Raw genomic sequence first — 144,179 nt, 5'->3', positions numbered from 1 at the left:
TGACATGTCTCAGAAAAGCGAGCATAGTTAGCCATCATTTCCAAAAGCTGTTTAATCATTTTTCTTTGATTTGCACTTCTTACGAACAAACTTTCAGCGTTATCACACATAAACGTTTGAAGAAACTGGCATCTTTCAACAGCAATTTGAAATATTAAATTAGATGTTTGCTTTATGGTACCTAAGCACAAACTAAGTACACATAAAGTCACTGTTTATCCCACTTGCAGTGAACTCATCTTTAGTGTCAATAAGTGGTTTACATTTACGCTACCAGTTTGTCAAATTTAATAAACAATGTGATACGTAGCCTCCTATGTACATCATGAATCAGAAGTGGTAGTATGGACCAAAACAAGAAAGTAACGTAGCTCCAAAATCTTTTAAGAGCATTTGTTCACCTTGACTCCTATGAGATACAAGTCTTCTGCTGCAAGCTGTTTGCTCTCCATACTTTGTGAGAAGGTAGAATGGGTCAAACAGAAAAAATTGCTGTAAACTTAAGAGCTATGAGCACTTGATCAGTAGAAGAGATGCATTTCACAGGAGCGAAGATGAATAAGTACTCAAACCCCTTAAGGTCTGCATTTTAGAGCCCATGCTTACTGGAAATTTTTTTCTTACTTTGGTCCATACTATCGCCTCTTAAAATATGGAAAAAAGAGCTTTTTGTAAAAGAGATGTCTCAAAGTAGTGATGATGCATAATTGTTCGTACCTTTTAAGGTGTGCATTTTAGGACCCGTGCATACTGGCCATTTTTTTCTTGGTTTGACCCATACTACCACCTCTAAAAGTTTGTTGGTGCAATTCTAGTTCACCCTGTGGATCAGGACACTTAAGTTATTCTGAGAGGTTTTTATTTTACTTGCATGTTCATGAAACTGTTCTAAATCACTATATGCATAATACCACACTTGTTCATCAGGTGTTTCTTCAGATGTTAGTGCCAGGTCTTTTGCACAGAAGTCCCCAAACTATGCAAATCTCATTTTAACACACTTCTTGTTTTTTAGTTTCTTTTCAGAATCTATGACCTACTAAACTGATACAAGAGAGTATGCACTACAAATTTTTCTACAACAACTAAGCCCTCTCATAAGAGGATCAGTCTGAAGCTTACTCAATAATAAATGTTTCCAGAATACAGAAGTGCTGGCAGCATATTTAATAAAACGAGTGAGTGTAGTTGTAGTATGTAGCAATTAAAAAGTGTATTTGGTGTAAGTTTTTCAGTATGTTTAGGGGAAGGCACAGGTAGTGGTTTTCTCTGCAGCAGGAACTTGAAAGCATTTAGCAGGTAGTGACTAATGGTGTCATCGATCCTGTGTACTGGTTGTTGCGCCATATTCGCGGACAGCTTGTCGTAGTTTGTGACTGTGTTGGTCTTCTTTTGTGTATATCAAAGAACTTAGTATAAAGAGAGATGTACCGTAACTGTTGGTATTTTCAGTTTTTGAAATATGGTCTATAAGACTCATTATTTCTGACTCCACAGAAGCTTCTGATTGCCTTTTTTTTTCGCCAAATGAAAACTTTTTTTTTTTGTTCCAGAGGAATTGCTCCATAAGAAAGTAGTATATGTCAAATGGGTGTGGCAAATGGCATAGTATGATCTAGAGACATATTAAGTCTCAACTTTATCTATGATAATCAATTTGTACCTGGCCTTCACACAAATTTTACTTCATTGTTTTGGTCTTTGTTCATTATCACTGGCTTAGCATGCATTGAGTAACAGCTTATCACAAACACAAGACCTTAGTATACCTAACAAATATGTAACGCGAGTTAATTTAGCGCAGTTGAAATAAGTACGACTCTTGAATGTTAATTTTAAGTCAAGATGGATCCCAAGAAGTTTAGCTGAAACATAGACGTTTCCATCGTTTTTAACACATAAGTTAACTGTGCCAGTTACTTGACAACCATACATATACACTCGCTCGACGAAAGATCCACACCTAAGGACTGGTAAATAGGAAGTCTCACCAGTACTCAAGAAAGGGAGTAGGAGTAATCCGATGAAGTACAGACGACATAGTGTCTCGTGAGTAATTGCTATGGAAAACGACCTGTTATCTTTAGCAGCAGTGGTAATTTATCCCTGTAGCTCCGCCGATACTTACAAAATAAATAAATAAAAAATAAACAAAAGGAACAAGAACTGAAATTTATTACACGTGTTTTGAAAAGCTTCTCTTGGGAACTGTAGATTATGTTCCAGAAAATGAGAAGTGGGTTGTGTATATCTTACCAACGTGCTGCTACAGTTCATTTTCATTTACTAGCCCTCATTCGTTTTTCATTTTTTAGTTTTGTAGTTGAACACCAAGTATTTGCACAGTGGTTTTGCAGTGTCGATGTGTGTATGTAAATGTTATCAATATCGGCACTGTTGATTTCCATAACTCTTGATGTAAATAGTTTGAGGGACAATTAGATTACATGAAATGCCAAGGCACTCGAGCATAGCTGTATTACAGGTATACCTTAAACATTTGAATTATAAGTGCAGTTAATATTGTGTCATCGTATTTAGAAGTTAAAAGCTTTTAATTATGCTTGCAGTTGTTTAATAAATAATAGAAAACCACAAAAAGAAGCGCAGTATATCCTTACTATTATTATTATTATTATTATTATTATTATTAATTTCCCACGAAGTTCTACGTTGACAGCAGAAACATCAAGATGCTTATTACTACAAAATCAATGTTTTATTTTTGTAGTCTTTTTAATCCAAGTGACAATTCTTGCTTCAACTTCACTTTCAGTGTCGTTGGTGCTCCATGAATAACTATAGATCCACAGTACAGCTCTTACTCGACGTGAGCAAAGCGAAACGAAACAAAACACAGTCACGCTTCATAAGTAGACAAACGAGTCTCAGCCAGGCAACCACAATGAAACATATCGCAAGCGATTCATCAGATTGCATGGGAATTCCTAGCTGTCAGCGATCAATCGTTATGAGCTGTTATTCGCTTACACACGTACCATCTGCGGACAGATACCACGACCTGACGACGGATCGCTGCAACCTCTCGCTCGTGTGTCGGGCGCCTTTAGGAGAACGAACGTTCAAAATATCGGACGTAACGTACAGGATTTCCAAGGTCATGGTGACATTTGAAGCTGGACCCCGGCCTGGCGCGTCACCGTCTTCGTGCCGTCACGTGAGCCAGCTACCTGTCTGTTGCCGGAACTTCTCTATTCCGTAGCGGAGGTTGCTGCCGGGTTCAAACCGAATCTGCTCAGCGTTTAGCTACCGTTGCTCTGGTGACCCGGCCGGTCCGAGTGTGTGTTTCAGGCGATTTTTTAATCTTGTTTTAGCAAAGTTTGCTGCTGACTATTGTGGAACGAAGAAATTAAAGAAATGTATGATGAGATAAAAGAAATTATTCAGGTAGTGAAGGGAGACGAAAATTCAATAGTCATGGGTGTCTGGAATTCGATAGTAGGAAAAGGGAGAGAAGCAAACGTAGTAGGTGAATCTGGACTGGGGGGGAAGAAATGAAAGAGGAAGCCGCCAGGTAGAATTTTGCACAGAGCATAACTTAATCATCGCTAACATTTGGTTCAAGAATCATAAAAGAAGGTTGTATACGTGGAAGAAGCCTGGAGATACTGACAGGTTTCAGATAGATTATATAATGGTAAGACAGAGATTTAGGAACCAGGTTTTAAATTGTAGGACATTTCCAGGGGCAGATGTGGACTCTGACCACAATCTATTGGTTATGAACTGTAGATTAAAACTGAAGAAACTGCAAAAAGGTGGGAATTTAAGGAGATGCGACCTGGATAAACTCACTAAACCAGAGGTTGTACAGAGTTTCAGGGATAGCATAAGGGAACAATTGACAAGAATGGTGGAGAGAAATACAGTAGAAGAAGAATGGGTAGCTTTGAGGGATGAAGTAATGAAGGCAGCAGAGGATCAAATAGGTAAAAAGACGAGGTCTAGTAGAAATCCTTAGGTGACAGAAGAAATACTGAATTTAATTGATGAAAGGAGAAAATATAAAAATGCAGTAAATGAAGCAGGCAAAAAGGTATACAAACGTCTCAAAAATGAGATCGACAGGAAGTGCAAAATGGCTAAGCAGGCATGGCTAGAGGACAAATGTAAGGATGTAGAGGCTTATCTCACTAGGGGTAAGATAGATACTGCCTACAGGAAAATTAAAGAGACCTTTGGAGAAAAGAGAACCACTTGTATGAATATACAGAGCTCAGATGGAAAACCAGTTCTAAGCAAAGAAGGGAAAGCAGAAAGGTGGAAGGAGTATATAGAGGGACTATACAAGGGCGATGTACTTAAGGGCAATGTTATAGAAAGGGAAGAGAATGTAAATGAAGATGAAATGGGAGATACGATTTTGCATGAAGAGTTCGACAGAGCACTGAAAGACCTAAGTCGAAACTAGCCCCAGGAGTACACAACATTCCATTAGAACTACTGACGGCCTTGGGAGAGCCAGTCCTAACAAAACTCTACCATCTGGTGAGCAAGATGTATGACACAGGCGAAATACCCACAGACTTCAAGAAGAATATAATAATTCCAATCCCAAAGAAAGCAGGCGTTGACAGATGTGAAAATTACCGAACTATCAGATTAATAAGTCACAGCTGCAAAATACTAACGCGAATTCTTTACAGACGAATGGAAAAACTGGTAGAAGCCGACCTCGGGGAAGATCAATTTGGATTCCGTAGAAATATGGGAACACGTGAGGCAATACTGGCCCTACGACTTATCTTAGAAGCTAGACTCAGAAAAGGCAAACCTACGTTTGTAGCATTTGTAGACTTGGAGAAAGCTTTTGACCATGTTGACTGGAATATTCTCTTTCAAATTCTTAAGGTGGCAGGGGTAAAATACAGGGAGCGAAAGGCTATTTACAATTTGTACAGAAACCAGATGGCAGTTATAAGAATCGAGGGGCATGAAAGGGAAGTAGTGGTTGGGAAGGGAGTGAGACAGGGTTGTAGCCTCTCCCCGATGTTATTCAATCTGTATATTGAGCAAGCAGTAAAGGAAACAAAAGAAAAATTCGGAGTAGGAACTAAAATCCATGGAGAAGAAATAAAAACTTTGAGGTTCGCCGATGACATTGTAATTCTGCCAGAGACAGCAAAGGACTTGGAAGAGCAATTGAACGGAATGGACAGTGTCTTGAAAGAAGGGTAAAAGATGAACATCAACAAACGCAAAACGAGGATAATGGAATGTAGTCGAATTAAGTCGGGTGATGGTGAGGGAGTTAGATTAGGAAATGAGACACTTAAAGTAGTAAAGGAGTTTTTCTATTTGGGGAGCAAAATAGCTGATGATGGTCGAAGTAGATAGGATATAAAATGTAGGTTGGCAATGGCAAGGAAAGCTTTTCTGGAGAAGGAAAATTTGTTAACATCGAGTATACATTAAAATGTCAGGAAGTCGTTTCTTAAAGTATGGAGTGTAGCCATGTATGGAAGTGAAACATGGACGATAAACAGTTGGGACAAGAAGAGAATAGAAGCTTTCGAAATGTGGTGCTACAGAAGAATGCTGAAGATTAGATGGGTAGATCACATAACTAATGAGGAGGTATTGAATATTATTGGGGAGAAGAGGAGTTTGTGGCACAACTTGACTAGAAGAAGGGATCGGTTGGTAGGAGACGTTCTGAGGCATCAAGGGATCACCAATTTAGTATTGGAGGGCAGCGTGGAGGGTAAAAATCGTAGAGGGAGACCAAGAGATGAATACACTAAACAGATTCAGAAGGATGTAGGCTGCCGTCCGTACTGGGAGGTGAAGCAGCTTGCAAAGGATAGAGTAGCATGGAGAGCTGCATCAAACCAGTCTCAGGACTGAAGACCACAACAACAACAACATTGTGGAACGCATACGTGTTTGTGTGGCGCTTCGACTATGTACCCTTTGCATCTCAAAGGAACTCAAACGGATGGCGGATGGTGGTCTCACTTGACTGCTAAGGTGAAAATGCACTGTTCAGCTGTATTGTCAAAGAATATCACTAGAATGGCCACAAGCTCAACTGGGAGAGCCGGGACAGAAAAGTTCGCCTTTGATTTCAGGGTCATTACAATTAAAGTTAAACATTCAAACCGCTGCAGGAATAACACCACTGGTCAGAATGACGCCAAATTGGAATGGAGTATTATCGGAGAAACGGTAAAACGTATGGCAGAAGAAAAATATATAGTTATAAAATGTAGCAATAGATGACGCTGTAGGCATCATAATTTAATAGCGGTCGACTACAAATGACAAATGAATCATACAACAATGCCTAAGGTGTACGTTTGACGTTAAACAAACTGTACTACTCAGTGTGCATGGGTGTACAGATGTAATACTGTTAGTTACGTATGCCCATCAACCGCGGCAAGGTCATATCACATCGGATGGGAAAAATCTGTTTTCAGTTGTCCTGAGGCCAAAAACCGCAAAAAAACATCACTCACGTCGGTTTTTAATTATCCTGAGGCCAAAAACCACGTAAAAAGCATCAATCAAAATCAAATCGGATTATTAATTTGCGTGTGACTGGCACAAAACATGTTGAGTATGCTGTTCACCGTTTTCTGCAACAAGTTGAAATCGAAAAACAACATGTCCCTCAACTAATCGAAGTGTTTCCGGGGTCACGTTCAGAATGTGTTGCGCAGTGCTTGCCTTCAATGCAGCTAAGGCCGCAATCGGAACACTGAACACATCTTTCAGATAGCCTCACAGCCAGAAGTCACACGGATTAAGATCAGGTGATCGGGACGGCCAGGCTGTAGGGAAATGGCGGCTGATAATTCTACCATTTCGGAAATGGCGCTTCAGCAGCTGCTTAACAGGATTTGCAATGTGCGGAGGTGCGCCATCTTGCATAAAAATGATCCCATCCACGCTGTTGGAGAGCTGGAATCACGTGACAGAAGTCACTTTTAGCACTTACCAGTGAGGGTACAAGTAACATGACCGGAAGCACCAGTCTCTTCGAAAAAATATGGCCCTATGATAAATGATGCCGTAAACCCTCACCCCGCAGTGACGTTTTTGGGATGAAGTGGTACTGGTTGATTTGCATGTGGATTTTCCGTTGCCCATATTCGACAATTCCGTGTATTGATATATCCTGTCAGGTGGAGGAGGCCTTCGTCTGTCCACAAAATCGTGCAAGGCCAATCATTGTCCACTCCCATGCGAGCAAGAAATTCTGAAGCAAAGCTCTCTCTTGCTGGCACTTCAACAGGAAGCAACTCGCGCACGAGGGTAATTTTGAATTGATAGCAAAGAAGGATGTTTCGTAGAATTTTACGCACCATGCTCACGGGTATGTCCAATGTTCGGGCAATTCTCCACGCACTAAACGCTTGCACACCACCAGTCGTCACCTCCTGCATTGCTTCCACTGATGTCCAGTCAATTCGTTTCCTCGCTCTAGCAGGTTGCACACCAAAAGAACCCGTCTTGTCGAGTTTCCGAATCATTTTCTCCAGACCCATGGCAGTCATCGGACCAACGCCTTTTTGAACCCTTCAGTGGCCGGAACCTCTGCAGAGCGCCGTGTGCGCAGTCATCATTGTTGTAATACAGCTTTAAAAACAGAGTGCGAACCTGCATTGAGACAGTCATGGCGAACGTCACAGACGCGAAAGGAGGAAAAGCCGTGTACCCGGCGCGTTCATACCAACTTGAATGGGTCGTGCGCATGATAGGCGTTTTCATTTACGTATTCTGTCACACACAGCGCCATATAGGGAACAATTTTCACACTATTTTTTTTTCTTCTGTCATACGTATCCCCTCTTCTCCGATAATATTACGTTGCAATTTGACGTCATTGTGAACAGTGGTGTTATTTCTAAAGCGTTTTAAAAGTTTAACTTTAATTATAATCACCCTGTACAGTCGTGGACAAAACGAGAGAGACCCCTCGCCTTTGCGTTATGCTGATCCGCACAGCTTTAAAGTCTGCTACACAGCATAACAGGCAAGGCGACGAAGTGCTACCAACATACCATGCACAGGCGTGAAATTGACAAACTATCCGAATTTTCTCAGACTGTTTTCAATCACGAGTATGACTATATTAATGCTGATTAGTGAGTTAAACACAACACGTAAATATAAGATATAAATGAAGGAAGAAACGCCAATCAGTATGAAATGTACTAATAAAAATAAATTTCAGCTTATCGAGATAACATAACTGTTTTAGTAAGACAAAATACCCCAAATCGTTACGAATTAGCAAAACGGGTTTTAAGGGCTGGGTAGACAGACAGACGGTCAAGAAAGTGAGACTAGTAGGGTTCCATTTGTACCGATTTAGGTGACGAAATCCTAACAACGAAAATAGCTACGACAGTTACTGAAGATGAGGGCCGCATAAATAAGCCCCTCTACTCTTTATTGGAAATGTTCTAGTCGCAGTCGATACATCAGCATATTACTCGTAGCTATGCTTTCGATCCATATCACGTTTACAGTAATGCAAATAAAATCCATTTGCCTATACATGTGGTAATTCAGATCCCACTATTAATGCCACCGCGTTTTAGAAGTGCGAATATTCCCATTGCCAGGTAGCTTAAGAAACACTTCGGCTAATGAACGTTTTCTGGCTGTGGCGAGTCTAATGGAGAAATCGAAACACTGTAGAATACGTTTGGCAGCAGAATTATCCTACTCGCTAATAACAGTATTTTGTCATTTCGATAAACATCCCGAATGATTGTCGCATAAGCCGTGACATCAAGGTAGAAAATGCTAGTTTTTGAGTCCAGAAAGCTCTGTGCAACGGAAACTGCAGATCATTTTGCCATTTTCATTGCGAAATTGCCGGATTATTCAAGTCTGGGGTAATAATAGAGGGCTGTTTGCATGGGTTGTCTGCTAGAGTAGTGAAAGGTGTTTGCTACTGCAAGGGAGGTCTGGTTTGTTTTCGGTTCTAATCTCGATGGAGGCAAATAGACTATCAGTAAAGCAATTGTAAGAAATTCTCGCGCCCCCAATACGTTTTATTGCTATCTTCATTCTGTACCGGCGTCCTGTGGATGCAAATATGAAGGTCTTGTAGAATTTCATACTTCTTACTGATTACTTTTTCCGCTTCTGTCAATAACTGAATTGACTTACGTGTGGCACTGAATGATTTTTGACTGAATTTCGTTATGAATCTTCATGCATTGCAAAAGTTGCACATTTTCATGGTAGGTCAGCAACGGTAATCCAGTATGCCTTGTCTGAACGTTGACACAGACCGTTTCGCAGCCGCATAATATTTCGCTAATTGGTAACGACCTGAGGTACTTTCTCTTACTAAAACAGTTATGTTGTCTCAACAAACTGAAATTCATTTTTATTAGTACAGTTCATAGTAACTAGCGTTTCTTCTTTCATTTACATCTTATATTTACGTGTTGTGTTTAACACACTAATCAGCATAGTCATACACAAGATTGAAAACAGTCTGACAAAGTTCGGACAGCCTGTCAATTTCACGACTGTGCGTGATATGTTGGTAGCACTTCGTCGCCTTGCCTGTTATGCTGTGTAGCAGACTTTAAAGCTGTGTGGATCAGCATAACGCAAAGGCGAGGGGGTCTCGCTCGTTTTGTCCACGACTGTACATCTACAGCTACAGTCTGTAAACCAGAGTTAAGTGCATGGTAGAGACTTCTTCCCAACGTACCACTTATTATGGCTTCTTGGATTAAATGCCTCTGTGTGCGCTATAATATTAGTTTAATCTTGTCCTCGCAACAACTATGAGAGCGATACGTAGGAGATTGTTGTATGTTTCTAGATACGTCACTTAAACCAATGCTCCTGTCAGAGCTTCAGGCTATGACATTCACGCATGGCTATTTGAGACAGTGAGACCACAGATGAGGTAGCCTACGGAATTCAGTGGACTCGTTCCAGAATAGTACGTTTTTAAAGAAGAATAAACAAGAATACTTCAGTAAAATTATAAAAGACTGCTCAATGCCATTAAAATTCAGTTAGTGCGACGGTGATGTCAGCAATGTGGCAGTAACAAATGCGAGGATGGCATAAGACACATGAGAATTTAGAATATACACTGTGAAATCAGTGACGATTTCGTGAAATTATCAGTGAACGAGACCTTTTGAACACATCATTGACACATTGAGTGATTCATGAGGAGAAAACGTGCGATACATCTACATCTACATCTACATGGATACTCTAAAAATCACATTTAAGTGCCTGGCAGAGAGTTCATCGAATCACCTTCACAATTCTCTATTATTCCTATCTCGTGTAGCGCGCGGAAAGAACGAACACCTCTATCTTTCCGTACGAGCTCTGATTTCCCTTATTTTATCGTGGTGATCGTTCATCCCTATATAGGTCGGTGTCAACAAAATATTTTCGCATTTGGAGAAGAACGCTGGTGATTGGAATTTCGTGAGAAGATTCCGTCGCAACAAAATACGCATTTCTTTTAATGATGTCCAGCCTAAATCCTGTATTATTTCTGCGACATTCTCTCCCATTTCGCGATGATACAAAAAGTGCTGCCTTTCTTTGAACTTTTTCGATGCACTCCGTCAGTCCTATCTGGTAAGGATCCCACACCACGCTGCAGTATTCTAAAAGAGGATGGACAAGCGCAGTGTAAGCAGTCTCCTTAGTAGGACTGTTACGTTTTCTACGTGTCCTGCCAATAAAACGCAGTTTTTGGTTAGCGTTCCCCACAACATTTTCTACGTGTCCCTAAAATTTAAGTTGTTCGTAATTGTAATACCTAGGTATTTAGTTAAATTTACGGCTTTTAGATTAGACTGATTTATCGTGTAACCGAAGTTTAATGAGTTCCTTTTAGCACTCATGTGGATGACCTCACACTTTTCGTTATTTAGGGTCAACTGGCACTTTTCGCACCATTCAGATATCTTTTATAAATCGTTTTGCAATTTATTTTGATCTTCTGATGACTTTATTAGTCGATAAATGACAGTGTCATCTGCAAACAACCGAAGACGGCTGCTCAGATTGTTTCCCAAATCGTTTATATAGATAAGGAACAGCAAGGGGCCTATAACACTACCTTGGGGAACGCTAGAAAACACTTCTGTTTTACTCGATGACTTTCCGTCAATTACTACGAACTGTGATCTCTCTGACAGCTAATCGCAAATCCAGTAACATGACTGAGACGATATTGCATAAGCACGCAATTTCACTACAAGCCGCTTGTGTGGTACCGTGCCAAAAGCCTTCTGGAAATCCAAAAATACGGAATCGATCTGAAATCCCTTGTCAATAGCACTCAACACTTCATGTGAATAACACAGGAACGATTTTTTCTAAACCCATGTCGACTGTGTGTCAATAGAAATTGATTCATGAGGAGAAGACGTGCGATATAATAAAAACTACGGCGCCAGGATTTTCAAAACAAAAATCTCTAGCCACGTCCTCATACATAACAGTGAGTGGGGCTCTCGTGGTCTATGGCGGGGAATCGTGCACTTTTGCAGTGTGCAGCTCAGCTCATACTGTGGCGGAGTGTTTCCGTAGCCACGTGACCAGACTGTTGTTAAATTACGTCAGGCGCAATGCTAACTCGACGATTGGTGGAGGATTTAAATGAAGAATATCATCCCGCTCCAGTCAGTCCCATTTGCCGCCACTGCACCAGCAGGAACACAGTGATGGTCGGAAGTGAAAAAACAGAAAAGTGGCCTACCTTAGAAAACAAAAACAAAAACAATTACAGCCGAATACACTGGACCAGTTGCGTGTGTGTCAAATACGCTGAGAGATAGTAGTACTGAAAACGTGTTCATAGAAACAGCGCAACCTGACGAGAAAATATAGATATGTATACTGCCATCGAGCAGGGGAACAAATGACCAGGAATGCCAAACATCATGCCAGGGAAAAGAACAGAATCATCAGTTGCCACACAGAAAAACGCAGGTTTCAACGACAAGAATCGTTACTGTGTGTATAACGAAGTGACCCAGAACAAGTTTCAGGTTGCCTATCTAACGGCTACCGGGGGCAACAAAAATTTGATTTTCAGTACTTCCTGCAATTATTGGCCAGTTTCAAAAATTTAAAATTCTGTCATAATCTACTCTTCAAGAGGTATAATCTTAGGTTAAAAGTTTAACGCAATAATTCAAGTATTACGGTTAGGAGCTGTGTGTGTGTCTTTCGACAGCGTAACTGATGGCACGCAAATCCCCGGACTTTACTCAACCAGTATTTGAAACGAGAGAACTTAGCGACTTCCAATAAACTCTACACATCATTCCAAACCTTTACGATACTTTCTCGCGGGTATCTCCCTCCCCCACGACCCCCCTCCCCCTCCCCCCACCGCCAAAAAAATACATGATGGGGAAAAAGGTTATCGCTTACTGCATTTTGTCTTCTAGCAGAAAAACTTCAGAATAAGACAGGACTTTTAATTTATTACTTCTTTACTACCGCCTGTATTCGCAGCACAGTTTGGAGACAACATCTACATACACCACCGAATGTACTTACAAAATTATATCGTTGTAGAACAGAGCTCAGCAGTTGTAATGTCATAGACATTCAGATGCGTGAAAAACTAGCTTGTGTTTAAAATGGAGCCCAGTTAAACTTCAATATCAGGCACGACGTTTAAATTCTTATTTCTGTGCTACCAGCTCTGATCGCAATCGCAGCACACTTTGCAGACAGTGTGGTCGTGACCGGGCAAAATATCTCACGAAATAAGCGTCAAACGAAAAAACTACAAAGAACGAAACTTGTCTAGCTTGTAGGTGGAAACCAGATGGCGCTATGGTTGGCCCGCTAGATGGCACTGCTTTTTTTTTTTTTTTAATAGGAACCCCCATTTTTTATTACATATTCGTGTAGTACATAAAGAAATATGAATGTTTTAGTTGGACCACTTTTTTCGCTTTGTGATAGTAATAGTAACAAACATATGACTCACAATTTTAGACGAACAGTTGGAAACAGGTAGGATTTTAAAATTAAAATACAGAACGTAGGTACCTTTGAACATTTTATTTCGGTTGTTCCAATGTGATACATGTACCTTTGTGAACTTATCATTTCTGAGAACGCATGCTGTTACAGCGTGTTTACCTGTAAATACCACATTAATGCAACAAATGCTCAAAATGATGTCCGTCAACCTCAATGCATTTGGCAATACGTGTAAAGACATTCCTCTCAACAGCGAGTAGTTCGCCTTCCGTAATGTTCGCACATGCATTGACAATGCGCTGACGCATGTTGTCAGGCGTTGTCGTTGGATCACGATAGCAAATATCCTTCAACTTTCCTCACAGAAAGAAACCCGGGGACGTCAGATTCGGTGAACGTGCGGGGCACTGTATGGTGCTTCGACGACCAATCCACCTGTCATTAAATATGCTATTCAATACCGCTTCAACCGCACGCGAGCTATGTGCCGGACATCCATCATGTTGGAAGTACATCGCCATTCTGTCATGCAGTGAAACATCTTATAGTAACATCGGTAGAACATTACGTAGGAAATGATGCTCCACTTGTCGCAGCCATCGTTGATTTTCCGTTGCCCAATAGTGCATATTATGCTGGTTTACGTTACCGCTGTTGGTGAATGACGCTTCGTCGCTAAATAGAACGCGTGCAAAAAATCTGTTTTCGTCCCGTAATTTCTCTTGCGCCCAGTGGCAGAATTGTACACGACGTTCAAAGTCGTCGCCATGCAATTCCTAGTGCATAGAAATTGGTTACGGGTGCAATCGATGTTGATGTACACTCCTAGAAATGGAAAAAAGAACACATTGACACCGGTGTGTCAGACCCACCATACTTGCTCCGGACACTGCGAGAGGGCTGTACAAACAATTATCACACGCACGGCACAGCGGACACACCAGGAACCGCGGTGTTGGCCGTCGAATGGCGCTAGCTGCGCAGCATTTGTGCACCGCCGCCGTCAGTGTCAGCCAGTTTGCCGTGGCATACGGAGCTCCATCGCAGTCTTTAACACTGGTAGCATGCCGCGACAGCGTGGACGTGAACCGTATGTGCAGTTGACGGACTTTGAGCGGGGGCGTATAGTGGGCATGCGGGAGGCCGGGTGGACGTACCGCCGAATTGCTCAACACGTGGGGCGTGAGGTCTCCACAGTACATCGATGTTGTCGCCAGTGGTCGGCGGAAGGTGCACGTGCCCGTCGACCTAGGACCGGACCGCAGCGACGCACGGATGCACGCCAAGACCGTAGGATCCTACGCAGTGCCGTAGGGGACCGCACCGCCACTTCCTAGCAAATTAGGGACACTGTTGCTCCTGGGGTATCGGCGAGGACCATTCGCAACCGTCTCCATGAAGCTGGGCTACGGTCCCGCACACCGTTAGGCCGTCTTCCGCTCACGCCCCAACATCGTGCAGCCCGCCTCCAGTGGTGTCGCGACAGGCGTGAATGGAGGGACGAATGGAGACGTGTCGTCTTCAGCGATGAGAGTCGCTTCTGCCTTGGTGCCAATGATGGTCGTATGCGTGTTTGGCGCCGTGCAGGTGAGCGCCACAATCAGGACTGCATACGACCGAGGCACACAGGGCCAAAACCCGGCTTCATGGTGTGGGGAGCGATCTCCTACACTGGCCGTACACCACTGGTGATCGTCGAGGGGACACTGAATAGTGCACGGTACATCCAAACCGCCATCGAACCCATCGTTCTACCATTCCTAGACCGGCAAGGGAACTTGCTGTTCCAACAGGACAATGCGCGTCCGCATGTATCCCGTGCCACCCAACGTGCTCTAGAAGGTGTAAGTCAACTACCCTGGCCAGCAAGATCTCCGGATCTGTCCCCCATTGAGCATGTTTGGGACTGGATGAAGCGTCGTCTCACGCGGTCTGCGCGTCCAGCACGAACGCTGGTCCAACTGAGGCGCCAGGTGGAAATGGCATGGCAAGCCGTTCCACAGGGCTACATCCAGCATCTCTACGATCGTCTCCATGGGAGAATAGCAGCCTGCATTGCTGCGAAAGGTGGATATACACTGTACTAGTGCCGACATTGTGCATGCTCTGTTGCCTGTGTCTATGTGCCTGTGGTTCTGTCAGTGTGATCATGTGATGTATCTGACCCCAGGAATGTGTCAATAAAGTTTCCCCTTCCTGGGACAATGAATTCACGGTGTTCTTATTTCAATTTCCAGGAGTGTAGTATCCTCAACACTGACGTTTTTGAGATTCCCGATTCTCGCGCAATTTGTCTGCTACTGATGTGCGGATTAGCCGCGACAGCAGCTAAAACACCTACTTGGGCATCATCATTTGTTGCAGGTCGTGGTTGACGTTTCACATGTGGCTGAACACTTCCTGTTTCCTTAAATAACGTAACTATCCGGCGAACGGTCCGGACACTTGGATGATGTCGTCCAGGATACCGAGCAGCATACATAGCACACGCCTGTTGGGCATTTTGATCACAATAGTCATGCATCAACACGATATCGACCTTTTCCGCAATTGGTAAACGGTCCATTTTAACACGGGTAATGTATGACGAAGCAAATACCGTCCGCACTGGCGGAATGTTAAGTGATACCACGTACTTATACGTTTGTGACTATTACAGCTTGTAATATTAGTAATTTTCGCCTCACAAACATTAATATACACTCAATAGTAAACACCTGATGGCCTAAAGTTATCGAACAATTGTAAAGTAAAAGAAATGAACCATCGCATAGCAGCGACAGAATCTATTATTCTTTATTTTTTCGTTCTTGCGTGGTGCCAGTAAATCTCTATGTACATGTATCGATTAATGGTATAAAAAAGAATTCTGTTGTTTTCAAGACAAATGAGGCTTTTGGCGCCTCACCCTTTACTGTTTGTATTCCATGAGAGGCGGACGCGGACTTGCGGCGTTCCACAACTGTATTTTATATTCTATGTGTAAATATTGAGTGAAAATGCTAAATGTTATTTCTTTTTCAATCAGAAAGCTTGTAGTTTCTGGTACCTGATTACGAACAGACAGCATCAAGAGGACATTTTGACTGTTATGTATAAAGTATTTAACCACTATGGTCATCTATTGTAATTTAATATGAAAAGGTACGTAGCATTAAAAAAAACGTATGTTAAAGATAAGTGTGCTTATTTTCGTAAATTAACCTTGATGATTCCATCTCCTTATTTAACTGAATGATAATTATTTTTGTGTTACTTCATCATCAGAAATTACGATCACGCTGATGGGCCGAACGCAGCATGAGGCAGAAGGAACATTATCGTTTTCCTATTATTTCTGAACCAAGTTTTTCGTGTAGTGTTGCATTTCTTTTAAAGTCTATAAATCTTCTGGTCCCTTAGTGTTGATCCCGGTATGACTACATCGCGACTATAAAAAATGCACAGAAATGATAATGTTTCTTCCGAGCGATGTCAAATATATATATCAATATGCTGCTCTTATTCAGGTATTTAATGGTCAACGTATGTTATTATAATAGCGTAATAAATCCCTGATTCTGTTGCCAAGTGGCCCACCAAAAATATTCACTTTTTCGACAATAAAAAAAGGTAACAATTCTTTTTATTTTCGTCCCCCAAGAGCAACGCTACACTTGGCGCCCGAACAGGGACCTGATCAAAAATCATTTCATGTATGTGTTTAAAAAATTTTCAGTGCTTGTTCTAGTAATTGTTTCATTTTTTCATGTGGATGCAATTCAACCGAGAAAGAGAAGTGGGAAATCCTTTTAATTAATTCAGAAGAACGATTGATGAAATTACCAAAAAACGCGGTATTCATCCGTATCACCAGCAAGACAGCCATAGTAAGTCAAATTTTTATACGCAGTAGCCAAGCTTTCGTAGTGACGTAGCGTCTTTCGTGTTGATCAGAACGTAAACCTGTCTTTCCTTGCCTTGAAACAGCTTTATTTCAATTTGTCCATAGTCCTTTCTTATGTAGTTAAATTCAGTGAAATTGTACCATTGTTGTCAGTGCATAAAAAAATTACGATATGGCGGATAACTACGCTCAAAACTGGTAAAACGTGTGATATTTCATTTCTTTGTAATTAGTAGGAACCATCTTGTCTTCTTGGCGTACATGAACATCAGTTGTTACCCAGAGTTAAAATTTCATCTTAGGTCCCAGTAAGCCATAGCACTACGTCACAGACAAACGACTGACGGCAGTGACAAACAATATCTGTAGCATTTTGACGTTTGACAAATAATTAATGAACATGGCTGACGGTAAACAGCGGACACAAACAAAACCAGACGACAGCGGTGAAGCGAATGGACCTCACTATCCATTACGATCACGCGCGATAGGTACACGAGCGGAGGCAGAAGCAGCCTCGACCGAAGTTTTAGAAGCCGGTCCTAGTGTGCAAACTATTCCCGCTTTTGAAAAAAAATGACTTGGCCGCAATGATCGAAGCAATAATGGAACACAAGTTCGAAAGTCAAAGACAGAGAGAAGCGCAAAGACAGGAACGTGAAAAGCAGGAAAAATTAGATGAAAAGGCCCGCGAAGAAAAAGAGAAGGCCGAAAGACGGCATAATAAAAATCAGGTCCTTACAAACCTGTGCAACTCAGTAAAAACAGACATAAATTCAGTAAAAACAGAAATAAATTCGGTAAAAACAGATCTGCAAACGGAGATAAATGACCTAAATACACGGTTAAATTCGGTAAAGGCCGAACTAAAGGCAGACATAACAGCTGATTCAAATACCCTGTTGGGTAATGTCCAAAGACAAATCAGTAGTCAGATCACGACCATGAGGCTAGAAATTGACACACAAGTAGAGTCAAAAATAGAGAATATTTCAAAACGGTTAGATAAAAAATGGAAGCAGCCAAGGGAGAGATAAATTCAAAAGTGATGGAATATCAAAAACAAGCTGCGACCTTAAAAGAAGATTATACTGCAATCTCTGATGAGGTCAAAGGAGTTAAAACCGCAGTAGACACGATCGAGAATGTTGTTGATTATCTTTCCAAACAGATTGAGACTCTTAATGTAGAGGATCAAATAAAGAATGCTGTTAAGGCACATGCTGAAGCATTTTCCGACCACTAGCAAGAGTGGATTAAAAACAAAAACGGATTCATAGAAAACAAGGTCAAGAACGAACTCAGGGAAACGGTCAAAAACGTGACCTTTGAAATATTGGCAGCCACTGGAAAAATAGGAGAGACGGTGATGTCAGAATTAGGCCAGATAAGACGAACGTTAGCTCAAGATTTACCTGAATGGCGTCAACAGATAGTTGATGAAGTTCGTAAGCTAAAATGTCAAATTGAAAATTCCCCACCTCCCGTGTCAGGAGACTGGAATAATTCACCACGAAGTAATGAACAACAGCAGGTACACTACCGTTCACCATTTGATAACGCTCAAACTCATAGTTCTATAGAAGCACAAGTTAACCAGAGTACCAGCCCACCCACTTTTGTCAGTGTGATGCAGGAGGAAAGCGTGATCAGACATCGTATTTTTCCGACCTTTCACCCACAGAAAAGAGAAATTCATCCTATAGTGTTCCTCCGAAATTTTTCAGGAATTTTCCCGAATAGCTGGAGTGACCGCCAGCGAATTCAATTCGTTAGTGGATTTATCGTAGGCGATGCTGCCTTATGGGGAACCGAAATGGTCGACTCTTGTAAAAGTTACAAAGAGTTTGAACAGGTGTTTTTAGCTAAATTCTGGAGTTCTGGTGTGCAGCAGCGCCTGAGAAAAGAGGTTTACAACGCCGAAGTGTTTAACAGTAAGCGCGGTAGTTTGAGAAGATATTTTGAAAAGTATTTAGTGAAAATCAAGTTCTGGGATTCGCCGATCACCGCCAAAGACGTTATTATGATTCTAAAAACTAAGCTACCGATTGCGATCAGAGAAAAGTTAGTAAACGTGTCTGAGGACGATACGGACACTTTCCTATCTGTGTTAGACTCGCTAGATCTCATTTACGAGGACGCTAGAGTTGATGTTGGCAACGCCCACTTCAGTGCAGGCGGCCAGCACAATACAGAATACGCAGGCAACAATGGTGGCCGAGCGAAAGCGCGTCACATCGACAGCCAGTATCAACCCTACAACGGTTTCAAAAATAAACACACTACGTACTCCAACAGCAAATACAAAAATAAGTACAATAACGGCCAGAGATACTATCCAATATATAATTCGTCACCACCTCAGTACGAAAATGCACATTATAACACACAGCCCCAGCAATATGGAAACACGCAACCGATCAAAGGTAATTATCAAAACGATCAGTCTTACGATTCAAATCGTCAGTGGAAAAGAAATAAATGGCATAATCAAGGTGGAGACCAACGTACACCTTTCAGTAACGGTTACAATCAACACAAGCCACAGCAAAATACCTTTCAGCCACAAAATATACACTTCACGCAACAAGCGAACGGACCCTTGGGAAGTCTGAAGCCTAAACGCCCGCATAATATGCAAATTTATTATGCGCAAGCGAACACGCCAGGACAACAAGATCCATTTCCAACCGAGTTCGTACCACAAAACCAACACCAGTTCCAGACGGAAGAAACATTAAGAAATATAAATCAGCAGGAAAGTAAGCGTCGAGCGGAAAATTAAAAGCAGCACCTTTGAGCCTCCTAGAGGATGCTGCAGGTTTGAATGGAGGCACCCTGTCCTTTGTTGTTGTTGTTGTGGTCTTCAGTCCTGAGACTGGTTTGATGCAGCTCTCCATGCTACTCTATCCTGTGCAAGCTTCTTCATCTCCCAGTACCTACTGCAACCTACATCCTTCTGAATCTGCTTAGTGTATTCATCTCTTGGTCTCCCTCTACGATTTTTACCCTCCACGGTGCCCTCCAATGCTAAATTTGTGATCCCTTGATGCCTCAAAACATGTCCTACCAACCGATCCCTTCTTCTAGTCAAGTTGTGCCACAAACTTCTCTTCTCCCCAATCCTACTCAATACCTCCTCATTAGTTACGTGATCTACCCACCTTATCTTCAGCATTCTTCTGTAGCACCACATTTCGAAAGCTTCTATTCTCTTCTTGTCCAAACTAGTTATCGACCATGTTTCACTTCCATACATGGCTACACTCCATACAAATACTTTCAGAAACGACTTCCTGACACTTAAATCTATACTCGATGTTAACAAATTTCTCTTCTTGAGAAACGCTTTCCTTGCCATTGCCCTGTCCCTTAGTCCACACGAAATTAAAGCAATTAGGTATGACAAAGAGACAAACTTACGGGATGATCTAGTAGCAGACACTGAGACGAAAGACAATGATGACGTATGGGACGAACAAGTTGAAGCTTCCATAAGAGTATCAATTGCCAACATACCAGTAACAGCCATTGTAGATACAGGAGCTAATATAAATGTCTTATCTTTATGTTTATTTAAGCAAATATCCTCTATATGCAAAGTTTTATCACTTCCAATTCAAGGTTGCACTGTATCAGGAGCAATTGGCCCACTAACAAAACGTGTAAATCTTCAGACTCAGCTTCAAATCCAGATAGAGTCTATTTCAGTAACGTGCATTTTTCTTATTGTTAAAAACCTATCAGTGCTATGTATCCTGAGTATGGAATTCTTGAGGCAGACGAAAGCTAAAATTAACATCGAGTGTGGAATCTGTACTCTAGTAGCGAGCCAGCAACAAGTAACTGTAAATTTGTTAAGAAGTAAGATGAAGACAAACTTTGGGGTGCTTCAAATAGCAGTACGGCCATGGACTAAAAGACAACAGTACAGTCAGACAGAAGACATGACAGATCTTGAAAGTGTTAATGACGATGAGTATAAAGACCTAATTCCCGGTCAGAATGAATTATACGGTAAAGCTTGTGAGTCCATTGAATTATGCAAACAACAGAATAATGAGCTTTACAACTTGTTAACAGATTACGTTCAAGTATTTTCTAAGAAACCTGGACTAATAAAAGGCTTTGAATATCGAATGGATGTCCTGCCCCATTCAACATACTGTAGAACAAGCTATTCCATTCCATATGCGAGACGCGAAGCTGTCAAGTGCGAGATCAGGAAAACGTTACGCTGGAATGTGATAGAAGTATCTCATTCACCTTATTCGAGTCCTTTATTGTCTGTACTAAAATCAGATGGTAGCGTAAGGCTAGTCCTAGATGCAAGATTAATCAATAAAATTATAGTACCCATAAGAACGAGACCAGAGGCTCTTGAAGAGCATCTGCAGAAGTTTCTTGGAGTTAGTTATTAGTCAGGACTCACTTTAAGCCATCCCTGTTGTTAAAGAAGAATCGTAAGTGGCGACACATTTATGAAGGTCCCTTTGTGATCATGAGGAAGCCACACATTGGTTGCTATTTGTTATCTGACCCTGCCACGAATAAAATTAAAGGATTGTTCCACCATCATGATTTAAGAAAATTTTATAACGCCAGGAATTAAGTTAATTTAAGCTGTAAGAAAATTCTAAGGTTTTGGAGATCAGGATTAACCAATGAGTAACAAGAACGGAACTGAACTGACTACGGACGTTAACCGGTTCTAAAAGGAAACCTCATGTATTAAAACAACGCGTCTGGAAAATAAAATACAGAATAAGTTGTAGACGAGTATTTACATGAATAATCTTTATGTAAACAGGAGGACATGTCCTAGAGGCGATTTTCAATTTTAGTTATAAGTTAGTATGTAAGAAAAATGATGTACTCGAGAGGTATTAATTAGCCCCGAGGTACTAAAATGAGGAAAGAGGAAGGAGCGAATAATGCACTTCTCTCGCTAAATAGTAATTTGAGAATGAGCAGGAAGGTGCGAATAATGCACTTCTCTCACTAAATAGTAATATGAAAATCATGATTATATGTGCTTAGTATTAGTAAGTGAAATTTAATCGAGGACAAATTAATGACCTGTTTCAAAAGGAAATACTTAAACGTCCAGACAAAAGAGGAAAGTTGTGTGAAATGATTCGATTCCATGAGGTTATTCCCTATTTTCAAATGTGACGTAAATAAGGCACCACCTGTTAGCGCAAAACAGTCGGTAGATTTAACTTGTAAGTTCCAGCACAGTGCTGTGCCAGCGATGAAATAACATCTCTTTGAAGTAAACAGATATCTAGGATTAAGCATGAACAGATTGATAACGCAGTGCAATTGTTCTAAAAATGCCTGACGTTAACCTTAAGTAAAAGCGTGATGGAATAAAAAGGAAGTTTTATTATATAACGCAAAGGAAGATGAGTCCAGACTATAAACAAGCTGAGTAAAAGAACATATGAGTAACATGGATTATTATGGAAACTTCACGGTACTATTGAGCATTAGCGATGCTGCAAATTCACAAGCTAGCAGCAAATAGAATAAGGATCTCGCCCAAGCTTCACAGGTAGCGACAGCAGCAAACAACAACACTCTAGTGAGAGGCTTATACATACAAATGATAATTAATACCCAAATGCGTAATGCATAAACTTGACTTAGTCTAAGAAATGAACAAAGAGTAGTAAGCAAGCTGCAGCAAGATACATATTAGATATAAATGCTTGAAGTGATAGATTTTATTTTAAGTGCGCACTGCAATATTTATTGTTTCTCTGTGATTACTGAATCCCTTTCCTAAGTGCAAATCCTTTAAGATCCTTGATCCTATCCACTCCTCAGGATCAACTTGTAAAGATGCACGTGTGCTTAGGAAGTGAGGCACTACATATAAAAATGAGTAGGTTCGCGACGCGCATTTTGCTTTTGTAATGCGCAATGTAAATTAAATTTTCGACCTGGTTGAGGAGTAATTTAAATTCTGTCGACGATCCGCGAGTAGGCCCGCTTTTCCCACCTTTTTTTTTCGACTGTTTGTATTTCTACACGAAATCCAGAGGCGGATTTGGTATTTTCAAATCTGTCCTCGAACTTTCTTTAAAGACAAGCACATACGAGAAAAACTTTTGACATAAATGAAGCTCCCCTCACAAGTCACTAAATAAGACGAGCACTAAAAAAAAAAAAAAGTATTGGGCCTACAAAATGAATAAGCAAGCGTGATAAAGATTACTATGAATGAAATTAATTTGCAAAGGAGATTGGAATGGATTTGGTCAAAGAAAAAGGACTTATAATAGCCTACCTGTGACCGTAGGCATAAATAAAACAAAAAGACTAATTAAGAAACAATTGTTTTGATTCAAAGTGGTCAATTAGATTATCTCTCGATTTAAATGAACTCTTGTAAATATTAGTATGTAAATCAACTTGTAAACACCGTGTGATGTTATGAAGCGAGAATTTCTTTTAATACACCGTTCACGCAGACGCTCACCACAGTGCAAGTGAAGTTTTAAAGTTCGACGACTTTCAGTGGCAGCATTCTACTGCACCATATGTGTGAAAAATTCGTTGATGTGTGCAGTGTGTAATAATCAGTGTCATTCCACACATGCAGTTGCAGCGGTAGCTACCACTTACCTGTGAATCTGTAACTCGATAGTGGACAGGAAGTGATGTGAGGCAGTTTCGGTGGCAGAAGCTCCCTCCAGCAATCTAAAAAGCACAAAGCCACGATCCGCCGAACAAAAGCGACGCACGGCACCTCAAGCGCGAAATCAACGCTCTGCAAGAAAGCTCCGGTCACGTGCGCGCGCACAGACTGAATTTCAAGATTGCTCGCAACAGTGGAGGCGGACAGCCACCACGTGACGAAATAATGTAAACGTTCAACCGCCAACACAGATGCTGTGCGGTACATTCTCTAACACCCAGTACTGAAAACATTTTGTATGTATCATAAACCTTCCGAGAGACTTTAAGATAGAGAGGTCAGTGAATATGTCTACCTTGGCCAGATTATAAATATGAAGGGAGACATAAGACCAGAAATCTATCGACGCATCAAGCTTGGCTGGCAAGCATTTGGGAAGAATTCAAAAGTATTCAGATCAAAAATGCCAGTAAATCTGAAGAAAGCAGTATTTGATCAATGCATTCTTCCTGTGATGACGTACGGATGCGAGACATGGACACTGAACTCATTCACAAAAGGGAAACTTAGGACAGCACAGAGAGCCATGGAGAGATCAATGCTGGGCTATACAAGAAAGGACAGGAAAAGGGCAGATGACATCCGGTCTGTGACGAAGGTTAATGACATCTTAGAGAGAGTAGGTTCCTTGAAATGGCAGTGGGCTGGCCACGTCGCAAGAAGAAAAGACAACAGATGGACGAAGTTAGTATTGGAGTGGAGTCCGAGAGAGCACCGGAGGCCTAGACGAAGACCACCAGACAGATGGGACAAAGACGTCAAGAAGATCGCTGGTAACACCTGGCAGAGAACTGCCCAAGTCCGTCCCACTTGGAGAAGACTTCTGAAAGCCTACCTGAATCCACGACTCGAAGAGGCCACATCATCTGATGATCGAATTGGCTGATGATGATGATGATGATGTGAAATAATTCGGAGAGCCACACTCGAGCCCTGAAAGTGAAAGATATGGACTTCCTTGTCGAAGCCATCGCCAGTGGCCGCTCTACAATCCAAGTCTATCATAAATAGTGTATGTGCGACGAAAATAAACGTATAATTAAGTGTGACAACAGACAAGACAATCTATCGACAAGACGATGACAATATAATGAATTCTGTCAAAACAGAAAGTTGTGTATCAGTTGTGATAGTCAAATTACTTTTGCAACGATGAAAAATGAAGTGTGACTCTATTTCCTTACAAATTTTATAAATATGTGTACTTATAGCCTTAATTTTAAGAATCATCAAAAAAGACTGAATCCATGCAAACACTGACAGAAAAACAGAACAAATTCACAATGATCCACCGTCAGTAATTACAAATTGAAACGTTAATTCTTTTATTATAGAATGAATATGAAATGAAACTTTTAATAACCTGTATGTTATACCTGAAAATTACAAATATTCCAATGGGCATGAGGATGAAAGTAATACCTTCGGTATTCCTTCCCTCCTCATGGGAGGCAGTGTAATATTAGTAATTTTCGCCTCACAAACATTAATATACGCTCAATAGTAAACGCCTGATGGCCTAAAGTTATCGAACAATTGTAAAGTAAAAGAAATGAACCATCGCATAGCAGCGACAGAATCTATTATTCTTTATCTTTGCCGTTCTTGCGTGGTGCCAGTAAATCTCTATGTACATGTATCGATTAATGGTATAAAAAAGAATTCTGTTGTTTTCAAGACAAATGAGGCTTTTGGCGCCTCACCCTTTACTGTTTGTATTCCATGAGAGGCGGACGCGGACTTGCGGCGTTCCACAACTGTATTTTATATTCTATGTGTAAATATTGAGTGAAAATGCTAAATGTTATTTCTTTTTCAATCAGAAAGCATGTAGTTTCTGGTAACTGATTACGAACAGACAGCATCAAGAGGACATTTTGACTGTTATGTATAAAGTATTTAACCACTATGGTCATCTATTGTAATTTAATATGAAAAGGTACGTAGCATTAAAAAAAACGTATGTTGAAGATAAGTGTGCTTATTTTCGTAAATTAACCTTGATGATTCCATCTCCTTATTTAACTGAATGATAATTATTTTTGTGTTACTTCATCATCAGAAATTACGATCACGCTGATGGGCCGAACGCAGCATGAGGCAGAAGGAACATTATCGCTTTCCTATTATTTCTGAACCAAGTTTTTCGTGTAGTGTTGCATTTCTTTTAAAGTCTATAAATCTTCTGGTCCCTTAGTGTTGATCCCGGTATGACTACATCGCGACTATAAAAAATGCACAGAAATGATAATGTTTCTTCCGAGCGATCTCAAATATGTATATCAATATGCTGCTCTTATTCAGGTATTTAATGGTCAACGTATGTTATTATAATAGCGTAATAAATCCCTGATTCTGCTGCCAAGTGGTCCACCAAAAATACTCACTTTTTCGACAATAAAAAAAAGTAACAATTCTTTTTATTTTCGTCCCCCAAGAGCAACGCTACAAGCTCCATATATCACAAAGCGAAAAAATTGGTCCAACTACAACATTCGTATTTCTTTACGTACTACACGAATATCTAAAAAAAAATGGGGGTTCCTATTTTTAAAAAATGGAGTTTATATCCGTTTGACTTATGGCAGCGCCATCTAGCGGGCCAACCATAGGATGTCCGGACAGTTGCCAAGCCGGTCATTTGCCACGCCGGACATTTGCCACGGTTTTACCTGCTCCGAGGGGTTTTGTCCCTTGTCTCCCCCCCCCCCCCACCCCACCCCCCCCACCCTCCTCCTCATCCTCCTCCTCCTCCTCCTCCTCCTCCTCACCCGCCCGCCCAGTTTGCTTTCGAAGTTCCTAACGTGACCATCAGAATGGAAGTTATTACAACGGACAAGGGCAGGCCTCCTGCTCATTAGAGTGGTTACGCGTATCTTAAACAGAGGGAATCTAAAGAGGGTGTTGTTACATGGATGTGCTTACGCCGAAAAGCGGATCATTGCAAGGGAAAGCTGCTTTCGAGGAACGGAGAAGTGTTGAACGTATTAGAACATATCTGTGGACCACCTGACGATGCGGCCCTGAAAGTCAGAAAGCAAGTGGAAAGAGCGAATAGAAGGTCTTGAGAAGAAACTACACAGTTATCGAAGATATACGCGGATGAAATGGGAAATCTACATAATAAAGTTTATGACTTTGTTACAGTGATGCCTAATTCAGAATCTATGAAGAGAACCATGCGTCGTCGATGGAGTCAAGAGCGGGGGAACCAACAAGAGCCTAAGAACTCCTATGAAATTGATCTTCATGAAGATCTATTAAAAATGGGAAATGGCAGTAGTTTTCTTCTGGAAGACGATAGATCAGAGGTGAGAATAATGATTTTTAGTGGACGCAAAAGAAAAAAAAATTTAAAAACATGTTCCCATTTTTTTATGGATGGAACATTTAAGAAATGCAGCAAGCAGTTGGCACACATCTACACCATACACGTAGACTTAGGAGGCCCGATTAAAGAAACAAACATTCTTCCTACTGCTCCCTAATAAGAAGAAAGACACATATGTTCGTCTGTTTCGTCTGATAACAGGCAGTCTCTGAGTGGCGTCCTAAACAAGTAAAGGTGGACTTTGAGGCAACTGCGATATCGGTCATTCGTCACGTTTTTCCCACAACTGAAATAAATGGATTCGATTTCCATATGAAGAAGAGTTTATGGAGAAGAATTCGAGTTCTCGGTCTAACTGAGGAGTATCGCTAGAACGAGGATTTAAGATTTCACGTCAGCATGTGTGCAGCGCTGGCAGTTGTAAAACCGGAGGACGTAAGCAATGGATGGATTCAGATTCATGCAGAAGCTCCTGATAACGGAAGGTTATCTCAATTTTTTGACTACTTTGTGGATAACTGGCTAGAGCATGAGGATATCGCAATAGAAATGTGGGACTGTTACGGAAAAAGGCATCGAACGACGAATGCTGTTGAAGGGTGGCACAACAAAATAAATAGTATTATTGGAAAACCTCACCCTAGAATCAACTATTTGGTGGAGTGCTTGAAAAAGGAAGCAGAGCTCACAAACTGCAAGTACATGAAATTGGAAATGAAACTTGAAGGTAAGAAGAGGAAGAAGAAGTACTTGAAGCTAGACGACAGGATAGAGAGAATCGTAAAGAATTATGAAGAGACCGGCAACATTAGGCCTTGCTTGAAAGCCATTGCCCATATTCAGAAACTGGACTAAAATACGTTAAAAATAATGTATTAAGAACTATGAAGACTACTGGGTGCTCGCAGATTAAAGAGATAAAATTATTAAAACACTGAAGCAGCATTATCGGAGCTAATATTAAGCTGTAATTGTAAATAGAGTGTACATTAGTTCAGCGTGTTTACGCTGATTTTACACACGCTAAATGGTAGATGGCCATTTATCACTTTCACGGTCCAAAGCCTGTGCAAAGTGTGATGTGAATCAGCCTTTAATGTAAAAATTAAAAAGTGTTTCGAGCCTCACAAAAGTATCCCTATTGTTGTCACGTTAAGATAACTTTTTTCTCCCTTCCAATATTATGGCCATACTATTAAATAATTGTGAGTTCTAAAATAATTTTCTGAAGCTTCAGAATCGCTACTATCACCTAAAACATCGTGGTTTGTTAAACGGATAGTATACGTTTTTATAAAAGATAATGGGAACTGAACCTTTGAATTGCACCTAAAATTGACATCACAAAACTGATCTGATCCTAAGGTTGACAATTTTGGCACCTCAAATATTTTTTATTTAAGTTTAGCTGCAAACATTTATAGTAGATGTAAATCTACTTAAGTACATTTAGATATAGTCCTTTAAAAATTAAAATTTCTTACTAAATCGTTGATTATCTTTAAACAGGTCAGTAAAAGCAATGCGCTTACTATTGAAAATTAATTGTTACTAAAGAACGTCAGAATCAAATGTATTAGACCTACTTTTCTTATACATTAGAGACTTTTTGAAAAGATATTTGATCATTTCCTCTGTCACTGACAGTGTAATTTCAGTTGCTTTGCAACACCAGGGATATCTACTTCTAAATTATGTTTGCAGCTGTTCTCATTTCGAATTCTGGAATATTTACTTCGTCTTCTTTGGTGAAGGAATTTCGGAAAATGCATTTACTAACTCCACTTTAGTGGCACTGTCATCAGTAACACTACCGTCGCTGTCGTGCAGTAAAGGTACTTACTGTGCCTTTCCGCTGGTTTACTTAACATGGGAGCAGTATCTCTTTGGATTTTCCACATTTCTAGAGCGAGTTTCGTTGTGGAAACTATTAAATGTATCTCGCATTGAAATCCGCACCAAATTTCGAGCCTCAGTAAAACTTCACCAATCTTGGAGGTTTTGCGTTCGTCTAAATTATACGTGCCCTTTGCGGTGCTCCTGCAACAGCTTTCTGTCGTGTTTTGTGTACCATGCGGAATCACTTCCGTCTCTTATTAATTTATTTGGTATATCTCGAGTGCTGTTGATACTATTTCTTTGAACTTAAGCCACATATGGTCTTCATTTACATAGTTTGGAAGGATTGGAGACTGTCTCTTAGAAAGACGTCACCCGTATTTTTAGCTGTTTTTATAAATAGATATATTTCGCGTTTAGTTTTGGTGAATTTATTTGTTACGGAATTGAGCCTCACTACGACTGCGTGTTCACTAATCCCTGTATCCGTCGTGATGCTCTGGATTATTTGTGGCTAAGAGGTCAAGTGTGTTTGCGTAACCATTTACAATTTGAATGGCCTCGTCAATTAATTGTTAAAAATAATTTTAAAAAAGTATTTAGAACAATTACGGAAGTTGTCTTCTATTTACAATAGGGTATGAAAATGTATTTTTGTCAACATACGGAAGGTAGATTCAAGTCAGTGCCAACTATAATTGTATGAGTAGGTACCTATTTGTGATAAGACTCAAGTTTTCTTTGAACTGTTCAGCAACTGTTTCATCTGAGACAAGGGGTCGGTAAAAGGAGCCAGTTATTAATTTATTCTGGTTGTCGAATATAACCTCTGCCCATACTAAGTCTTAGGAACTATCCGCTTCAAAGTAGATTGTGAGCTTACATTATTTTTCCTTAAGTTGTCCTTCTTGTTTCTGTTGTAGTGCAGATAATTACAATTACGGCTTTTCCCTCCAGAACCTAAAATGCTTTCTGTGTGACCCTGTAAATACCAGAGCGAAACAATGTAGAACAACAACGTACGTTACAAGCGTAGCATTCTGTATTACTTCATTTCCTTATTTCTAACACTTTAAAATTGTAAGTCGACTTTAGATGACATGTCAATCATAGATGTTCTTATCTCTATTTAGTGAACGTGTTTTCAGTTATGTTTTGAACATTGTCCCGCTACACTTTTATTAACTAATGTTTTTAGGGAGTAAATTAATATGTATATCGTTCTTCTTTTGAAACATTCACATACCCATTTATTCTTTCCCTATTGTCTTTTGGCTATGCAGTTGTAGTGATTAAAGTAGGTACAAATGCAGTGATCAAAAAGAAATGATTAGCGTACATTCGCATTTTCGTTACATCGTTCCTTTCTTGTTGCTCCCATGCCGATGGACTGTTTCTATTGCAATCAGTAAGCGTGAAAGGAAGCTACCGTACAGACAGAGGAATCTACATTTATACTTGGCAGAACTAATTACATACTGACATAATCGTCGGTATTGCTTTCGTTTCCCAAAAGTTATAAATATTTCGATTTCGGAAAAGAAGCTCTGTATTTGGCCAAGATGTCGAAGAAGAAGGTCCCTTACGTACTGGTTGTATCGAGTAAGATGTGGAGACGGCGGTCTGAAAGCAGACAGAAGAGGTACGAGGAAGGGCGTCCCTTACCTGAGGGATCGCTACCTGGCGAAGGGGCAAGTGTGGCAAATGTCCGGCGTGGCATATGTCCGGCATATTCAACCATAGCGCCATCTGGTTTCTCCCTTCAAGCTAGACGAGTTTCGTTCTTTGTAGTTTTTTCGTTTGATGCTTATTTCGTGAGATATTTGGCCCGGTCACTATCAATGGACCACCCTGTATATTAAACAGAAGCTAGTTTTTCACGCATCTGAATGTCTATGACATTACAATTGCTGAACTCTGTTCTGCAACGATGAAATTTTGTAGGTACATTCGGTGGTATATGTAGGTATTGTCTGCAAACTGTGCTGCGAATAGAGGCAGTAATAAAGAAGTAATAAATTGAAAGTCATGCCTTATTCTGAAGATTTCCTGCAAGAAGAGCAATATGTAGTAAGCGATAAACTTTTTCCCCTTCATATTCTTTTTTTATTTGGGGGGGGGGGGGCGTGAGGCAGATACTAGCGAGAAAGTATGGTAAAGGTTTGTTGGCATTATGTGTAGTGTTTATTGGAAGTCGCTAAGTTCTCTCGTTCTCAAATACTGGATGAGCAAGGTCCGGGTATTTTCGTGCTATCAGTTACGCTGTCGAATATATACACGTAGTTGAGGAGAAATGACGTAGGAAACATTGAGATGCGTAAAAAATACGCTTTTTCTTGGAATGGACAGCAATTTACCCAGACTATATTCATCCAGTGTGTAATAATGAGAACACTTAGCAACTTCCAACAAACTAAGTATAGTTTCAAACCTTTTCTAGACCTTTGCTCACATCAATGCTTAACGTCAAATATTTTACACATTAACCAGTTCGTAAAGTAATCAGACGTCTGAACTTGTTTTGTACATGGGAGTTCGATTCTTTAAAGAATCTGGTACCGACAGAGAGCAGATTATTGCCTATGAAGACACAGACCATAGTGATTTAAACTTTGAAAGCGACCACACAAATCAGCGCAAAAGAGATGGAAACGGCACAGTAATCTTATACACAGACAGTATACAGAAGAACGAACACCAGAATTTGCCATCAAGCACACTATCATCTAATGATTATTCAGAAGAGAACGAGTCAGACAGCAACCAGATTAGAAAGAGAAGAAACACAAGGAATAATGTCTACAGGAGCATTGGGACAAAAAAAAAAAAAAAAAAAAAAAGGAAAAGCGTGAGCAGACTCATCGAAAAACAAATACGATATCCGAAAGCGAAACGAATGAAGGGAACTAGACTCGAAAACCCAGTAAAAAACATTTAAAAGCGGCGTTTGACGCACGCCTACACGCACAGGTTGTTAACTTCCGCCAGCTGGACCAACAGCTGTGGGGCAAACACACGTACAGCGGCTTCCGAATGAAAGGATTAACCTTGGCTAAAAATAACCTCACACACACCGTTACTAAACATATTGCATATCGGTATCAGTTTTAAACATTCGCGGGCTGCAAAGGGACACTAACAGAAATACTTCAAGCAAAGTGACATTAAAGAGCAACCTTGAAGGAATACCTAAATGCGGCTGCAGTACATGTGGCGATGTTACTTCAGTATAGGTGACAAAACCTGCCACAACGCCATACAGAACAACGGAATCAGTCGAAACACAGGCACTGTTATCAGAATGAAGGGAGGACTTAAAACCGAAGAGGTCCAAATGTTGGAATCAGGTTACAATATAGTGTGAACAGGGGAGATACGATAACTATCAGTACAGTGTATGTCGGTAGGCATGCGACAGCGACTAATACGTTCCAAAACGCCGCACATAAAAACTTGGTTCTACCGAAGAGCCTTTGGGCGATTTGTATACCTAACAGAATAATCACCTTTGTGTTCAAATGGTTCAAATGGCTCTAAGCACTATGGGACTTAACATCTGAGGTCATCAGTCCCCTAGACTTAGAACTACTTAAACCTAACTAACCTAAGGACATCACACACATCCATACCCGAGGCAGGATTCGAACCTGCGACCGTAGCGGTCGCGCGGTTCCAGACTGTAGCGCCTAGAACCGCTTGGCCACTCCGGCCAGCTATTTCATTAACAAACAGTACAGAGTAACCCACCGCTTTGAAATGTAAGGTGAGTCGAATGCTCCTGAATCTAATAGGAAAGACTTCTCATTGTTACAATCTTATTGGTATACAGTTGTTAACGCTTTTTTTATAATAATATAAAGAACATAATACATAAAGATTTCTCTGGGGTTACAGCGAAGTGAATGTTTAACAATTGTTAAAATTGTTCCATATAATTGGTTACTACCTAGTTGATGAGAATATAATTTATATAATGCAAGTGTCAAAGAAAAATAAAAAAAATAAAATGTAACACAATGAGCGTGGTGAATAATTTGTAGTATGTAGAGGGAAGTGATATGCTGTATTTGGATGGGTAATGCAGTCTAAGTAGCATGTTGGTTAATAATGGCCTATTTCTACCTATTTCAGATGAGAAGGTCTCGGTACAACATCGAGTTATTCTCATCTGAAATGATACAATGAAATTTATTTCAGGAAAGCTCTGACTATTGTTCGTATGCCAACCTACGCATCCTTGGGGAAAACATTTCTTTCCTACGCCTACGCCGATCATCGCTGCTCCGACGAATTGCTATCTTCCAGATTTTCAAAACACACGATTTTTCTCGCTGCTGCCCGCCACATGCGTGTAGCGTCAACAGCGCAGGAGAAGAGACAGGAACTAATGTGTGGTCGTGCCTCAGCAGACAAACACCGCTCACCGGCCTTACCGCCGCCAGGCGGAAGTAAGCAAACAGTAACGTACGTGAGTAGCCTCAGTAACACAGCCTCATATACCCCACGCAACGTTCAGTGGCACCTATAAGCCAGACTCCTTATTGCCTGGTGCTCACAGGTTAGCAGGAACAGAATCAACGACAGCCTCGAGTTCACACTGAACTAGTCGATAAGATATTACATGTTACAGACGTTGTTACTCCCAACAAAGAAAGCTTGCAAAGAGCCTGATATAGTCCTGTTATGCGAAACATGGTTCAAGTCTCAGGCGACTGTTCATTTTAAAAACTATTCCATAATAAGGGAGGACCATCTCACTAGGAAGGATGCAATATGCAATTGCTATATTGGTAAACCATTCGCTGCCACGTCAACCATATGCGCTCAATGTGAAAAACAACTATTGTGACCAGACGAAACAACATTCTTCCAACCATAGCTGTGGACTCTTTGATTGCTTTGGGGAAAGCTCATCAAACTCGAACACATGAAATATTTGTTCACTTTGTCATATAAATGAATAAAAGATATTTTAACTTTGACACACTACTTTGCCACAAGAGTTCAAATGGTTCAAATGGCTCTGAGGACTATCCGACTTAACATCTGAGGCCATCAGTCCCCTAGAACTTAGAACTACTTAAACCTAACTAACCTACGGACATCACACACATCCATGCCCGAGGCAGGATTCGAACCTGCGACCATAGATGATAGTCACTGATGAAGGTTGTAGTATGGTATATTCACGTATATTCAGTAGACGTTCTGCAATAGATGTAAACCTGTCATCTCCTTAAACAGTTCCATATTAATATAAAGGTTGATACTACACAGATATGCTACGCTACTAGTAAGTGGAAATTTGCAGAAGCCATTTGGGGCAAATATAACAGCACAGTTCGCCGGACACTCGAAAACATGCGATGTGATTTATGGGAAGAAGACGCGCTGCGGATGTCAGTACTCCTAAGAAAAAGGAGTTTCTGTTATGAAGCAACATTCCCCTCCTTGGCGGAATCCTGAATGCTTTCGAGGAGTTGCAAAACGCAGATTTGTTCTGAAAACAGCGCCATAATCCTACTGTGGAGAACTTCTTCAGAAGGAGAGGAGTAAACGTGCTTCAAAAATTTACCGAAAAAAATAAAAGGACAATTGTGTTAAGTTTCAACCTTCACTTAATAAAGCACCTAGCATGGCAAGCATATGGTATAAAATAAAAGCTTTTGAAAACAGCCTATTGCCTTCCCCTGTTCCTACTACCAACGCCTGGTTAGAGGACTCTATCGATCAGCTCGCTCCTCCCACTTTTCCATTCCCAAGTCATCCGTCACCGTTGAAGATGAGCGACGTCTTGCCCTGCTTCGTCCTTTCTCTCAACAAGAACTCAATAATGCTTTTAAAACATCGAGTGACAGTTGTCCTGCTGTTAATTTTATTCGTTTCTCTTTGCTTGCAAGCCTGGCCATAGTAGCGAAAGATCTGCTCTTGTACATTATTAATAGATATTGGATGAAACACAAATTCATGCCAACACGGAAGACACAACTCATAGTTCCAGTTCTGAAAAGTGGGAAAGATTGAAATACGGCCTTTAACTATCGACCGAACGCTTTGCCGTCACTTGTTGCAGAAACACTGGAAAGAATAGTGAAAAGGAGAGTAATAAGTTGGCTTGAAAATGGTAATATGGGTTCAGAAATAGCAAAGGGGCTATGGGCAATCTGTATTCCCTTGTTAAGAATATCACGTCGGCCTTTCAAATTAAACAATCAGTCGTAGTATGATTTATGGCATCAGTACCGTCGTCGCTCTAAGAGCATTCTATGCCAGATTGAAAGGCTACTTGCTCGGACCTTTCCATGTCTCCTAGGGCTTGCCACAGCGTGCAAGTTTAAGCCCGCGTTTATATGTATACGAGGTCTGTTCAGAAAATTCCGGAACATTCGTAATTTCGCGTCAGTGGTGTGTAGGGACGATATGCTGTTGGCATTCCTGCAAACGCCAGCTTTTAACGTGTAACTGTCGGAAGCTTTTTTGTGTCATCTCGTTGCCACTGTAGAGTATTGTACCATGAGAAGCAAGGAGAGGATGTTGTTTCGTGGCCGGTATCCTCTTTCTACAACAAAACTGCACGCATGCATTAAAAGGGTTCCTTATTAACATAGACAGAGAGCTACTTATCTTAAAGCAAATTGTTGTGGTACAAGCTCTTCTGTAATAGTCCACGTTAGTCTCACTGCTGGTGCAGTACAAGTCCCACTATGTACACTACTCTGGTTGCTATGTACTGTCTGGCTCTGAGCTAAAGACTGTGACTCCGACTGACTGTCTGCGATTGGGCTGTGGCTGTCTGAGACTGACTAGGCCTCTGGTCCGCGGCGGAAATCTAAATATTGGCGCTCGAGAGGGCGTTGGCGACGGATTACTTGAAAGTCTATCTTTGGCCTCTCTCCTGATAGATTTAGCGTCTATTATCAATCTTCTTGTAACCTCTTTGCCGCCCAGTGCGCTGGCGACTTCTTACGCCAGCGTAAGTTTCATTATTGTAAGTCTGTTAGTTATTGTCCAGTGCTGTATTGGGTAGAACGTTGTGTCGCACAATTTTGCGGATTTCGAGATGGCAGTTAGAGGAGCAACGCGTCTGCATAAAATTTTGCGTAAAACTCAAGAAAAACTTTTCAGAGACACACTAAATGATGCTGGAACTCTATGATGGCGAGAGCTTAAGCCCTATTTGGTGTTAAGAATGATTCAGATGGTTTAAAAATGTCCTGACGAAAGTTCCAAGTGACTCCGGTTCAGGACGACTTTCCATGTCTACCGATGACGCTCATGTCAGGAATGTCAATGGAGCTGTGTATGCCAATCGATGACTGACTGTCCGAGAGATTGCAGAAGAATTTAACATTTCAGTTGTCCCATGTCATGAAATCATGACACTGCATCTTGGAACGCATCGTGTTGCCACCAAGTTCGTCTCACGGCTCATGACTCAAGACCTGAAAGACCATCGCCTCACAATCTGTGAAGAGCTTTTGGATCACGTAAACGAGAAAGAGATGTTCCTATAAAGAACTATAACTGCTGATGAAACGTGAGTTTACAATTATGATGTTGAGACCAAGGTTCAGTCTCCACAACGGGTGGGGAAAGGCTCTCCAAGAGCGAAAACAGCTCCTCAGGACAGGTAAAATGTCAAAACCATGCTGATAGTTTTCTTTAACTTTGAAGGCTCAGTTCATCATGAATTCGTGCCACAGGGTTCAAAAATGGTTCAAATGGCTCTAAGCATTATTGGACTTAACATCTGAGGTCATTAGGTGCGCAACAGGGAGGAGCAACTATGACTCTCTTAAGGTAGCCAATGCCTCGTCTCCAGGCAAAACCCATCAGCAATCTCGAGGAACACCAGGCAGGAGTAACGATGACGCTCTTAATACACACACCTAGTGGCATATCGCTTCTGGCAGACTAGCCACAGTAACAAGGAAACCTAAACCTAACTAACCTAAGGACATCACACACATCCATGCCCGATGCACGATTCGAACCTGCGACCGTAGCAGCAGCGAGGTTCTGAACTGAAGCGCCTAGAACCGCTCGGTCAGCCGGGTCGTGCCACAGGGACACACTGTTAATCGATGGTACTGTCGGGACGTGTTCCGACATCTGTGAGAAAATGTGAGAAGGAAACGGCCTGAAATATGGCGAGACAATTCACGGCTCTTGCATCACGATAACACACCTGCGCATTCATCCCTGCTGGCGCGTGACTATCGCTCAAAAGACGAAATCACTGTGCCGCCTCACTATTCGTACTCTCCAGACCTGGCCCTTGCGGACTTTTTTATTTCCAGAGTTGAAAACCCCATTGAAAGATTGGTAACGAAAGATGAGATAACAGAAAATTCACAGATGGCAGTTCTCGCGATCCAGCATGAGCCGTACCAAGGCTGCTTCCAGAAGTGGAAACGGCTTTGGGAGCGGTGCATCGATTGTGGAAGAGAGCATTTCGAAGGAGATCATGCACAATAAGTTAGAGGTAAGTGTAGAAAGATTCTGTGGTTAAAGTTCCGGAATTTTTTGCACAGACATCGTACTTATGATTTTGGACGCAGAATCACCTCTCTCCCCACTAAGATATTGCAGTATGCAGACGGTGCAAGTGCTTATTCCACGGCCGAGTCCTACCTTCAGACCAACACGGCATTACTCACTACCAGAGCACACATCGATCAACGGCTGTCAAGTAACGGGCTGGAGATTTTGGCTGAGGATTTGGTGACCATCCCTTTTACAAATCGAGTGCTGCTCACTTTGATGCTGACGCCACGCGTAGAAAGTACACTTTCCAGATAAATCTCTTGCTCGATTCCTCGGAATGATATTTGACTCTCGGCTAAGCTGAGCGCCTCATATGCGGACTACTGTTACTGAGTGTGCAGAAGGTTTTTTTTTATTATTATTTCAATTTGTTGGCTTTCGGGTGGACTCATTCAGCCATCTCTATAATGGAGATGATTTTTCTTGTCAATTACGACGATACGAACGTAAGGACAGAACAACACCCAGTCTCCGAGCGGAAAAAATCTTCAACCTGCCTGGGTATCGAATCCGGGACCGTTGTCACCAACCTGCAGCCGTGATCCGCAACTATCGAGGCGGGCATGAACAAGAGTTAAATGTAATGCACTCTTGCACCCGTGTGTGGTGAGGAGCACATCGCAGTACTTTACTCACCGTGTGCTGAGGAATTATTCGATCTCGACAAGATGATGCTTGTCTATTGTATCACAATGAGCCTTGCGTTCGACGCCCACGAATGTCCTTTTAGTGGAGGCACGGGAGACGTCCTTGAGCATTAGACGCCAAATGTTATCGTACAAATTTTACAGTCAAGGCATGGTTTTCGTGTACTATTTTGTATTTGGAAGTCGAGATTGTATTTACCGATTATGGACTACACCCTATAGAAAGAATAAACTTCCGTCCGTCTGTATAAGCTGTAACGCTTAGTTTCCTATCTTATGTTCTACTCTACGTCCTTCGCATTTGCCTTTAGTTTAATATGATCTTGACACACTCAGCTGCCAGATTCCTGTCTATTACACTCCTGGAAATGGAAAAAAGAACACATTGACACCGGTGTGTCAGACCCACCATACTTGCTCCGGACACTGCGAGAGGGCTGTACAAGCAATGATCACACGCACGGCACAGCGGACACACCAGGAACCGCGGTGTTGGCCGTCGAATGGCGCTAGCTGCGCAGCATTTGTGCACCGCCGCCGTCAGTGTCAGCCAGTTTGCCGTGGCATACGGAGCTCCATCGCAGTCTTTAACACTGGTAGCATGCCGCGACAGCGTGGACGTGAACCGTATGTGCAGTTGACGTACTTTGAGCGAGGGCGTATAGTGGGCATGCGGGAGGCCGGGTGGACGTACCGCCGAATTGCTCAACACGTGGGGCGTGAGGTCTCCACAGTACATCGATGTTGTCGCCAGTGGTCGGCGGAAGGTGCACGTGCCCGTCGACCTGGGACCGGACCGCAGCTACGCACGGATGCACGCCAAGACCGTAGGATCCTACGCAGTGCCGTAGGGGACCGCACCGCCACTTCCCAGCAAATTAGGGACACTGTTGCTCCTGGGGTATCGGCGAGGACCATTCGCAACCGTCTCCATGAAGCTGGGCTACGGTCCCGCACACCGTTAGGCCGTCTTCCGCTCACGCCCCAACATCGTGCAGCCCGCCTCCAGTGGTGTCGCGACAGGCGTGAATGGAGAGACGAATGGAGACGTGTCGTCTTCAGCGATGAGAGTCGCTTCTGCCTTGGTCCAATGATGGTCGTATGCGTGTTTGGCGCCGTGCAGGTGAGCGCCACAATCAGGACTGCATACGACCGAGGCACACAGGGCCAACACCCGGCATCATGGTGTGGGGAGCGATCTCCTACACTGGCCGTACACCACTGGTGATCGTCGAGGGGACACTGAATAGTGCACGGTACATCCAAACCGTCATCGAACCCATCGTTCTACCATTCCTAGACCGGCAAGGGAACTTGCTGTTCCAACAGGACAATGCACGTCCGCATGTATCCCGTGCCACTCAACGTGCTCTAGAAGGTGTAAGTCAACTACCCTGGCCAGCAAGATCTCCGGATCTGTCCCCCATTGAGCATGTTTGGGACTGGATGAAGCGTCGTCTCACGCGGTCTGCACGTCCAGCACGAACGCTGGTCCAACTGAGGCGCCAGGTGGAAATGGCATGGCAAGCCGTTCCACAGGACTACATCCAGCATCTCTACGATCGTCTCCATGGGAGAATAGCAGCCTGCATTGCTGCGAAAGGTGGATATACACTGTACTAGTGCCGACATCGTGCATGCTCTGTTGCCTGTGTCTATGTGCCCGTGGTTCTGTCAGTGTGATCATGTGATGTATCTGACCCCACGAATGTGTCAATAAAGTTTCCCCTTCCTGGGACAATGAATTCACGGTGTTCTTATTTCAATTTCCAGGAGTGTATTTTAAAACGACCATCTCGGAAAGTGATGATGTAATTTATAACTTTATTCGTCTCGTTGGAGCTCAGTGGCTGGTTAAGGGGGGACGTTGATGAAATAGACCAAAAATCTCAACTTTCGATTTATTTTTTACTTGTTAGTACAACTCATTGACAATAAGTTCCCAAAGTATCAATGTTGAAATCGCACCCGAAATGCCCGAAAATTAATTAAAAGTGTGACGCGGTCTCCCTGCCACGCCAAGCTCAGAGTGATAACAACCCCTACATTCACAAGGAGAGATTTCCAAATTGTGTCCTGGATCTTGTCAAGCCCACTTACAGGTTTCTGGCCAATCCTGCACTTCTCAAAAAGTGTGTTCATGGCAAAACCCAAAATCCAAATAAGTCTCTAAATTCACTCATATGTAAACGATGCCCTAAGAACACATTTGCATCTGCTACAGTTGTCAGAATTGCAAGGTATGATGCAGTTATTGTTTTAATGGTGGGAACGTCGGGAGGATGAAGGGATTAGAAAGAAAGGGCTTCAGGATAGGAAATTCTACTCAAGACATCCTGAGAAAAATAGATTTACTGCGCGTCTCTGCAGCTGAAAAGTCAGTTGAAGACCTGGTAAAGGAAACAAGACATACAACAAGAAACCAGAAGAGAAGCCTTGAAGCGAAAGACGACCCAGAGTACAAATGTGGTGCCTTCTGAAGAAGTGACATAAGGAAAAAAAGTTAGACTGAACTTTAAATTGCGTTTCCTACAAAGTTTGTTTTTTTAAAGTTTATGTATCTTTTCTTCAGATTCTATGAATGCTAGAATTATGAAATTTTGTATGCATATTTCTGTAAACCTAATAAACGTTGTCTCGAGAGCAAAATTTGAAATTCTGATTGCAAGCTGAGATACGGGGCAAAGTGCTTGGAATTTTGCATGAATTTAAAATTGTACTTGTGGAATTATAATTTAAAAAATTATGAAAATTCTCATATTTGACCTATTCCAAAAACCTCATGAGAGAAGCTTACAACATATAAAGAGATGAAACAGACAAATTTTTGTAGAAATCTCTGGAATACTTTCTGAGAAAAAGGAACATACATTATTTTTTGAAAATAAAACTTCAAATTTCATTCAAAAAAAGTTTAATATATATAATCAAAGGATTGTATATGTGAATGTGTTACTTTCTTGTAAAGCGTGGTACAAAATTTTATTGCCATATCTCCAAAACTGTGGATTTGGTGCATTTTTGAAATAGTGTGTTTTTTTCATCAAAGTCCCCCCTTAATGATGAATGCATAACGATGGAGCCAAAATAGCGCAAGAGGAGTATAATGAATGTGATTTTCTATGCACCCAGCTCCAAATCCGGAAAGCCTTCGATCTGCTTAAGAGCACAACTATTTTTATGGAGGAGACAGTGGCTCGTTTGGAAGCACTCAAGTTTCTAATTTCGATTTCATTCTCAAAGATATTAATCGTGTCTCTGACTCCCAGAGAGTCCTTAAAAGTATTGAGAACCGGAGATGGAATAAAACGACCAACTGTTGTGTATCGGATGCGATTTGGGAACATGTGCGCAGTATACGGAGGCAGCAGACAATCCATCTGCTATGGCTACATTCCCTCGCACGCATTTGCTGTAAAGAGGAAGTTGACGTATTAGCGAAGCAAGCTGCTTCCATAGGCACTGTCCTTGATCTGAAATTGCCGTATACAAACTACTTACGTGAGGTCAAGAGCCACGAAAACATCAATGGCATGAGATGCCGAACGTGTCCCAACAAACAAAAGGTGGTTATTGTGCGGTGTTTACAACCACGAATTCCAGCAAAGTCGTGGTTTAAGGGGATACATTTGGAGTGATCAACGATTTTTACCTCCATACGACTCCACTTCATACCACACCTCTTTTCCTCCCCATCTATATCGAATCAACATTTACAATTTTCCTGCATGTGACTGAGATTCTGAATAGGAAGCTGATGTAAACCACATCTTGCTTTCATGTCCCAGATTTGACTGTAAACAGTGGGACTTTGAAAACATTGCTGAGTATGGGATACCAGGTGACTCAATCAGCTTCTTCTCTTCTGTTTACTAGACATTCGCATAAATAAAGTGATAGTTAATTTCCAGAAGAGTATTGTGGAAAATCTGTAGGTGTCAATGGTATGCATATTTCATTTATGTGTCTTGCTTTTTATGAAATTTCAGAAACGCTGTGAATTGATAAAAGTGCCTCATTTACTTTTAAATATATTCGTTAACAATTTATGGTGGACAAAATTGTGACAGTTTGTGCCCTTATATCTGTAAATATGCGTTCATAGATTCTTTCCATATAATTCAGTGTACAGTGCAGCCACATGTTTCAGATGCCTAAATTGAGTACACACTGCGGAGGCCAAATAAATGAAGTGCCGTTCACCTTTCAATGTGTAATATACTCTTTAAGCTGAAGTTGAAAAACGTGTGTGTTGGTGATTTTGTGTGTGGCAGATGTAAGACTCTAGAGCAGGGGTGTCCAATCTTTTAGCTTACGTGGGTCTTGGTTTAAAATGAAACTATTCAATTTATCATACCCTTACATAAATGAAACATTTTTTTTTCTTTTCTTGTTTTGGGCCGCATGAGGGCCGTGGGCTGCACACCCCTACTGTAGAGCCTTTTATGTGTAGTAGCACGTCTAACAAAGATGGCAGAGAATAGGGTATGTCGACCATAATTCGTTACAGTTGACTTGTAACATCGTATCTGCTCGGATAGATGTGGTTGGCATCCTCTTCTCCGTCGTTAAGTGGCTGCTTTGTCGCTTGTCTGCTGTTTTATTTCTAGGAATGCTGCAATGAACTTTTGCACAGCTCATGGTAACACCCTAATTCCCAGTCGTGACTTTAAATATGAAGTTGCTGGTGACTTATGTCGCTAAATGATTGTTCCATTCACGGAAGAGACATCTCACTAGTTCAGACGCTGATCAGAGACAAAAGCGATCTAATGCTCTCTTGATGTACATGGTGTTTCACGATTCATATTACACCCTTCTAGAGGTTGTAGAGAGGACTTAGTAGATATAGTTTTACAAAGAAACACATGTCCGGAAATGGTTCGTTTCCATGTTACAGCCGCGCGGAGTGGCCGCGCGGTTAGAGGCGCCATGTCAGTGACTGCGAGCACCCTCCCGCAGGAGGTCCGAGTCCTCCCTCAGGCATGGGTGTGCGTGTTGTTCTTAGCGTAAATTAGTGTAAATAGTGTGTAAGTCTAGAGACCGATGACCTAAGCAGTTTGGTCCCTTAGAAATTCACACCCATTCCATGCTGCAACTTCACTCGGGCTAGTACACAACCTTTTATCATGACTCGTCTGCAAAAGGGGTTCGGTTGTGCACAGTTGCTTTCGCGCCCTATATTGAGTAAATAGCCAGCCTAAGTGCAGCAGTGAATGAATTCAAGTATTTGTCTAAATCACGATCGTTCACAAATGATTTACACCGACAACAGTTTAGAATGAAAACGTTTTTATTTTACTAAATCACATCCACAAAACAAACTGATGGTCATGTGATACTATGTCGGCGGTTTTTAGCCGCACCGACCTTACCGCACCGACGAACCACGATCAAAAGACCACGACCTTTGTCCCCTATCCTCTGTCCTGTGTCCGGTCACGTGACACTACATTAGTCAAATATATTATTTCTGAACATGGCCATCATGCATTTACAATGTTACAATATTAAAATACAAAAAACTAAATACCTTATAATATTTTGTAGACAATCATCAGATTATTTACATATTTAAGGGCACTCCACGTTTTTGGCAGCTTCACCCCTCTTCTTTTGTTTAATCACGTCTTTGCCTAAAAGGTGTGGCGTACGAAATACTCATTTTGCTCTACATAGGTCGAAAACTGAACAGTACCTTAACAATAAAAGACAATAACTTATTATGAAGAGGTTCTCAAACATCATTACAACTTAATTTTTATATAAAAAATTGTTCTTTAATGTCCAAAATATTGTCCCTGCTACTATGCTTTAAATTTAAGTTTTGAACAATTTTGAAGAGCTCTTATGTTTATGGAGTACTCCTATTTCGGTGATCAGATACCCATCAAATCCACTGATTAGCAAGACAAGCACATCTTACATTATTAACATATGTACTAAGTTATGCACTGAGACACAGGCAATTGGCTCTGAGCACTATGCGATTTAACTTCTGAGGTCATCAGTCGCCTACAACTTAGAATTAATTAAACCTAACGAACCTAAGGACATCACACACATCCATGCCCGAGGCAGGATTCGAACCTGCGACCGTAGCGGTCGCTCGGTTCCAGACTGTAGCTCCTAGAACCGCACGGCCACTCCGGCCGGCTAGACATAGGCAATTATGTAACTAAGTAATTCAATGTGAAACTGTTATATGCTGCCTCGTCTCTTTATCAAGAAGGTGACTCCATAAATATATTGACTTGCGTTTGCTACACGACAACTGTTCTTCCACAGTAAACATTACCACATCCAGCAAATTAGTTATACTATTACAGTATCCCTTGGAACCTCACAATGTTACAAGGAAAACAAGAGCTACTCAGTGGCGTGCTAGGTTTTTTACACAGTTCGCCAGTTATGTCTACCCACATTCATGAATGGTACGATGACGCGATGTCACGTAATATCCTCAGTTTTCATCTACCTTATTTTCATGCGTCAGTTGATGTTATGGTGTCTGGTACTGCAATAACAGAATGCCTGAATTCAAATGGCTCTGAGCACTATGGGACTTAACATCTGTGGTCATCAGTCCCCTAGAACTTAGAACTACTTAAACCTAACTAACCTAAGGACATCACACACATCGATGCCCGAGGCAGCATTCGAACCTGCGACCGTAGCAGTCGCGCGGTTCCGGACTGAGCACCTAGAACCGCTAGACCACCGCGGTCGGCAATGCCTGAGTATACGTTCGTGGAGTACACCGGTATGTTGTTGATTTATGGCGATTTTACCATAACGAAAGAGAAGCTCAGCGTCTGTACCACAAGTACTTTCCAAATCGTGTGACTCCATCTCATCCCATGTTTGCCAGAGTAGAACATGGCTGCAGGAAACTGGGAAATTCACAAACGATAAGGCACACTGTGGTGCTACAAGACGCGGCGCACTGTCGTGTTGGAAGAGGTAGTGTTTCCTCAAGTTGAAGAGAACCCACCGAAGATTACTCGAGCCTTTGCACGTGAATTGCATATGTGTCACTCGTATGTCGGGCGTGTTCTGCATGAGCAGCAACTCCACACTTGCATCACTCTCAGAAGGTACACGCCATGCTCCCGGCGGATTTTGTTCCACATGTACTTCTGTACATTTCTGTGCTTGGTTTTTATACCGTTGCGTTTGCGACGAGGCGGGGTTTGAGAACTCCATGTGCAAGCTACTAATTAAAATTTCACCTACCTCAGAACGGCGTCTGCTCGATATCCCTCCACTTGGCAACATAGATAGTTACAAGATGATGTAAAAGCAGCATAGATAAGAAACACCATCTAATACGTACAATTACTGAGGCCGTGCAACTCTAGTAATGAAATAAAATTCTGGAGAAAAACTGTCATTAAAAAATTTATCGGGAGGTAAGATAAAGGATTGGCTTCTAGAAAACAATGTCCGAAATTTCCACACAAAATTGTTTATTTGTTCTTACAGCCAAAGAAATGGTACTATTAAGTTCACATTTAAACTATTGGTTATTTTCTTCAAGTTCACAATTCATACACTCATTTCGCACGCACAGCAGCCAGAAATCTGTCCAAACCCAATCCGAATTAAACAATGTTTTCACAGTCATTAATTTCAGCACTAATTTGAGTTAATACATTCGGCCCTTCTTATGGATTTCTGAAAAAAAAGAAAACTGCTCGCCATAAATGCTCAATGGTTGAATACTGAAACATGCCACGTGGATACTATGAAGGCCAAATTTTCACATGCGAATATCATTCCAACAAAACAGTTCCAAAACTTCCAAGCTTCACAAAACTGTCCGTAACTACATCAGCATTAGTCACGACGCATATCAAATTGGAGGAACTCAATATTCATTCATTTTACACATAATGAGAAACATCACATTTAACAGATAAACTATTATATTTCCTAACTGAATGTCGGTTTTTGACTTTTTTAATATTTTTTTCTATCTCTAAAAATATGATAGTTATAAAGCCAAAATTTGGACACAATCTTCTCCTGAATGTCAAAAGGTAGTGTACCGATTTTGAAAATGATTGAATAGTATTTAATATCATTTAGGTTCTTATAGGTGGTGAAAGTAAGGTCGCTAAGAAATGACACAGGAGCTGTTCTCACACTACCGGTGTAGTAGATGTACATGACTCATTGGCTAAGACACAAGTGGCGGTTTCTTTCACAGCCTCCGGCTCCAATACTGCTGTATAGCAACGAATGTTTTGAACGCGCGAAACAGCCACATTTGGGATCAAGAAAACCCCAAAGCCACGTGTACACGATGATTTCAGCACATCTTCGGCATCAATGTCTGAGCAGGTATCTCCGATGATCCTTGATTGGCCCGTAGACCCTTCTTCCCACCCAACTTGGTACTTCATATTCCTGCAACAAGTGCTGGCGGGGTGTTTGGAAGATGTGCCATTGGACATTCGGCACGATTTGTGAATCCAGTAAGATGACCCGGCAGTACATTTTGTAGTTTACGTCCAAAACCATCTAAACGCAGTCTATATGGTCACCAAGATCCCCAGATTTAAGCCCTTTGAACTTTTTCTTGTGGGACCACATGAAGAGTTTTGTTTACGAGACCCCTGTCCAGTCAGAGGAAGATCTGGTTGCACGGATTACACCACGCATGTTGGACAGAGTTCATGCGAGCTTACTGTGCAGATTCACTGCGTGCACCGAACGTGGTGGTCGTCATATCACACAACTGTTGTAATATCACAATAAAAATGAGTGAAATGTGTATTTCTTGTTTTACTTGTAACATAGAAACGAACCGTTTCCGGACATGGGCTCTTACGCAAAACTTGATCTACTAAGTCCCCTCTACAACCTCTAGAAGTATGTAACATGAATTGTGAAACACCCTGTCTAAAAGTTTGCGTGGCATAGCCATAAGCTCAGCTGCCATAACCTTTCCTTCGTAAGGCAGCACAGATTTTTCACGCTTGTGACAGCGTAAGCACAAGCACGCCTATCTTCTTCATTCCTCGAAGCGTCATTGTATCTTGTAAGTATGAGGAGTATGTTAAACAATTATTGTTTTTCTCGTAAAAGAAAGGGCTATTAATTCTTTTTACGTTGTGCCACACTTACAAATTCCCCTCGGATGCCCTCATTGATTGTCCTCGTTGGTTGGTTGGTTGTTTTGGGGAAGGAGACCACTCAGCGAGGTCATCGGTCTCATCGGGTTAGAGAAGGACGGGGAAGGAAGTCGGCCGTGCCCTTTGAAAGGAACCATCCCGGCATTTGCCTGGAGCGATTTAGGGAAATCACGGAAAACCTAAATCAGGATGGCCGGACGCGGGATTGAACCGTCCTCCCGAATGCGGATTGTCCTCGTACAAAAATAAAAAAAACTACGTTGGACTCATGTATTTGTTTCGAGGAATATACCAAAATATAAATTCATTGCGTCCAATACTTAGGTGAGTGCGTATGTCAATTCTGGCGCTGCCGTACTAATCGAATAACAGAGAGCGATTGCTAAGTAATGACACTTGTATGTAGACAACTGCCTTTTGTAGGCGAGTGGTCATGTTGCACACCGCTGTTGCGCGATAGCGTTTATCAACACGAGAAAAGCCGGCCCATATCTCGCTTGCATGTTGAAACCGTTACATACAACAGAGCCGCGAGTAATATGGCCATTGACACCACGTTACGTGAATGAGACTCGTGGTTGAAAAACCTTCCTAGTAAAGTCATAAACGGACCGCTATCTTCCGAGTTTTTGTTCTTGCACCCAAGCTCTTCGAAAACAAACGGAAGGTGTTCGTCATCAAAATAGCTGATCCCTTTCCTCCAGATACGAATTCACGGAAAGACCATGGTAATTCGTGATGATATGTTTCTCTATAAAACCGATGTACACACTGCTGGAGGGAGTAAGTATACACATATTCCTGTAGTTACATTGTCCCTCTTTCAGCTGAACTCTTAGCTGAAAATTAATGACAAACGTTGTATGTTCGACATTTTTTATGTTTCCATCGTCCAATAGTTGCTTCTGTATGCCTGGAAATGTGGTCCGTCTATGCAGCTGAGTGAAAGGCAATTAGTTTTATACCATATGCGTTCCACTTCTTTTTATACATCAAAGCATCTTCATTGGCTTGTAATACATGTTTATCTTAGGTGGCGGTATATAACAACAGCGTAATATTATTATCTATATTATAGTTCTTTGTTACTGTCTTACTGTCAGGTAAGAATTTACATGTTCATCTGCCTACTGGAGCAGAGGCACAGACTCCGGGGGGTAGGGTTATTGCCCTTCCCCCAAAAGTTCAAACTTGCGTTCCCCACCCTCTGTACCAGGAAATCCGTTAAACCTGCATGTACATTGTTGCTTAAGAGTATGTAATGATTAGTTACGAGAAAATGCCGATTTGACCATCTATTGCGAGTTCATCTCTGCTACTGCTCTAACTTCTGCATGTGACGAGCTATCTTGACGGCGTGTCCCCTGCATCATATCCAAAGTTCTTACCGTTTCAGGCTGCGCGCCACCAATACGAAACAAAGTGGACAACGTCGATGGCCAGTTAGTGTTACTGCGGCTCGGTCTAATTATTAATCAGTCATTTGCCCCTTACTGCCCACCTTAATACTGACATGTTATAATTAGGAAGAAAAATGATAATGGTGCCAAAAGTTAGTGATGGTCACTGGCGGCTCGTGAGTATACATTTCGAGTGTTCACAAATATTTAGATTCAGGTAAACTTGAGAATGTGAAATAGCTTCTACTGTATAACATTAATGATTCTGAACAAATTTATACAGCTGCAGCCATTGTCAATAATAATAATAATAATGTGCATAACTTAGTCTGATGAAAGAAAGAATTGTTTTTATGCAATTTGTTTTGTACGTAACTAAGTACAGCTTGTAGCAACAAAATAATGTGTTAGCTTTGCTGCTCTCGGTTTCGCATTTTTGTGTAAGTGAGAGTTTTCGTACTTTTTTATTATTTTTTGGACACATTTACAAAATCCTTGCATTAGCCCACGAACTAACTTCTGGGCTGAAAAATCAGACGTGGGAAATAACACAGTCCATTTCTTCCGTTGCGCCCACACAACAACTTATGCTTGTTGTAAACTTCGTTAAATGTTCGCTTGGAGCCATGCTTATTTGATTTCGTCACTTTCTCAATCAATAAATCTAGTCTGGGGAGCACTAGTTCCTTTGCGACTAACTTCGCCGTAATTCAGTTTTATGTTAACGCTTGAAATAAACAGAGTTCATGTCAATACTGCACACGAAAGCCCATTCACTGTTTGTCGATCGTACTGCTACCTGCATAGTGAACAACTGACTTCAAACCCAAACCGCCGTTTCAGGAAACGGTTAAATTCAAGTGGTCGCTTAACCACAGGTACAAGAAACCCACTAGACAAGCCTACTCTTCTATTAGGAATACAAAAGGAATACTGTGTGATAAAATAAAAAACTCAATATATTGTAACTCATTCAGAAACCCAAAAAATAAGTTTTTCTGTCACTATAATTACGATATGCACTGAAATCCCATCTAATTTTACTATGTAACGAGTGCTGCCATCTAGCAGGATTTATGCCAAGCGTCTGCCACAGTGTGTTGCCACCTAGTGGCATTGGCATAAACTTGTAGTTAAGGGCTGACTGTGCACGCCATGACATGCGCATTTATTTATCAAATCTATATGTATTTGACCCATCATGCAATTACGTCATGATAGTTACACATGAGCAAATGTTCCTGAAAATGTGCGTCACTGAGCAGATGTGGACGCGACCCTGAGGCCAAGTTTCACGGAGACCAGAGGAGTGACAATATAGCATAGCAAGGCCTTATGTTTCATTCAATTTACAGCAGCTGTGTCACCTTTGACACAATTCAAAGAAAAATAACCAATAAATCCGCAAGGGGTCATATCTTAGGGTCTTCACGAGCACTTGTAAAACAGCCGCCACTGTGATGGTGAACCTAGACCTAATATTAGTGGTGTCGTGTGTCAAAACGTAGGCAAAGATGACGACGGTAATGTGGCAATAACAAAAAGTACTATTCCAGGGGAAAAAAAACATCGCAGTTATTATCCCTCTTGAAGCCACCAGTCTGTGTGGATCGATTATAATAAGGTAAAGGATGTCATTTTTTGCAAAATTTTGCAAACAGGTACTTGAAGGAAATCGTTTTCAGTTATCTCATAAAATGGAAAAAAAACTTTAACGAAAATTGGTTTTTTCGTACTGGAAGAAACGGTCAGAAAGGTTGAAAGTGCATGAAACATCAAACTGCCACATAAAAGCTGTACTGAAATTCAAATCCTTAAAATTAGTGTCATTGTATTTAGCCTGTTTCATACGAAAAACTGACACAAATGGTAGAAAACCGAGCTTGTTTACTAAATATCATATCTTCCTTCCGTTACTTTGCTGTGCTGAGGTTTGCAATACGAGGGCATACTGATGAAACTTGTAACTTACACAGCTTTTTACGCCTTCAATGTGAAGATAACCAGCTACTTTTAACGTGTCTACAGCGCGAAACTTATAAATGGACATCCTATGATCTACAAAATGAAATTTTGCCTACTTTCCAAGTCATACACTTCTTAGAAAATTGTTGGATGATATCAAAAGTGCATAGTAATTTACAATCATAGCATTGAAACAACACACCCAAACAGTAATTTAGTGTCTGTATAAAATTTGTTGGTGCTTCGCTAGAAGTAGAAGAATTATTGTTTACGGCTATCCTCTACACAAATTACCACAGCTAAGGCTCTGTTTGATTTCCTTATAGAAATTTTAAGACTGTTTGATTTGCCTGTGTCGAATTGTAAAGATCATTGATTTGGTGGTTCAGCTAACATGGCTGGATTATATTCTGGTATTCTGCCTGATATTCAGACATAATTTACGGAAATTGAGAAGAGAGCTGTATTTGTTCATTGGTTTCAATGCATGCATCAGGGCTCGGAGGAGCCTCGCGGTGCTGAAGTCAGCATTATCCATGCGGTCTCTAACGATCCCTAAATGGCATTTTATCATGAGTGCTCTCTGCTGAATGTATGCCATAAGCATGGGAGCCATTGAACGGAGGTGTCTGGTATTATTTACCACGTCTTTCTCGGGACTTGCCATCTCTGTAGTGTGGCCCTCGATTGTCCCTTGGTTATCCTCCACGTCTGTCTCCATTTACGTTTTCTAGATCTTCCACATCAGCACTACCTTTAATATCCTATCACCTGCGTCTATGCATCATCAGTTCTCTCAGACTGACGGAATTAGTTCCATTGTATGGTGGGTTTTGAAAGGTACACGACTCCATATGTTTTACCAAATTCACGTTCAATTACAGTTTGACAATCCCAGTATTTATTTTCTCTTATTCCGACAGAATGTGTTCCAGTTACACTCCAGGTATGGCAGATGGCTCCCGCCCTCGTTTGAACTTTCTCTATCATGTCGGCCAAAATCATATTTTGTCACTCCTAGGAGACGTCGAGTGTACTTGTTTTTCGTCTGCAGTTAGAATCATTCGTGAATTGCATGCGGAAAGAATGTTTGTCTGTCTGTCTGTCTATCAGAAATGTTGTACTGCAGAGAAATTCCATAACCTTATTCGCTACATTTTATATACACTACTGGTCATTAAATATGCTACACCACGAAGATGACGTGCTACAGACGCGAAATTTAACCGACAGGAAGAAGATGCTGCGATATGCAAATGATTAGCTTTTCAGAGCATTCACACAAGGTTGGCGCCGGTGGCGACACCTACACCGTGCTGATATGAGGAAAATTTCCAACTGATTTCTCATACACAAGCAGCAGTTGACCGGCGTTGCCTGGTGAAACGTTGTTGTGATGCCTCGTGTAAGGAGGAGAAATGCGTACCATCACGTTTCCGACTTTGATAAAGGTCGTATTGTAGCCTATCGCGATTGCTGTTTATCATATCGCAACATTGCTCCTCGCGTTAGTCGAGATCCAATGACTGTTAGCAGAATATGGAATCGGTGGGTTAAGGAGGGTAATACGGAACGCCGTGCTGGATCCCAACGGCCTCGTATCAGTAGCAGTCGAGATGACAGGCATCTTATCCGCATGGCTGTAACGGATCGTGCAGCCACGTCTCGATCCCTGACCCAACAGATGGGGACGTTTGCAAGACAACAACCATCTGCACGAACAGTTCGACGACGTTTGCAGCAGCATGGACTATCAGCTCGGAGACCATGGCTGCGGTTACCCTTGACGCTTCATCACAGACAGGAGCGCCTGCGATACTCAACGACGAACCTGGGTGCACGAATGGCAAAACGTAATTTTTTCGGATGAATCCAGGTTCTGTTTACAGCATCATGATGGTCTCATCCGTGTTTGGCGACATCGCGGTGAACGCACATTGAAAGCGTGTATTCGTCATCGCCATACTGGGGTATCACCTGGCGTGATTGTATGGGGTGCCATTGGTTACACATCTCGGTCACCTCTTGTTCGCATTGACGGCACTTCGAACAGTGGATGTTACATTTCAGATGTGTTATGACCCGTGGCTCTACCCTTCATTCGATCCCTGTGAAACCCTACATTTCAGCAGGATAATGTTCGACCGCATGTTGCAGGTCCTGTACGGGCCTTTCTGGATTCAGAAAATGTTCGACTGCTGCCCTGGCCAGCACATTCTCCAGATGTATCACCAATTGAAAACGTCTGGTCAATGGTGGCCGAGCAACTGGCTCGTCACAATACGCCAGTCACTACTCTTGATGAACTGGGGTATCGTGTTGAAGCTGCATGGGCAGCTGTACCTGTACACGCCATCCAAGCTCTGTTTGACTCAATGCCCATGAGTATCAAGGCCGTTATTACGTCCAGAGGTGGTTGTTCTGGGTACTGATTTCTCAGGATCTATGCACCCAAATTGCGTGAAAATGTAATCACATGTCAGTTCTAGTATAATATATTTGTCCAATGAATACCCATTTATCATCTGCATTTCTTCTTGGTGTAGCAATTTTAATGGCCAGTGGTGTACATAAATTTAGTCTACCTACTAAGATATCAGTCCATCTATTTGAAGACAGACAAAACTCACGGCAATATGTGCACTATTCAGCCCTCTTCTCAATCACTCGCGAAGCCTCTGATGACAGTCCATCCGTTTATAAGCACAAAAAACTAAAGGAAGAGTGTTTTCCTTCGCTACATGATTTTGCACCTAATTTAAAGTTCTTACTGACGCGTTTCTGTTTTAGCACAGTCAGTAGCGTAGTTGAAAATAGAGAGAAAAAGGGGAGTGGGCCCTCATCGCCATCTGGTTGTGCTAAACTAGTGTCACATTTTATATGAAAATAAAAAGACATATTTTAAAAAGCCTGTTACTTTTTATTCTGTACCTTCACAGCGCAGTTTAATTAGAGATAGGCCACCAAAATCTTTAATGAACGAGGACTGATCCTTCGTGAACGACACAGCTCCCTCCCCCCCCCCCCCCCTTCCCATATTCTCGCCTGTAACAGTTTCTCCACTACAAACACTTCTACCATCGATAAATAGATGTACAACATAGCAGTAATATTGCCTTTATTTCTTTCATATCCTCCCCTAACATATTTATCGAGAAAAACGGAAAACACGTAACTTCTCCTGCGGTCTCTCAGTGAAAAATCGTCACATTAGTTCCTAATTCTCTCATTGCAGTCACGAGACGTATGTGGGAGAGAGCAATATGTCTACTCATAACTCTTAGAAGAAGCGGTAAAGTGATCACCTCTCAGTCTCCCTTTTGTCAGAATGCACGGATCTTCCAGTCTTTAATATACGGCATTTGCATCAACCTAAATTTGATGAGTAAAGCTGGTTCTAGATATCCCCAGCGAAGTCACAGGGCCCTGCTTATTCACTCGAAATCTCGTCATGTTGTCACAGCACTGTTCCGTTAGAAGGTTGTTTGCCCTCTACCCGTCACTGGCTATGTAGTGAGCTATCACAACAACAAAAAAAGGAAACTAACGTACAGGAAGAAATTCGATATCGTGTGGATGGTTACGTCCAGTTAATTTACGATTCGTACTGTTTCTGGTGATTTGTGGTCAATGACATAACGGAACAGTAACAGGTCTCTTCGGGTATTTTCGTTTCAATCGTTACATTTATGTACATTCAGCTCCAACTCCAACCAGTCCTGAACCCTATGGAAATCGCTATACCCTACCGGTCCCTCAATCATGCTGTAGACAGGAGCCTCCATTTAAATACATATTCCGCAAACCAGTGCGCAGTGTGGATTGTGTGGTAACAGTATTATCGATTTCTTCGCCCCTTTTCCACTCACATAAAAACAAACTCCGCCCGAAGAAGCCATGAAGACCCAATGGTACCAACCGTCCGCTGGGTCATCCTCAGCCCACAGGCGTCACTGGATGCGGATATGGATTGGCATGTGGTCAGTACACTGCTCTCCCAGCCATATGACAGTTTACGAGACCGTTTCCACTCACATGCGCAATGCAAAAATGATTGCCTATATACCCTAAACTCCTCTATGCTCGATATGCCACATACAGGTTTTTTTAAAGACAAATGGAACCTTGCTGCACCACGTTTAGTATGCGATGACTGAACAAAGTAAATCTGGTGCATAAGATCTGCAGTTCATCGATATCGAATGAATGTCTATAAATACGTCCTTGTACATGTCTTAATAAGCTTAATCGTATTTCTATGATCGCTTCACTGGACATATGATGTCACAATGGTGTCAGAGTCTTTGTTGAATGCATAGCTTTTTGTGCGAAATATATCGCCTTGTTTTTCAAGTGGAATATAGCGGCATAATGCGATTCTAACAGTATACCCGCCAGGGTAGCCGAGAGCGCTAACGCGCTGCTTCCTGGACTCGGGTAGGCTCGCTGGCCGCGGATCGAATCCGCCCGGCGGATTAACGACGAGGGCCGGTGTGCTGGCCAGCCTGGATGTGGTTTTTAGGCGGTTTTCCACATCCCGCTAGGTGAATACAGGGCTGGTCCCCAAGTTCCACCTCAGTTACACGACTATCAGACATCTGAACACGTTCGCACTATTCCATGACTTACACTAGACACAGACAGCAGAGGTACACCAATTCCGTCCCGGAGGGTACGGGGTGGCGGCAGGAAGGGCATCCGGCCACCCCTTTCCACTAACCTTGCCAAATCCGTTCCTAACAATGCCAACCCTGCGTCAGCGCGGGACGTGGCACCAGTGAAAGAAAGAAAGAAGACAGAAATGCGATTCTAAATGTCACAGAGCTTCCAGCACGCAGACTCTCCATAGAATCATTTACATTGATGCAGCTGCTTCGCAAAACCATGCATAATTTATCATATTCCAGCTGGAGCAGTTGGCAGTGCGCATACGTCTTTTAGACACAAACGCACCAGTACTTACACTCAGTTCGAGATGTAGTGAAATGAAATGATCATATGGCATTGTTGGCTGGGAGGCCCCATTCGGGGGAGTTCGAACGCCGTATTGCAAGTTCTTTTTAGTTGACGCCACTTCGGCGACTTGCGAGTCAATGAGGCACTCAGTTCTAGTTGCAGTGAAATGAAATGATCGTATGGTATTGTTGGCTGGGAGGCCCCATTCGGGGGAGTTCGACTGCTGTATTGCACGTTCTTTTTAGTTGACGCCACTCCCGCGAATTGCGAGTCAGTGATGATGAAATGATGATGGACACACAATACCCAGCCCCCTGCCGGGAATCGAACCCTCGAACCCGGGCTCCCCGCGTGGTAGGCAGTATCGCTACTGCTACGCTACGGGGCGTTGTAGTGTTTGCTAACATGCGGACGGGATTTGCGGCCGCTTGCGTGCAGCACAAAGTCCATCTGTCACGTTTTTTTGTTTTTTTTGGCTTATTTCCCTTAAGACTCCGGCAAATTAATCTGAACCCGGCATACGCATTCTTCTTCAGCTCGCTCCAGATGCTTACGGCTAGGCATTTTACTGCATTTAATGCTTCCGACCACAGTGTGCAGGATTTCTAGTACTATTAACGTACAGTATTTAAGACTGGTGGCTAACTTACCGCACAGTGAGGTACAAGCAAGTGCTAGACCTGCAGTTGCATGGCAAAAGTTTATCACTGTACAAGCGACCAGGAAGAATACATATTCGACCACATATGGCCTGCTAGAATACTTGGGGCTAGTGGAAGGAGGCGCACTACCATAGTCCAATTAAAATTACTTTATAGTTGGTCCTTCACGCTTTGGAGCTGTTTAGCTCCTATCAGAGCGCTCAGGGTCACGCTCGAATCGTTCGCTGTCGCCAAACTGCCACAATTACTCAATGCACCTCCAATTCCTCGTCAGGCATTCTTTCTTGATGTATTTGGATCCCGAATACCGGGTCTCGCCCTTTTGTTCCGCGTTTCATCATACATGATAACCATAGCAGAAACAACACTCACACGCACTAATTATGTTAATGAAATACACACTTTTCATACACAGCACTAACAAAACATTGCTGGATCCTTCCGCACACGATGCGATTCAGCGACACATGTACAGGTATTACAATCGCAGAGGTCTGCTTACATTAGAAATATTCGCATGTCATTCCGTGAAACCGAATTGTAGAACGCTGCTATTCATCGTTATGACTTGTTCACCAGAACCATAAATATCTAACAAACTTGGGTAGCGTAGTGCACTAGTATACCGATTAGCGTATAAACTCGAAGTGTAGGAAGTTGTAGATTCAAATGTTGTCAAATACACGAATTTTTTAAAATTCTAACTCTAATCAAAAGACTTTAATTGTTATTTTATTAAGTTAATTCGTTTAAATGTATTTTTTTATTTCTGATACATTGCCCCGTCACTTTCATAATTGTATTGACTTTTTTATTTGCTCTCATTTTTTCCAGTAATTTTTTTTTCTACTGGAATCTGCCTGTGTCGCCTTTAATCTGCAGTCAAGTACCAATCAGGATTGCTCAACGGATGGTAATGCGATGGCTCGTGTAGCCACTGTGAGGGTACTTTCAGGTCCTGGTAACCGCGATAGCGAGATATTGTGGGTTGCTTTTAGCACTGAAAGTTGAAATTTTTTCCTCTCGAGTTTGCTCATCGAGGTTACTTTTAATCGCCATGAAGAAAGCGATCATGGTTTTAGTTCTGTCACAGATTATTGACCACCATTTTCTTGGATATCTTACACACCACAAGTTTGTGGTTAGATTAGCTCACGAGTTTAAATTCAGGGCTACAAAACACGTCGTGTGTCAATTCAGTAATTGACCATTTAAAAATCAGCTGCCGGCCGGTGTGGCCCAGCGGTTCTAGGCGCTTCAGTCTGGAACCGCGCGACTGCTACGATCGCAGGTTCGAATCCTGCCTCGGGCATGGATGTGTGTGATGTCCTTAGGTTAGTTAGGTTTAAGTAGTTTTAAGTTCTAGGGGACTGATGACCTCAGATGTTATGTCCCATAGTGCTCAGAGCCATTTGAAAAATCAGCTGCCGACAGAACATCACGCATTTCTGTCGTACCTCACGAAGGCTGCTTCCAACATTGTTCTCAATTAACAGCATTTGAGAAATGACCTGATGTATGTCTGTGTGTCGCATTTAGTCGAGTGGTAGCCAGCATCTGATGTGGCAACACTGTAGCAGCAAGTGACAGACATCAATTATCAAGTAATTTTAATCAGACTACAGTTTTTTAATTGATATACGTTCATCGCTTGTCCAGTTTGGCTGCAGCGGTAGACACCTCGCGTCTCTGCCCCCTGCACGCTGAGCGGTTGGGCGGATCGGGGCAGCGTGGGGGAACTGCTTAAATACACTACTGGCCATTAAAATTGCTACACCACGAAGATGACGTGCTACAGACGCGAAATTTAACCGACAGGAAGAAGATGCTGTAATATGCAAATGATTAGCGTTTCAGAGCATTCACACAAGGTTGGCGCCGGTGGCGACACCTACAACGTGCTGACATGAGGAATGTTTCCAACCGATTTCTCATACACAAACTGCAGTTGACCGGCATTACCTGCTGAAACGTTGTTGTGATGCCTCGTGTAAGGAGGAGAAATGCATACCATCACGTTTCCGACTTTGATAAAGGTCGGATTGTAGCCTATCGCGATTGCGGTTTATCGTATCGCGACATTGCTGCTCGCGTTGGTCGAGATCCAATGACTCTTAGCAGAATATGGAATAGGTGGGTTCAGGAGGGTAATACGGAACGCCGTGCTGGGTCCCAGCGGCCTCGTATCACTAGCAGTCGAGATGACAGGCATCTTATCCGCATGGCTGTAACGGGTCGTGCAGCCACGTCTCGATCCCTGGGTCAACAGATAGGGACGTTTGCAAGACAACAACCATCTGCACGAAACGCTCGACGACGTTTGCAGCAGCATGGACTATCAGCTCGGAGACCATGGCTGCGGTTACCCTTGTCGTTGCATCACAGACAGGAGCGGCTGCGATGGTGTACTCAACGATGAACCTGGGTGCACGAATGGCAAAACGTAATTTTTTCGGATGAATCCAGGTTCTGTTTACAGCATCATGATGGTCGTATCCGTGTTTGGCGACATCGCGGTGAACGCACATTGGAAGTGTGTATTCGTCATCGCCATACTGGCGTATCACTCTGTGTGATGGTACGGGATGCCATTGGTTACACATCTCGGTCACCTCTTGTTCGCACTGACGGCACTTCGAACAGTGGAGGTTACATTTCAGATGTTTTACGACCCGTGACTCTACCCTTCATTCGATCCCTGCGAAACCTTGCATTTCAGCAGGATAATGCACGACTGTATGTTGCAGATCCTATACGAGCCTTTCCGTATACAGAAAATGTTCGATTGCTGCCCTGCCAGCACATTCTCCATATCTCTCACCAACTGAAAACGTCTGGTCAATGGTGGCCGAGCAACTGGCTCGTCACAAAACGCCAGTCACTACTCTTGATGAACTGTGGTAAGGTGTTGAAGCTGCATGGGCAGCTGTACCTGTACACGCCATCCAAGCTCTGTTTGACTCAATGCCCAGGCGTATCAAGGCCGTTATTACGGACAGAGGTGGTTGTTCTGGGTGCTGATTTCTCAGGATCTATGCACCCAAATTGCGTGAAAATGTAATCACATGTCAGTTCTAGTGTAATATATTTGTCCAATGAATACCCACTTATCATCTGCATTTCTTCTTGGTGCAGCAATTTTAATGGCCAGTAGTGTAGTACAGAGATCAGTTGTCACAGTCAGTGACCTGCGCTTGCGTCCAGCAGTGGAGCAGGAGGAGCAGCCTTTTTTATTTCTCTCCAGTTACAAAAATTGATCGTTGCTGGACTGTTCAGCTGTGCGACAGAAGCTGTAAAGAGGCCATCACAGCAGTACTCTTTGGTGCATTTGGGGAACACTCTACCACAGACATGGCAATTATTCGTGCTCTATCCCAGCAGTTTGCGTCCCTAAAATGCAGAGCAGTGGTGGTAGCGGCAGTTACAAGTTGGAAGTGATATCTATACGCCAGGTACATGTGAACATGCACAGTTTTGTCCCCCCCACCCTGAGCCTACTACGGACTGTGTGAGTGCATATACATTTCTCTGTTCACAGGTAGATGCCGTGTTTCTTGACTTCCGCAAGGCGTTCGATACAGTTCCCCTCAGTCGTTTAATGAACAAAGTAAGAGCATATGGACTATCAGACCAATTGTGTGATTGGATTGAGCTGTTCCTAGATAACAGAACGCAGCATGTCATTCTCAATGGAGAGAAGTCTTCTGAAGTAAGAGTGACTTCAGGTGCGCCGCAGGGGAGTGTCATAGGACCGTTGCTATTCACAATATACATAAATGACCTGGTGGATGACATCGGAAGTTCACTGAGGCTTTTTGCAGATGATGCTGTGGTGTATCGAGAGGTTGTAACAGTGGACAATTGTACTGAAATGTAGGAGGATCTGCAGCGAATTGACGCATGGTGCAGGGAATGGCAATTGAATCTCAATGTAGACAAGTGTAATGTGCTGCGAATACATAGAAAGATAGATCCCTTATCATTTAGCTACCATAACAGGTCAGCAACTGGAAGCAGTTAATTCCATAAATTATCTGGGAGTACGCATTAGGAGTGATTTAAAATGGAATGATCATATAAAGTTGATCGTCGGTAAAGCAGATGCCAGACTGAGATTCATTGGAAGAATCCTAAGGAAATGCAATCCGAAAACAAAGGAAGTAGGTTACAGTACGCTTGTTAGCCCACTTCTTGAATACTGCTCAGCAGTGTGGGATCCGTACCAGATAGGGTTGATAGAAGAGATAGAGAAGATCCAACGGAGAGCAGCGCGCTTCGTTACAGGATCATTTAGTAATCGCGAAAGCGTTACGGAGATGATAGATAAACTCCAGTGGAAGACTCTGCAGGAGAGACGCTCAGTAGCTCGGCACGGGCTTTTGTTAAAGTTTCGAGAACACACCTTCACCGAAGAGTCAAGCAGTATATTGCTTCCTCCTACGTATATCTCGCGAAGAGACCATGAGGATAAAATCAGAGAGATTAGAGCCCACACAGAACCATACCGACAATCCTTCTTGTCACGTACAATACGAGACTGGAATAGAAGGGAGAACCGATAGAGGTACTCAGGGTACCCTCCGTCACACACCGTCAGGTGGCTTGCGGAGTGTGGATGTAGATGTAGATATGGATGTAGAAGCGTTCCAGCTGCTATTCCAGTATAATAACACAGTGTTAGGGGACCTGACAGTTACTTCATACACAAGAAGCGAGGAGGATAAGATCGTTTAAGCGAAATGTAGGCCTGGTGCAAATTTTGCTGTTAAATAAAAACTGTTTAACTATGCATATCCGTGTAATTTATTAGATTACTATGATATTGTGAGTGTTTGACTGATATTTTTGCGTGTGTTTTCCTGAAAAAAGTAGCTGTTTGTGGAATACCAGGAAAACATCCTTGAAAACATACATAGCAGCGGTGTGCTTATAGATGATACATTGCAGAATTTTTTTAAACATTCACAGGAAATTATACACGCACATCTCCTCGAAAAATCGTTTAAGTTATCTCAAAACTATAAACATCGTCATACATTAAGATGCCTGCTGTAAATGAATGGTGATACTATTTACAAACCCGTATTTACGTGCGTCTTCTTAAAAAGTATGTAAAATTAGTCACAAATCCAGTATTCATGTGTATCTTCGTAAAAGTGGGTGAAAATATAAGCAACACCCATATTTATCTTTATTTTCTTAAAGGGGGGGGGGGATAGCAGCGAGACCCAGTCCTGAGACTGGTTTGATGCAGCTCTCCATGCTGCTCTATCCTGTGCAAGGGTCTTAATCTACAAGTACCTACTGCAACCTTCATCCTTCTGAACCTGCTTAGTGTACTTATCCCTTGATCTCCCTGTATAATTTTTACCCTTCGTGCTTCCCTCTAATACTAAATTGGTGATCCCTTGATGCTTCAGAACGTGTCCTACCAACCGATTCCCTCTTCTAGTCAAGTTGCGCCACAGATTCCTCTTCTCCCCAGTTCTATTCAGTACCTGCTCACTAGTTACGTAATCTGCCCACCAAATTTTCAGCATTTTTCTGTAGCATCACATTTCGAAAATTTCTATTCTCTTTTTATCCAAACTATTTATCGTCCATGTTTCACTTCCATACATGGCTACATTCCATACAAATACTTTCAGAACCGACTTCCTGACACTTAAATCTGTACTTGATGTTAACAAATTTCTCTGCTTCAGAAACGCATTCTTTTCCGTTGTCAGTATACATTTTATATCCTCTCTACTTCGACCATCATCAGTTATTTTGTTCCCCAAATAGCAAAACTCATTTACTACTTTAAGTCTCTCATTTTCTAATCTAATTCCCTCACCATCAACTGATTTAATTCGACTGCATTCCATTAACATCGTTTCGCTTTTGTTGATGTTCATCTCATATCCTCCTTTTAAGACACTATCCATTTCGTTCAACTGCTCTTCCAGTTCCTTTGCTGTCTCTGACAGAATTACAATATCATCGGCAAACCTCAAAGTTTTTATTTCTTCTCCATGGATTTTAATTCCTACTCCAAATTTTTCTTTTGTTTCCTTTACTGCTTGCACAATATACAGATTGAATAACATTGGGGGTAGGCTATAACCCTGTCTCACTCCCTTCCCAACCACTGCTTCCCTTTCATGTCCCTCGACTCTTATAATTACCATCTGGTTTTTGTACAAATTGTAAATAGCCTTTCGCTCACTGTTTTTTTACCCCTGCTACCTTCAGTAATTGAAAGAGAGTATTCCAGCCAACATTGTCAAAACCGTTCTCTAAGTCTAAAAACTTTAGAAACATAGGTTTGTCTTTCCTTAATCTATCTTCTAAGATAGGTCGTAGTGTCAGTATTGCCTCGAGTTTTCCAACATTTCTACGGAATCCAAACTGATCTTCCTCGAGGTCGGCTTCTACCAGTTTTTCCATTCATCTGTATAGAATTCGTGTTAGTATTTTGCAGCTGTGACTAATTAAACTAATAGTCCGGTAATTTTCGCACCTGTCAACACCTGCTTTCTTTGGGATTGGAATTATTATGTTCTTCTTGAAGTCTGAGGGTATTTCGCCTATCTCATACATCTTGCTTACCAGATAGAGTTTTGTAATGGCTGGCTCTCCCAAGGCTGTCAGTAATTCTAACGAAATGTTGTCTACTCCCGGGGCCTGTTTCTACTTAGGTCTTTCAGTGCTCTGTCAAATTCTTCATGCAGTATCATATCTCCCATTTTATCTTCACCTATGTCCACTTTCATGTCTAAAATATTTGCCCTTAAGTACATCGCCCTAGTATAACCCTCTATATACTCCTGCCACCTTTCTGCTTTCCCTTCTTTGCTTAGAACTGGTTTTCCATCTGAGCTCTTGATATTCAGACAGGTGGTTCTCTTTACTCCAAAGGTCTCTTTAATTTTCCTGTAGGCAGTATCTATCTGACCCCTAGTCATATATGCCTCTACATCCTTACATTTGTCCTGTAGCCATCCCTGCTTAGCCATTTTGCACTTCCTGTCGATCTCATTTTTGAGACGTTTGTATTCCTTTTTAACTGCTTTATTTACTGCATTTTTATATTTGATCCTTTCGTCACTCAAATTCAATATCTCTTCTGTTACCCAAGGACCTTCTAGCCCTCGTCTTTTTACCTACTTGATCCTTTGCTGCCTTCACTATTTCATCTCTCAAAGCTACCCATTCTTCTTCTACTGTATTTCTTTCCCCCGTTCTTGTCAATCGTTCTGTAATGCTCTCTCTGAGACTCTCTACAACTTCTGGTTCTTTCAGTTTATCCAGGTCCCTTCTCCTTAAATTCCCATCTTTTTCAAGTTTCTTCAGTTTTAATCTACAGTTCATAACCAATAGAATGTGGTCAGAGTCCACATCTGCCCCTGGAAATGTCTTACAATTTAAAACTTGGTTCCTAAATCTCTGTCTTGCCATTATGTAACCTGTCTGAGACCTTCCTGAGTCTCCAGGGTGCCTGTTCTGTATCTTTCCGCCATTGTGCCGATCCTTTCGGTACTCAATAGCACCGAACGGTCTAGTACTCGAATTAGAGTCCCTGTGTTATTCAGTATGGATTTCGATAGCGATACCATTCCGGTCTAGAGAACCGAGGCGCTGTTGTCGGTTCGTGTCGCGCAAGCCAATCAAAAGCAAGCGGCCGCAGATCCGCGCATGCGCACTGCAGCGCGAACAGCGCCACGAACACAAAGCGGCTAGCAAAAGACACAGCCGCGATATCTTCCAAGTACCGAAAATTACGTTTACGTTGCCATAACGCATGAGCCGGCCGGAGTGGCCGTGCGGTTCTAGGCGCTACAGTCTGGAACCGAGCGACCGCTACGGTCGCAGGTTCGAATCATGCCTCAGGCATGGATGTGTGTGATGTCCTTAGGTTAGTTAGGTTTAATTAATTCTAAGTTCTAGGCGACTGATGACCTGAGAAGTTAAGTCGCATAGTGCTCAGAGCCATAACGCATGACGCCGCATTCCAGCGAGCTAACATGCCCGCTTTCATCGCCCTTGCCTCCTCCTTAACAGTATCAGGTGCAGTATATCCATTTCCATGATTCTCAGCTGAAATGCATAATAATTTTTACAGTTTCTCTGACCGCATGTTTCCATACATGCATAATAACGATAGCGTATTTGACTGTATTCTGCAGATTGTCGTAAATGCAGGATTATTTCATCTTATTCTCATTCACACTGACATCGTGTCTTGGATTTTGCGTTTCGGAAAATGATTTAGGAATAGTGTGTAGTACCACATTGTACTAACACATCTATAAAAACACCCGAAAAATTGATTCTGAGAGTTTCAAAGAATAAGAAGATGAACCGATTGTGGTTATAACACGCTCCAAGAAATCCAAATGATTAAGTAGCCCACGTCCCTATATGATGCGTCAACGATTTGGGTCTTAAAAACAAGACTGAAAAGAACGCATTTTCGAGAGCTCCTACAGTTCGTCGAAGTTTATAACATGCATCTCATGAATGAAAATGTTTCGTAATATGGTGCTACAGTCTAAAAATATTACGGCAGAGATGTTTCATCTCTGTCTACTATGGTTGAGGATTCGATGGCAGATAAATACTTGTGACAAGCAAGATTATGCAGATGATTGCTGCTAGTTACATTCCCAGTAATTTAAGTTGTGCTCTTAGATTCCTGTCTAACTGCATACTCGCAAATCGCTACATATTAGGAAAAAATGATGAATTATTTCTGACGAGGAAAAATATAAAGATCACTGTTGATTGTTTCACTCACAGCTGTTTCATCTCCAACAATTTCATATTTCGTATTTTAAACACACAGAAATCACGAAAGTGCGCTCTTACATGTAAGTAATAACGAATATTGCAGAAAAATCTTAACTTACACCAATAACAATGTCTCAGAACGTGTTGCATATATGAAGAGGAAAAAAAATTTTGCCTTCACCCATGCGCAAACCCGTGACCTTTTGTATCGCATTCCCGTGTGCTAACCACTTGGCCACGCCAAACAACAGACACGCAGTGCTCATTTGTTATAGTATTGTGTAGAGGAACGTAGGCTGATTTCATTGCCAAACTGTGCTGCGTAAGTCATAAATGCGTGGTAGTTTGGAAGATTTACAATATCAGGCTTCACATAATTGCTTTCCATTGTTACTTGAAAGTTGTAAACACGTTTCGATAGTTACTAACTAACCCATTTGTGGGAAAAAGTACACAAAGGCACTAGTAACGTCAGTTCACACTCATGTAATATACGTAAGCAAAGCCGATGTCTTTCTAACAAAGGAAAATAGTCAATTACAAACTCCCTTTCCAAAAGGATGCGTCCTCTGGCGATTCTTTTGTAACACAATCAATAAATCCAAAGCTAAAACCGCTAAATATGTTAAAAAATAACAAATTATAGGTGTATGTAAATCACAGCTCACCGATCGACAGGGCCAGACCGAAATCCAAAACCTCTCGGTACAATTGTTGTAAAATCGGTGGGAGGACCGTTCGGTAACAAGTCTCAGAAGCTTACTGAATAGGATATTTTGATAAAGAACCGAAAATAAAGTCACTACCGAGACTAACCTACTACACCGGTCGGTATGAACGATACATAATAGGGCCACAGGCCTCTTCCATGTATATGACCTATTTTCATGATTCTTAAGCCAAGTGTTAACTATGATTAAGTCATTCTCTGTGCAAAATTCTACCAGGCGTCGTCCCCCATTCCACAGTCACCTACTACTTTTCCTTCTCTTCGTTTTCCTACTATCGAATTCCAGTTACCCATGACTATTAAATATTCGTCTCCCTTCACTATCTGAATAATTTCTTTTATTGCATCATACATATCTTCAATCTCTTCATCATCTACATAACTAGCTGGCTTATAAATTTGTACTACCGTGGCAGGTGTGGGCTTCGTGTCTATTTTGGCCACAATACATTCACTACGTTGTTCGTAGCAGCTTACCCGCGCTCATGTTTTTTATTCATTATTAAACCACTTCTGCATTACCCCTATTTGATTTTGTATTTATAACCTCTATTCACCTGATCAGAAGTCATGCTCCTCCTGCCACCGAACTTCACTAATTCCCACTATACCTAACTTTAACCTAACCATTTCCCTTTTTAAATGTTCTAACCTAAATGTCCAATTAGGGGATCTGATATTCCATGCTCTGATCCGTAGAACACCAGTTTTCTGTCTCCTGATAACGACGTCTCCGCTGAGTAGTCTCCATCCGAAGATCTGAATGGAAGACTATTTTACCTCCAGAATATTTTACTCAGACGACGCCATCATCATTTAACAATACAGTAAAGCTGCTTGCCCTTGGGAAAAATTGTGGCCATTGTTTCCCCTTGCTTTCAGCTGTTTGCAGTACCAGCACAGCAAGTCCGTTTTGGTTAATGTTACATGGTCAGACCAGTTGCCCCTGAAACTACTGAAAAGGCTGCTGCCGCTCTTCAGGAAACACACGTTTGTTTAGCCTCTCAAAAGATACCTCTCCATTGTGGTTGCACCTACAGTACGGCTATATGTATCACCGAGGTACGCAAGTTCCCCGCCAATGGCAAGTTCCGTGATTCATGGGGAGATTTACATATTTCTTCTTAAAAAGTGCGGGAGAATTATAAAATAACAATGAAATGTGCTTCGTTTTAAAAAAAAATTGGTAAAAATTAGCAACAAAACCATGAATAGCATTGTATGGTGCCGAAAATAGAGTGGGTGCCAAACATTCGTGAAAACTAGGCCAGTACTGCTGGGTGCTACGCTACCCTGGAAATTTACAATATCTTCTGAGTTTGCTGATGCTGATGCTGCTGCTGCGCCAGTGAGATCGACGTTAAGAAAGTTTCAGAACACTAAGGACCAATGGGGGGGCTATGGTGGCGATGGTGGTGGCGGTGGGGAGGCGAGACTAATAGCAGCACAGTGGGGTAGCAGCATGGTGGGGCTTTCATTTTAGTTGGGTCACAAATTACCATCACTAAAAATGACAGTTATCACTTTAAGCTAAAAGCCTTGATCTCCTGGGTAAACGTGACCCCACTAGGCCGCCACCTTTCCATAAATGATGATAATTATCATGATAGTAATTGATTATGGGATGAATAAACAAAACATGATCCCAAGCAAATACTTTTTTATATAAGGGCTGTCTGTTCTTGCAGGGGAATTGCTGCCCGCCCTTGTTTGGTATGTTCTGTACATACGCGGTAGAAACTCAGGAACAGAAGAACAAATTTTATTAATTGAAACATGTAGGACTACTGGCCTCTTGTAATTCAAGGATAAATCAATTGAAACTTCAGCCTGATTACAAAATTACAATTTTTAATCAGAAAGGACACTGGAAACTTTGTAGCACCATGTCTGAGAGTAGTCAAATACAGCCATGCTCATAAATTAAAGATAATGCTGATACATGGTGAAACAACACTCTGTTGGGCGGATTGCGGGCTTAAATCACCTCAGGGTATGACCATGCGGTGCATTTGGCCTGCGGTCGTCGCACGGTGGCGCTGGCAGCAGTCCACATACGCAGAGGTGTGTTAGTGCATGTCAGAGTACTGTGCAGCGAGTAAGTGTGCAGACATTTTCAGACGTGCTAATGGTGACTGTGTGTTGAAAATAGCTCAAAGAACACATATTGATGACATTATGAAGGGTAGAATACTAGGGCGACACACCCCTGTATGTCTTTGACAAAGGAACTGTAACAGGTCAGGTGCATCAGGACGTCATATTGCACCAGTATGTCCGTCTTTTCAGGGGTGCAGTGGATCCCACCTTCTTCCTGATGGATGATAACGTACGGCCCCACCGAGCTGCCATTGTGGAGGAGTACCTTGAAACAGAAGATGCCAGGCGAATGGAGTGGCCTGCCTGTTCTCCAGACCTAAACCCTATCGAGCACGTTTGGGATGCTCTCGGTCGACGTATTGCTGCACGGTGCAAGAATGGGAGGCTATACCCCAGCAGCTGCTCGACCACACGATCCACAGTATGCTAACCTGTTGTGCGGCCTGTGTACGTGTGCATGGTGATCATATCCCATATTGATGTCGGGGTACATGCGCGGGAAACAGTGGCGTTTAGTAGCACATGTGTTTCGGGACGGTTTTCTCTACTTATAACGAATACAGTGGACTTACAGATCTGCGCCGCGTGTGTTCCCAATGTGCCTATGCTATTAGCGCCAGTTTTGTGTAGTGTCACGTTCTGTGGCACCACTTTCTGCAATTATCCTTAATTTATGAGCATGAGTGTAGATCAACAATAGGGGGTCTAAGTGAAAACGTGTACACAGAGAAACGAAACGCATGTGTAATGGAGTGCTCCTGGTGCCCAGGCGCACAACTACTCGATAGCGATTCACTTGCTACGCACACACTACACTACACTCTCACTGCACAACACTGCATTTCGCATTAACACATGGAGGCTGTCGCGTAGGCCGCTAAATCAGCCACCCTGGCAGAAATGGAGCAACAGTATCGAAGAGCCTCACTGGGAGCAGGTCGTCCACAGCAGGTGAGGTACTATGGCAGTTGGCAGGTGCTGCACTGCATCAGGCAGCAGACACTCCTTGGAGTCCTGATGGGAGTCTTGTCGTCTATGCTGGGCCACTGGCAGCGGCGTCTCGTGGAATACATATGTTGGCGTTACACGATTCAGTGATACTGCGTCATCTCGTGATTCACCAGAGTGTCTATTGTTTGTGCATGTCTCTGGAGAACCTCGTATGGAGTGGAATACGGAGCTTGAAGTGGAGATGTAACGCCCTCTGTTTGGAGCATCACATCAATGCTGAAGGTCTTCCTCCACGAAAGAGTACAGTGACCTGATTTTGGACATGTGCTGTCTCAAAAAACGCCATAAAAGATCTGGTTAGTTTTGCATGGTCGTCTTGATTGTTTCTGTGTCGACGAAATTACCAGGCAGGTGCAATATTTCTGCTGCTGACGCATTGATGTCCAACTTGAAAGAGTTGTCCATAAGCAGAGTTATACCGTAGGGAGTGCCAGCGTCCAAGAGTCGTCAAGGCACATTAACACTGCCTTCAGACAACAGTGCCAGTGCTCGATCGTCTTGTAGCTGCCTGGGTGGTAGCTCTGGTCTTGTGATGGGTGTATCAATAAACCTTGGCCATCTGGATGAAGAGGTCTGGTTCAAACTGGCGTCCGATGTCAGAGGTGACATGGAGTAGTCACCCGAATCTCGCCAACCATATCGATGTGAAAACAGAAGCTAATGTCTCAGCTGTGATATTGCCTGTCGGTACTGCTTCAGGGCTGCAGATATAACGATCAGTCAATGTCAAAAAATACCACTCTCCGACTGACAGCCGAAGTGGGCTAACATAGTCCAAATGCACATGGGTGAAATGTGTGGCGATATCTGGAAAATCGCCAATTGGGGCATGTACATGTCGAGAAATCTTGCAACGCTGGGACTTGACACAGGGTGTGATCCATTCGCAGCAGTTTTTCTACATGTTCAACTCACATCAGGGTCACCACTTGTTGGTTTTAGCAGGGGAAATGCTGCCCGATCCTTGTTTGTTGTCCAAATGCACATGGGCGAAATGTTTTGTGATATATGGAAAATCGCCAATTGGGGCATGTACATGTCGAGAAATCTTGCAACGCTGAGACTTGACACAGGGTCTGACCCATTCGCAGCAGTTTTTCTACATGTTCAAATCGCATCAGGGTCACCACTTGTTGGTTCTTGCCGGGGAAATGCTGCCCAATCCTTGTTTGATGTGTTCTATACGTAGGAGGAGTAAACTCAGGAACAGAAGAATAGATTTCATTAATTCCCACACTTAAGGCTACTCTTCACTAGTAACTCGAGAATAACTCAATTGAAGTGTTAGCCTCATTACAGAATTACAATTTTTAATCAGAAAGGGGTCTAGAAAACTTCGTAGAACGATGTCAGAGAGCAGTCGAATAGAACAACAACAGAAAATAAATTTAAGTCTAAGAGAAAATATTTGCATAGGGAAACGAATCGCATGTGTGATACAGCACTCCTGGCGTACATGCGCGAAACCACTCGATAGTGATTCATTTGCTGTGCACACATGACACTACACTGTCACTGCACAACACTGTGATTCTCATGAATGGATGGAAGATGATGAGTAGGGCGCTACAGGGCCACTAAATTAGGCTAACACAAGTGGCTGGTTTGTTAGCCAAAGGACGGCCACTGTGACTGAGCGGTTCTAGGTGCTTCAGTCCGGAACCACGCTGCTGCTATGGTTGCAGGTTCGAATCCTGCCACAGGCATGGATGTGTGTAATGTCCTTAGGTTAGGTTTAAGTAGTTCTAAGTCTAGGGGACTGATGACCTCAGATGTTAAGTCCCATGGTGCTTCGAGCCATTTGAACCATTTTGTTAGTGAAGGAGAACAATGCCCCTGATTGGGCCAGAACCGGTAGACTAGACTACTAATATTCATGGGGTGAGTCCTAATATTCATGGGGTGATTCGATAACCATCCATTTCTTATGTGCTTCAAAATGCGACGAGTCGATATAAAGCGAAAAAAACAACAGAACAATGCAATCATTGTTATGTAAGAAGCTCTAATTGGATAGCAGTGAAACACTTCTGGCTCCAATTGTGTTATCTTCGACCTTCAGCTGCTAAAGAGTGAGGATGCCTTGTTACTGGATACAAGCCCACTAAGGGGAGAAAGAACTAAACAGAAACATCTCATTCATTAAAATGGTTTGCACTGCATGATAATCCAACACATCAAACCATAGTGATTCATTTACCTGTCCTGTAGAGTTTGGGCTACGCTGAACCCGCGCATTTTCCTTTCAGTTAAAGAAGAATATTCGAAAGGAAACATCTTAGAGAAAAAGAGAACAATAATTTTTTCATTGTATAATCTAGAAAAATGTCCATTGAAATGCACCTCCACACAGCCTTTGTTTCATTACATTAATTTTCTAAAATAAATGCTATTCGTAAGAGCTGAGCACATTTCTTTGAAAGTGAAGAGATGATCGGTCTGGAGCATGTAATTATTTACATCTTGTGGTGCTACACTTTTGCAGAACTACAAAAGCGAAAATATCGGAAATGAACATCTTGCATATTAGTCACACTTAGAGATAGAATCATCTATGAATGTAATTATATTTTTTAGCTTCTGCCGTATTTCATTTCCAGTTAGAAAAGAATTAAGCAGAATGTTGCAAGCTTTTATTACAGACTTTGCACAACAATCTAATCTAATAAGGAGTGTGAGGTTACTAGTTCAGTCTTCAGTAAGGTTCATTTGAAACTGTTGTGTTAACAATTATGCCAGAAAAAAATATTGCTGCTAATGTCTCACCATGTGCATCAAGAGGCCGCCAGAAAATGAGTGTTAAGGAACTGCAGAGATCAACCTCCTACTAGATGTATGTACTACATTTCACGAAATGCACATCGTCAACATTCTAGATATTTTCCAACAAACCATTACCTTGCACCATGAACACCAGAGTGATCACAAAGGTTCATACCATCAAGATCGAAGGCGAACTCCTTGCGAGCTACAAACCGTGCATGAGATTCAGCTAAGTATCCGCTCTTAAAGAACGCATATATAATCATACTGGTGTAATGCGGTGATGAGAACCAATGGAATGCGATGGTATGCAACTAAATGTGAAGCAGTCCCTCATAGAGCTTCTCATGAAACTGACTATGCTTTTAGTTGTAGCAGATAGTGCAATGATATGTTTTATACGCACAGAAAAAGGCAAACATCCAGAAGCTGAATTTGTCCAGTGGTTCCATGTGGTATGAATTGCAGTGTCACGCACTTTTCAGGAGGAATGGTTTGCTCTAAATGAGTATGATTTTTATTCACAGACTAGGAATCAAGTAAAAGTAAATTATTTTGACTAGTTATTGGCCAAAAGCAGTGCTCATACCATAGTTGCAGTTTCTTACGCCCAGTTTCCTTCTCTTGCTTGCTGTGGCGTAAATATTCCTTGCCACACACACAAAAAAAAAAAAAAAATCGTAGGAGGCAGAGGACCTCCAACTTCTCTCAGCACAATAAATAATTTATCAGCCAATTTACTATCCAGATTAACAGTCTGCAAAATTATGTGCGAATGCATCAAGGTGTCGATGTTATTTGTTCTTGATACAACTCTCCTGGTACTTCTAATTTCCAGGGTTTCTTTCATATGCATTTCTTCTTCAAATTCCGATTAGTCAGTGTTAAAAACAAATTCCTTACTAAACGACGAGATAAGTTCGTTTACCACATGTATAAATTTTAAGCCTGATTCCACAGTTTGATGTGCGTCGTCAAAATTAATGCTTTGTTTGAAGTTTCGTTATCTTACATCTTCCAGTTCTATAGCACTTTTTGAAGTTATGCAACCATTCACTGCTCCCTTTGAAATCACAGTAATCTATGTTGCACATAGTGTGATGTACATAATGCATAGGTCACTATCATGCACACCCTGTAAATCTTATCGAGCATCCTTGAAACACGCAAACATCGGTTTTTCTAACAAGTGTACCTCTTGCTCCCTTAAATATCCATAGTTTTTGTTATGCACTCCACGGTCTTATTGCTGCAGACTTATTCGAAGTCTATTCATAATTGTTTTTACACGATGCTGCGGCTGTTCTTCCATGTATGTAATTATGTTTAGCACCCGCTCCTTGGACAATTATTGCCCTTTACTATGATTCACTGGTGACAGGATTTGTGGCTCTCTGTCTGACAAGGATGACAAACTTTATAGCTCTCAATTGCTTCAGTTTCACTCTCACTTGTTCAACATGTATCGTCATCATTGTACTACTCATCTACATTGTGTGCAAAGTCAAGCATATACCACGCCTCGTATTCCACTGACTCATCTCGAAAAAGCGCTAATATTTCATCTGCCACTTTTTCCTCACTTTGTGAAATTCCTTGGATTCCTTTCTGACAAAATGTCAACTTCGGCAATTGTTTCTGTAGATACAAGGGCTGTTCAAAAAGAAAGGAGGCTTTTCAAATTGCGCGGGCAATGTAATATGATTATCTATCTTTGTTATTGTTAAGTTGGTACACATGTCCCGAAGATATGTTCACAGTTTGAAGTGTAAAGCATACTTCGTTTGTTTTTGACAGATAGGAAGGTTAGATGTGTTTTAGTGTGCTCAGCTATTTTCGATTATTCTAAAAAATGGAGCAAAGAATTGCATCAAATTTTGAGTGAAAATTGGAATCAAGTGCTCTAAAACACTTAAAATGTTGGTGAGTCTGCTCTAAGGAAAAAAAATGTTTGCAAATGGTACAAGCTCTTCCAAGAAGACTGAGAAGATGCCAATGACGAACCTCGCTCTGGACGCTCCAGCGCATCAACAGGAGATGATAACGTCGAACCTATGAAGAAAATTGTTTTGGCAAACCGTCGAATTACCGTTAGAGAAATTGCTGAGGAAGTTGGCATATCGGTCGGATCGTGTCATGCAATTTTTTCGGATGTTTTGGACATCAGACATGTGTCAGCGAAGTTTGTTCCAAAACTTCTCAATTTTGATCAGAACAACCGTCGCATGAGTATCACTCAGGAGCTCTTCAATGACGTCAGTGATGATCCTGATTTGCTCAAACGGATCATAACTGGTGACGAAACATGAGTTTACGGTTATGACATCGAAACCAAAGCCCAATCGTCCCAGTGAAAGCATCCCAGAGAGCCAAGTTCAATCAAATGTCAAACTTTGGTCACTGTTTTTTTTTTCAATTACCGTGGCGTGGTGCATCATGAATTTTTGCCTCAAGATCGTACTGTCAATAAGGAGTATTGCCTTGAAGTTATGCGACATGAGCGAGAAGCAGTACGCAAACGTCCGGAACTGTGGAAAAATTTCATAGCTTTTTCATCATGACAATGCACCTGCTCATTCATCGTTGCTTGTGAGATTTTTTGGCTAAAAACAGCATTACAATCATTCCTCAGTCCCCATATTCAGCGGATTTGGACACCTGCGACTTTTTCCTGTTCCCAAAACTGAAGAGACCCATGAAAGGACGAAGGTTTTCAACGACTGAGGAAATAAAAACTACATGGCTGGAAGTTTTCAGGGCTGTACCAAAAATTGCTTATGAGAAGTGCTTTGAAGATAGGAAGAAGCATTGGCACAAGCGTATTGTATCTGAGGGGGATTACCTTGAAGTGGACAACATGGATCTTGCTCAATAAATAAATATTTTTTCACAAAAATATAAAGTCACCTTACTTTTTGAACACACCTCGTATAATGCAATGTTTGCCTTGTTTATCATTGTCATCACTAACATTGTAGCACTGCTGTGAGTTACCCATTGACCAAACAGTTCATCTATGCTCCACAGCCCCATGCTGTGTTCACCATTGGATACCTCCAGTCCCACTCTCTCTTGCCATTAGCACCCATTATCGTGAAAGGCATCGAATGCCATAAACATCATTGGCCTTACGCTACCTTGCAGTCAAATGGTTCCTTGTTAGATTAATTTGTTCTTCTCTTCTACCTCCAAGTACGTAATATGCGTTTTACTTATTGTAGTATGTAGAAAACAAGAATTGTTTGCCTTTTATAAAGTATAGCCCATTGTAAAATCATAGCTGATGATTGTTCAATATAATCGGATGTCGCTGAGGGAAAAATTAGTATATATTTGGATTTTTCTGGACATGGATCATTGAAATAACATCAAGGACCGACACTACGCTTGCACTGATCACTAGTAATTTATTTTTTCTATCCTACAGTCTTTGACACTACGCTAAACCAAGCTAAAGCTGTGTGAACTCACTCGACTTGCGACTGTGACATTGACACCAGTCAGTAACTCGCATTTACTTGTGAACAGAGACAGATATCGGCGTCACTACCAATACAAAACTTTTATGTACTTTTAGCTATATTTCATTCGGAATTGTGTATGGTCTAAAACGCATCTAGCAGTAAGTTACCTGCTACCAAACTTTTTCACTATAAGATTTGCAAATGAAGTGCAAGAGTTTGACAAATAGCATCATTTCACAATGACTGTTACAAGTTATTGAAAGTTAAATGGTTTATTAAGAAGCCAAGATGCTACACTACCAAGTGTACAAAAATCATATTTTTAAATGGTACATTTTTTTCAAAATCGATTGAGAACCATTCCACAACTAAAATAATCACACTAAAAGAAAAGTAGTAGTTCTCTTTCTTCACGAATAAAGTAAAGCTTTTAAAGAACAAATAAGTTCAGAAAATGTTGTCACATAGTCTTATACATCACAAAGAGTTTTGGCAAAATCGGCAAGTGGATTTTCCCCTTTTTCATCCTCCCGTCCAAAGTAAAATGTGAACACCCAGGACGGCAACTTGACCTGGCTAGGTGTGGGCTGAGCTTGTACATGTCATGCCAGCCCGGCTCAGTGCAAGTGTAAAACCTAACTGCAAGTCCTCTTGAACAATATCTAAATGATAGTACCTTTGCTGAGAGGTGTGCTTTCTTAATAGATGTTCTCTGCCTCAGTATGTCTACATGGTGCTACATATCATATTTTAAAGAACATTACACAAGAATGAAACATGGGTGAGTACTTAAATACTGAAATAATGATCAAGATTACTACAACTGAGAAATTAGTACACTGAAGTGGTGAATAATTTGTTTGCATTGCTATTATTATTTCCTTTCAAAATAGCACTTTACATCAGCCTGTGCCACCTGTTCTGACAATATATTGGTATATTCAGTGTACTAATACTATTGAGCAAGCTAGTTAATCAAAGGTGCCTAATCAAATCCCTTCTGCTCAGATGTTGCTGAGAGATGAAGAAATTGAATGAAATTCACCCAAAACATATTAAGGATGAAATTCAATCAGGGTGTCTCTCTGTAAGCATTTACTGTCTTTGCTAATAACTAGAGTTCTCAGTGTAAATATTAGCTGCATTTAGTCAAAACACTATGGAGGACAGAGTTTACCAAACACCTATCAACCACATCAATAATTTAAGGAACTGAATCGTTGCTGCCATTGTCACATTTGATGCAGATATGTAGACAGATCTTGAATACTGGCTGGATGTTGTGTATGCCCCAAAGGTGCACATGTTGAAACTGATTGAATAGCATAAAGACTTTGTGAATTAGTGTGTCAGATAAGCTAAACATGATGTGACCATCTTCATTAATTTAGGTGCTATAACACAGTAAAGTTGTAATGTACCTTTTGAGACATCCTGTACATTTTTTATTTTACAAAGATGCGAGTTATTGGCCTATGTTAGCTTCCCAGGCTATAATTGTGAAGAATAAATAAATAAAAACAATAAACAAGATTAATGTTATAACAAAACTGTTGGCTGGTGCAACATGGAAAACTAATTGCAGACAACTGTTTATAAACTCAGAATATTACTAGGGATTGCCAGGAACTGGGACCTTCAGTTAACATGGGCCTATATTCCCAGTTATTTATAGACAATTACAGAAAAAGCGGCATACTGACAGTCCTAATGTTCAACTCTAAATGACAATGCAGAATATGTAGAGCTTATTGAGAGGCGCATTAGTTTTCGTGTCAGAGAAAAACCAAATTTAACGATTTTAATTTTTTGTTTTGCATTGTTGTAATCATAAAATCTTTATTTGAAAGGACTTTTAGGAGCTACTCTGGTTCTCATAGACTATCAGTAGTTGGAAATATTGTTGAATGAGTTAATATTTGGTAATATTGTTGAATGTGTGAAGGTTTATTGCAAAAGGAAACTGCTCACATTATGGTTCTGGCTTACTTCTGTCACATGAAAATAACACCACAGTTAAAATAGATATCAATGATTATAATTGTTGAACAAGAATATGCAGGAAAAATCACATCCCTCTTTGTTGTCACATTTAGGAGAATGATATTGTGTAAGTGTCCATTGTCAATAATCTCCAGAACAAGTCATTGTTATAGTATAAAAGTAGATACTGACAATAGACCTACTACTAACAGAGTATTTGGAAGTGACAATAGTCTTACAAATAAATAATAAGCACGAAAAGTAATGGTAACAAAATCTTTCATACACAGTTGGCTCATGAACTAATTTCAGGCTGGCAGAAAATGTAGTTTCTCGTTCTCCAAGAGTTCTAAAAAAAACAAGTGAGGGTGACGTCAGCATTATCATTATTTAATCATCTGTCAAACAGCATACCAGGTAGCTGCAATGAAATTTTGACTGATTATAACAATTCAGAAAGAAAATCAGCATGACCTGTAGTTACAGTGAAGAAGAAAAAATGGGAGCTTTAGTTTAAATTTCAATTGTGTGTAATTATAAAATGCGGGCAACTTCTCCTACATTCAGATAGTTGTCTCAAGTGAGTTTTACCAATGGCTATGTATCAGGCTGAACACACAATAAGCTGACTGAAATGAAATATTCCTTCTGGAATATAGAACTTAACTTTTCATTACAATGGTATTTTTAAATGTTACCACTCATGCACAAGATATATTTATCCCTTCAGAAAAGTCAATATAATAATCACTGTTCATAATGTTTTCCTTTGCACAATCGTTCCAAGTAGGACTAGGAGACAGGTAGCAATAAAGACTCCATCAGATTCTTCAAATTTCAAAATTTGCTTTTCTTGGGCTCCGTCAGCTATGTACACAGCATCAACATCACCACAGGGAAACAAACATTGTGCTATGGGATGGATCTAATCACCCAAAATGTAATCTTTGGCAATAATGTGATCATGTAGACCCACAGAATACCATGATATCACTGGCCAAATCATCATTGAACCTCTGCCATGTTTCATTCTTGGAATATACCATAACATGGAGCCAAATAGGACACCTTCTTCCATCTACTGGTTTCTCCAATTTAACCCAAGTATACATATAACTTTATGTCCAGAATCCTAGTGACCTTGTAGTCTGTACATTTTGTGAATGTTTTCAATTTAGTTTCACATCTGAAAGCCTTCCTAAAAATAATTCAGGTGTCCTATGTTACCTCACAGAACAGGGTAACATAGGAAACTTACGTTTTATTTCACAAAAACCTGGTTTTTGCAACAGAAGGGTAATGAAAGTTATTCAGAATTGAGTAATTTGCGACACAAAAGAATCTTATTTTATTTAAGTATGAAAAACTAGTCACACTTTCAAATTTACATTGATAAAAAAATTGAACAGATCATAGTTCAAATTGAAACTTGTAGCATCCTTGTTATGCACTTAGCAGTGTCACTAATAGCATTATCAATGTCATTTTGGCTTTCATTAAATCATCAAAATCTGGTAACATGTGATTTTTTACATCTTAGTGAACTTAGACTGAAGCTTTCCCTGACCATTCATTGTGAAAAGCATAGATGCACAAAATTCTTTTCATGTTCGTTCTTAGTGCCATTGTCATGCATAAGTATTATGACTACAAATGCACTTACTAGTACATAGCTTGGAGGAAACTTTTATTCTTAGATGGAAGTTGGCCTTCTTTATTTTCTCCTGCTGACTACTCTACAGTCGTTTCAAGAAGCGTTATGTTTCCATTCGAATTACAATCATGAAGTGAATGCTTGTCACATTCATCGCTGCATGATGTGTTTGGTTTCTTATCTTCATTGCTGCTGACATGTTTCCTTAAAGTCGTTGAAGTCACAGGACCTGTGAGTGTAGCACAATCCCTCAGTGATATAACTTTTCCCATTTCTTGTTGTCTTTCTTTTTTTCTGGTTTCCTCAAAAAAAATTTCTAAGATTTGAACCCATTCTGCTTCATTCCCATCAAGATTGAGACTGGTGGCTTTGGATCCAGGCAATTTTCTCAGCAGTTGTTGCTTGTCTATAGGAAAAATTCCTGTGCTTCTAAACCTTGATTTCAGATTCTTTCCACAGCTTTCGCCAAGCTCATCAAGACATTTCTTTAGCAGTCCAGGGAACCTGTACTTTCGAAAACTTCCCCTGTTCTACTGTTTCCAGTCATAAATCACATCTCTCCATTTAATTTTTGAAGTCGTGAAAAATACAACATCAAATGTTTGCCATAAGGCTTCGTTATTGGGAGGAAGTAAAACAAATCTGATGTTGTTATTCTAACATTCAAGTATTACCTTTTCTTATACATTGCTGCTTAGATTGTCTCCAATTAAATTTTTGGGGCTGAAATAAGGCAAAGCTACCATTTCAAATTCATGTCATAAATGTCCATTGTGAACCAATCACTTTTGCTTTTATTATAAACTGTTGCTTGGGGCACCTTCTGTTTAACTGTTGTACAGATTTCCAACTTTATGTGCCACATAGCGAGGCAGCACTACCTTACTAGCTGTTCCCAAAAACATGAGTGAAACATAACATATAGTTGAGTTGACAATTCTTTTGGGATGTCCGCAACAACATCTGACAGTGAGTGACTTTTTTTCCTAATTCATCAGTGCTATTGGTCTCATCATATTTTACAATAAGATGTGGTTCCACAACTTCAAGAGATTGCTCTAATTCATTAAGATATTGACTTATTATCTCAGGAGTGACTTGTGCCCTTTATCTTTGTACATTCTGAGACAATCTTTGTGAGAGTTTTTGCTTGTGATGAGATAAAAGAATAAAACCAAATCTTGGCCTGGTAAATTATTGTTGAATGTTCTCTCAATAATCCCTTTCTGATTGGGGAATGATGTTACAATTAAACGAATGTCTAAAGAAATCACAGGGAAGCCCCAGTCTCCAGCAGAAGCTACACAAAACAACAATACCAATGATCATCTTCAGAAATTGTGTAAAGGCTGCCCTGTTTTCCAGTTGGTTGGTTGATTTGGGGGGAGGGGACTAAACAGCGATGTCATCGATCCCATCAGATTAGGCATGGGTGGAGAAGGAAGTTGACCATGCCCTTGCAAAGGAACCATCCCATCATTTGCCTGAAGTGATTTAGGGGAATCGCAGAAAACCTAAATTAGGATGGCTGGGCACAGGTTTGAACCATCATCCTTCTGAATGTGAGTTCATTGTACTAACCATTACGCCACCTCTCTCGATGTTTTTCCAGTCTTTACAGCACATATGTCATGGTCTAAAGTGTATCTGGTGACCCCGTGTAATTCAGCGGCTCTTTTTAGAGATGTGCATTGATTTTTCAATGCATCAAGCGCTTTCTGTAGTTGTTCATGATTGAAATCGCGATGTTTACATGACACAGGCTTCTTTTTTTTATTTTTAGGCATAATGATTCCCCTTAAACAGAAAAAAGATACTATGAACATGTTGAAACTGTGCTTATAAATAACAAGGGAGGTAAAATAGGACACTGAAATACAAAGGGGGTAACGTAGGACAATATCCCATGTTAATTTATCTACTGTCTAGGAACAAGCTCTGATGTTAACATTTTATGCATTCCAAAGGCTACTGCAAAGTACTTAAGCAAGTGATCCAGAAATTTAAGCAGCTTCATTGTGATAAAAAGAAAATCACATCGGGCAAGAAGAGACAAACTATATGGGATATGGTGAAGGCAGAGACAGGTGGGGCCAAAATGAAAGACAAACAGTTAGCTCCAAAAATAAATGTGGCATTGGTAACAAGGGAATAAAGTGTTGCAAATGTCTTTAACAAGTACTTTGTTTCTGTTGCTCACAGCTTAGGGTTATCGGATTCAGTAAACAGCGCATTGGAATATCTGGGAACAGTCTTTGCGAATAACTTCAGTAAAATGGAAATGAAATGACGTTCACTCCTGCCAAAGAAGTTACACCCATCATAAAATCCTTAAGATCAAACTGCTCTAGTGGTTATGATAAAATAGCAACAAAGTTAATTCAATGGTGTTCATGTCATTTTAGTTCTATCCTAAGTTATTTGTGTAATAAATCTCTTATCAGCAAAACATTTTCACACTGGCTAAAATCTGCTGAAGTTAGGCTTCTTTACAAGAACAGGAATAAAGAGATACTATCAAACTATCGATCAATTTCACAACCCTTTCAAAATAGTTTGGAAAGGGTGTGTTCAAGTGTCTTGTTAAGCATCTGTCTGCTAATAATATGTTGTCCAAATCACGGTTTGGATTCCTTAAGGGTTCCAATATAGGGAAAGCTATTAACATGTACAGTGAGAATGTACTTAATTCATTAAATAACAAATTAGAGGTTGCTGGCATTTTCTGTGACCTGTCAAACGCCTTTGTCTGTATGAAGACAGCATTCTATTGAGGAAAGTAGAACATTATAGTTCACTGGCAATGCTGCAAAATGGTTCAGGTCTCACCTAATTATCAGGAAACAAAGGATGTTGTTGTAAAATGCCTGTGGAGTAAGCAAACAGTCTTCATTCAATTGGGACTTAATTACATGTGGTGTTCCTCAAGGTTCCATCTTGGGTCCATTGTTTTTTTTGTGTTCATTAATGAACTCTCATCTGTTACATTGTGAGAAGCTAAGTTGTTTTGCAGATTATGCCGGCCGGAGTGGCTGTGTGGTTCTAGGCGCTACAGTCTGGAACTGCGTGACTGCTACGGTCGCAGGTTCGAAACCTGCCTCGGGCATGGATGTGTGTCATGTCCTTAGGTTAGTTTGGTTTAAGTAGTTCTAAGTTCTAGGGGACTGATGACCACAGCAGTTAAGTCCCATAGTGCTCAGAGCCACTTGAACCATTTTTGCAAATCATACAAACATTGCAAAAATAGCAAGTTAAGTACAGATTTAGAAGTGGCTGTTAATCAAATTTTCACTGATATTAGTAGACAGTATAAAGGTAATTCACTGTTATTAAAATTTAGAAAGACCTGCTATATGCAGTTCAGGACCTGTAAGAGATTCGTTTCCAGCATGCGTATAACATATGAAGACATGCAGGCAGAAGAGGTTAACAATGTTAAATTTCTGGGTTTACAGTTATAATAAATTCACTTGGGAAGGGCAGGCCACAGAATTGCTAAAGTGCCTAAGTCTGTATTTGCAATGCGAATTACGACACATATAAGAGCTATAAGTATTAAAAAAATTCTATTATGTCGTATGTGATCATATTCTGGGGTAACTTTGTAACCTCCCCACAAAATTTTAAATATGACAATATTTAATTATGAATGCTAATGGACATTGCGCTAAGTGTAACCTCTCCACTGAAATTTTAAAGACAGAAATAATAAATGAATAGGAGCCAAACGTAACCTCCCTAGCAATTAAATTTAATGACAATAAATAATGAGAATCGCAATCTGACCCAAGTATAAGTTCCTCACAAAAAAAATGAAAGTCAATTCAGTGATAAGAAAATCTCAGTGATAATGATAATTCAATTAAACCGAAATATCGGTCTTTGGCCCTGTGCAAAAAAATCAGAATTAATTTCTTACCTCATTGAAACTGCTTGTCAAATTTCTGCTCTTATTGTTGCGCACGGCTTGGAGGAACTGCATTGCAAATAATATTTTTTTTTTAATTTAACTGAAACTTTTCTTTAAGGGAAGTGGAACGAAATCGTTAGTTCAATTAAATAATTTTTTTTTGTAAAAATTGCTTTGAAATCAAAATTATTATTGGGGCACTTGTTGGAAATTAATTACAATAAATAAACTTTACATTATCTGATGATTACCTACATTAACAATATACCTCATTCAGCATCTTGACCAGAATGCCATGTCGACGCTCGCCGACTCCTCACACACACAACTCCACTCGGCTGCTACTACCGACATACTGCACTGCTCACAGACTGCCCACTGACAGACTGCTCGCAACTGTACTGCACGACTACTACTCACGTACTGCTCGCAACACTCGCGCGGTCAAGCGCAGACTAACCACGATAATAGGCTCTCTGGTCAAAGATTTTAACGTGCCTCACCATCGCTGCTACGTTACATACGTGTTTCATAACCCTCCACTGGTGGGGCAAAAATTTGGCAGCGATGGTGAGTCATTTGGACTTGCCAAGTGCGGCAAAATTTTTCTTTAATTAATAAACTTCTACAATTTACAGAATATTTAGATGTAGTACATGAATTAAATGTTGTGCACACGCACCGAGTACAAAATATATCAGACAAAGACAAAATGTGAGTACAAAACATAGTAGCAAATCAGAAAACTGTATATACAAATTATTTGACAGATAACAGAGTGCACACGCACTGAAAAAATTCTTTAGCATATTCAGAACAAATAAACAGACTGGCAAAAAAAATCATCTTGACAAGTGACATGAGTGCACATGCACTGCAGTTGAGAACATATCAGTAAATGATGAAATGTATATACATTGAGTAACAAATGACATAAGTGCATACGCACTGAAGTATTGAATATACAGAATGAGTACAAATCATATTGAAAAATGAGAAAAGTGCACAGGCACTGAAGTTCAGTAGAAAACATATTAACACCTAACATAAGTGCACATGCACTGTAGTTCAGAACATATCATCAAAATAAAAATGTATATACAATATAAAAGACAAGAGTGCACATATACTGTACTTCAGAACAAATCGAAAAAATGTCTTTAGCATTTTCACAACAAATAAACATAATGGCAAAAAAAAAAAAAAATCATATCGACAAGTGACATAAGTGTACTCGCACTGGAGTTCAGCAAATCTAAAATGTATAACCCATGAACATAAATGATGTTAGCAAAAAAATGATTTTCACTATGTGACAAGAATTAGGACAGGAAAGGGAAGGATTGCATCATGGTTGTAGCTCTTTAGATTGCACACAGCTGTTCTGAAAGTCCATATCTTTCCACAGAAGTACAACACCAAGTGACACAATTTGAAGTTCTTTTCCCATCAGAATGTATCAGCGTAGCCAAGACACTGAACTCTCGTAGTAATGTTCCATGTTCTCATTTTGTCAGTACACTAGGTACACCAAACAGTGGGACCATAATAACGTCTTCATCGCTCACGGTGGTGGACAGCATGTCGTGTCAACACCACGCTCTTACAAGGCACACCAACGTAGAATTAGTGCAAAACCAAAGATAGTGCTCCATGATCACTAGGATAGACGGGACAAATGGACATTGCAGTAATTCAGGGTAGTTAGCTCATAAGGTGAAGGACATTATGTCACATACCATTCTTCATTAGTAGTTTGCGGCATTCATAGCCCAGTTATTGAACCTTTCTGTACCAAGTATGTAGTATTACAGAAAAATGTTCATTAATTGTTTTAAATAGAATCAGTAACCTTCTTTTCCTAGTTACAAAGCATTATGAAATAATCTCATTCTTTTCCAGTTACAAAGTATAGCATAGTTAATTAATCATTTGTCATTCCAATATAGTAAGAATCATTAGCCTTCTCCTAATTACAAAGCATTATTAAACAGTTGCATTCTTTTCCAGTTACAAAGCATAATTAAGAATCATTACCCTTCTTCTGATTACAAAGCATAGCATCATTTGTCATTTCAATATAGTAAGAATCATATTCTTTTCCAGTTACAAAGCATAATTAAGAATCATTAGCCTTCTTCTAATTACAAAGCATTATTAAACAATCACGTTCTTTCCCAATTATAAAGCATAGCATAATTAATTAAGCATTTGTCATTCCAATAGTAATAATCATTAGCTTTTTCCTAATTACAAAGCATTATTAAACAATCACATTCTTTTCCAGTTACAAAGTATCAACATTGAAAACAAGAGCTAATTAATGGCATAATTAATAACATAATTCATTGATTGACATTAATTATTGGCACTCAGTGGCCAGCAAGTATTGAATAGAATAAAACATAGTTCATCATTCAGTATTATTCAGATCATTACAAAGTCATTATTAAAAATCAGTTAATTACAGTCATAGCATTAATAATCATGGGCATTTTAAGTAGTCTCATTACAATAAACAGTGGCAGTTATTAGCCAGTTACAAAGCATTATTTTATATATATATTTTTTTGTTTTTGTTTTTTTTTATCATTAAGAAGTCATTACTGAAGTGACATACTATTCAGAGCTGATCAGTATTATTCAGAATTATCATAAACTAGTGACATTATGTGGAACTGGTAATACCTCTTTTAGCAATGCATTGCGTTGGGATCGATAATTAATTGCTGAGGCATAACACTATTTGCTTTTGACCTATTGCTGCAAATGAGGATAGGTAACGTCATTCGTCATGAGTCAGCTGTAGCAAGGTTATGTAACAAGGCAGTATATGTGATCACATTTATAAATGATAAACACAAATGGGTAAAAAAATAAAAATGCAAGTACTAGAACAGGTATAATAAGTAACAGGTTTAGTAAGTATCATGAAAAGCTTCTCCTGGAAAAAATACAAAATGGATTATTGACCTGAAAAGTAGTGAACTTCGAATTAACAGGTAGTGAAATGTGTATAAAAATGTGTTCCATAGCTGTCCTTTCCAAAACTTTCCGTCATCCTACTATGCAATATAACGCCTGCTGTCAAAGCAAACTGCAACAAATACTTAAATAACTACATAGCCTAAATATAACTTCAACATTATCCTCATCTGTAAAGAAAAAAAACCTCATTATCCATCACTTCATTATCCATATTATCATAACTTCATTATTATCATCACCTGTAAAGAAAAACTTCATTATTCATAATACCATATCCTTCATCATTATTCGTCAGCATTCATTATCATCTGCAAAAAATCACTTCATTACTCATTATACAACTATTCCTTATCTCTAACATATTTCATCACTAAAACTAAGATGTGTAGTTCTGTCTGACAGCCTGCATCAATCACCTTGTATTCTGAAAGAAAAAATTAGTTAAGACTGCTATTCTACGATGAGTATAGTATATTCTTGTTAATGCTTGTTAATCCTGATCCATTTAATCTTCCTCATAAAGTTATTGCATCTTCTTTCGTTTATTCCGTAGGTGAAATTCCCATTTCTGTTGAATTTATTTCTTACACGCATCATTTCTTTCTGAAATTGATGAATAAAGATTAATGTCTTGCATCTAAATCATATACCCACTAAATAATGACTGGTTTATGGTGACATAATTAAGCATACAGCATAACATGACAGAAAACGTAATATGTCAAAGACATTGACAGTGTTCAGATGCAAAAATGTACACAGAATAATACAATGCAGCAGCAAAAAATGTAAAACAGTCACGATGTTGAGATGTCATAAGGCAAAAAATGTCAAAGTCGACTGGTGTGTGTTATATCTTAACTATTTCACAGTGCATATAAACAAAACTGGAATACAATCATACACACGAAAAAAAAAATGGAAAATGTGCACGGTCTGATGTGTAACGACAAGAAAAGCGACCTGCTAACCTTACCTTGCCGGGCACTTGCCAAGAAAAAATACGATAATCATCAGTAATTAGTCAGGTGAATATAATTGCATTAGTAAATGGCATCATACTGTGTTGAATCATAAAGTGTCTTCATTCAATAAAGGGTTTAATATTTGACCAATGGTGGTTGCCTTTCGATTTTCTGGTTCTCAAAGTTTCGACGTGTACAACATTGGGGTGAGGGATGCTGCGAATCCGATATGGACCTGCGTATAGAAGTTCAAATTTACTGCACTTACCTTTTATTCTGCTGGATAAATAGTGTGTACGTACTAATATTTTCTGTCCAACGTGAAAGTCGCGGCGTGTACAAACCTGTTTTTGGTGTCTTCTCCAGCGCTCTGCGGCACGTTTGATGTTGTTCAGCGCAATATCAATTATTTCATGGTGTCGTAGGCGACGACATTTAGGGAAGTTTACTAATTCTTTAATTTTATTTGGTGGTTCAACGTTTTTCAGTATAACAGACGGAGATAGCATAGTGGATTCATTTGGAATGGAATTAATTACATCTTGGAATGAGAGTATGTGTGTATCCCAATCAATATGTCTTTTGTGGCAGTATATTCGGCACAGCTTACCAATTTCTTTCATTAATCTTTCACAGGGGTTCGAAGAAGCATGGTACTTGGATATATAGATCGGAGAAATGGTTCTAGCTCGTAACATACGTGTCCATATACCAGAACGAAATTGAGATCCATTGTCAGAAATTACTCTCATCACATGCCCTACATGAAATAGAAAATGTTTTACAAATGCTTTCGAAACAGTTTTAGCAGTAGCTTTGCGTAACGGAGTGAAAGTAACAAATTTTGAAGTGAGCTCAACAGCGACAAAGATGTAGCAAAAACCTCTGTTAGTTCTCGGAATCGGACCAAAAATATCTACAGCGGCCATATGTTTTAATTTAATAGGTACAATGGGATATAAAGGAGGAATATGTGAAGTGGTGTCTGATTTAGCTTTCTGGCAAATTTTACAAGACGCTAAAACTCGTCATATACGTTTCCCCATGTTGGTAAAATAACAGTTCTGTCTCAGTATAAGAAAACATTTTCGTGCTCCGTAATGTGCGTAACTTAAATGAGTGTACCAAATTAATTTGTTAACCAGTTCGTCAGGAATGCATAGTAACCAATTGTTGCTGTCAGGATGAGAGCGGCGAAACAGAATGTCATTGCGTACAGTGTAATGGTTTCTAATCGTAACATTATTCTTATCTTGCCAAAGGTGTTTAATTTCTTTCCACACGTTGTCTTTGTTTTGTTCTTGTGCTATGTCCTGTAATGACGATGAAATAAAATTTTCAAATGCAACTTGCTGAATGTACATGACACTGAAATTTGTTTTGCAGAAGTTGGTTGCTACATCTTGCTGATTGTTGCTCAGAGAACGGGATAGTGCGTCTGCTATAACATTTTGTGTGCCGGGAATGTGAACTATTGTAAAATTAAATTCCTGTAAATAAAGTTTCCATCTGCTTAATCTGTCGTGAGTGAATTTAGCCGAAAGTAAAAATTGTATCGCTCTGTGGTCTGTGTAGACGGTGGTATGTCTGCCGAAAGAAAGTACCGAAATCTCGTAAAAGCCCATACAACACATAATGTTTCAAGTTCTGTAACAGAATAATTTCGTTCAGCAGGTGACAGAATGCGGCTTGCAAATGCGATGTTTTTAATTACTGTAGAACCATCTTCTTCAATTTCCTGGAAAATGTGTACGCCTAAAGCGGTATTGGAACTGTCGGTGGCAATGGAAAAATTTCTAGTAAGATCTGGGTGCGATAAAAGTGGAGCATTCAACAAAGCATGTTTCAGGTTCATAAATTCAGAGTGTGCTTGCTTATCCCAAGACCAAATACTGTTTTTACCTGTTAATTGGCACAATCTGGGTGTGTCTAAAGCAGAGTGATGAATAAATTTACGAAAAAAATTAATTAAACCCAAAAAACTGCGTAATTGCTTTTTTGTAGTAGGAACAGTAATGTCACGTAGATCTTGAAGTTTTTCCGGATCAGGTGCAATGCCTTCTGCTGAAATTACGTGTCCAAGAAATTTTATAGAAGTTTTGCCAAAGTGCGATTTACTAAGATTAACTGTAAGTCCTTGTGCACGAAAAGTTTGTAACAGTTGTTCAAGAATCAGATTGTGTTCGGACCAGTTAGCTTCTGCGATAAGAATGTCGTCTACATACGTCGTAATTCTGTCCTTAATGCAAACGTGTGTCGGATGGCGACAAAATTAATAACATTTTCGTGAAGAAGATTCTGCGTGTCAAAATTATTGCTTACATTACTGGAATATGAAACCTGTAATGTATATTGTCAAATTCTATCGTACGTGCTGTTATTTACGGGAGAATATTGTGGCATATCCACTATATGAACTGCTCTGTTATTTCTTATTGACGTGTTACGCTAAAGATGACACCTATTGTCTGTTTCATTCATCATAATATGTTGTTGCTGATGTTGTTGCTGCTCATAAGATCGACTGTTATTAAATGTACGCTGAAAATTGTGCTCGTTATTTTTACGTCTGTCATGATAGTAATTTCTATACGGCGCATTGCGATAGGAATTGAAATGGTGTGTTGTCTGTACATAGTTATTTCTTTGCTGCCATGCGTTACTATTTGTTGGAGCTGGGACTATACGTGCACGCGGCGAAACATTAAAGTTTGGTTGACCTTGTAGACTGCATTGTTGGTTAGGTATGCTAAGCGGTTGACTTTCATGCTGTTGCGGTGAAAAACATATATTGTTACAAAATGTGGTTCCTGTTACTAATAATTTTACACATACTGATGATTACAGTTTTATCTGTTATTAAAATTACGCTGGTTCTTGAGTGCCTAATGAAAACTGTCACAGTCGGTAAAAGTTGTCTTATCGGGTATTCATTACATGTTTCTTAATTCTAGATAGAGCAATAGTTAAAGAGCAGTTTTGATAGATATAAAGGATAGTAGAAGAGAAGGCAGCAGTGCAGAAAACTAAAGATGAAACAGCACTACTACAGCTCGGGGCCCTATGCTCGCTACGGCACATATTCATTAAAGCGTAATGAATCCACTGAGGTCTATTACGCACTGCAAATAAATTTTAACTTTTGCGTTGCAGGCAATGGCGGTAAAATTCCAAAAGTAAATCGCTGTATTCTTGCTAATTCCAGTTTCTGCATAATACGTAATGCTGATGAAAATACAATAGCAAATTGTCGCATTAGGTTCAAAGCTAGCTTCTGCACTACAGGTAATAGCGGTGAAAGTACAAAAATAAATTGTCGTATACAGTGCAAATCGTGTATCTGTGTTCTGTCATTATTAAATTCTTTACATTTTCTTACAAATGCAAACTGCTTATTATCAACGTTCTCGTCACTGAATTTGAGAACACGTTCAGGTTTGTGTGAAAGTCTGTTTGTCTGTGTCATTTCGGATTTCAAGTTGCATAGCTTTTCAGATTTTAAGTCGCGTGGCTTTTCGGATTTTAAGTCGCGTAGTTGCTGTAAATTGCTCACATGATACGCGTTGCGTAAGTCTGACAAATCCTCGCAAAATAGCGGATTCTGTGACATATTGGTGACTGAAATAGTTTTCAACTCTGTTACTGTAACACTTTCGTCAATTTGGTTGATCTGTCGTGCAAATTTCTCGTCAGCTTCCGTATTCGGAGTGTGTGAAACTTCCACTGACTCTAAATTAACTTCGTCGCGAATCTGTACTGCGTTTTTAGGGCATTCTTCAGTGACTGCATTAATTTCATGTATCTGTGTTTCGTTCGCTGAACATTGTTCAGTGACTGCATTAGTCTTGTCTTTATGTGATTCTGTTGTGTCTACACGTGTGCTACTTAATTCTTGTGCAACAGTACCAACTTCTTCATTACTGTTATTAGCACAAGTCTTAGTATCCACACGTAATTGTCCTCTATTATCATAATAATGCGCGGCAATGGCATCAATCTGTTCATTAATCTGTTCATTCCGTTCACTAAGTTGTTTGATTTTTTTATTAATGTTGTCTTGATCTTCATTCGATTGTTTATTTCTTTCATCAATTAATTCACGTTGTTTGCGCTCGTTTCTCAGTATTTCAGTCATTAGTTGTACTACTGCTACAATTTGATCCAATGTAACTTTCCCTACTCTATTATCTGTGCTGTTTGATTGCGTACCTACAATTGTCACGTTTTGTGTGACCATTTGGTCATTCTGTAATTTACAAAAACGTTTCTCACTCGAGTCCGTCGTATTTTCCGTACACTGACCACTTTCATTAGACAAATTTGTCTGTTCGTCACGAGAATTTTTCAAACCGGGTGTGTTGGGCTGGGCAGCGCTCATTACAATAGAGCGTCCCGCGTCATCAATTGTCGTCAAATTAACAGAGGAGACAATTGAGTTCGTTTGTTCATCATTAGTGGTTGGAATGCACTGATTGTTAGTGAACGCAGGATTGACATCATTACACTGCGTGTCACATGTCCTATCGGTCACGCTGTTTAAGTCGGTAATTTCATTCAAAATACCTCGCGATACACTATTCACAGTCTTTCGCGGAATTTTTACAATAGTCACAAATATTCACAAAACAAAGAAGCACAATGCAAAAACAACACACAAATACAACAGAGCAAACGTATTGACGTTGATCTGTGGAAAGAAAGTCACAAAATTAGTAAAAGCGTTGCGCCAAATCCTAATTATATCTAAGCAAATAAGAGCAGATATCTGACTGTTTTTCAAAAGATTCTCAACGAAATACGATCCTGGACTAGGTGTCGCCAAGTGTAACCTCCCCACAAAATTTTAAATATGACAATATTTAATAATGAATGCTAATGGACATTGCGCTAAGTGTAACCTCTCCACTGAAATTTTAAAGACAGAAATAATAAATGAATAGGAGCCAAACGTAACCTCCCTAGCAATTAAATTTAATGACAATAAAAAATGAGAATCGCAATCTGACCCAAGTATAAGTTCCTCACAAAAAAAATGAAAGTCAATTCAGTGATAAGAAAATCTCAGTGATAATGATAATTCAATTAAACCGAAATATCGGTCTTTGGCCCTGTGCAAAAAAAATCGGAATTAATTTCTTACCTCATTGAAACTGCTTGTCAAATTTCTGCTCTTATTGTTGCGCACGGCTTGGAGGAACTGCATTGCAAATAATATTTTTTTTTTAATTTAACTGAAACTTTTCTTTAAGGGAAGTGGAACGAAATCGTTAGTTCAATTAAATAATTTTTTTTTTGTAAAAATTGCTTTGAAATCAAAATTATTATTGGGGCACTTGTTGGAAATTAATTACAATAAATAAACTTTACATTATCTGATGATTACCTACATTAACAATATACCTCATTCAGCATCTTGACCAGAATGCCATGTCGACGCTCGCCGACTCCTCACACACACAACTCCACTCGGCTGCTACTACCGACATACTGCACTGCTCACAGACTGCCCACTGACAGACTGCTCGCAACTGTACTGCACGACTACTACTCACGTACTGCTCGCAACACTCGCGCGGTCAAGCGCAGACTAACCACGATAATAGGCTCTCTGGTCAAAGACTTTAACGTGCCTCACCATTGCTGCTACGTTAGATACGTGTTTCAACTTGTCAAATCAAGCAATAGGTTTAGATAACAAAAGCGTGTAACAAGACGCACTTGCAGTCTAAATTAAAGAACAACATGTCGAAACCTGCTCAAGGAACTGGGCACACTAACCACTGCTTCTCAGTATATTTATTCCTTAGTTAAATTTGTTGCAAAGAATATGTCACTATTTCCAACCAATAGCTCAATAAATATTAGCAGTACTAGAAATAAGAACAGTATACATGAGGACCTAAAATCACTTACCTTTGTTCAAAAAGGGATCCAATATTCAGGAACACACATTCTCAGTAAATTGCTAACAACCATTAAAAAGATTTGTTTCAGATAAAGCACCGTTTAGACAGAGCTTGAAAGACTTTTTGGTAGGCAAACTCCATCTACTCTATTGATAAATATCTTAACAGGGACTGTTAGACCAGCTTAAGTAAAAATGTCTGTTAGATTTCAGTTTTGAGACACTGGGTCACAACAGTCAAAATTCGGTATTTTGCGTATGATAAATTTATTTAAAGAGCAGAACTATGATTCCTTATAAGAGTGTAATAATTCTGTAAATATTAGCAGTTCCAGTTTTCTGTAATGTACTCACATATCTTGACAATCTCCTGACACATGATCAGGAAAGTGAGTATTATATTCAAATGTTCCACTTTTTTGTTATACTTTCTGACATGTTCCACACCCACAAGAATCACCCCATTTTTGCGTCTACGGAACGAAAACTAAATCACATCTAACCCCATCATTGTTCCCTCAAAGAACTTTCGCAAGCTGCATTACTTGTGTTGGCAGCACTGAACTTTCAAGACTGTCATTAGTATTTGAGGTTATGTTACGAAAGCATTAAAACTGACTCAATAATGAAGGTTATTTCAGGACAATGAAAGTTCATTGAGGCATATTTTAACAGTAATTTAAACACTTGACATTAAAAAGAATGTTCATACTCCCCTTTAACAAATTCAACAACTTTTTCTTTCAAAATAAACTAGCACTTCTTTGGCCACATCCTAATAACATAGACAATATCACTAGACCAACAGTGAAGCCACAACGTGCACTTAACACGGTGAATGTCCAAGTTGCTCATGTTACCCCCCTGTTCTCTTTTACCCTATTTTACTGTAAACTCTGCCAGAAGTTGCAAACAATATGAAACAGGAGTCGTCTGATAAAATGACATTCTTCCATTTCTCAATGACTGCAAGAAACTAACTAAAAGAGCTCTGATTCCTTTTTCTTCTTGACTTCCTTTAGCCATTGTTGCTCCTACTCCTGTTTCTCCTGTTGTTCATTCCTCTACTCATGTTACCGTCGGTGTTTATTTATTAACTCGTTTTAGTCAAATATTGGATACTTAGAATTATGGTTGATTCTTGGCATTAATTGGTTGTATAACTATCAGGTTTTATGGCTTCGGCATCACGTTTTCTGGTTATGGACATTTGCATCACTGATGAGTGAATTTGGAATTGGAATACGACATTCAATTATACAATAGCTGCAGCAGCTTTCGTTGCCTTATTTTTCGTCACAATCCTACTGAACGACCACCCTTAGCTGTCATTCAACACATACTTTCGTCCATGTTGTGAATTAGCGGATGATGTTTTTTCGCTATCCCTGCACGCGGGAGGGCGACCGTTCAACCCCGCGTACAGCCATGCTGATTCAGTTTTTCTGTGATTTCCCTAAATCGCTTCAGGTAAATGCCGTGATGGTTCCTGTGAAAGGGCATGGGCGACTTCCTTTCCTAATCTGATTGGGCCGATGTCCTCGCTGACTGGCCCCCTGCCCGAATCAACAAACCAACTGTGCATGCGGTATAAATCTACGACATGGTGTCGCTTGAAACACCAAGCACTTTGGCTATCTTGGGTCAGAAGCACCCACCACACGAGCACCAGCAATTTTCCCACATTCGAATTTACTTAGCTCCGACATAATGCAGTTACAACTGCACAGAACATTGTTCTGCCCACTATTGATAGTTGCAACGTATTTAGGACATTGCACAGGTGCCACTCGTGCTGAAACACATCACAACATGCAGCTTCGGCTTGCATTTGCGATTATGTTCAAGTATGCATTTCTCGCAGTGTTTGCATCTTTTTGGTCAGTCCCTGTATTTGTATCTATATACGTCATAGGTGAAGTATTAGTTTACTTGCCAATGATAATATCTATTTCTATTTGTCATAGTCAACATTTTGTTCATTTCTTGGAGGTCTTTCCACGGCAAACGGAATCGAACGGGACGGTACGGTGCTCGTACGATGCTTCAATTTGTGGGTCACACAATCATAATCTCTGTTTTGTGTTTACCACTGATAATCTTTGAAGCTACTGTTGTTGTATGTTTGGTGCATTGACACTTGTTTGAAAGTATGATATAAGTGTCGTGTGAAGTATGTGATAGGTATTTAACGTTTTTGTTTCACAGTTGTTAATTGTTACAGTTATAACAAGAATTGATCGTATACAAAAATAGCGCCATGGCTAGTATAAGGACTGCTGATAAACGAAATGTTGGTACTGTGGGGTTGCTGTATTCCTATTAGTGTTCTAATTAATCATGTCGGGACACGCTGTTGTTGTGTGGGAATGGGAAAATAGACACGGACGTTGGCGACCGTATAGCCCAGAGGTTTCACAGCATCTTGAAAGAGCTAACTGCAAGAAACTGACAAGGGTCTTTCTGAGTGACGCCGACCCATCGTTAGAGAAGTACTACATAGATCTGAAAACGAAAACCCAGTGTTCCGAAGATGCAGGTAAGGAATAACATGAATTATATCAATTGCAACAAGTAGCTATTGCAGGCGACCTACATTTCATTTTTCTTTCACTTTTTGGATCCCCAGTTTTCATTCTCAGTGTGCTGGTTAAGTCTCTGTGAGTCTTTCATCGAGAAACGACTGTCTTCTAGTGATTGTTCTATAGTCCTAAAAACACTCATACATTTCGTGGAATGTATAGAACTAGCGTTCTTCAATTTTGTCCAGAAAGTTTCCTTTCTTTTTTGGCTTAACACTTTCTTACCATTTCACCAGTAAATGTGTAATAAACTAGGAATTTCAATTTTATAAATGTTTTGTTCAGTGGGTGGCTAATTAATTTTTGCTTGTGTGACGATTTTTCTTGATTCTTACTATTTGGGAATGGAGGGAGTAAGTTCTGCTCAGGGGAGAGGAGCTGTGTTGGTGTAACAGGTCCCATAAACCTGATGCAAAATGATGCACTAAGCATATCCTCACTGTAGATAGGCCTAGATAAAGTTCTTTCCCAAGAAGAACATGTAGATATTGCTTGCAATGGACTAGGAACTATTCACCTCATTTACCACAAGCTACCTGACCCCTGTAAAATTATCTTTTAATTATTCTAAAGGACTGTTTGAAAACTGTAATGTTTGCTGATGAGATAAGTATAAACTAAACCATGCCAGACACGCCTGAGGTGCCACCTAAGCAGAGATGTAACTGCTTCACAACTTACAGTTTGTCTTAATGTCTTAAAGAATTTTATATGCAACTCCAACAAGAAAATATGATCTAGTGCCAAAATAGCAATTAATGGTCACAGTCTAATTATTTACAAAAAGTGAGCAATAAGAATATTGTGTAGGCCCTATTGTGGATCATGCAGAGGCATCTGTATAGATTATTCAGTTATTACTCTCACTTACTAGTATAATTTATTACTGAATAATATTTGCTGTTAATGATGAAATGGGGGGGGGGGGGGTTAAATTAAAAAAGGGCCAAAATCCATAAGAAATGGTCAAGGGATGGAAAAGTAAGAAAATGTAAAATTGCCAAGAAGTGTGGAACAGTGGAGTGTTCCACAAGAAGGCAGATGTTATCAGAAGGAACAGTTTACTTACTTGAGACAAAGCACAAGTTGAGTAGTAAACACTTTCTGTATAGCAATTACCCATCTGACAAGTTGCAAAGCAATTGTGACAAGTAGGGGTTCTCTGTTTCTAGTAGGATGACAAACCTGTTGAAGCACTAGATATGCTTTTAGGAGGAACACTGAGGTTAAGGTTTCCTGTGGTGTGTGTAAAACCAGTTGATTCTGAGAGTTGTTTCTGTGAGGAGAACATGGGCGATTTCCTTTGTCAAGCTTGTATATCCAAAGTAGTGTTTCTGTAATGGCTAATCCTCAACAAAATGTTAAACTCTATATTTTCATTTCCTTTGTATAAATTTGATTTGCTTACACTTTGTGTGGATTCCTGGCCTGAAGCAGGAATGTACCATTTCCTTTGTATAAATTTGATTTGCTTACACTTTGTGTGGATTCCTGGCCTGAAGCAGGAATGTACCATTTCCTTTGTATAAATTTGATTTGTCTACACTTTGTGTGGATTCCTGGCCTGAAGCAGGAATGTACCATAAAATGAAAACAGTGTTGTACTGAGCATATTATACTGTAATACATACATGTACTTCAAAAACATGTATAGTGAAGAAAAGGCAGGGCACAGGGTACAGGCTTGCGAGATTAAATTTTAAAGAAATGAGACAGGACTAACAAGAATGGATAGAGTAAGGAATGAGATGGTGAGTGAAATTGTGAAAGAGAAACCCACGCAAGAAACCATAGAAAAGACAAGATTAAGGTGGTATGGGCATGTTAAAAGAATGGGAGTGGTCAAGATACCAAAGACAGGCCCACAAAATGAGAGTAGAAGGCCAAAGACCTAGAGAGACACTAACAGACAGATGGATTGTTGGAGTGAAGGAGTTTACGAAGAAGAGAGAACAACACTGGAATGGGGTAAAAGGGGAAGAATGTCTGAAGGATTGGAAAAGATGGTAAGGCTTCTGTTCCAAGCAGACTCAGCCATGATTTGGAAACTGTAAAAGATGATGTGGGTGTCATCTTCACATAAAAAACTAAAATTATTACTCTTTTTAAAGTAGTCTCATTGCAACCCAGTGAGAACACTTGTTGGTGCACAGCAGTGAGTGTAGTATTATGTGACAGGGGTAAGTGTGGGGACTAAGGCTCACATGTGTTCATTTAACAAATCTGGACCCAATCAGATTTTTGCATGACCTTCTATTAACATCAAGGCTAAGGGAAAAAACAAACACTTTTGACTGATACAGTTACTGCATGTTCTGTTAATGTTTACTTCAAGTTAGAAACAGCCGCAATGAGATGGAGATCAACTTCGATGACACTGTTGTCCAAATGATGTGGTGTTGCTTTCTTTTCCAATGGCTGGCTATTTTAATTACATTCGTTGCAGTATCCTGTGTCTCTTGTAACCTTATTTTCATATTTTGTGATCTTAGATGTATTCATTGTTTCCCACAGTGCTTGCTGTCAGTGTAGATCTGTCATTAAAGGTAATGCTAACTGTTTGCTTCATTGCCACTATTCTGTAGTATTGAGATCCGACTTGTATTTTATGTATAAAATTTCAATATAATTTCTCCGTGCTGTGATCTGAAAGGATGTAACTTGTGATTCCAGTGGCATACTTTAAGTCAAGTTCAGTCTACGAAAGCTCTAGTTGTATATATGCCTGTTCACTTTCTGTGCTTTGCATGGTTCATATTTTCTCATTTATAATTATACTGACAGAGTTATATCTACTTTACAGGTGTTCCCCACAATGTTAGGAGGAAATGTTATTCCCTGGATTCACCTGCAGCAAAAGGAGCAAAGTGGGAATGGGCTGGTGACAGCCCGGGAGACTGGCATACTTACGATATGGATATCCAGTGCCTTATAGAAACAGCATGGGCAAGGGTAAGACATATGAAGTTATTTTCGTATTAGCTATATATGATTAGAACATTTTTGAAGGCCGGCCGGCATGGCCGTGCGGTTCTAGGCGCTGCAGTCTGAAACCGAGCAACCGCTACGGTTGCAGGTTCGAATCGGGCCTCGGGCATGGATGTATGTGATGTCCTTAGGTTAGTTAGGTTTAATTAGTTCTAAGTTCTAGGCGACTGAAGTTAAGTCGCATAGTGCTCAGAGCCATTTGAACCATTTGAATGTTTTTGAAGGTATGAGAGTTACCAAGCTATGCAATTGTGTTAGCTGGTTACATGTCGCTGGGTAACAAGACATATTTTAGTAGAATGCTAATCAAAAATTGGCAGTGCCATTAATAAGAAGTTTAGAAATATCTTTAATGCCTGGTGATCAGTAGTTGCCCCCCTTTTTAGGATGAATTGGTAAATTAATCAACAGGTACCAAGAAGATGTTCATTACTGTTAGTTAGCCGGATTCATATCAGTTATAGTTGTGTCATATAGGGGAAAATCTGAGTAACACTAAAAGTTAAAAGTAGATTGCCACTCACCACGTAGAGGGGGCATTGAGCAGCAGACACATACATTTAAAAGTAGGCTGTTGGACAAGCTATTGGAGTAAGACCGTCAAACAATGGAAAATCTCGAATGGAATAACGACAATATTATAAAAAGCATAGAGTGCTCCTCACCATTAGTGAGGGTGTTGAGTCGCAAACTGCCACAAGAAAAAGACTGTAAACATGTGAACTTTTGGCCAAAAAGCCCTTCTTGTAAAGTAGACCTCTGGCCACTGAAGCCAAGGTGACCAGAGACAGGGGTCGTGTGCGAGTTGTGCTTGCATGAATATGTCTATGTTGCCTACTTTAGGAGAAGGCCTTGTGGTCAAAAGTTCATGTGTTTAGTAGTTCTCCTGTTGTGCCTGTCTGTGACTCAACAACTCCACCTCCACTACCTGGTGAGTAGCAGATCTCTCTCTCTTTCTCTCTCTCTCTCTCTCTCTCTCTCTTACATTTTGGGATGCTGAGGACTGACTGAAGTGAGTAGTGAACCACTATACCGAGAGGGATAGCACGGTAGAGGTGGAATAAGATACTGTAGTGCTGCCTGTGGGACTGTACACAGATGTGGCAGGAACAGGATGCTGGGCTGTTAGGTGCAGCATCAGGAGGCTGTGGTGGGCGGGGAACACCAGATAATAGAAGCAGAGTAGGGAAAGAAGCTATACCTAATCCCTGGAAGCATGCAAGGTGTGTGTCAGGCAGGAGTGGGAACAGGAAGGGGATTAAGGCATGTGAAGGACAGGTAGCAAAAGAGACGAGGGATGTTATGGGAACAAAGTGTATTTTGCAGGGAATGTTCCTACCCAAACAATTCAGAGAAACTGGAGTTGCTTGAAAGAATTCAGGTGGCCCAGGCTGCGAAGTAGTTGCTGAAGTCAAAGCACACTGTTTTGCGCTGCACGCTCATGAGCTGGATTATCCAGCCACAGTTTGGCAGTAGCCATTCATGTGGACAGAGAACTTGTTAATGGTTATGCCCTTATAGATTGCTGTACAGTACTTGCAGCTAAGGTGATGGACCACATGGCTACTTTCACTTTTGGCCCTGTCTTTGATGGGTTAGGAAATGCCTGTGGCAGGAATGGAGTAGGTGGTAGTGAGAGGATGTGTGGACCAAGTTCTTCATCAAAGTCTTTTCCAGGGATATGAGTCATGGGGCAAGAGTGGAATAGATATGAACAAGGATGCTGTGTAGATTGGGTAGATAGCAGAATACCTCTGTGGGAGGGAGGGGCAACAAGAGATAGGAAACCATAGTGGAGAATATCGTAATGCTTTATTGCTGCATGGCACTGAGTCATGAAGGAATTACTCCTTTGTGACAGATCAGTAGGTATGTAGATGATGGTGGGTGATGCCTGAGACAAGGTGCAGACATGTTTTCTGAGCAAGGTGGTTATTATAATTTCAATTTATAAAGGCCTCAGCATATCTAGAGAGGAACTGCTCATCATTGCAGATGTGACAATCATGGAGGCTTGGTTATATGGATGGTATTTCTTTGTGTGAAATGGATTGCACCTGTCGAAATGGAGGTATTGTTTGTGGCGGGTAGGTTTCTGTGAGGTGGAGATTGACATCAACGTAAGTGGGTTATTGGGCTAAGGGAAACCAGGTAAGCGAATGAGGTGTTGAGGTTCTGAAGAAATGTGGATCACGTATCCTCATCCTTGATCCAGATCATGAAGATGTCGCCAGAATTTCTGAACCAGGTGAGGGTTGTGGGATTCTCGGTGACCAAGAAGGATTCATCTAGGTTGTCCATGAGTAGTTTGGCATACCATGGTGTTGCTTGTGTGCTGTTGGACACACAACAGATTTGTTTTCAGGTGCCAAAGAGACAGCTGAACCACACAATTGTTTAGCATGCAGCACAACACAATATGCTTCACAGTCCATGCCATCTGGAATCTTCCCATCAACACCAGCTTTTCTGAGTTGCACGCATGAGAACTTTCCCTACAGTATATCCTTTGCTCCCGTAATCTCCACTGGCCTCAACCTTCACTAGTCCCTGTCCTCCATCTGCCTCTGACCCCTACCAACCTCCTGCATCTCCCAGACATCTGTAATCTCTCCAGCACATCTGCATAGCTGCGTGTCCTTCTCTCCCTTTTTCCCCCAACAACAACCTAGTGCTGTTCTATGCAGCACACCATCCTCTCTCTGTCATGTCGCTGCACATTCCCACAGGCATAGTACACCATCTTCACCCACCCCTATCATGCTACCCCTCCTCCTTCATGCCACATACCTCTTTTGTACCCCCACCACCCACCCAGCTGAAATCGTTACTCATCTCAGTCACATCTCAATGCTCAGAGACTACAGTGACAATGTATGAGCTGAATGTGTGTGTGTGTGTGTGTGTGTGTGTGTGTGTGTGTGTGTTTTCTACATTTTGTGAATGAGTTGATCTGATAACTTATTAAATGTGCCTGTGTGCTCCTTAAAGGCTTCTCTATGTGATTTGTAGACATCTGTTCTTATCCATGTAGTAATATAAAAATACTTGTAATACTTGTAATAGATATTCCTTGTTTACATAGATACCATAAATGGAGCCAACCGAAAACGATTTCGAAAAACGTTTGTTTATTGATAAGATCAGACAATGGAAAATCCAGAATGGAATGTTATATTATGAAAAGGATAGATTGCTACTCACCTTATAGCAGAGATATTGAGTCACAGATAAGCACAACAAAGACTCAAACAAGTTGCTTGACAGTATCTTTATCGTGCCTCTTTGCAACTTAACATTTCCACAGTATGGTGAGTAGCAATCTCTCCTTTTCATAATACTGTCATTACTTGTACTGGTAAGTGGTAAGGTCAGTTATGGGTAGTTACTCCCATCTTCTTATCGTTTCATTGTCTTTAATGACATCTTGTGTGATGCTGGGTTATGTAGCAATAATACATTTTTTATCCTTTTTTTGTATGAATATTTGTTATACCTTGTTGTAAGTATAAGCAGTGAATATCTCTCTCTCTCTCTCTCTCTCTCTCTCTCTCTCTCTCTCTCTCTCTCTCTCAGGTAGCGATATTGTATTGCTTGACACATGTGCAGCATATTTAAACAAGTTATAAGAAAAAAACTGACTATGTGGTGACTTGTTTAAAATCCAGAAGTGTCTGTGTTGTTTAATCAGGTTATTGCACACTGTTTATTGTTGTTATATGTGTTCATCTGGACAAACAGATTTATTTGTATGCTACCATGTTTGATTATGAATGTTTCTAATTTTTCAGGGAGACCAGACGACTGACATCAGCAAGACCCATGGTGGTTTTCCCTACATTATTAATTTTTGTAACCTGACCCAAGTGCGGAATAACACTGGTTATGTGCGTAATATCAGAAGAGTTCAACAAGCTCCTTATCCATTGGTGAAAGTACAGCCAGAAGAGATTGGCAGTGTGGCAGGTAATATTTCCTGTTCAGTAAATATAGTTACATAAGAGAAAATACGTGTTCTCCCCCCCCCCTTCCCTCTCTCTCTCTCTCTCTCTCTCTCTCTCTCTCTCCTCCCAAGGGAGGGGAAAAGGATAGCAAGGGGATAGACGTGCAGCATGGAATGGAAAGGATGCTGCAAAGGCCAGGGCCCTGTGGTAGCCTAGCACAGACCTACCAAAGAGTGGCTAGTTCCCCGTGTGTGTGTGTGTGTGTGTGTGTGTGTGTGTGTGTGTGTGTGTGGAGGGGGGGGGGAGATGTGAGTGAGAGGGGGAGGAGGCGCGCGCGCCTCCTCCCCCTCTCACTCACATCTCCCCCCCCCCCCCTCCACACACACACACACACACACACACACACACACACACACACACACACACACACACGGGGAACTAGCCACTCTTTGGTAGGTCTGTGCTAGGCTACCACAGGGCCCTGGCCTTTGCAGCATCCTTTCCATTCCATGCTGCACGTCTATCCCCTTGCTATCCTTTTCCCCTCCCTTGGGGAACATGTCTGGGGTGTTTTTGTGGAATGTTCCACACTGTTCGTAGCTGACATAAGAACAGTCTCAACCACTATTTTTCATTCCTTTTTCCTTTCTTAGTTCACCTTCTCCTATCCTTCCTTTGCTTTGGTGTTTGAGGCTCCCCTTTTTTCTTCTTCCTCCCTGTCTGCTCCTGAAGCCAGCTTATGCATCTGTTGCGTAACAGGTGACTGGGTAACGCGTAATTCCCAGCCCCAGGTTGGCAGGTGCAGTTTGCACATAGCCCTTGGTGCAGGCCAGGCACAGGGAGGGGTGATTGCCTATCTTTCCAGATTAACAATTTGTCCCTCCGTCAGGTATTCGGGAGGTGTGACCTGAGGTGTGAACAATCACCTAAGGCGGGTGCATCTCCTTGTGAAGGGGGCCCGCAGTTGGAAGGAGTATACCATCAGAGACACTGGCAATCGTGGGGTATTTCCTCGCAATGAGCCAATTATCGTCTTTGCGGTCCACATCTACCGAACATAAATGGAATGAAGCATCCGATTCAAAGACCCTCCGAGCTGCACCACCCTTCCTCATCTTTTCACGTAGTGAAGACGGTCAGTCTTTCACATCGGTAAATCCGCTTATGATACAGAAAGATGTTGATACAATTACTGGCCCTGTGAAATTCTGCTAATGTTTACGGAATTGCAGTTCGCTTTTGAATACTACTACTGTTTCTCAAGCACAACAACTGCTTGCCACTTTGCTTCTCCACGGCTATCCTATTCATGTCGTAGAACTCTGTGAACTCTTCCCATGGTGTTATTTACACTAGGTTGCTCGACAGTGTGACTGAGGCCGAAATTCAAATGTACCTCTCTGATCAGGGTTTCATTGTCGCCCATCAGTTGATGAAAAAGGTAGATGTCTCTTTAGTGCCCACACACACTCTTTTTCTCACCTTTGATAGAGTGGTGCTATGAGGTTATCACAGTCCGAACCTGATGCACTGCTACCATTGTCACCATTTCAACTACACTCGAATGTCTTGTCGACTCCCGGCCAAATATGTAACCTGTGGTAGGGACGCACACAAGGGCGACTGTCTGCCTCTTTCTCCCCACTGTATTAACTGCAGTGGCGACTGTGCCACCTCTCGAGATTGTCCCATGTATGTTGATAAGCGGGCTCTCCAGGAGATCCGGATGAAGGAAAAAGTACCTTACCCAGTCGCTTGCAAGTTATCGGCTAGCAGAAAACCCTGCATTCCACTGTCTAGCCCTTATCGTACCATTCTTCTTACATCTAGCTCCATGAAGGGATGGCCATGCAGACATGCGACCTCAAATTCAGAGCTCTCTGAGGTTGTGAAATCACCCAGTATCATGGAAGCATCACTGTCCCTTCGTCCAGCTGTGCAACGAGCCTTCAAACTCTTGCCTCGTGGGGCAAAGTCACCAGCTACAGAACCGGCAGGCCAGAAAGGGGGAGTACTCCCATGAAGACTTCCTATGTCCTTCCAGCCAACCAACAGCTGAGTCTCCCTCTGCTAACCGGGAAAGGCTTGAAGAAGTCCAACAAAGGTAAAAGGTCTTCTCCTTCGACGACTCGAATATCCTCTTCAACTACGTCGCCACGTGATTCCCTCACCAGGCCGGCTTTGTGTCGCTGGTGCGCACCACCTACTATTTTTCTGTGTTGGACTTCAGAAGGAAACCGACGCTTCTGTGGACCTCGGGGAGCAGGATCCTCTTGCCTCTGTGCCCTGTACCAGCGAGTCTTCACAGGCTGACACTCACCAGCTGCCGAGGTGACACCCCTTCATTTTGTCTCATCATGACTCTCCAATGGAATGTTCATGGCCTATGATCCAACAACAAGGATCTACATCTGCTTTCAGAATCACAGTGTCTACTTGTACTTTGCCTTCAGGAAACAACAGTGCATCCTCACGATTGCTTTGAGCTTTCACATTTCTCCTCGGTCCATTTCGACCTTCCCCTGATGTCGGCATTCCGTCTCATGGGGATAACATTCATAGTCAACCCATCTCCCTGACTACCCATCTTCAAGCTGTTGCAGTTCGCCTTTTCCTTGCTCACTTGACCTTTTCCCTTTGTACTGTTCACATCCGTCCGTCATTTGATGTCACCAGGGCAGACTTCCTGTAGTTTATTGGGCAGCTACCTCACCCATTTCTGCTGCTCGGTAACTTTAATGTGCACCATCCCCTTTGGGGTTCTCTCGGAACCTGTCCGAGAGGTGCCTTCTTGGCTGACCTTCTTAATCAACTTAACCTCTTCTGCTTTAACACAGGAGCATCCACATTCCTTTCAGACTCCTCGCACACCTATTCCCATCTGGATCTAACATCCTGCACTGCCCAGCTTGCCCATCGTTTCGAGTGGTCCATTCTTTTTGACACATACTCAAGCAACCATTTCCTATGTGCTATCCGTTTGCTGACTCCTACCCCACCTGTGTGCCCATCCAAATGACAGGTTACTAAGGCTGACTGGAGACTTTACTCCTCCTGGTGACCTTCGACGAACAAGATTTCACAAGTTGTGATGTCGAGATGGAATATCTAACAACCATTATCCTTACTGCTGCAGAATGTCCCATTCCTTGCACTTCCTCTGTACCACACCTTGTCCTGGTCCGTTGGTGAACTGAGGTATGCCGTGACACTATTCATTTGCGGAGACGTGCTCTCTGTGTTTTTAACCATCGCCCCTCAATGGAAAACTGCATTTGTTATAAACAGATGGGCACATAGTGTCGTCGCGTTCTTCAGGAAAGCAAAAAAGTTAGCTGGATTTCATTCACTAGTTCTTTTAACAGTTCCACTACCTTTTCTGTCACGCGGGCCAACCTCTGACAGCTCTCTGGAGCCAAGATCCATTCCCCAATTTCTGGCCTGACAGTAGCAGACGAAGCCATCGTGGACGCTATTTCTATTTCTATCTCAAACACCTTGGACTGCCATTTTTTGGAGATATCCAGCTCTTCCCACTAACCCCCTGCCTTCCTCCATCTAAAACGAGCGGAGGAGGCTCGGACGATACCCTTCTCTTCTCAGAATCGTGTTACAATGCTGCCTTTACTATGAGGGAGCTAGATCATGCTCTCACTTTAACTTGATCCTCTGTCCCAGGGCCAGACACTGTTCACATTCAGATGTTGCGGCACCTTTCTCTTGCACTTTCTGCTTAATACATTCAACCGTACCTGGGCAGAGGGCACGTTTCTCAGACACTCACCTGAAGTCACTGTCATATCCATACCTAAGTCCGGTAAGGACAAACACCTTCCTTGTAGCTACCGCCCCATTTCTGTCACTAGCTGTGTTTGCAATGTTATGGAACGTATGATTCATGCCCAGCTGGTCTGGTGACTCAAGTCTCACAATTTACTAACCACTGCACAGTGTGGATTTTGAACGCGTCGTTCTGCAGTTGACCATCTCGTCACTTTGTCCACCCATGTCATGGATGGTTTTCCTTAGAAATCCCAGAGTGTGGCTGTATTTTTCAATTTAGAGAAAGCCTATGACACCTGCTGGAGACTGGTATCATCTGTACTTTCTACACTTGGGATTTCTGTGGCCGCCTGCCCCATTTCCTTCACAAATCTTTAAAAGACCAAGTTTTCAAGGTGCATTTGGGTTCTGCCTTGTCGGCGTCTTTATCTAGGAAAAATGTGCGCCTCGGGTGTCCGTCCTGAGCATCGTCCTCCTTGCTATCGCCATTAGCCCTATAATGACCTGTCTCCTGCCGAGCATCTCCAGCTCCCTTTTTGTTTACAATTTTTCCATCCAATTAAGTTTTCCACAGACCTGTCTCATTGAGCAGTGTCTTCAGCAACGTCTCGATCGTCTTTAGTCGTGGAGCATCGACAGTATGTTTCGCTTCTTCACCAGCGGTACGATTGGTTTCTCCCACCATCTTTACATCTTGGGCCTGTTGTTCTTCCTTTCATTGAAACTACGAAATTCCTGGGCTCATGCTCGATAGGAAACTCTCCTAAGCCTCCCACATGTCTTACCTGGCAGCCAACTGTATCTGGTCCCTCAATGTCCAATGTGTCCTCAATGGTACTTCTTGGGGTGCAGATCGAACCACCCTTCCCCATTTGTACCGGTCCCTTGTCGTTCAGAACTAGATTATGGGTGCTTTGTTGATGCATCTGCATGTCTGTCCCTCTTACACCGACTGAATACTATCCACCATTGTGGCATCTGTTTGGCCACTGACGCCTTTTACACTAGCCTGATTGAGAGTTTGTGTGCAGAAGCTGCCAAACTACTACTGTCCTACTGCCGTGACTTTCAACTCAGCAGATATGCATGCTGTTTGTCTGCCATGTGTGGCCATCCATCCTATACCTCCTTCCTTGATGACTCCTTTGATCACCAGTATAGGGCATGTCCGTCTTCTCTGTTACCTCCTGGAGTTTGCTTTTGCCTCTTGCTCCAACAGATTAATTTCACACTTCCTGCAACTTTCCCGTCGGGTGTGAACCCTTCACCACCTTCGTGCGGTGGCCCGTGTTCACATTGGACTTCATTCTCTTCCTAAGGACATTACTGCAGCCTCGCTCTATCACCTTCAGTTTCATGACCTTCACTTGGAACTTCACGATAGTATCTTTGTGTACACTGATTTCTCTCAGACTGACCGTGGTGTTGGGTGTGCCTTTGTCATTGGCACTGACTCTTTTCAGTATCGGCTTCTGGAACACTGCTCAGTATTTACAGCAGAGCTCTTTGCCCTGTATCAGGCCACTGATACCGGCGACACAGGCTTTTCAATTGTGTCTTCTGATCAGACTCTCTCAGCGCCTTTCAAAGCCTCTGTGTGCTGGACACCATCCATCCCTTAGTGCAACCGGTCCAGGAAAACAGTCACTTGCTCACTCTTGATGGAGCCACTTTGATGTTTATGTGGGTTCCTGGTCATGTCTGTTTGACAGGAACTGAGGCTGCTACCAAGGCTGCAGTCCTCATACCTCAGCCCACTAGTTCTTACATTCCCTCCGATGATCACTGTGTTGCTGTCTGTCAGGAGGTGGTATTACTTTGGCATTGCCTCTGATCCTCCCTTCATGGGAATAAGCCTTGGGTTATTAAGCCTCCCCCAGCAGCTTGGATGACCTCCTCTCGGCCCTTCTGCTGCGAGGTGGTCATGTTAAGTGGTGCTCCCCCACCCCTTTCTCCACATTGCACTCGACTTTTAATTGCCTGCCATTTCCTGATGGAGTGCCCTTTTTTTAACCGTTTACGTTCCTGTTTGTGTTTTCTGTCTGATTTAGAGGCTGTTTTAGGGAATGACGCGCGGGCTGTTGACTGCATTTTACTTTCTATCAGTATGGCTGAAGTCATTTAATTTTTAATTTTGGACCTCCATTTCTCTATAGCGTATTTTATAGATCTTTCTCCACATCTCTGTTTTTAGCTGTCTTCTCTTCCGTCGATTGGGATGAATGTGTAGTTTTTTATAACTCCTATTTGTCTTTGTGTTCTTCAGTTCTGACATGGGTGCGTAAATGATGCCAGTTTTTTTGCACCCTGGAAAAAAAATTCTCTCTCTCTCTCTCTCTCTCTCTCTCTCTCTCTCTCTCTCTCTCCCCCCCCCCCTCCCTCCCCCTCCCTCCCCCTCCCTCCCCCCTCCCCCCTCTCTCCCTCCCTCCCTCCCTCCCCCTCCCTCTCTCCCCCTCCCCTACTTCTCTTTTTTTTATCTGTATTTCTTCTCAGGTAACTCAGTGAGATGGCACAATTGTTGAACTGAACTCAAATTCAGCACTCTGGATATTTTGTGTAACTTACATTTTGAAAGTTATTTAGCAAAATGAACTTATTCTGGAGAATTCCAGCAAAGGAATAGAGACTGCTAGTCCATCACCACCTCCAGTGTTACGGCATTGGAGTGTGGTTTGTGTGTCTGTGATAGCATTCAAAAGTGTGTATTGTGGTCTGAAGTAACTAAGGGTGTTTGCTGTCCTGTGATCAGGAGAAGAGGTTCAAAGGTAGCCACAAAGCCACTGTAAAGCTTTCCAGAATCATTGCTGTGGATTTGGAAATCTGTTCTCTTCTTTTCCCAATCTAAAAAAAAAAAAAGTCATGAACGAGGGGAAGTGGCAAGGTTGGAATTTGCACACCAATACCACAACTTCAGCTGGGTATCTACACACCACCTCCAGTCCTCATACTTAGTTGCAACTGCTATTGACTGAATACGTCATTTATCAGGCTGATTAATTAGCTATAGATTCATTCATTCTTTGGAAGACAACATAATTGTTCAGATGCTATGTCTTCCACTCTTCTTCATTCTTTTCTCAATACACAATTGAACTCTTGTAACATTAGTGATGGTACAGACATGTTTTGATTAATGTGGTCATAATGCTTGCAACTTTTCTTTTCTCTAGAGATTAAGCACTAATTGTAAGCCACATGATGTGAAGTGTGTTTTGGGGGATCATTGGAAAATATCACTTGTAAGAATAGAGTATCTAGGTATTTGTCTGACTCGGGCACACAGTTTAACTTGTTATATGAGTCACATACGTAATTCCAAACCAGCTTAGAAGCAGATGTTCTTTGAATGATAAAAATAGCAGTGAATTCATTGAGAAGTTAAACCATAGTGTCACTAAATGCAACATGAACAATTTAAGGTGAAATGACCATGTATGTTTAGCCATAAGAAGGGCAGGGGGCAAATCGATTTATCGGAATGAGCTTAAGAGCAGGAGGAGGATTGATTTTGGTACACTATCTTTCCAGGTCACCACGTTTCATATGATGGTGACTTGTAGAGTACATACATTGATAGTACATGGTCCAGTCACAGTATTGTGATCACCACCTATGTTAGACTCAGTGTGCAGTGACCACTCGCAGTCGGCAGGTGGCAGCACTAGCAGTGGAGGAATATAAAGTGTGTTGGGGTACACGGAACACAGTGCAGTCATTGTCAGAAACAGAGTGATTTATCCGATGTCCAAAAGGGCATGATCATTGGCTTTAAGGCCAAGGATGAAAGCAGTTCCCAAATACTTAATTTTGTAAACTGTTTGCATGCTGCTGTGGTTAAAAATATATGGTGCATGGCGCTATCCAAAACCAGCACTGAGACAACTGTGGTGCACCACGAGCCGTAAATGACAGGTGAAAAGTGGCAGCAGAGATGTGTACGTGGGATATATGTGCAAATGCAGAGCAACTGACCATTTATATTAACCAAGGGGCTACCATGTACCCATGCTGACTGCTTTTCATCAGCAACGGAGGCTGGAATTTGCATGCCAATACCGCAACTGCAACTGGATGTCCACTAGTGGCAACAGGTTGCCTTTGCAGATGAATCATGTTTTATGCTCCATCAGACAGATGACTGTTGTCGTATAGGGCATGAAGTGTCTGATAGCAAACATTCTTCAACAATCTTTGGAAGAGTCCAGGCTGGAGGAGGGAGCATTGTGAGCTGGGGAATGTTTTTGTGGCTTTCTCTGGGTAACCTTATCATTCTGGATGGCACAGTGGATCAACACAAGTATTTAACATCTTCCAAACACAATAGTGTGTGGTGGCTGTGTGGATTCGAATGATCGTTGATATCACTGTTTGCAATATTTACCTGCCGCTAGAGAGGGAAATCCGTACTGTGAGTTACTGGATATGATATAGTGACACCCCCTTCCTCCTTGGGGATTTTAATGCTCATAGTCCTTTGTGGAGCAGTTCCAGACCATCCAGTGAGGCCTCTTCATTGAATAGTCCCTTGACAAGTTTGAATTTTATTACAATGGCTGGTCCCTTACCCAATTTAGGACAGCACACAGCTTGTTCTTGCCCATAGATCTTATTCTTTATTCACTGAACTTACTTATTTTATTACAAGGGGCTGTATATATCACACTCTGTGACAGTGACCTCTTCCTGGCGGTCTTGTCACCTCCCATTCCAGACTGACCAGCCTGTCAGGTATTCCAGAGGGCAAACTTGAAGATGTACACTATGAAAATCAACACAAGAGCTCAGTTTTTAATTGAATGAAAAAGGATTCCTGGTTTGATATATCTCTTTCCTGGGAATACATATTCCCTCCCAGTTGTAGGTCAGACATTGTGGGTTACTTGGCCTTTGATGACCAAGGACTGTTCCCAGCTGTTGGTTTCATGGTGGTGACATCATTGACTCACTTGCCCTCCCACCTTCCAGGCATATAAAGAAAGGATGGAAAGATCTTCCCAACCTTTACTGTATACTGTTCAGGTCACATAACAAACATTTAAAGGATGGGAACTGCTTTGTGGCCTCAACTTGTCCCATGACATGGCCTCAAGCCCTGACTTGTTCCATTATCAAATGATCCAACAGATAAATGTAGACTGGTAAAATTAACTTCTCAGAACTTTTAATTGCATCTGGGCCCTCAAATTGTGTGGACTTTTATCTACCTGCCAGTCTGGTTTCTGGGAGGTTCAGTAAACAAGTGACCTCCCAGCCAGATTAGAAACAGCAATAAGACTACAGTCCAATTAAAATCATTTGATAATTGACGTCTGTCACTTGCTGCTACAGTGTTTCCACATCGGCTGCCGGCTGCCACTCGGTTGTAGGCTACACACAAACACAGCAGGTCACTTTACAAATGCTATTAATGTGCAATGCAGAGCAATGTTGGAAGCAGCCTTCACAAGGTATGACAAAAATGTGTGATGCTCTGTTAACAGCTGATTTTAAATGATCAATGACTGAACTGGCGGATGACACGTTGTGTAGCCGTGAATTTAAACTCACGTGCTAACTCAGCTACAAGCTTGTGATGTGCAATGTATCTGAGAAAACAGTGGTCAGCACTCTGCAGCAGAACTAAAATCATGATCACTTTCTTCAGGGCGATTGAAGCTAACCTCTATGAGCAAATACGAGATAGAAAAATTTCAGTCTCAGTGCTAAAAGCTAACCATAATTTCTTGCTATCATTGGTTAGTGGTACCTGAACATTCATCACAGTGGCTACATGAGCTATCGCGTTACCAACTAATGGGCAGTTCTGGTTGGCACGTGGTTGCAGGTAATGGGTAACACAGGCAGATTCCAAATGAAAATATACTGATAGGAAGTGAAATGAGAGCAAATAAAAGTCAGTATGATGATGAAAATCATCATGAAGTATCATACACACAAAAATCTTTAAACCAAGTAATTGAATAAAAATAATAAAGTATATTTATATATAAAAATGAGGTGACTTACCGAACAAAAGCGTTGGCAGGTCGATAGACACACAAACAAACACAAACATACACACAAAATTCAAGCTTTCGCAACAAACTGTTGCCTCATCAGGAAAGAGGGAAGGAGAGGGGAAGACGAAAGGAAGTGGGTTTTAAGGGAGAGGGTAAGGAGTCATTCCAATCCCGGGAGCGGAAAGATACCTTAGGGGGAAAAAAGGACATATGTCTGCTTGTGTCTGTATGTGTGGATGGATATGTGCGTGTGTACGAGTGTATACCTGTCCTTTTTTCCCCCTAAGGTAAGTCTTTCCGCTCCCGGGATTGGAATGACTCCTTACCCTCTCCCTTAAAACCCACTTCCTTTCGTCTTCCCCTCTCCTTCCCTCTTTCCTGATGAGGCAACAGTTTGTTGCGAAAGCTTGAATTTTGTGTGTATGTTTGTGTTTGTTTGTGTGTCTATCGACCTGCCAACGCTTTTGTTCGGTAAGTCACCTCATTTTTATATATAAATATTTTCCACGTGGAATGTTTCCTTCCATTATATTAATAAAGTATATTAATATAATGGAAGGAAACATTCCACGTGGGAAAAAATTATATATAAAAACAAAGATGTTTCTAATGTAAGCTAATCTCTGTAATTATAATAACTGTACATGTGACACTGAATTGTGTCTTGTGTGGAAGGATCCAGTAGTGTCTGGTTAGTGCTGTGCATGAAATGTGTACGCACACACGCTTGAGTGTTTGTGTGTGTGTGTGTGTGTGTGTGGGGGGGGGGGGGGGGGGAGGGTACCACGTGTGATGCAGTGTGAAATAGAAGGGCCAGATTCAGGATTCGGTACCCAAAAACATCAAGAAAGAAAGCTGGACTAGGAATTATAAGTGAATTGACCAATTGTTTTGGCAATTTGGCAACAATGAGCAATTCGGGTGTGACATTGAGTGCACTGATGAGGGAAAGCCAGTTCGAACTCGTGAAGGGTCAACTGTCAAGTAATTTTTTCCAATTTTAGTAAGTTATTTAACACCACCATCTTGTTAGGTTTTCGTCAACTTACTTGAAACATATGACACTATCATGTCTTAATTACACTCCACAGCTGGAACTTTTGTTGCACTTCACTGACATTTATGTACAACTTCTCGTCCCACTGATTGTTCATGATTGGAACATTCTTCAGTTCTCCTCAGTTGTGGGGGAATGGTATAGTCCAGGGCTCCATCCTCAGTATCACCTATTTCCTAGAAGCTGTCAGTGGACCTGTGAACTCCCCAGAATGAACAGATACTTCTACAATTTATGTAGATGACTTTTGCATTTGGTACAGCTCTCAGGTAGCATCCCATTTGAAGTATCTAGTCCAAGGAGCTATACAAAGGGCCTTGCCTTGAACCTGTTACCATGGCTTTCAGTAATTCTACCCTGCCAAAACACAGATATGTTCTTTCATTGTCATACACTGATCCACCTGGACCTGGAACTTTTCTAAGGGACCCAGTGTCTCAAAGTAGTGTACAATCCTGCTTTCGTGGTCTACCTCTGATGTCAGACAGTTGTAGCTGCTCCACATCCATCAGGTCAGATAAAAGTGGATGTGGAAACTAAATGCACTCCGCTCTGTGTCATATTTCTTGGCATCTATAACAGTACTGCAGGGCTCTTAGTTTTATCACAGCTGGAGTGTGGATACCAGGAATGTGGTTCAGAGGCATCAGGCAGTGTGACTTCTAGACCTAGTTTGCCATAATGGGGTAAGACTTGCCACCATGGTTTTCTGAACAAGTTGAGTTTTTTGGTGTAGTCTGGGATCCTACCTTTGCAGTTTCAGCGTTGTCAATTACTACTTAACTCTGCCTCCACTATCCACTAATTCTCTAACTGCCTCAGCCAAGGGTGCCCATACAATAGCTTGTGCAGGGGAAGGGGGGGAGGAGCTAAACATGGTGGTATCAAGTATTTTTAACATTTTGAAAGATGAATGGCTGGTTGTAAGAAGCTGTAAAAAAAGTTCCATTTCCAACCCTGTTAAAAACCTAGGTAATACCAACTTTTTAACCATTTCTTTGGAAGAAGATCTCCCGACTATACTATAGTTGGGAGGGGGTGCAGCCCTCCCTTGGCCCCGGTTGTGTCACATATTTCTCCCTAACAACTCTAACACTGTCGCCCAATGTAGGGCAGGACTCTAAACTGAAATTCAGTTGTAAATCCTCCACAGAGATCTTTTCCTTCCTCCACTTCACTGTATCCATCAGATCACTTCACACACCCCTCGCTGGTGTGTACCTAGATCTCAGCTGTACATCTTCAGCGTATGCAGTAAACTGTCCCACCGTGTTTCCTATAGTCTTCATCATTCATTGAGTCATTCAGACATCATGTTCTGTAAATCCGGTAATGAAGGAGAGCCTCCAGGAATGTGGAAAGAAACAAGTTGTACATTATCAAGGAGAAACAGTAATTTCTCGGTCTATTGGTCTGTGTAGATGACTATCCACATGGTGGCTCATATCTAGCATGCAGGGATCCACTTGAAGTCTAGTGTTGTCACTATTGTTGTGTTAAAATAGTTCCAAAGGAGGCTCTGGAGGCATATTTCTGTAAAGTATGCTAACAATTGATTATGAGTAGCACTAACCTATTCATAATTACAATTATAGGAATTAAATAGTGTGGTTTCCTCCACTGATGCCAGCCAGCTATGTATTTCTTTGTCTGCTTATACATATACTGTGTGCGATATTAAATCTTTCTCATAGCAGACAGTGTGAATACACTATCCCTTTTAGAAACACTGGCTACAGTTGTGTACAGTAACTTTAACTGTCTCTTAATTGCAACAGAAATATTTTTCCACAGAGGAAACCTCATGTACACATTCGTGAATGTTCAGTCTATTTTGTCATGTACGAGTGCTGCCAACTGTTGGGGTTTACTATAAAAATATATGCAAGTCATTGTAGCAGTGTGCAGCAGCTTGTGATCGCCAGAAGAAACGGAAGTAGTTGGTTAGCTACAGTCCACTGTATAATTGAATATTAGTATTGTTATTTTTCATGGTAATTATTGACTGATCAGTTTATTCATTACAACAGTAAATATATCAAAATTAGTTACTTTAGTCTACAGAAAGAAGCCAAGTTTACAAAGTATATTTCGAAAATGGATAAATTTATATAAATCTAAAATCATATAAAATCACCTAAGAGTAGAAAGAAAAATTTTTGTTCCCCAGAAAAAAATCGGGTCTGAAAGATCTATGAGAAATGTTAGCTTGCAGAACTGAATAAAGGGTTGGACCTGAAAATCAACACAGCTGCATGCATTTCAACCATGTTGGAAGCAATGAAGGCAGCATGAAGAAAGTTAGGGACTCTGTGTATACTGATGTCTTGTTCTGAATGCTGTTAAATGCATGCCACAGTATTAGCTTACATATTTCATGGCCCAGCAAGCTATATATAGCTTCTGTTAGTCCAGTATCAACTGCCGTCTGGGATTTAAGTGTGCTGAAGTTATCTCAGATCTCTTAAATCACTCATCAGAATGGATTCTCTTCTTTCCCTCACTCCTTTCCATATCTAATGATGTTGCTGTTGTCAAGACATTAAGCTCGCTTTCCTCCTCCTGTGAACTGGTACAGTAAATCGTAAAAGATAACTTTCCAGTAATCACTTATGTAACGTTTTCACAGGAAGGAAGGTCAGTAACAACACCAGCAGCAATAAAGTTGTTACCCAGAAAACAACAGCGGGGCTGTCAAAGGATAATGTTGGCACAAGTAAAAAACAGACATTTTCTGGGATTAAAAAGAATGTGAAGAAAGGGAAAACGTCTAATGAAGGTGCTGGTAACATTGCACGTATCTTGAATAACTTGAATATATTTGGTGAGTAAGAAACTTATTTTTGTTGTAATATGAATAAATGCCATTTCTTTACCAAGGAAGTTTAAAATTTAGTTCAGGCTGCTATTCAGTTTTTTTTTTTAATAGTTATGAACAGCTTGGGTGCTGTGTCTGGCAGTGAGACTGAAAATTGAAGTTTCCTTGGTTTTGAAAGGCCATGATAGTTATTTGTATGTTCTGTACATCATGTTCACGATCTAATCTTGAATATATGTTATTGAGAATGTAATATGTTAAGGATGTTCCATCTGATTGTGAGAAATAAGTTTGAATTATGTGAACTGAAAGAACTAATTAGATGCTGAGTTTGTATTATGAGGTTGCATAGTTATTTTGCAACTTACATTTTACTGTTTCAGAATAAAATGTGTGTTGCAAGTTTCAAGAACTGACTGTTGACCTTGATCCAGTTGTTGTCTTACCTTTTGCTACTATGAAATATTTTCACATATTCACTGGATTTGATATTGATACTTGTTACTGATAAAATCACCTGGTTGAAGTGTTATTCTTCTACTATAGGGTATTTGATGTGGAGATAAATGATCACAACCAATATTATTGGTCAGGAGTATTTTATTTTGTTATCAGTATTTAATATTGTACTAGGTAACTAAACTTATCATTTAGTTATCTTTTCGTTTGTAAGCTTTACAAACTGTCAAGTGCCCATGTTTCAGGAAGAGGACGTTCTAATTTCTGTGTCTCTTGATGTCCACAACATTCTGATCAGCACTCATACTGTTCCTTTCCTTCTCTGAAATTAATTTTATTGCAGTTGGAAAACACACTTTAAAAATAGATGGTGAAATGAGGTGTCATTAATCTATATTGGTCTGACACATTTGAAGCAGCTATACTGTTAATATAATCCAGAATCCAGGGCTCCTTCATCTGAGAGATGAAAGGAGAAAGAACTGGAGAAAATGAGACTTCCTCGGAATGAAACGTTCACCTTAAGTACAGGAATTCTGAAATATTGGTGGTAGCTGAACACAGTCTTATAAGTAAGCACCATATTATGTTTGAACATAAGAGAATACTGGTTCACACTTCTGCTTATTGGACTCTGTTGTCAGAGAAGCAATAGAAATTGGACTATGTGATAGCAATTTCAATAATTGCTACACATTGACAATGCATGGAAGTGTGCACTTGATAAAGAAAGAGTACAGAGGAAGAATTCACATAGATTGCTGCCTAATATGAGTGATGGCACTGCAAATTATGCTGGACAGTGAGAACAAAAGTTATCTGTTGACACAGAAGGTGCCTCACCAACATGCACCATCTCCATATGTCATTATGCTCTCATTTAATCAGATGCCATCCTTCAGGAATAAAAATGTAAGCCTCCCTAGTGTCATCACAGATTTAATCTCTGACAATGGTGATGGAGGAAGTGATTGAAAGCTAGGGATTTTATTGTAATTTGTTGCGGAAAATTAGCCAAGGACTGCATTGCGAAGGACTTGGACACGAAACTTTTCTCAATGTTCCCTTCAATATTTTGAAATATTTTCTAGTCTGTTCATTTATCACTCTGTTTTCCACTATACCATTTCATTGTGATCAGACAACTTATTTTGTATAGCCAGTTGTGCATCATCATCGGAGGTGAAATTCATGACTGACTAGACATTTAAGAGTTTACTTACAAATATGTTTTCTGATAGTATTCTGCTGTCATGTGAAATTCTGGTGGAAAAATCCATGGAATTCAGGTTATAAGTGGTAAGTTAGAGTCCTAAAATGTTTCTTGTACATGAAGCTTTGAGAAAAGTAAAATGTGAACATATTATCATTTATTGTTTGCTTTCCTTCGTCTTCAGAGTGGCTTAATAATGATACAAAGTTTTCTAGAAATATTTGAAACATTCGCAGTTGGTATCTGTACATTCCAACAATTATAAATGGAATTTCCAGTAGCAGCAATACATAAACAAATTCTTTACATTTTTAGTATAAGAATACATTGTGGACTACAATAGATTTGAACATGCTATTTCTAACATACGTTGCAACTCGTCCTTTCTCGCTATTTTCTCTGCAGGAATATACCGCTTCTCAGTTTAAAATTCTGTCCTTCCTTTCTGGTGCTCTACATCCAGTCATTGCCAGGTTGGAACTTGTATGGTTCATCTTCAGCATTAACAGAGAACCATCCCTCCTGCTATACAGGCTATTATTATGGAGGTGTTGCTACTCCCAAAAACATTTTTAATTCTGCTGCCAGCAAACTCCCGCCCTGGGGAGGAATTCGTGTAACCATTCTATCAGCATTTAGTGTTCATTGCATGATCAAATATGACAGTTTGTCAGAGTATATGTGCATCACGTATCCAAGGTGGGACATGATGACCAGGTTGGTATTTCTGTAGGTGAAACCACATACAGGCTGGCCAGCACACTGGCCACTGTCATTAATCCTTGAGTCGGATTTGATCCAGAGCCAACAGTCCTCCCCGTGTTCCAGAAGTGGGCTCTTCAATGGGCTCAGCTATCTGTCCAGGTTCTCTGTTTCACATATGGTTTCCTTTATGTGCGTGGTAGACAGACAATACATCATCAAGAAGTTCATTCTGTGATGTACTTTTGCTAGTAATCTTAGGTATTAAGAATGTATGAAAGTGAATCAGACTGAAAGTTCTAACAGTCAAATAAGTTGCCTAGCTGTGTAACCAGTCTCACAAGACACCATACATTTTTGTAAATAAGGAAAGTAAACTATACTGTCTGTTGTTGCAGCAGTGCTATAGTCTCTCTCAATTTTACATCAGTTTCAGTTCCTTTTGATAAGCTGTCCCATTTCACTGCAGTTTGCTCATACTGAATAACTTCTTTCCATCTTAACTTGAAAGGGGAAAAAGTGTGAAGAAGAAGACACTCCCGTGTACTTTAGAACATAAAATTGTCCAATAAACTCCAGAATGAGCACTCAACATGTGAATAAATATATTAACTGTACAAAATTAATTAGCACTAATTCCTCAAAATGCTCATGTAAACTATTAATTTTCAGTCACTGAGAGACATTAATTAAATGTGACAAATACACAGTCTCAAAAACATGCACATTTAATCAACCAGACATTATTTTATTTTTTTCACAAGCTGTAAAGTACAATCCTATTGTCAAAATATAAAGCTGTATTCACTGTGCCTTATTACAATTACCTATTAATCTATTTGCTAAGTCATTTACCTTTTCTCCATCTGTCCCTCCCCCCCCCCCTTTCCCCACACCCTGTGCACGATTCTCAGCAACAAAAATTATCTGTGTGGGAAGATGTTTGTATCATGTTTCCTCATCCTCTGATGGAAAAGTACATTGCCTGCATCAGAACAGTAGGACTCAAGTAGACCCACAATTGCCTTCAGCCTTTAAAAAAATATAATCCCTATTATATCAGAGAAAAGAGCGAGACAGGTGGGATATGAATGATAATCCTCATCTGAGACCATTTACTTTCAGTATGATTGTTACATGTATGGGTTTGTGGCCTTTTTCCTGTTAGCAGTAAAAACAAAATTAACTGTTTTTTTTTTTATTCAGGGAAGATAGTACGTAACGGCTGAGGCCACATTTAATTCGTGCAATTCGCTACTGGATGGCATAAAGTATGTTGAAATTTAAAATGGTTTTTTTCCTACTCTATTGTTTTTCCTTTTGTATTTGTGATTTTCTGTGTCCTGTAACCCCTTACTCAGTTCCTATGGAATAATCTTAAAATTCACAATTACAGTTTAAATCATGGTGTCATAAAATGACTTAAGTTAATCGTTTACAGGTAATAAAGCAAGTAACAACTCTCTTCCACTTCCACCTACAGTGACTGTCACAAATTCCACTAAGGCAGTTCCTGTTCGTGGAAGCAGTGGTAGTGAATCAGTATTAGATGCAGATTCCAGCAGCACAAAAAGTGGGCGACGTCCTAGTGTTGACACAGTCTCCACCTATCTTAGCCATGAGTCAAAGGATGGGGAGCTTAGAGTTTCACAGGTACTAATTGTGTGTGTGTGTGTGTGTGTGTGTGTGTGTGTGTGTTTGAGAGAGTGAGAGAAGATTGTTGCAGCCATCTGTTTATGTTGAAAACTGAAATTTAATACAGAGTTTGTCTGCAAAGTAATAAGACTGGATCTGGTCTAAAGAATTTATTGGTCTGATCAATACACATTGTTAAAATTCTTCAAAATTGTCTCCTTGGGCATTGATACATCACTGCAAACTCTGTAACAGCCCACAGGATGGTGGGAACTTGTTGAAACTGTGACCTTTCAAGCTTCTCTTTAGCTCTGGGAACAGAAAAAAGCCTAATGGGCTCATACTGAGGCCTTATGGTGGCTGCAGTAAGATTAGTATGGCCGTGGTCCATGGAACTCTTCTATCCCTAGAAGAGTTCCATGGACCACGGTCATACAACCCGGAAGAATTCTCGGCAAGATTCCAATTCTTATCCGGGCCTTGTAGGCAGTCACAATGAAGGCAGTATGGGCTGGAGTGTTGTCAAGAGGGAGCTTCCAGCAATCGATAATCTCCAGTGGTTTCCATCATGTGACAGCTTTGTGCAGCATGCAAGCACTTCCTTGGAGAACACAGCATTGACAGTTCATACCAAGGCTACAATTTTTTTGCCACATTTCTGTGCAAAACACTTGTTGACCAGCATCCAGATCGCTCCATGTCTTCAGCAGTCTCCTGTCCGTTCTTGAACTCGCTGAACTAATGGAGAATGTGGGCCCTTGACAGGACATTGTCTTTGTAAGCCTTCTTAACCAAGGCAAGTGTCTCGGAAGTGGTTTTGCCCAGGTGACAGCAAAATTTAATCGTGCAACACTGCTCCAGTGAATGCACTACTTTTCCTGATGGGGAGTGTGCTACTTGTTGACTGGAGTGCTGCTTGGTAGCCAGTCTCATTATTACTTTACAAACTAACTCTGTATGTAAACCTAAATGTTAGACCAATTGTCAGGATTGACGTTTTGTGTCAAAATTTTCTCTTTTCCCCCCTTAAGTGCCTTTATTAATAGTAGTTCAACCCTTAGTTTATGAACTGTGATATTGTACATAGCATTTTAAGAGCTTTAACAGAATTTTGTATGATGGTGTCATTTGAATGCTACATGTTTGTTGTTTGTGCAGTTTTTGTTTCTATTTTTGTCATTATTCTTCTGTATCATATGGAAAAAAACACCATTTGGGATAAAACTCCCACATTATGCACATCTTAATGTTTCATGTTTTTCTTTTGCCCTTGGTTGATAGTGATTTGCAGTACAGTGTTACTTACCAATAACAATGAAAACAATCAATTATTGATAAAATTATTTAATTGGATAGAGAGAAAATCTACTCACCAAGTGGCGGCAGAACACACACATAAGACTGTTGTTCAAATCACAACAGTCTTTCATGTGCGTGTTCTGCCGCCACTTGGTGAGTAGATTTTTTCCTCTATCCAATTAAATAATTTTACTTAACAATAAAATACTCAAATTGAAAGTTATACTCTATCATGTAATCTTTTTTACCAGTCCTCATTAACTACATTAATATTGAATTAACACAACAGAAAAACATACATTATTTTTTAAAAATTCTTTTTGGTTGTTAAGAGGAGAGAGCATTATCTTTAGAGGAGACAGAGAGTGTATCGAACCTTCATATTAATGAAATAGTCATTCTAATGGAAAACTAAGATATATGGTTCAAAATTGTTAACCAAAGTTGAACAATGGCAAAGGTTTTTATGCAATATTACTAAAATTGTCAGTGCGTGTAGAACTAGGTTGACATTTAAATCAGCTTACACACAGTGAGGAAACTTCTGTCGGAATGTAAATAATTTAGGAGTAAAGGAGACGACTCATCGAAAGCGGAAGTGTTGAGTTGTCTACACCCACACACAAAAGAGAATGAAAACTTACTAGCTTTGCAAAGAAATCATTTTGAGTTGCAGATCACAACGAAAAGACTGTTACACATTGAGATTTCAGCCAAAGCCATCTTCGGAAAACACACACACACACACACACACACACACACACACACACACACACACACACACCTGTGCCTGTACATTATGCCAGCTAGACACACTGTGCCAGTTTCGCAGTTCAGCAGATGGTCTAGGAGGGGACAAGAAGAAAGAGGTGAGAAGCAGGAAGAAGGGTTGGGAATGTGTAGCTAATGGCTCAGAGGAAGGCAGCACATGTGCTGGCTAAGAATGCGAGAGGGAGGGGTGGCAGGTGGATGTGCTAGGCCTGTGATACACGAATGCACATATCGGGAACTAGTAAGGTGCGACGCACAATGAAGATGATGCAGAGGCTTGGATTGGGAGGGAGTGACATCACACAGGAAGGTGAAACTGTTGGGTGGAGGATGTGGGGACAGTGGGTTAGTTTACTTTGAGACCGAGAGGATTATGGGAGCAAAGGATATCTTGCAAGAATGATTCCCTTCCACATAGTTCAGAAAAGCTGGTACTAGAGGAAAGGATCCAGATGACAGGATTTGTGAAGCAGCCATTGAACTTAAGCATGTAGTGCTCAGTGTGATGTTGTGCACAAAAAGCTGTGCAGGGATTGCAGAGGGGTGGGTTCATGACATGGCTGCTTTCACAGGTGGCCCTGCCTCTGATGGAACAGTATAAGCCTTTGACACGACTGGAGTAGGATTTGCGTAAGTGAGTGAATCAGACAGCTCATGCAGCTGGGTTTTACACAAAGGTATGACCCTGTACGGTGTCAGTGGGTTGCATAATTCATGGAGGTGGTGTCTGGAGTGCTCTCTCATGGGCTGGAGGGTAATGGTTTCAATTTTGATCTGGTTCAGTTTCATTGTGATGTCTTTGTGGTCAGTACTCAGGGCCAAGACACCCTATCCTCATTTCTCGACAACATCAACATCTTCTCTCCCATCTGCTTCAACTGGTCCTCCTCAATCCAACATGCCACCTCCCTGCACTTTGACCACCTCCTCTCTGATGACACACCTTTGTTCATATTAAATCCACTAACTATCAACAGAACCTACATTTTGACAACTGTCACCCCTTTCATACTAAAAAATCACTTCCACACAGTGTAGCCAGTACGTAACAGCACATCTGCAGTGACAAGAATTCCCTTGCCCAGTATACAGAAGGTATTACATGGCCAAAGACAGGCACTAACCCCCCCCTTTTCCCGCAAACCTAGTCTGAAAACAGAATTCCCATGCCATATCCTCACACACCCCAAATCGAACCATCACCTCCAAGAATCAGCTGCAAAGGACTACCTCTTAACTGGATTAGTTGAACTATATACTTCTTCAGGGCTTTGATTATGTACAGTCATGCCCGGAAATGAGGGACATGCTACCCAAGATTCTTCCCAGCCCTCCTAAAGTGGCATTCCATCACTATCTTCCCAACCTACATAACATCCTGATCCAATTCTGTGCTACTTCCATTCCCAACGCCTTGCCTAAGGGACCATATCACTATAGGTGACCCAGGTACAAGACCTGCCTGATTTCCCCACCCAGTACTTCCTACTCCAGTCCAGTCACAGGCTTATCTTATCTCATCACAGGCAGGGCTACCATTGAAAGCAGCCATGTCATAAACCAACTCTGCTAAAGTCGCTGCATAGCTTTTAGTGGTGGCATGGCAACTAGCTGGCTGCCCACCAGAATTATTGGCCACCTTCAAACTGTGGCCAAGAATAAAGCTGATGGCCCAGTGGCACAACACACAGCTGAGCACGACATGCTCAATTCAAATGGCTGCTTCACAGCCCATGCCATCCAGGCCCTTCCCTCCAGTACCAGCTTTTCTGAACTGTGTGGATGAAAGTTGTTATTACAAAACATCCTTCCCTCCCATAATCCTCTTAGTGCCAGTCTGCATTAACCCACTGTCCCAACATCGTGTACCCAACAGTTTCCCCTTCCTGTGTCATGCCTCACTATTCCCAATCCTCAATGATATCTTCATTGTGCGCCACACCTCACAGGCTCTGGTACTCATGTATTGCATGCCTAGCCCCTCTCCTGCTACCCCTCCCTCTTACATTCATAGCCAGCACATCTGCTACTGCCCTCCTAGTTGCCAGTTACCCATCCCCATTCCCTCGTTCTGCTTCGCACCTCTTTCTCCCTTTAGCCACTCCACCTGACACAACCCTCATCCTGCCCTAGTCCACCTGCCAAAATGCAATCCTGGCAATGTGTGTTCCTGTTGATGGCTCAACCTTCTGTTGTTTGGGAAGTGCTCTCTTTTACTCCTAAATTATTTAAATCAATTTTCCATTTGTTTCACCTAAGGGATGTAATATATGTGTTAATGGACTCCAAGTAATTCCAGTTATGAAAAGCAGGGCAGCCTTGATTTAAGCAGTGATCATCCTATTTCCATACTCTCAGCTATATCAAAGGTGAATGAAACAAATTGTGTACAATCAAATAACAGCATTTCTCAGTAAAATAGAATCATTGACCAAACACCACTTTAAATTTCCTAAGAACATCAATGTTAATGGTGCACTTTTCAGTTTCACTGACCAGATTCTTCAATGCTTGAATCAGGAGGAATTTTCCTGAGCACCTTTCTTTGAGCTAAGGAAGGCTTTTTATCTTATTAATCATTTACTGTTACTTCAGAAGCTAGAATTCTTTGGCTTCAAAAGTATACCAGCTGTGAGATTTCCATTTTGTTTCACCAACTGTTGGTAGAAATGATAAGCCCAGAACCCGAAAAAAAAATTTCTCAGACAAAGCTCTGATAAACTGTGGAGTCTCATAAGGGTCAGCGGTATACTCTGACCTTTTTCTACTTTTTATCGGTGGCCTTCGTTAAACCTCTCAAGTGCTTCTCCTGTGTCATTTGCAGGTGTGGCAAATTTGATATTCCTATCTTGTTCTACACTCCTGGAAATGGAAAAAAGAACACATTGACACCGGTGTGTCAGACCCACCATACTTGCTCCGGACACTGCGAGAGGGCTGTACAAGCAATGATCACACGCATGGCACAGTGGACACACCAGGAACCGCGGTGTTGGCCGTCAAATGGCGCTAGCTGCGCAGCATTTGTGCACCGCCGCCGTCAGTGTCAGCCAGTTTGCCGTGGCATACGGAGCTCCATCGCAGTCTTTAACACTGGTAGCATGCCGCGACAGCGTGGATATGAACCGTATGTGCAGTTGACGGACTTTGAGCGAGGGCGTATAGTGGGCATGCGGGAGGCCGGGTGGACGTACCGCCGAATTGCTCAACACGTGGGGCGTGAGGTCTCCACAGTACATCGATGTTGTCGCCAGTGGTCGGCGGAAGGTGCACGTGCCCGTCGACCTGGGACCAGACCGCAGCGACGCACGGATGCACGCCAAGACCGTAGGATCCTACGCAGTGCCGTAGGGGACCGCACCGCCACTTCCCAGCAAATTAGGGACACTGTTGCTCCTGGGGTATCGGCGAGGACCATTCGCAACCGTCTCCATGAAGCTGGGCTACAGTCCCGCACACCGTTAGGCCGTCTTCCGCTCACGCCCCAACATCATGCAGCCCGCCTCCAGTGGTGTCGCGACAGGCGTGAATGGAGGGACGAATGGAGACGTGTCGTCTTCAGCGATGAGAGTCGCTTCTGCCTTGGTGCCAATGATGGTCGTATGCGTGTTTGGCGCCGTGCAGGTGAGCGCCACAATCAGGACTGCATACGACCGAGGCACACAGGGCCAACACCCGGCATCATGGTGTGGGGAGCGATCTCCTACACTGGCCGTACACCACTGGTGATCGTCGAGGGGACACTGAATAGTGCACGGTACATCCAAACCGTCATCGAACCCATCGTTCTACCATTCCTAGACCGGCAAGGGAACTTGCTGTTCCAACAGGACAATGCACGTCCGCATGTATCCCGTGCCACCCAACGTGCTCTAGAAGGTGTAAGTCAACTACCCTGGCCAGCAAGATCTCCGGATCTGTCCCCCATTGAGCATGTTTGGGACTGGATGAAGCGTCGTCTCACGCAGTCTGCACGTCCAGCACGAACGCTGGTCCAACTGAGGCGCCAGGTGGAAATGGCATGGCAAGCCGTTCCACAGGACTACATCCAGCATCTCTACGATCGTCTCCATGGGAGAATAGCACCTGCATTGCTGCGAAAGGTGGATATACACTGTACTAGTGCCGACATTGTGCATGCTCTGTCGCCTGTGTCTATGTGCCTGTGGTTCTGTCAGTGTGATCATGTGATGTATCTGACCCCAGGAATGTGTCAATAAAGTTTCCCCTTCCTGGGACAATGAATTCACGGTGTTCTTATTTCAATTTCCAGGAGTGTATAACTGAAGTCCAAGATTAATGACACATCTAAAGGCTACTGTCATGATTGCAGAAGAATAAATTGTTGCTAAACACAAGCAAGGCAACTCATATAATCTGACAAGAAACCATCCTGCCCTCAAGGAAACCTTAACAAGTCATGACAAACCAACTGAACATGTAGCAGAGGCAAAATTTTCGAGAGTTTGCATTGTTAGTACATTTCAGTGGTAAGAGATCAACTGCTAAAAAAGTTGGGCAGCCTATGCTACATATTCAGAATTTCCAGTCAGTCATGTGATATGAAAACACTGAGAACTCTCATAGACCAACACACTCAGTATATGGCATCCTTCTGTAGGAGGAGGGGGAGCTTCTCACAGAACTATTTTCCATTTGCATAAAAGAGCAGTAAAAATAATAGAGGGAGTAACAATGTGATCAACCAACAGACTTATATTCAGAGAAGTGAATATGTTACCTGTGTTCTGCACTTATATTCTAGAAGCAGTTTCTTTTGAAAAAGGGCAAGAAAAAACTTGATTTGTTTGCCTCAGTAGAAGAAACACACAGTCGTGACTTATGAAACAAGGTAAATATTCATTTGGTGAGCCAAACATTAATAGAAATTATGATGTGGTAAGAATTATGGGCAGCATACACTTCAGCAAACTACCCCTATACACTGTAAATAAAACCATTACTTCAAGGAATAATGTAAAGGAAATGCTAATAAAACTTACCTTTGATTCTGTACCTGTAAATAAACTTGCATTAACTGCATGACCACATTCTCTCCACAATACAATTTTAATTGTAAGAAACATATACTCTGAAAATGCCACAGATACAGGTCAACTACACATATAATTTCATTTCATTTTTGTGACTTGTTCTAAACACAAATATCCTAGTTTTTTATATCTTGTACACTTCTATAAAGATAAATAAATAAATAGTTTTAAGTAATAAGGGCAGTGCCTAAGGGGAAATGTCCAATATCGTTATGATGTGAACTATGATTAAAGGAAAGTACAATGTTGAAATTCACCTGACATTGTACCTAACTATAGTAGTGCAGGTGCAATATCCTGGGAAAGTTTAAGCAAGAGTGTACCCAGAAAGCTGTATAATGTTACATTTTGTAGAAAGCATTTACTTGTCATTCTTCTTTTCTTTCATAATTGGGAAAGGCTCACACAACAAGAGAAAACAACTGAATTTCCATTTTTTGGGAAGAAATGAAAGATAGGGAACTCAAAAACTAAAATGTTAGATATTACAGGTTGTGAAGCCAAGGAAAAAGTTAGCCAAAGCTAATCAAGGAGGCAGCACCAGACATATGGTATTCGGCATGCACCAAGTTAGTGCGCACCGAATGTTGAATAGGCAAACTGCTCACTGAGCTGTCAAGGAGTAGTCACCAGATGATGATCACGTTGAATTAGACATGTGCACATTGCCATACATTGTGTCACTCTAGGAGCAACAGATATTCATTGTTCAGTAGCTCTACAGAAAGGGAAACAATTGGAAACTTACAGTTAGTGCCACTGCTTTTGTAGTGCTGGTGTGTGACAGTATGTTAAGAGAGAAGAAGAAATCAAGGAGAAGATAGTGTTCTCAAACTTTACTGTATTTAAGCAGATCCTAAACTATTCCATTAATAAATCCTTATTTTACAGTTTAGTGACATCATATTTATGACATATCTTAAGTCTTTCCTAAGCATCATAAATGACGCTCGAATTTTTGTAATCAGTAAAGATGAACCCCATATTACAGGTACATCGTGCTACCACTTCAAAAAAACCAATACTGCGTCACTAGGCCAACCCATTTTCAAACAAAAAATGACGATGTTGTTGCCTGCAGGAATGGCAGATTCAGTACTTTGATCTCTGTTTAGTTAATAAGCTGAGTGCATTGCTGTGATCTTGATACGGCCAGAGTGGCCGAGTGGTTCTAGGTGCTACAGTCTGGAACTGTGCGACCGCTACAGTCATAGGTTCGAATCCTGCCTCGGGCAAGGATGTGTGTGATGTCCTTAGGTTAGTTAGGTTTAAGTAGTTCTAAGTTCTAGGGGACTGATGACCTCAGAAGTTAAGTCCCATAGTGCTCAGAGCCATTTGAACCATTTTGTGCCCTTGATGGTTAGTAGCTATGAGATGCTGGGGTATCTGTAAGATGTTCTGAGCACAAATGTATAACAGAATTTGGCAACAATAATCGATGTTAAGGAGAATGGGATTTTACTGTTATATAATTACAAACTCTAGGCATCTAGATTAGCTGTAAGATCTTCGCTTTGAGGGTAAAATTTTAGAAAATATGGACCTTTCCATAAAATATTTAGTTCATTCATTGTCACAGATATCATAACCTTCAGTGAAACAGTACAGGTATTGTTGAAATGTTGCTCTTTTTTTTTTTATTCTGATCTATAGTTTGGGCAGAATAAATTCTTTCTTACCTCTTCAGAAATTGTTTAGATTAAATAACCACCCATATCTGAATGGGAACAGAACAGCAGAACAGGGATGGCAACTCTGCTACACTCTGAACAGTGGCAAGCAGGGAATGTATATGTAAAGACAGATATACATCTGTACACACACACACACACACACACACACACACACACACACACACACACACACACACACACTGTGTTATTTCCATTCTGAAGATGCCATTATCATAATATCAGATGCAGTAAATATTAATTTGATTCTTACTTTCATTTTGTAATTTTGAATGTAGTGCAATGTATTAATACCATCAACTCTGCAGAAAGAAAGAGAGCCTTTGCCAATTAGAAATTTAGTCTCTTCCCTCCTTTAAGACTGTAATAAAAGTTTTTGATGTTAAAATATGCAAACAGACCTGATAATTTCTTAATTAATTCTTTTGAAGATGCAGTTTGCTTGATAAACTATGTGATGTTCATCATGGAACCTTTATATGTAACCTTAATTGATTAATTTTCTGTTATTTCATTCACCATTAGCTTTTTCTTGTTTGTTTGTTTACAGAGGGATTTGTTGGATTGCAGTGCTGGAAGTGAGGATGTATTTGAAAGTGGACATAAAACTAATGTTGCTTATAAACAGAAGAAATATCCTACAGAGAGTGGCACAATAGTCGGTGTTGACCCAGCAAGCAATGTTATATCCCAGTACGTCCGAGTAGTAGAAGACGGTTGTTGGACTGATGCTCGGTGTCCCATTTGCTTGATAGGACTGGTGGACTCGGGTAGTGTGGTTGTGGCATTGACAAGATGCTGCCATCAACTTCATCTGGATTGTCTCAACTCTATGCTCACCAGGCAGATACCAGGAGGGAAGGTATTACTGGGCAGAGTGAGATATGTGCCCACTATATAGCTATATGCTAGATGTATAGTTCTCAATAAAAGTAACTATTGAAATTACCGACTTCAGGTCTGCCTATTACACAAATAGCTGTTGTTTATAAAGGCCCTAACATGTTTCAGCACTTTTGTGTTATCATCAGTGGGTACTGTGGAAAGGAAAGGTGCTACTCACCATATAGCGGAGATGCTGAGTCGCAGATAGGCACAACAAAAAGACTGTCACAAATAATAGCTTTTGTCCAGTAAGGCCTTCATCATAATTAGACGGCAAACACACTTATACACACTCATGCAAACGTGCTTTTGCGTGATTGTGTATGTGTGTGGGTTTTTCCTTCTAATTCTGACCAAGGCCTTACTTACCAAAAGCTATTATTTGTGTTATAGTTTGTTTTTTTTTGTGCCTATCTGCGACTCAACATGTCCGCTATATGGTGAGTAGCAACTTTCCTTTTCACAATATTGTTACATTCCATCTTGGATTTTCCATTGTTTCATCAGTGGGTATTTTTATTCAGTTATGTACAATGTAAACATGATTTATGTAATAATTATTGTAATGAAATTAGTCCCAAAACAGTTTGCCAGTTGTAATTATTACCCTATTTTTTGCATTGTTGGGTTCTGTACGATGTTCTTTACCTCTCTGTATACTGCTTGATTGTCATCTGCAACTAAGTGATGTTACTGTGAGTTTGGTTGGTGAGTTAACATATCACTTTATCTATGAAATGAAACTTTTTCATGTAAAAATATGTTGCAACTATATTCTGTGATTAGTTACAATTAGTTTTGAAATGTACAGTCTGCATTCTCATTTAGAAGGAACTGCTGTTTGCATAGAGGTGGGTATGAAATCCAGTAATTTTTGTCTGCAAACATGGTTTCTGTTGGAGTGTCAAAAACCAAATGATTGGTAAGAAACGAACTTTACAAGAAGACAGTCAAGAGTTAGGGTTTTTCATTTTATTTTATTAATTTTTTTTATGAAATGTAGTATTTTCTTCCTTCATGTTGTGACACCGAGGAGGAGGAGGAGGAGGAGGAGGAGGAAGAAGAAGAAGAAGAAGAAGAAGAAGAAGATGCTGCACCATACATTTAAACAATTTTTCATCGATGTAGATTGTGTTACATATAAGGTTCATTCTAGAAATTTGATACAGTATTACCAGTTCCTAATGTGCAAAAAATTACCTTCACATATTTCCTAAGTGCTCTTCATGAAGTTGATTCTACTGGTGTAACCTCTCCTTGGTATGTGTTCTTAGAACGGTTGAACAGTTATATTCCGTTATCGTACAGACACTACTAGCTAATCATCATGAGAAAGCTATTTATTCTGTTAGAATGGAGAAGGGCAAAGAAGCCATATTGGGCTGGATCTGTAGTGTAACATGCAAACAGAAGAGTGTGTATTTAGGGCTTCTCAAGAAATGCTAGTGAGAAATATGACACAGTGGTTAAGTTATGACATGTTTTCAGGAGGAGTGAAGAGCAAATCTCCATTCAACAGTCCTGATTGTTTTCCACAGTTTCCATAAATTACTTGAGATGAATGCTAAGCCACTTTCCTTTCCCATCCTTGTCCAACGAGAGCTTGTTTTCTGTCTTTAATGACCATAACACCAGACTGAAAAATCTGCACAAACATGCAGTCAAGTCTTCATAAGTCTTCAGGGATTGACAACTTCATTGAAATTTCAAAAATTAAAAATTGTGCTCTTCACAAAATGGAGAAATGTACATTCTATGACAGCAATGTCAGTGAGTTACCGGTGGAATCTGTCAAATCATGCGAAGATTCTGGTGAAACAATTGGTGGGGATATGAAATGTAATGCTCATATAGGCTCAGTCATTGACAAAGCAGTTGGCAGACTTAAGTAATGTGGAACTGTAAGGAGAAAATGCAGTCATTATACAAAGCATATTGGTGTCAAAATACTTATGCAACCCTTCCTAGAATATTGTTCAGATGTGTGGAGCCCATACCAAACAGAGCTAACAGTGAATATTGAACATATAAAAATAAGGGTACCATGAATGGTCACAGGTTTGTTAGATTTGTGGGGGAGCATCATAGAAATACTGCAAAACCTGAACTTGCAGAAACTTGGGAATAGCCTTCAACTATGTTGTGAAAGCCTAATTACAAAGTTTAAAGAACCTTATTACTTGGGGAAATTAGCCACCTACATATCAGTCTCTATTACACTAATTACAGTACACACACAGTCATTTAAGCAGACATTCTCCCCATCCACATAAGTGAATAAAATGGAGAGAAATCTAATATGAGGTGCAATGGAAGGTACCCTCTGACATGCAGAGAATGGACGTAGATTTAGACGTTAAAATCTGACCCCTCTTCCTTTCTTCAAGAAATGCTTGACTTTTGGCTGTCCTTTAGGAGGGTTATTCTAACTTTATTTTAAGATGATTTGGTTGATTAGTCTGGGTTGTTTTGAATGACTGAATGTGTGAATAGGTGCATTGTGTATCCTCTTTAATAATTTTCTGAACACAAAGATGTTTTGAAACTTCCTCGCACAATCAAACTGTGCGCTGGACCTTCACTCAATCCCGGGACCCATACCTTTCACATGCAAGTGCTCTACCATCTAAGTTACCCAAGCACAACTCACAACCTACCCTTGTAGATTTACTTCCGCCAGTACCTCATCTCTTACAATCCAAACTTCACAGAATAAAGAGATGAAGCACTGACGAAAGCAAAGATGTGAGGGCAGGTTGTGAGTCTTATTTGAGAAGCACTTGCTTGGTAGAGCACAGGCCTGCAAAAGGCAAAAGTCCACAGGTTTGAGTCAAGTTCTAGCTCATAGTTTTAATCTTCCAGGAAGTTTCATATCAGTGCACACTCTGCTGCAGTGAGAAAAATTCCTTCTGGAAACAAGGTTTTTTTTATGCTGAAAACATGAACTAACTTTCGTCAGAAAGAATAGTTGTTTCCTGTCTAAATTCAGCAAGCCACTAAGGCAGGCCACACTAGTGAAAGAATCCCCAGAGTACTAGGTAAGAAATAGGAGGACCTACAGTTACACAGGGATTAAAAACCACAGTGCATCTTGGTATTTTTCACTTTAACAAACATTATCAGAGGGAAAGAAGTGATAAGTGACAGATAAAAACCCTAGGGCTGACGAGGGATCACACAGGAGACTTTTTCACTGTAGTCCAACACTTAACCACTAGGTCACTAATCCAAATCATTATTTCTTGAAATATCATAATTCTGTGAAGGCAGAACAAATGAGCAGAACTCAGTCCTCCTAACAGCTTTCAAAGTGTCCTTCAAACACAGAGTAGCTCTTGGAATGTGAGCCTATCAGAGAGATACATCAGTGTTTGACCTATCTTGACAGTGTGGTAACTTAGTGTTGGATGGTGATCCAGTGGTGACAAGAAAACCTTTGGTCCAATTACACCAACTCACATTTAGCAGTTTTTGTGGTGATATATACAAACTTGAAAGGCAGAACTGAAATGAAAGATTTGTAGTGAGACAGGTTCTGATGGTAATCTTTTACAGAATTGGCTACTTTGTGGTAAGTTTCATGTTTCATCAAAATCGGTCATCTTGGTGGCAGAGGAAGAGCAGTTTACAGTTAACATGATTTTGCGCTCTGTTGCAGTGTAGAAGCAACTGAGCTCTTGTACAACCTCATTGATAGGGACCGGAAAATTCGCATCTATTTGGGACAAAATTCGCATTTTTTTCTGCACTAATATAACAAGTTGTCACGTTACATTGGTGAAGATGAACAAAGCCGTAGTTCTTTGAAATTTACTTTTAAAAAAAGTGCCGATTGGGAACTTTTTGACTGCATTGTTTGCTTCTGCAAAAAACTTCAATACCTTTTTGTTTCGAAATGCCTTTGTTTTCTTGGTTTGGCAGTATTTAAGCTTTCAGGAATGATTGTTCTGTTGAAGAGCAGCAGCATTTTACCACCAGTGACCTGAATACATTGTCAAATTAAGGAGTTCTGGACATTACTTGTCTTTTCCCACCCAATTCGATGATTACAAAATTGGCAGACTATTAATTTCGAATTTTCTTGGGCATTCATAGCTGTGCAATCCATACTTGTCTACACTACATATTGAACTGACTAGGTATTCTGCATAGAAGTAGAGTCGAACATATGGTAATTGTATTTTCATGTTTTGGGAAGGATTTTGCTGCCGTCACTACAGCACAGAGTGTGGGTATCATTGGCTATAGTGGCAGATAGCCATAAGTGTAGACAAACTAGAATTTTGACAGCCAGACGAGAGGGGAAAGGTGCAGGGAAACAAGCCCTGCCTTCCTTTAGCAGGGCAGGAGTCTACAGCAGGACTGACACATTGTTACAGATGTCACCAAGCTCACCTGGTTTTGTAAGGATGATAATCGAAATCTGTGATAGACCAGTATTAATCGCTTCAATTTTTTCAAAATAAGAAAAGGAAACCACAAGCAAAGCATGACACAAGGAATTCGGGGATGGCTACATGCAATTGCTTGTTGAGGTTAGCAGTGTATTGTTAACAATGTAGTTCAGGCCCGACCTCTAGCAGTATTTGATGCGACCACAGTTCAAAACATCCGCCATCTAATTTGCCACATTAAAAGTTTCCGCATTATGTAATCTTTCGAGATTTGGCTAACAAACATATGCGTTTCTTTGTTGTAAAATGCTAGGTGCCATGGCTAAGTACTACTGCGTTGCATTACATGATATGTATCTTCAGTAGACCATTCAACCATCCACAGTTGGCATGGCTTCAGATCATTGTGCCTATTGATACATCGTTGCGTTCGTACACTTTTTGTTTTGCAAACAGGTTCTACACCATTATCTTCCCAAATTAGGCTTCTCTAGACGATGTACAGTATCAGTAACTGAAAATTAGTTACATTTTCAATATTTATATGCAGAAAATAAAGCTATTTCAAACTATCTCTGATAAAATAGGTCATATGGATACAAATCACTATAAAATACCGTCTATTAAATAATTTTACGCTTTTGCATTTTGAGGCATAATTTGCATTTATTTCCCATTTATCACAAAATGTGAATGATGTCCCTGCTCATTGAAAACAATATGCAGAAATGTTTTGAGCTGTGAAAGGAACGAATGAAAATCAAGGGTTAAGTGGGTTCCATCTCAAAAGTGATTATTACTAATAGAACATATTTGCTAAAGTGCACAGTTTTGCAGCACCACCCTCAATTCTTTTGCCACACCTTCCTTGCTTATTAAATTTTTGAAGTAAACTCCTGGTCCAATGAACTGGTATATTTTAATGAAACTTGTTACAGCATAAGGACACAGTTAGAAAAGTCATGTTCTAATATGCCATATCAAATAATTCCGTAGTAATACAATCAGAATTCTTCTTTCTTGACTACATAGTAGATATTTAGTCCTGTTTGTTGTGAAATATTCCCAAAATGTTGCATCCATGGAAAGTTTGTGGACAATTTTTGAAGAAAGCTGATGGTAGAAATGTTAAAGACTAACACAATTGTGTGTGTGTGTTTTTTTTTCTCACTTAATTAATCTTCAACAAATTTCCTAGGCAACATCACATAAAGACAAATGTCAGATGCAAAAAACCCTTTCACCAACTTTTTTTGTCCTTGCAAAGTGTTATTCTAACAATGTCTGTAGTCATGTACTATGAGGTGTGTGTTTTGTGCTGCATATGAACATGTTGCTTCATTGCATTGCAGAATCTCTTCATCCAGTGTCCTGTATGTATGACAATATATGGTGAGAAATTTGGAAACCAACCAGAAGGCAGCATGGACTGGACAGTTTTGAATTATTCTCTGCCTGGACATCAAGGAGTTAGAACTATACAGATAACATATAAGTAAGTATTTTATCACACTGAGTACTTTTCTGTGCTAGGCAGGTGATATCAAACTCAAAAATTGAAAGCTACAGACTGCAACATGTAGATAAAGTGAAAATGCTTGGTGACAGCCTATTATGTAAAGTTTCAGTCAAAGAAGTAGATAATTGATGACCTCTCATATATGAGCATGAAATTCAGAAAAGAAGAGGAATCCTTGAAAATTTATCAAAGACTGGAAAAGGAAGAAGTGTCTCTGAATGCAAAGCAGGGAAGTACTAAGGCCTTTAATAAATATACCATTACATGTGTGCCATCATTTTTTCCTATAAAAGGAAGGTTCATTGCATACCTTTCTTCCTGCTCCCTGCTCCTGCAGTGCAGAACAGCATATTTATACCAATGTGTACCCACTTTGCTTTCAACTTTCCAAAGATTTTTGTATTCTGAATGTTATTACAAATTGAGAGAGTGTCAAATAAATCACTGGAGTGATATGCAAGAGCCATGTTCAAGCACTAGTTGTAATTATCCAGATCTGGCTTTGCCACAATTTTTGCAAAATAACTTTAGAAGGCAGTAAGTGTAACTCCTCCATCAGCAAGGCTATTGATTCATTTCCCCATGCTCATCTTACTGAGCTGTAAGTCAGTATGCAATCACCTCACTGGTAACAGGTTCTCAAAACCTGGCAGGGGCTAAATACCAGCCTCCTGCACTTAAGAAATTTAGCTATTTTTTCCTTCCATTTTTGTTGGAAAGGGATAAGACATATATTAAATTTGAAATTTAAATGTGAAGTGAAGTGAGTTTGTGTCATTACCATGAATTTAAGCCATTGACAATCGTTGTTGTTGTTGTTGTTGTGGTCTTCAGTCCTGAGACTGGTTTGATGCAGCTCTCCATGCTACTCTATCCTGTGCAAGCTTCTTCATCTCCCAGTACCTACTGCAACCTACATCCTTCTGAATCTGCTTAGTGTATTCATCTCTTGGTCTCCCCCTATGATTTTTACCCTCCACGCTGCCCTCCAATACTAAATTGGTGATCCCTTGATGCCTCAGAACATGTCCTACCAACCGATCCCTTCTTCTGGTCAAGTTGTGCCACAAACTTCTCTTCTCCCCAATCCTATTCAATACTTCATCATTAGTTATGTGATCTACCCATCTAATCTTCAGCATTCTTCTGTAGCACCACATTTCAAAAGCTTCTATTCTCTTCTTGTCCAAAGTATTTACCGTCCATGTTTCACTTCCATACATGGCTACACTCCATACAAATACTTTCAGAAATAACTTCCTGACACTTAAATCTATACTTGATGTTAACAAATTTCTCTTCTTCAGAAACGCTTTCCTTGCCATTGCCAGTCTACATTTTATATCCTCTCTTCTTCGTCCATCATCAGTTATTTTGCTCCCCAAATAGCAAAACTCCTTTACTACTTTAAGTGTCTCATTTCCTAATCTAATACCCTCAGCATCACCCGACTTAACTCGACTACATTCCATTATCCTCGTTTTGCTTTTGTTGATGTTCATCTTATATCCTCCCTTCAAGACACCATCCATTCCGTTCAACTGCTCTTCCAAGTCCTTTGCTGTCTCTGACAGAATTACAATGTCATCGGCGAACCTCAAAGTTTTTATTTCTTCTCCATGGATTTTAATACCTACTCCAAATTTTTCTTTTGTTTCCTTTACTGCTTGCTCAATATAGAGATTGAATAACATCGGGGAGAGGCTACAACCCTGTCTCACTCCCTTCCCAACCACTGCTTCCCTTTCATGTCCCTCGACTCTTATAACTGCCATCTGGTTTCTGTACAAGTTGTAAATAGCGTTTCGCTCCCTGTATTTTACCCCTGCCACCTTTAGAATTTGAAAGAGAGTATTCCAGTCAACATTGTCAAAAGCTTTCTCTAAGTCTACAAATGCTAGAAACGTAGGTTTGCCTTTCCTTAATCTTTCTTCTAAGATAAGTCGTAAGGTCAGTATTGCCTCACGTGTTCCAGTATTTCTACGGAATCCAAACTGATCTTCCCCGAGGTTGGCTTCTACTAGTTTTTCCATTCGTCTGTAAAGAATTCGTGTTAGTACTTTGCAGCTGTGGCTTATTAAACTGATGGTTCGGTAATTTTCACATCTGTCAACACCTGCTTTCTTTGGGATTGGAATTATTATATTCTTCTTGAAGTCTGAGGGTATTTCGCCTGTTTCGTACATCTTGCTCACCAGATGGTAGAGTTTTGTCAGGACTGGCTCTCCCAAGGCCGTCAGTAGTTCCAATGGAATTTTGTCTACTCCGGGGGCCTTGTTTCGACTCAGGTCCTTCAGTGCTCTGTCAAACTCTTCACACAGTATCGTATCTCCCATTTCATCTTCATCTACATCCTCTTCCATTTCCATAATATTGTCCTCAAGTGCATCGCCCTTGTATAGACCCTCTATATACTCCTTCCACCTTTCTGCTTTCCCTTCTTTGCTTAGAACTGGGTTTCCATCTGAGCTCTTGATGTTCATACATGTGGTTCTCTTTTCTCCAAAGGTCTCTTTAATTTTCCTGTAGGCAGTATCTATCTTACCCCTAGTGAGATAGGCCTCTACATCCTTACATTTGTCCTCTAGCCATCCCTGCTTAGCCAGTTTGCACTTCCTGTCGATCTCATTTTTGAGACGTTTGTATTCCTTTTTGCCTGCTTCATTTACTGCATTTTTATATTTTCTCCTTTCATCAATTGACAATCGTGTACTTTTAATATTAAATCATTCTTATATTGGCATAAAGTTTTAATGCAGTGAGGAATTTCAGAAGTGAAACTTGAGTTTCTTCCAGTGCATAAAGTGTCCAAACAACTTATGGGAACACATACAGGTGACGTCTTCCATAAGTGCCAGTATTTGAACAGATGAACATCTCTTATTTTCAAGCCACAAATGCAATGACAGAGTGCTGTGCAAGGAAATTTAAATCCTCAGCGGGCAGGGCTTTGCCTACTGAGCAACATAATATAGCACATGCAAGAAGACAACACATGCATCATCAATAGTGATTATTAATTGCCAGTGGCCTGAGAGATGCAAGGCATGTTAAAATAGTAAGTGTACTGTGGCTGTAATGGGTTGGGATCTTTTGTTTTTTTTGGGGGGGTTGTCAACACTGAGTTGTAGACGGGGATCCCCTGAGCAGAGCAAGCTTTGCAGGAACACGATAGTACATAAACTCACATCATAGTGTCCAGTTGTGTGAAAAATATCAGTAAGAAATCCCACCAAGCGCAAGCCATGTGCTGTGATTTGCTTCCTTCTTGCAGAAGGAGTGATACTTATCGAAATTTTTTTGTGAATCGTAACGGTTCACAACCAATGTTATGATCAGAATGAGTACATTTAAGTGCTATAGGGAATTTAGTGGAAGCAGAACAAATATTCATAGTGAAGAGATGAATTGGAGATCTACTATTTTGACTGAGTTGGTGCAAAAAATCGAGGAAACTGTTTGTGAAGATCACCGATTGATAGTGGATGAAATTTCTGTGATGTTTCAACAACTCTCCAGAATTCTTTTGTACAAGACATAGAAACACTGGGATACTGGAAACTGTACACAAGATGGGTCCCAAAATAGCTGACAGAGCAGTGCAAGAAAAATTCAGGATAGTAGACCTGTGTGTTTCTTGAGCGACTTGAATTGGAAGGTGAGGATTTTCTAAACTCTGTTTTGATTAGAAATGAAACATTACATAACTGAAACAAAGATACAGTCATCACAGTGGCATCACACCAATTCCCCATTTGCCAAAAAACTCAAAACCACAATGTTAGGCAAAAATATCATGGCCTCAGTGTTTTGAGACTGAAAAGGCATCATTTTGTCAAATTTGTGCCTGGGGGGATTGAGACTGCCAAAACTCAACAATATAGTGAGACTCTAAAAAAACTCAAAATGAGAATTCAGAACAAAAAGAGGGAAATGCTGACGAGAAGAGTGTGCTTTGTCGGATGACAGTGTCCACCCTCTTGCAACCTTAGCCTTGAAGGCGCTCTTTGAATCATATGGTTGGGATGTTTTGAACCACCCTCCACTTACGCCTGATGTGGTGCCTTCAGATTAGTCTCTTTTAATCTCCCTGAAGGTGAGCATGAGTTATGGAATTATCTTTTTGGCTGATGGGTTGCAGAAAGAGGTTCTGAAGTGGGGGAAAGAGCTGGCAGGAGAGTTCTTCAAGAAGGACATAAAGAAGTTTGTGCTACAGCACGCCACATGCATTGAACAGCATGGTGATTATTAGAGAAATGGTTAACAGTGTATCAACAATATCCTCTTTTTTTCCAAATATGCTTCTAAAAGAAACAAAAATCTAATATACTTACTTTCTGAATGTGGCTCGTAGCATTAACTTTGGCTCTTTATTTTACCAGGGAGGGAGCAGGTCTCGAAGCAGAATTTAAGCAGAAACTTCTATCTCTATTTAGAAGGTGAAATGTCAGGGTGTTCTCGTCAAAATATTGACAGTCGTCAAAGGCGTCACCCATCTGCATCCAGAATAAGTTGTTTGAACCTCTTACACAGCAGGAGAAACTCAACAAGTGACCTTATAAATAGAGGAGGAAGTTTTTGGCTAAATTCTGCTTGGAATCTTACTCTTTCCTTGGTCAAACAACATGGGCACAAAGATGATGTTACTTGCCCAACAGTTGGTAGTTAATGTCCAGCATCAATAACTTCTGACGTTGGTCGTCTTTGGTTGTGTGGTGGTGCTAGTGGTTTATGATGCATGTATTGTCTTTCCACATATTCATATTATGGTTCTTGGTCAGTGTAGCCTGACCACTTGAGTGTTTAAATTTTCTTCTTCAGCACTCTCTTTTCACACTTGTGGCTTGAAAATGACTAGGTGTTCACCTGTCGAGATATCAGCACTTTTAAATGCCATCATCTGGGTGCATTTTTGGCTTTTTGGAAGCCTGTTGATTTATATATTTTTTCTTAGACTACAACTGAATGTAAAATTTGGTGAGCTCAGTTTGTATTTTATATAGCACTAAAATAATTTGGAAAATTGGTAGTACTGACTTTGCAACTCTGATAATTAAGAATGGACAGCTTTCAGTCAGCATTTCAATATAGAGACAAGTTTTTCTCCTAATAATCTCTTATTGATTTATAAGCGTTTATAAAAGCTTTACCTAATAAGAGTAAAATCATGTAAATTAATATAAAATGGTCAAATTATATACTTAGTAAGAAATGGCTTACTTCTAACATAATTTAGAAACATGTCATTTTTAAAAAAGTTATGAATGTATCGTGCTGAAAGTGATGTACACAAGGTGATGGTGTTATAACTTCCGATATATCATAATCTTCTTTGACGCTGTAAGATTTTTATATGCAGCAAACTGTCAAAGATATTACGTAAGCTGAATTTAGTTTGCGTTCAAAACCTCCTTGTCTTAAAGAAATAAAATGGATGTAGAAGGAATCCTGAATCTTTAGAAGGCAAACTGATTATTTGATATATGCTGCCTGCAGAAGTCTAAAGAGGAACAAGTGACTAGATAGAATTTTGTTACTAAGAACTCCATGTCTATGCAGTGAATTTATGCGGTTAAAAAGTAATACTTCCAAAAACTTAATGAGTCCTGTATACAACTTTAAAAAAAGACGACTAAGCAATTATAGACCTATTGAATGTTATATCTAACGCATTCTGCACTTGGTATTTGACAAAGCTCCAATCTTTTCTTTTTTTACAATTCAGTATAGCTTCTGGAATCCAGGGCCCAGAGCATCCAAACCCAGGACGACCGTACTATGCTGTTGGATTTCCAAGAATATGCTATCTTCCTGATTGCGAGAAAGGGAGGAAAGTGCTGAAACTGTTGTCAGTTGCATTTGAACGGAGACTTATATTTACAATAGGGCGATCAGTTACTACTGGCAGGGAAGATGTGGTAACGTGGAATGAGATACATCATAAGACTGAGCCAGGATTATCAAATATGGGACATGGTTATCCAGATCCAGGGTATCTGGACAACTGTTTAAGAGAACTGGCTGCTCATGGAGTTACAGATGAGAGTTTGTATCAAGAACTGTAAAATGTTCCTGTAATGTGTTCTCTGTATGATGTAAATATAACAGTGCATTGTGTGCTCTGTGATCATTTTTTCAAAAACTCGTCTCATTTAAAATTTTATGCAAATATCTTAAGTGCCAAATTGCAAGTTAATATGTATAATACATTGGACATCGAGTAAAAGACTTTTATGTATGTAAAATCATTTCATTTAATGAAATGAGAAATACTGTTTCCTTGTAAATTCTCCAAGTTGTGGTAGTAGCTCTGTCTCACAATTTTTGAAGCATTGTTTAATGGAGTATGCTCATTAAAAAAATCCACTTTTTGTTTGTAGAAGTAATGTGCTTATTGTGTTTTTGAAACAAAGTTAAGTATTTGTCATACCGTATAATATTTTCTGTGGCTCTAAAAGCTGCCGATAGCTTCAACAGATGGTTATAAGATCTTTCATAATTCTGAAGTATATGTGGATGTATCTTAAGACTTTCATAGAACATGGAACTGAGATTAAGACAGTACTATAGAAGAAGTGTGCAATATGAAGTAGAAACAAAATAAAAAAATACGTATTTAAAAGTTAATGGAGAAGCTGCAGAAAGGTTGAACAGTGTTTATTTGGCAGATAAGGACTTCTCTTAATTAGATTCCTGAAAACTTACATAGGGTCTGTGAAGCACATCTCTCTGTCTGTATAACAAGTAAACTGCCAGAACAAATTTTGGATGATGCTTTTAATTGTCTATACAGTAAGATTCTTAAGAGTTTTGTATGAATGTCAAAAGACATATTGTAATAATTTTCTTCAGTAGCTATGGAGTCCCTGACTATCATGGAGCCAGATGTATGTTACCAAAAGTTTGGCTTGTGAATAGTGCTTCAAAATATGACTAAGAGTAACAGTTGTGATTGAGAAAATGAATTAAATACTGGTGTAGAGGTTCTCAAGTTAACTAGCTCTCAGTATTGTAGGATGTTGTTCCATTTAGTAAGTGAAGTAAGTAGGCACATTGTTTGGTCAAAAATTGGCCTAAGTCATATACATTTTAAGCACAAAGCAAAAATATATTTGTGTGCCGGTTTCTTACCACTTGACCTTATATTATCTTGTGGTACACTAATCTTGAAACCAGTATTGTTTACTATTTTTCTGCAAGTCATAAAATAGGTTATTTACAAAAATATTTTAAATGGTTTAATTCCATTTCAAATCAGACCCCTCTTCTGAGTAGTAGGCTATTGTTCAGACAGCCAATGGTTAATTAGAAACAAATTAAAGTTGATTACGGTTATGTCTTTTATGTAACACTCTGCACAGTGTTAATACTTTTCAGTTAAACCTTCTCATCATTACACTGCTTTAGTGCTTTGGTCAGATTTAAAATTACAGGTTCATCAGTGCTGCAACTGTCACTCTGTTCAAACTTAATTCATGGCACCTATATAAAAAGAAATGAAAAAAAGTGTCTATCGGAAGTTCTCAAACCTTGAAGCTTGTTCTCTTTAGTTTCATCACAAGTAGTATTAATTCAGTTCAAATTATTCTGTGGCAGCTGTCTGTGTATGTACATTGTTTGTATTTTGTGTTGTACAGTATTATGGGATATAGTTTCCTTTTGTAATATTCATTTCCATAAATGATAATGTTCAAATTAGATATCTGAAGGATCAGATTATAAGAATGACACATTTTTTTTAGAAAAAATCTTAATCTTTAAATATTTACTGCTCTCATGATATGAAAGTATCAGTGTTACAAAAAAAGACAAAGAAAATAACCATTCATCTCTGAAATAGATATTGAATCTGATTTACAGCTTATCCTCCCTTGCAACTGTCCTGTTGTAACAAATTAAATATAATGAACAAAAAACTAAAAATATTAGTGTGAAACATGTAGCATACAGTTTCAGTTTCCCCCCCTTGTATCTGTGATATTTATGCAGGTAATTAAACTACTGTGCTGATCATTCAAATAAGTTTATATAAGTGTTTTGTGGCCTTTATATTGCAATGAATAATAGTATTATGCCTGCAGACTACCTCATTAATCCTTTGTAAGCATTTTAACTAGTTCATATTACTTGTGTAATATATTGTGTGTGTGTGTCTGCATTAAAAACAAACATGTATCCTGTGAAGGTGTGTGTGTGTGTGTGTGTGTGTGTGTGTGTGTGTGTGTGTGTGTGGCACTTTTTTTTTTTTAATAAGATTCTATGTATCAGTGTATTACTATATATTTACCTAAGTTTTCTGTGACATTTATGGTTGCAGAATGAGATTAATGGAGAATTGCCATATATTTTGAGATGTACAAATTTTATTGTGAAATAGAAAACAAAATTAGATACAAAAATTTACACTAAAATTATCATGCTGTTGTGTAGAATTTATATTTTATTGAATATAATAAATTGTTTACATTTTATAATATTTCATATTCATTGGTTGAACTAATGTAATTTCACTAATGATTATTCACAGTTCTCTTTATTCTGGATAAACAATCAGCTGGAACTCATTTCATTTTTGTCTAGTGACATACTCTTTCTTTACTGCCCATTTTCTAGGATAAGAAAAGCTAAACCAAAATTTTTTTCAATATTTAATACAGGAGAGAAACAGCTTTTTACCGTCAACTAATACAGGAAGTTTGTCGGCAGTTCACTGACTCAAGATATATGGTTGCTTGTCTTGCTTTTATAACTTTTAAAAACTCATACAAAAAAAGAGAGAGAGAGAGAGAGGGAGAGAGAGAGAGAGAGAGAGAGAGAGAGAGAATGTAAGTAATATTTGCAATTATTGGAGGAATGGGAACTTTGTTTTAAAAACTGAATCTGGTGATATGTATGATGCAGGATTGGATTTGGAAGTGACAATGGAATAGCCAACATTCAGGTACTAAAACCAGTTAATAATGAGTTGTCATTGTTAGTTCAAAAATAATAGCTACATGCTGAAGTATTTACTGGGTACCATTTGAAATAAAATATAGATGAAGGTAACTAGAAAGTTCAAACTGGAAATGGGAGAATAAT

General features: G+C 40.6%; 1 protein-coding gene across 1 annotated transcript; it reads left to right on the top strand.

The window, feature by feature from the left end:
• The first annotated feature begins 94,423 nt into the window (after positions 1-94,423).
• LOC126463086 (protein deltex-like) lies at positions 94,424-143,340 on the top strand. The gene is made up of 8 exons (XM_050096125.1): positions 94,424-94,844; positions 97,691-97,839; positions 101,667-101,841; positions 115,288-115,482; positions 119,292-119,503; positions 128,851-129,162; positions 134,932-135,074; positions 140,824-143,340. Exons 1-8 carry the CDS (start codon positions 94,646-94,648, stop codon positions 141,161-141,163), a joined length of 1,725 nt encoding a protein of 574 aa, XP_049952082.1. The 5' UTR covers positions 94,424-94,645; the 3' UTR covers positions 141,164-143,340.
• Positions 143,341-144,179: the final 839 nt, after the last annotated feature.

The sequence above is a fragment of the Schistocerca serialis genome, chromosome 1, assembly GCF_023864345.2.
Source record: "Schistocerca serialis cubense isolate TAMUIC-IGC-003099 chromosome 1, iqSchSeri2.2, whole genome shotgun sequence".
NCBI lineage: Eukaryota > Metazoa > Arthropoda > Insecta > Orthoptera > Acrididae > Schistocerca > Schistocerca serialis.
Note: the sequence above shows the minus strand (reverse complement) of the source record. Positions and strands in the feature narration are given on the sequence as shown.

Coding starts and splice junctions, on each gene's coding strand:
- LOC126463086 (XM_050096125.1), top strand. CDS start 94,646: ATGTCGGGACACGCTGTTGTTGTGTGGGAATGGGAAAATAGACACGGA. Junction 101,842..115,287: donor AGAGATTGGCAGTGTGGCAG/GTAATATTTCCT, acceptor ACGTTTTCACAG/GAAGGAAGGTCAGTAACAAC. Junction 119,504..128,850: donor GGGAGCTTAGAGTTTCACAG/GTACTAATTGTG, acceptor GTTTGTTTACAG/AGGGATTTGTTGGATTGCAG.